At 45.5% G+C, this 144,179-nt stretch overlaps 1 protein-coding gene, 1 long non-coding RNA gene and 1 pseudogene across 4 annotated transcripts; 2 read left to right on the top strand and 1 right to left on the bottom strand.

The window, feature by feature from the left end:
* Positions 1–9,835: 9,835 nt before the first annotated feature.
* LOC119185026 (U4 spliceosomal RNA) lies at positions 9,836–9,963 on the top strand (annotated as a pseudogene).
* Positions 9,964–60,498: 50,535 nt separating this feature from the next.
* LOC119185873 (uncharacterized) lies at positions 60,499–128,035 on the bottom strand. 3 transcript variants are annotated; one of them, XM_075870690.1, is made up of 6 exons: positions 127,921–128,035; positions 122,841–122,882; positions 108,304–108,458; positions 82,283–82,371; positions 65,866–65,952; positions 60,499–60,739 (listed from the first exon to the last, which is right to left on the bottom strand). In XM_075870690.1, the coding sequence occupies exons 1-6, from the start codon at positions 127,993–127,995 to the stop codon at positions 60,582–60,584; spliced, it is 606 nt and encodes a 201-aa protein (XP_075726805.1). In that variant the 5' UTR covers positions 127,996–128,035; the 3' UTR covers positions 60,499–60,581. The 3 variants fall into 3 exon arrangements, with proteins under 3 accessions (XP_075726805.1, XP_075726806.1, XP_075726807.1); XM_075870691.1 differs by lacking the exon at positions 127,921–128,035 and adding an exon at positions 124,736–124,771; XM_075870692.1 differs by lacking the exon at positions 65,866–65,952.
* On the top strand, positions 87,927–89,968 carry LOC142768678 (uncharacterized). The gene is made up of 3 exons (XR_012885389.1): positions 87,927–87,987; positions 89,304–89,389; positions 89,753–89,968. It is a non-coding gene; the product is annotated as an uncharacterized LOC142768678 (long non-coding RNA).
* Positions 128,036–144,179: the final 16,144 nt, after the last annotated feature.

Raw genomic sequence — 144,179 nt, 5'->3', positions numbered from 1 at the left:
GTGAGGAACTACGAATTTCAGTCTGACATGATTGTAAAGCACCTGATTTTTTTTCTGCTCTGGATATTATTTGCGCATGAGCATCCTGCTAAACGTTTTAACCCGGGGTTAATTTGTGTACCTCATGGTATACACAAAAAAGTGACGCACGAAGTTTTCTCTAGAAATTGCGGTGACGTTCGTATTTTACGGCATGTTAAAAAATAATTCCTCAAGTGAGAGAACGCGTATAAAGCAACCAATCTCCCGACAACAAAACGTATTCCATATGTTTTCGCATTCTCTCTCTCTTGCTACAATTTTTTTTTACAGATGGCACTTGAACTTTGAGCTTGGATTGCAGATGTTGACTTTTAGCAGCTTTTTTTTCACGACTGAGTTGGAAGTTTTATATTATTATTTTTTGCGGTGGTTAATGGCCCAAATAGACTTTGGGTCAGAGAATGCGACAGCGTGAAGGTTGAGGGGCCATCGAAAAGTTAGACTCTCAAACGCGCTCTGAAATTTCACACTACATGAGCTTTAATAGATTGCGGGGCTCGGATGAATACCTCCGAATACGGATGTTCAATTCCTGCAGCAGCAGTCTCATTCGCAAGCAGTCGAAATAATATAGAGTTTTCGCTCCTCTGAAATACGAGTATATGCTTCACATATTTGAGAATTCCAATAGATGCAGCCTTAATTGAAAAGGCGCTCTCTGAGCTGGCAGCTAGGCAGCCACTCTTGTGCATTAAAAAAAAATCTACCGGAAGTGTAGCCGATGATGTGCGGCTTGCCCGAACGAACGATCCCATGAAACATTTTCCAAGACACCATATCCCTTTGCATCGAAATATTAACTAGCTTTGTTCATACGTTTGTCACAGTAAGGTTGAGAAATAAAACAATTTACCTCTTTAGCTAGTTTTGAGCCACGTTCTTTTCTCGATCATCATCGGATACCCATGGTATTTCGCTGTTATTCTTCTTAGCACCTACAGCGCATGTTAGACCAATTGGTTATGCAGTGCGACTGGGCTATTGTTCGGAACTAGGTTTTAAAAAAAAATAATGTAGCTTCGTCCGATAGTAGAGCCAAGCCTGAAAGAATAAGGAAGCTGCGTTACTGTCCTCATATTTTTTTTGTTTTTTTCTTTTTTTACAATTTTTTTCTGTTTCTTTTTTCTCACTACTTAGCTATTTCGTCTTCCTTCTTAATTTATTTCTTGCTTGTTCACTTTTGGGTGTACAAATATTTGTCTGTTTCTATTTTTTGTGTATCTCACTTGCCCCTCTTCAATTTTCTACTTTTTACACGCCTTTACCTGCGTAACGCCAAGCCACGATATCACGCGACAACCCGGGCCCTTCAGGGCTTCACACTTGTCATTAAGAAAGAAGAAGATGTAGAACTCTTTGTAGCAGGCTGCAGCATAATGTTGGCTGGTTCACCAACATGGCGGCCTTGATGACATAGATGCTCCTGCCACGTTTTGTTAGCCAGCGGTCACTCCTGAGGCCCACTTGTTGCTGAGCCGTCCCTGTCCTCACTGTCCTCGAGATTTCCTCCACTGCTACTTCAAGGGCACCTTTTCGCTTCCGCCTGTGGTGGCGTGGCCGGATCGGGCGGTGCTGTTAAGCCTATCAACCTGATGTCTCTCTCATCTCCCGGCCAGGCATATTTGGCCTGGTCGGCTTCGCTTCCTAACAGTGATTTGCCAATCGATTTGTTTTTTTTTTGCTGTAGTCTGAAGAGCGTTCCTGTGGCCCTGGTTCTTACCGGCGGCGAGACCATTCGCATGAAATATCCGAAACTGATTCAGGAAGAAATCTGGAAGAGTTCGGAATATTTCTGAATTATTACCGAGGTGCGTCAATTTGGACGTGGAGGCATCCTGTGCTGCTCGCCGGACCAGGCCTGCATCACAGATCTCCTAAAATGCACAACGTTTGCCTCGAATCCGATAAGCTGTTTTATTTATGCCTGTTCATTTGGCCTCTGATGAGGAACTAGTTCGTGGAGTGGAATTCAGCCTTACACCACATGAAATACTTGAAATGTTTGCGGCTGCAGGATCAGTCACTGTATTTCGATGATCGCGAAACGTTGAGAACAAAAATGGTCCTCACAGAATCAGTGATCGTGACTTTCGCCGGCACGGCTCGACCAACCGAAATTAGGCCAAGGCCACTAATTTATCGTGTAGATGCACTATCTCCTCGCCCACTGCAATGCAAAAAATGCTGGAGGTATGGCCATACTCCCAAGGGATGTAGATACGATGTGAGGTGTCGCACATGTACTGACCAACATAAACCTGATAAATGTTCAACCCAAGAGGTGAGATGCTGTCTATTCAGAAGAAACAACGCAGCTGACGATGAATGTTGCCCCATGAGGACATATGAGCTGCAACTTCTAGAGATCATCGAACAACAACGATGCTCCCGGCGTGAGGCCCGATCTATTTTTTCTGAGCTCTCACGTGACTATGCCACCGTTGACAACCGGGCAAACCAGATGCTTGAGTCGTCGTTGCCTGATTTAATAACATCAACGGTAGAAAGGGCCGTGAGGAAGCTTATGGATCCTCTATTCGTGAGCCTAAGGGAGTCATTGGCAAAAATAGTGAGCACTCAGTTGACTCAAATTTTGCGGGCAGGTACCCAATCTACCGTGCCTCCTTCTGTACCTACACCCGTTAAGGTTACTGATATTACATCAGAACCAGGCCCTTCGAAGTCAAAGCCAGACACGCTGAACTCTGGCCACAAAATAGTTATGCCTCTGGTGCAGGACCTAAATTGGAGCTCGGACTCCCATTACCGTCTCTCACAACCAGAACAAATGGACTCTGACTCAAGGAATTTGTAAAGGCTTGCTTCTCCTGAGGCACAACGCTCCTCAGTTAGTCCTAAATCAACAAATAGGAGATCTGAGAAGAAAAATTCATCAAAAAAAGATTTTTAAGGATAGCATCTTGGAGAAGGCAGTGGGTTCTCCTGGTATCTCTTGAAAATAGGTAATTTAAAATACTATAGTGGAATTGCCACTCAATTTTTCCAGCAGCTGCAAACTTACTTTATCTTTGCGATAATTATTCCCCTGATATTGTTGCTTTACAAGAAACTTGGCTTGCTGAAAATAAGTATTTCAAGAGTAAAAGATGCAGCACATTTCTTCTAGACCACCCAACTCGGGATGGAGGTTTGGCAATATTTATCTCATCTAAAGTCGCCCATAGAGCTAATAATATTTTCAGCAGGCGAGATATCAGCTTTAAGCATTACTATTCCTTGGTTATTCCCACTCTAATTTATTAATGCTTATTTTCCTGCGAGTGTTCTAAATTCTTTCGTTCTAGATACTGCAGTTTATTATTGCCAAAAAGATATTGTATTAGTAGGTGACTTCAATTCTGCTCATATTTCGTGGGGTTTTAAAACTAATTTGAATGGCAAACGTTTATGGGATTGGGTGAACAGGAATAACTTTAAACGCACAAACATGAAAACTCCCATTTTTATGTGTAATCAGTCCTCATCGGTGCATGACCTAACTTTTTCTAACGCTAACCTGTTCATCTTATTATGGTCTGCGAGTAATTCGAGAACAAGTAGTGACCATATGCCAATATTGTTCGAGGTGGTATGTCCGATAACATCCAAGAATAGATCATCAGTTACGCGTGTAAACTTTAATACATTCGAGAATTCATTACTAGGCGCTTTATCTAACCAAACAAATGATGAGGAGCTAGACGCAATGAGAATAAGCGACATTTTAAAAGAGTCGTTGGATAATTCAAAATTCACCATCAAAATTATTAATCACGGCTTCAGGAAGAGAAAATCGACAGAACATGCACGACCTAGCATTGTTGAAAAAACAAAACCAAACGTAGAAAATAAACTACTTACAATGGTTATTTTCCTTGAGCTCACGAAAGCGTTTGACATGCTTGAGCATGACATATTACTAACCAAACTAGATCACTACGGAATACGCGGGACAGCGCTAACGTTTTTGTCGAACTAAGAATAATAGAGAGCGGTATGTGTATGTGAACGTTGTGTCGTCATGTCGATGTAAAACTAATAGAGGTGTTCCACGAGGTTCAATTCTAGGGCCATTCTTGTTCTTATCTTTTGATAATGATCTGCCCTCCATAACATCGGAAGATTGTATCCTTTACGCAGATGACACTAACATATCTATAACAGCAAAAAACGAAAATATCCTATACCATAAAGAAACAACAGCCTTACAAAATTTATTGTTTTGGCTTAATGCAAACAAACTACTCGCCAACGTCTCAAAGAATAATTAAATTCTTTTTGCCCCCCAAAACACCCACCTTACATTAAGTAATTAGCTTGAATAACACAGTACTATAAAGGATTATTAATACAAAATTTGTCGGTGTATACTTGGACGCACAACTTTCATGGCACACACACGTACACGAGACAACACTAAAGAAATACAGAAAAATACCTATTCTTTACAGTCTACGCTACATTTTCCCAATAAAGGCAATGTTAACATTATATCATTCCTTCATACATTCACACATCACATATGCCATAGTAATTTATGGAATGACCTACCTGACAACACAAAAACCCCTCAAAGTAGCACAGAACACGGCTGTGCGTGCCCTTCTCTCCATATCAAAAACAGACTCGGCTTCCTATGCGTTTAGACTACTAAACATACAAACCCTCACAGTCTGTGTCAATTACCGTGTTTTACTACTTGTCTACAAACGTTTGCATTACGCTGTTCAATGCCCGTCTATAGCAATAACATATGAAACGCCCACATATTCCTTACGTTCTACTTTATGTAAACCATTACACATACCTCACAAGGACTAACTACAGATCACATTCACTTTCTTATTTTGCATCAAAACTCTAGAACAATTTACCTTGTACCATCTCAGCATCCACATAATTTCATTTGTATAAACAATGTGTGTGTTCTTGATCACCTGCGAAACTCACAACAGTAATACATGAAATAAAAACATTTTTTGCAGGTATATGTATTTTTGTATTCCTATGTATCAATTATATGTATTTATTGTATTTTGTTGCACTTATATGTACTTACCAATTTTAGGTAGCTCAGCAGTACGTAATACTGTTAAAAAACGGATCCCTGCAATTGCCTTGACTGGGTTCTGGGGTCCTACCAGTATCATAATAACCAGGCATTATATGTATGATACACAATAAAACTGATTAATTGATTGAAAGCTCTAAATCATCTACCAACCCTTCGTGGGAGGCTGACAGTTCGCGGGCTTATAGACTAAAGAAGCTGCATGACAAAATTTTATTTTTAACCTTTGTCCCAGGAATAAGAGTGATTATAAGTATGTGGCCGCTATTTTTAGGAGAACCATCGCTAATGCGAAGAACAAACTCAACAACGACCGATGTGAATTCCTTTCCATGCCGGTGAATTGAAAAGCACTTTATCACTTTCTGAGAAATAAGAAAGTTCTTCCGTTACTTAGAAATATAGAATCTTTACTATCTTAACCAGATGAACTGAAGGCCTTTCTAGAATATATAGCTCAGGGCCTAAAAAGTCGCTTTACGACAATTCTCTCATACCAAGCCGAGTCCTCCCATAGGGCTGGGGATTTTGAAGAGGTCGCATCAGCAGAACTAGCAAACGTAGTCAGAACACTACCCCATACTGCTCCTGGTCCTGATGACATGACGACGTCGGTGATAGAATGAGCACATAAAATATACCCACTTGGCCTACTCGAAATTATTCTTCACTCACTTAGAAGCTCTTGGATTCCACCCGATTGGAGAAGGGAAAAATGATTCCATTGTGAGGAGGTTTATTAGCCGTTAAAGACAGTGACGAGACAACTTAAAGAACCGTCCAGCTATCGGCACAGCAACGAACCGAAGCACGAGCTGAGAGAGACAGGCGTTGGTGATGCTGCTTGCTGCAGGCACATCTTCTTCTTCACAATCGCCCCCGCTGAAAAAGGAGCCATCCTGGCGACCTAACAAGTTTCAGGCAGAGGCTCATGATACGGTTTCAGGCGGGAAACATGGACGATGTCACGTGCACGACGGCGCATGTCAACGATCGGGAAACTGGCTCAATTATGTAATTAACCGGAGAGGTTTTCTCTAAAACGGTGTAAGGCTCCTCGTACCAGGGGACAAGTTTTGATGAGAGTCCCGGAGTTTGGTATGGGAAGGCAAGCCACACGAGAGCCCTTGGGGCATAGTTGGGATCCGGAAGAGAGGTGCAACGGTTTTCTTTCAGGCGTTGCTGCTCGTCCGAGGTGAACGCACGGGCGTGCTGGCGGCACTCTTCGGCTTGTCGAGCAGCATCGGAGATAGGTGGACATTCGGAAGCATCATGACGGTAGAAAAGTAGAGTATCAATTGTATGGGAAGGGTCACGTCTATAAAGACAAAAGAAAGGTGAAAATCCCGTGGTTGTTTGTATTGCAGTATTGTATGCGAATGTGACGTACGGGGAGAACACGGTCCCAGTTGGTATAATTAGATGCCACGTACATTGAGAGCATATGACCAAGCGCGCGGTTAAACCGTTCCGTTAGACCATTAGTCTGCGGGTGGTATGCTGTCGTTTACCGATGAATGACGTGGCATCCCGAAAGCAGAGCTTCGACGACCTCGGAGAGGAAAGCGGGGCCTCTGTCACTAAGGAGCTCTCGAGGTGCGCCATGTCGAAGAATAAATCGACGTAAAATGAAAGAGGCGACATCCTGAGCGGTAGCGCTCGGTAAAGCGGCTGTTTCGGCGTAGCGTGTCAGATGGTCGACCGCCACTATAATCCACCGATTGCCATGTGGTGTCAATGGAAGGGGGACACAGAGGTCAACGCCAACGCGATCAAATGGCTTGGCAGGGCACGGAAGTGGCTGCAATTTGCCAGTCGCACGTAGCGGTGTTGATTTGCGTCGCTGGCAGTCAGGACAGCACTGCACAAATTTGCGTTCAAAATTGTACATGCCGCGCCAGTAATAGCGATGGCAAAGACGTTCATATGTTTTGAACACACCGGCGTGGCCACATTGTGTATCGTCGTGAAGAGAGGCGCATACCTGCGATAATAAAGTGCGTGGAATGATCAGTAGCCACGGGTGGCCATCAGGAGAGTAGTTGCGTCGATGGAGAAGTTGATCGCGGATGGCAAAATGGAAAGCTTGACGTCGGCGGGATCGAGATACCGGAAAGTTGGGCGTACCGGATAGATATTCGAGAAGAGATGCGATTCACGGGTCACGACGTTGTTCGGTGGCAATTGAGTCAAGATTCAACAATGACAAGGACTGGACGCACGTGTTTCCGCACGTCAGATCTGGTGGCAAAGTTGAGCGGGACAGGGTGTCAGCGTCAAAGCGTTTGCATCCGCAGCGGTATACGACGCGAATATCGTACTCCTGGATGCGGAGTGCGCATCGCGCAAGGCAGCCAGAAGGGTCTTTCAGCGTGGAGAGCCAGCAAAGCTCGTGGTGATCAGTTACTAGATCGAACGAGCGGCCATATAAGTACGGCCGGAACTTTCCAAACGCCCACACCAGAGCCAAACACTCTTTTTCTGTCACGCTGTAATTAGTTTCGGCTTTCGTCAGAGTGCGGCTAGCGTAGGCTACATTGTATTCTGAATAGCCGGGCTTTCGTTGAGTTAGGACAGCGCCTAGCCCGACGCCACTGACGTCGGTGTGCACTTCCGTAGGAGCCGTCGGGGCGAAGTGGCGAAGAATAGTTGGGTAGGTGAGCAGACAGCGCAGAGTAGTTAAGGCAAGGTCACATGCAAGTGACCAGGAGGAGAGGTTCACGTCACCGCGAAGAAGCTGGGTTAATGGTGACATGATGGATGCAAAATTGCGAACAAAGCGCTGGAAATATGAGCATACAAAGCATATGAGCATATGCTACAAAACTGCGAAGTACCTTCATGGTCGTCGGTTTGGGAAATTCTGCGACTGCTTGAAGTTTTGCTGGGTCAGGTAATACGCCGTGCTTCGACACAATGTGGCCTAGGATGACGAGCTCGCGTGCAGCGAAGCGGCATTTTTTCAGGTTGAGCTGCAGGCCAGCGTTGGTCAGACAAGTCAAAACGTGCTTGAGGCGGAGGAGGTGGGTAGGAAAGTCGTGCAAGAAAACCACGACATCGTCGAGGTAGCACAGGCACATATTTCACTTGAGGCGACGTAGCGTAATATCCATAAGTCGTTCAAACGGGGCGGGCGCGTTACAAAGCCCAAAGGGCATGACGTTAAACTCGTATAGTCCGTCAGGTGTAATTATTGCAGTTTTTGGCGATCTGCTTCAGCCATTGGAACTTGCCAGTAGCCAGACCGCAAATCTAGCGACGAGAAGAATTCCGCTCCGTGAAGGGTGTCAATGGGGTCATCAATGCGCGGCAAAGGATATACGTCCTTGCGGGTTATCTTATTCAAACGACGATAGTCCAGCAAAATCGGATAGATGCGTCTTTCTTACGCACCAGGACGACAGGAGACGCCCAGGGACTGTGAGATGGTCGAATGACGTCTCTACGAAGCATATCTTCGACTTGATCGTTGATGACCCGGTGCTCTTCAGTGGAGACACGGTATGGTCTTTGATGCAGTGGCTGGTGTAGGCCGGTGTCAACATGATGCTTGGCTTGCGACGGGCGGCCTAGTTGAGGTTGCGACACATCGAAAGAATTCCGGAACTCATGCAGAAGATTAAGCAGGTAGGCATGTTCGGTGGGAGTGAGGGTGTCGGCGACGGCGCTGGAAAACGTATCCTTGGACGACTCCTCGGGGGCCGACAGTGATTTTGGGTGGTCGCAGTAGTCATCCGGGACATCAACCAAAGACGAATGGTCGAGATCCTGCACGTGGCCGAGACATTCCTCCGCAAGCAAAGTGACAGGTGTGGAAAGCGGGTTAGGTATGAACATATTGCTTCTTCCGGCGGCAAGGTCAATCGTTGCAAAAGGCAGCGGCAGAGCTCGACGACTCGTGAAGATATCAGAAGGCATAAAAAAAGACTAGCTTCAGTGTAGGCGTTGCATGAAACTGGAACAAGTGCGAAATTTTCAAGTGGAGTATCGGTATCTTCACGCACGAACAACTTCGGCGGCTGATGAAGACCGTCAAGTAATGGGACATCACAAAATGGTGAAAACTCAACTTCAGTGCGTGCGCAGTCGATGACGGCATTATAGCGGGATAGGACGTCCCATCCGAGGATGACATCATGCGAACAGACAGCGAGGACAATAAACTCCACAGTGTAAACAATGCCTTCGATGGACACTCTTGCAGTGCAGGCTGCGAGAGGCGTTACTTGCTGTGCACGTGCAGTGTGTAGTGGCAGTCCCGAAAGTGGCGTCGTGACTTTACGTAATACACGACAGACATTAGCGGCAATAACAGAAACAGCAGCGCGGGTGCCTACAATGGTGAAAGTACAATAACCTTCAACAGTTACTGCGACCACGTTAGCAGGAGAGGGGCGAGGGCTTAGACAGTTCGAAAATGGCGCAGTTCTTGCCTCTTGAACTGCGGTGCTTAGTTTTCTTGGTCAGAAAGTCTGGGTCGGCGACGCATGGGGGAGGGCGATCGCCGACGAGGAGAGGGCGCGCGCGGCGTCATGAAGGTGGGGTCGTTGGGAGGGGCATAGCGAGGTGAAGAGACCGGCCCGTATTGCGCGAAGGGTTGGCTGCCGAGTTGCGACGATCGGACATAGTCGCCGAAGGTTTGAGGTCAACGGCGGCAGTAGCGGGCAACGTATGCGGGAGTGAAGCAGGCGTAGCATATCGGTCGGTTATCGGGCGTCCTCCAGCTTCGCGCAGAGGCGGTGTCGTACCCAATGAAGTGTAAACTGAGAGCGACTGTTGCTAGTTGAAACTCCAACGATTGCCGACTGAATAATTGAAGTTTTTGCGCACACACACAAGGACACAGAAGAAGGGAACACAAGGACCAGCGCTGCGCTGGTCCTTGTGTTCCCTTCTTCTGTGTCCTTGTGTGTGTGCGCAAAAACTTCAATTATGCAGCAGTACCAACTAGCCCGTCTTTCCGTATGATTGCCGACTGGTGGTGCCGCCCAAGGTGCAGTATAAGCAGCCGAGTGTGCGGGCTGTGATCACGAGGTGTAGGGTGGTTGCGGAAGCCTACGCACAGCGTCTGCATATGTGAACGGCGCTGTTACAGACTGCATCACTTGCGAACAGGCGACACGAGGAGCCACAGGCTGCGCTGCATACGTTAGGGGTGCGGCCACAGGCTGAATGGCTGGCGAATAGGCGACAGGAGGGCCTACCGACTGCACGACACGCTGGCAGTGAACACGGCTGGATAGAGGCGGCTCGTGGTGCGCAAGAGGAACAGCTTGGGCAACCTCTTTCGAAATAGCAGTGCAAAGAGGGCCAGGTAGACAGGTGGTGGTCTCGTGAGTGAAGGGCACTAGGGAAAGTTGGCGGGCGACTTTCTCGCGGACGAAGGCTCGAACTTGCTGAAGCAACGGTGAATTTCCAGGCAGGGTGTCGAAACTGGACAGTGACTCACCACCATGCTGGGGGCTGGCTGGTCCCGACGAAGCAGAAGAAGAAGACGGCCAACGGAGACGCACGTGGCCGGCGGGGATGCCGACCAGCCCCAATACGCGGGTTGGCGCGAAGCGCCGAAGAACAACAACCACCCTCCACGGTTACCCAACGCACACTCCCTCTATTTTACAGTCGCCTTGAAATTCTGGATGCCAGAGCGGCGCCCACTGGCATCCTCACATGTCATTCCGAAACCGAAACCGAAAAACCAGAACACAACAATCATCCCCTTCTCGGAAGAAGTTCACCTATACACTGTTATTATTTATACATGATCGGTACCAACGTACTATACAAGGTATGTATGTTAGAACACATAAAATCTCAGAGCATGGCACACCGAACTCACACATTATGAGTCCTGAAAATGCACTGCAAAAAATGTACACAACTCAGTACAATATTGATTTGGATGCACTGGACCTTTGCACAGAAGAATAATGCTCACAACAGTAATGAACAAGAGTTCTACATCACGCAGTCTTCGAACCGACGCGGCTTCTGCCCCTTCCGCTTAGGGCGGGCCCTTTTGGGTGTAGAATCAGGTGTCTCTGCACGTTGGTCACTTGTGCTCTGATGTGACACATCAAGAGCAGTGGAAGATTGTGAAGGCTCTGAATGAGCGGTGAAATTCGCGATCTCATCAGAGCTCGCAGCATGAACTTCGGAAGAATTTTGCGGACCGGAGTCCGGTTCAACGGTCTCAGCCGTATTTGAAGTTTTGAAGCGAACCGTAAGACTTGGTGTACTTGAACCAGCGACACCGACTGGTAACTCCTTCCCCCTTGAAGAAGAAATGCCTGTGCATGGAGGCCACTAGTAACAGTCTGATGCATAGTTGAAAGGCGTGGACGGAACGTGATGGCGAAGACTTTTAGGTGTTGAAGGTGAACCCGTATGAAAAACAACAAGGCGCGAAGCATTCCAGATGCTACCATCACTTAAGCGAAAAGAAGTGGGGCTAACCTGGCCCAAGACTTCGTAAGAACCCCGATACTTGGGGCGCTTGCATGGCACACGAACCTTGACTAGATCGCCAGTGCGAACTTTGGACTGCTTTGCACCTCGACGGGTGTCGACATACTTTTTCATTGCTTGTTGATGAGAAAAAACCCTGGTACGGATTTGATCAGGAGAAGACACTGCTATGTTACGAGGCAAAGAGACTATGTCGATAGCAACTCGCGGTTGCCTACCGTGGAGAAGTTGAGCAGGAGACACTCCATTGGTGCCTTGTGGCGTGAACCTGTACGAAGTTAAACATTCAGTCAAGACTTGCTTGAGGGGACGGTGCTCTAATTGGGCGATCTGGATATGTTCCTTCAGAACGCGATAAAAGCGCTCGATTTGGCCATTTGATTGGGAATAGAAAACTGATGACCTCAAGTGCTGAATTCCTCGTTGTGAAAAAAAAGCCTCGAAGTGTTGGGACTGAAACTGTGGACCATTGTCCGTAACTATGGCATCAGGAAAACCTTCCCGGCTGAAGATTGAAGACAGAAACTCAATGATGACCTCAGAAGTAACCGTATGTGTGAAACAAAGCTCTGGCCATTTGGAATGATAGCTGATGAGAGAAGCAATGAACAGGGAATTTTGCGGAACATTATGCAAAAGACCGATGATGTCCATGCCGAGTTTCTGCCAAGGCCGATCAGGCCACTGGACTGACTGCAACGAAGAAAATGCAGGTTTGGCAGACTTGTCAGCTGCCTGACATAGATGACAGTTGTAAACTGCATGCTCGACCTGTTTGTCTAAGGCTGGCCACCAGTACCTGTCTCGGAGATTCTGTTTGGCGCGGACAATGCCTGGATAGGCCTCATTGGCAAGCTGTATTAGCTTGTTACGGAAAAAAGCAGGGGGAATCACGCATTCATCGCGGAAAAGCAAGTCCTCGACACAAGATAGTTCCTGTTGGACTGCGAAGTAAGGCAAGAATTCAGAAGCAAGAGCGCATTTGGAAGGCCATCCTTCACGTAAATATTTGAGAACTTGAGACAAAGTGGAATCTGCAGCTGTAGCGGCCTGAAGCTCAGCTTTAGTAATGCAGGAAGTAACTAATGAACCAACTTCCTCATCCCGCTCTTCAGTAACCGGTATCTGAAGAGGAAGGCGCGACAGTGCATCAGTAACCACGTTATTAGAACCTTTACAATATTGAACACTGAAATTATAATACGTGAGTTTGGCACACCAACGGGAAATGCGAATGGGGCGGCGGCCTTCGGATCCTGCAGAAAGAAGAGCAAGTAGTGCTTGGTGATCTGTACGTAATGTGAAGTGCCGGCCCCACAAGTAATTATGCCATTTACCTCAGGCAAAAAGACACGCGAGAGCTTCACGCTCTCCTACTGAATATCGGCGTTCAGCAGGGGTCAATGTACGAGATGCAAAAGCCATAGTGATCAGCTGATCACCTCTGAGTTGTTGAAACACTGCTCCCAGTCCAACATCGGACGCATACGTCATGATGGCGATGGAAAGCTTCTCATTGAAAATACTAACAGCTGGCTTTGAGGCCAGTATTGACTTAACTCGAATGAAGCTCTGCTCAGCTTCAGCTGACCAGTTAAAATGCTGTGCTTGACGAAGTAGAGTACGCAGTGGTTCAACAACATCAGCATAGTGAGGAACAAACTTGTCATAATAGCCAACAAGACCTAAAAAGATTGCAAGGTTTTGGCATCAGTAGGCCGTGGGGATTGACAATGGCCTGAACTTTAGATTCAACAGGTGTCAAGCCGCGGCAACTGACATTATGTCCTAGAAATTGTAACTCATTCACAGAAAAAATGCACTTGTTGTTAAGTTTCATACCACATTCACTGATGCGGTTGAGAACAGTATGCAAGTTAGCATCGTGCTCTTCGCGAGTACGTCCCCACACCAAAATGTCATCCAAGTAACAAAGGGCGCCATTACAATCCTTAATAATAATTGACATCATTTTCTGAAACACTGCAGGGGCAGATGCAAGCCCGAAACACTCGTGGCGAAACCGAAACAAGCCTTCGTGCGATACAAATGTGGTTAAGTCTCTACTGCACTCAGAAAGTTCAACTTCGTGATAAGCGGACGCGAGGTCCAGCTTGGAGAAACATACCGCTCCGGAGAGCTGATGAAGCATTTCTTCAATATGAGGAAGTGGAAAGCCATCTACGACGGTCGCCTTGTTCGGTTCTCGTAAGTCGACGCATAGTGGAAGGGATCCATCTTTCTTCTTGACGACGACCAGTGGAGAAACCCAGTCGGAAGCAGAGACATGCTCGAAGATTTCGCTGGCTTGAAGGCGAGACAGTTCCGCAGAGACTTGCTCACGGAAAAGAAGAGGAATGCGGCGCAGCTTGGCACGCACAGGGCACACACCTTGTCGACGCATCACTTTATGCGCAAAACCGCGCACACAACCCAGTTCACGGGTGAACAGGTTGTGGAATTCAGAAGACGCGTTGGTCGGAAGATCATCTTGGATGTCGACTTGAGCCCACGTCATAGACGCACCGACGATGTTGATGAACAAAGCCCTGATGGCATCACGTCTCAAAAGCGAGCTGCCATTGCCAGTTACATAAAAAGTAATGGAAGCAGTGCGACTGCGATAGGAGACCTGAGCTGTAAAATGACCTAAATTATCAATCGTTACCTTGGAATACGTTTGTAGAACGACGTGTGAAGGCAAAAGCCGAATGTTGGAAAAATGACTATGAAAGTCAGCGGCACTGATTAAAGAGACTGAGGCACCAGTGTCCACGAGAAATGACAAGGGCACATGGCCCACTGAAGCTACAATGCTGGGCTCGGACGTAGTGTGGAGGCTATCCACATTTAAAACAGTGACTGTATTGGCCTGTGCAGTGCTCGAAGGAGCGGACGAAGAAACAGGTTCAGGAAGATTTGCTGGACGGGCAATGCATACGGACTGAAAATGTCCGATTTTTCCGCACGCAAGACAAGTGCAGTTTCTCGCGGGACACTGCTCGAAATTGGCTAAATGCCGAGCCGATCCGCAACGAAAGCAATGCGCGGTTGCGCTTGGAGAAGAAAATTGCGAACGCGAGTTGTGAGCTTGGTGCTGTTCCTGAAAACCAGAATTTCGCGGAATAGGGTCGCCATATTGCCGGCTTCCTCGCCCCTGCGACGCAGAGAGGCCGCCATGTTGGCCGCCACGGAAGGACTGTGCAGACGGGCGTCCATGTTGGCCGCCGCGCCGAGACGAAGATGAATGGCCGCCATGTTGACGCCTCCTGTGAAACAAAGAGCCGCCGCCTTGGCCCCCCGCAGCAGAAAGTTGCTGCACTGAATGCGGAGCGAATTGCTCCAACTGGGAGCGAATAAGCTCGTCCTCTCGCGCAATCGAGAGTGCTTCGGATAATGAAATCGAGGAGCCCTTTTGAAGCATGCGGCAGCGGACGTTTTGCGAGGCTACCCCGGTGAAAAGCTGATGGCGGATCATATCGTCCTCGAGCGCGCCGAATCCGCACGACGCGGCAAGCGTTCGAAGAGAAGTAATGAACTCGGCGACTGGCTCGCCAGGCAATTGTCGCCTTCCTTGGAATTTTACGCGTGCGAGATAATTGCACGAGACATCTTTAAAATGCTCATTGAAAAGAGCAACAGCAATCTTGAAGGCATCGCCCGACACTGGCGTCGGCGACGCGTTGGTGGCATCCAAAGTATAGAGCTTTAACCAGGCAGGGCCCAACGCGCTGAGCAGCAGGGCCTTGCAACGCTCGGGCTTGCTGGCGTCCTCCCCGACCGCGTCTGCGTAGGCCTGAAACACCAATTTCCAGTCCGCCTACGGTAGTGGCCGGTCTCCGGGCGAATGAAAAAATAGGGGAGGTGGAATAGGAGACGCCATTTCAAGTCAGAGGAATGAAGAGGTGCAGACGAGAAGAAAATGACGCCAGCACACTGTTTGAATAAAAAGACAGGGCGGCTTAGCTGAATGAAGAAGAAATGAAGCGACGCAGCACGCAGCAGCCACCTTGCTGGGAACAAAGAGAGTCTAGGGTTAGCAGGGTAGGTCCGTTAGAAGCAAGAAAAAGATGAACACGGAGAACGAAATGGGTTCTTACACGTCCTCGTTGCCATTGCTGCGTTGGGGGCTGGCTGGTCCCGACGAAGCAGAAGAAGAAGACAGCCGACGGAGACGTACGCGGCCGGCGGGGATGCCGACCAGCCAGAACACGCGGGTTGGCGCGAAGCGCCGAAGAAAAGAACAACAACCGCACTCCACGGTTACCCAACGCACACTCGTTTTATTTTACAGTCGCCTTGAAATCCTGAATTAAGGTCCCTAGATGAAACAAGGTAGCGTCACTCATTGTTCTCGAGCCGTCCTCCTCACTCTCTCGATTACTCCTCTTGTTCTCTGCCATCCGCGTCTGTAATTGGTGCATTACTTGCACGTTATCTTGCAAATGGCTGGTGGTGTTATTTATTATTATGCAAAAGGTTCAAAACGAGTACGCATGCACATATGGCTCCAACCGGATTCTCGCCGTTACCAAAGACAAAATCGTAGCCAGAACACAAACTGAAGAGAAGGAGCGTTTCGGTGTGCGCTAAGTCGACCAAGATTGTTTCGCCATGCTCGTTTAATGCAACATCTGCGTTTTTCAGCAATGCTGCGTTGCCGTAAACAACAGAAAATGGTTTCGCGCTCTTCAACTTACCTCGTGCTTTCCGAGATGAAGCGCACCATGAAGTGCAACTATGAACCATTTCACGCGAATGCTTTCGCGCAACTCCGTCAACGTATGTCGACGCGGATCTGCGAAGCGAGCTCACTTGTCGGTTTTTATTGAAACGCCAGGCGCGCGTTTAATGCGTGTCTAGTGCATGCCAGTTGGTACAAATACATGTGGGTATGCACGTATACAGAGCAGCTGTAGGTTGTAATTAACGCATCTTCAGAAATATTTCACTCTTGACCAGTTCCTGCTTGAGCCGAAATGCGCTGCTTCGAGACACCTCACCAGTAGAACTCTCACTTTTCAGGAAGTTCCCAGCACCGCATCAGAATCACTTGGCATCACGATTGTCCAAATGGGCACATTTAAAAAAAAACGTCATCGCAGTGCTGCTGGACGAGTGTTCGTACCAGTCTGGTCGTAATTTTTTTTCTTGCGTGTGCACAAGTCGGTTGTAATCAATCGTCACAACGTCACGCCCTGTGGCCACTTACAGGATCCAGCAAGAAGCACGTTCACTTTGTCACAGCACGAACAAAACACAATCGGAGAAGTGGACTAGTTAGAACTGGACGAAATACCGCGGCCGTGGAACTAAAATGTACTACGCGAGACGCCATGGCTAGTGGTGTAAAGTATAGAACTGCACAACGTTGCCGGTTGAGTAACGCACATCCCGCTTGCTCTTGTGTTGTGCCGTTTATGTTCATAAAGGTAACTGTTTATTCTACGTCTTATTTCGTTCCATTTTGTTTCATTTACATCTATTCACCGTAGCAACGGAACCCAAACATTCCTTTTTGGTTGAAAGTTTTAAACCTTCTAGGGGGCGCTTCAGGAACATAGGCGAAGAGGAAAGGGAAAGGTGTCGCTACCTTGGAAACTTGTTTCATCTAGGGACCTTATACTGAATGCGAGAGCGGCGCCCCCTGGCATCCTCACATGTCATTCCAAAACCGAAACCGAAAACCCAGAACACAACACTGAGGCTGCCGAGTCAGAGTACCTTGCTTCTTCAACTCGTCGTAGCTCTGACACAAGCAGACGACTTCGGAAACTGTGCTCGGATTTCTTGCCAAGAGCATTTGAAATACGCCGTCGTCGATGCCCTACAGGATGTGTTTGACCTTGTCAGATTCGGGCATGGTGTCATTCGCTCGTCGACAAAGGTCGACGACGTCCTCAATATTGCTGGTAAAGGTCTCGCCAGTCTGCTGAGAGTGGACGCGCAAGCGCTGTTCTGCCCGCTGCTTGGGACAGCCGGCCGACCGAACACTTGAGCACTTGACGTCTTGAAGACGCTCCATGTATAGATGTTGTGTTTGTGGTTGTTAAACCACAATGCGGCGACGCCAGTGAGATAAAATATGACGTGGCCCAGCTTGTCGGCTTCATCCCATTTATTGTTGGCGCGCACCAGTTTGTAGTGCTCGAGCCAGTCTTAGACGTCGGTCCCATCCGCACCGCTGAATACCTTCGCGTCCCGTAGCCTAGGATGGCCAGGGCAGTTGAACTGGGGTGAAGGCGTCGATGTAGTGGCGCTGTCAGTCATGACAGGCGGTAGCGTGCGGCTTTGCAGCTCCAGGGTGTAGCAACGGGGATTAACAGCACCTTCCACCAAATGTGAGGAGGTTTATTAGCCATTAAAGACAGCGACGAGGAACCGTGAAGAACCATCTAGCGACCGGCACAGCAACGAACCGAAGCACGAACCGAGAGAGACGGGCGTTGGTGATGCTGCTTGCTGCAGGCACATCTTCTTCTTCACACCATTATTATAAAAGCAAGGCGCTGGGTTCTCCTTAGATAATATTAGGCCCATTGCATCTACGTCGAACCTAGTAAAACTCGTTGAAAGAATTATAAATAGACGTATAGATTGATGGATGTCAGAAACATGAACACTGAGCTCACGTCAAATTGGATTCAGACGAGGTTTCTCTATTTGGTGTGCGCACGTGGATCGCGAAAGCAGAATTCAACTTCCTCGATATTAGAAACAATACTCCGCTTTAGTAACCTTAGATATCACAAAAGCCCATGATAGCGTAGAGCATGTGAAACTGCTAGATTCGCTGCAGAACTTAGGACTGCCTCAATACTTTGTTGCCTGGATTCATGCTTTCTTAGGTGATATATAATTTTATTGCTCGCAATCTGGTGTCGACTTTTCAATATATAGGCAAATGAGAGGTCTACCGCAAGAGTGAGAACTATCGCCCTTATTAATAATTGAACTACTATGTACCATTCCCATACAAGAAGTACAGGTCTATGTGTATGCCGATGATATAGCATTTTTGCTGCGTCGGCGGATATTCACATATGTATCTGATTCTGCAGACATACACAAATAGCCTGGAAACTTGGCTGGAGGATATCAATCTATGCCTCAATACAAACAAAAACACAATCATAGTTTTCGCACAGAATGCCCCAGTGCAAACTTCACTAATGTACCGACAAGACGCGCTACCTCAGGTCGAGTCAGTTAGGTACTTAACCAACCTACACTGAAACACTCAACCAGAGTCCCCACATAGAAAACATGGCTGCCAAAGGAGCACGTGCCGTATGGATGCTGCGCACGCTCAGTAATTATCGTGCCGGTTTGCGTAGAGATGTTCTCGTCATGATATATTGCATGATCATTAGACTCATAATAGAATTCGCCTGTGTTTTGTTTTCTGGTGCTCCGGCCTACAAAGTTTGACCACTGATTCTGTTAGAACGCGAATCTTTACGCTTATGCCTAGGGCTGCCTAAATATGTTGTGAACAATATCCTATACGAAGAATCCCGCCTGTCTTCTCTTATCAAAAGATTTCATATCCTAACAGTACGTACATTGCTTGAAATCTATGCATCAACTCAGCGGAGGTCACAGTGTGTGTTCATTAACCAGCAGACCTCATTTTTTAACCACCAATGGTCTAAATTACGTTGCCCTCAAGTAATATTTACACAAAAACTTTTGGACCCCTTAACAGTTAACCTTTGGGAAATACTCGTACTCAACACTGTAGATGCCATTAAGATCGAATTTGATGATATATATCCCAAGAATGCAAAATATTTACCATATCAGTATATAAATGACATTTTGAAGATCATTTCGCCATTCTAGAAACATCCATTGTGATAGCGACTGACGCTTCTGTTTATGAAGAGAAGGCTGGCGTAGGAATCGTATCAACCTCTCTAGATTATGCTTTCTCAATTCGATTACCTGTCTTTACTTCTATTTACCCAGCTGGGCTACTGGCAATAGTTTTAGAATTGCGTAAAGTCCCAAGATCTATCAGCGGTGATTGTTCTAACAGACTGTCTCTCGGTTTGTAGTAGTAGTAGTAGTAGTAGTAGTAGTAGTAGTAGTAGTAGTGAGTGAAACAACTTTATTCGGTCCACAATAGACGCGAGTAAACTCAGCGTCACCTGGCTAGGCCCACTCGGGGACCATCAGGTTAAACCTGACGGCCCTCGCGCGGGCCCTCTCGACGGCCAGGATTTGAGAGGTCTGGTCCTGGGCCTTAATGAGTCGCTTCATTTCCTCTTGGGTGAAAGGGGGACCGGCAGAGGCGCAGCCCCACAGTACATGCTCGAAGTCCGCATAACCACCACACAGGGGGCAGTCCGGACTTGGAAACCGTTCAGGGTACATTGTGTGCAGTGCCGCAGGGCTCGGGTAAGTGTTTGTTTGTAGCAGTCGGAGAGTAACAGCTTGGGCCCTGCATAGCGAGGAGTGTGGCAGAGGCAGCAGTCTTCTTGACAGATAGTGGTGCTTGCATATCTCGTTGTACGAGCAGAGAGGCTCAGGTCGCCCAGGAGATGACGCGTTACCCGGCACACGGTCAGTCAAACCTCGTGCAGCCGAGTGCGCCTCCTCCTTGGGATTGAACGAGGCACCCTCGATGGTTCCAAGGTGCGCAGGAAACCAGACCAGTGAGTGATTTTTGAGGTCTTTGACTTTTTGAATAATCTGTAGGACCTGGGGAGCCACCATGCCCATCTGGAAGGCCTTGATAGCGGCCTTGGAGTCTGAATAAATTGTGTCATGTACACCGTCCGTCAATGCAAACGCAATGGCAACCTGCTCTGCAACGCTGGAACTAGAAGTGCGGATGGTAGCGCAGCTGATGACTCTGCAATCACAGTCGACGACCACTGAGGAGAAGGCTTCTTCTTGAATGTACGAAGCAGCATCGACGAAGCAGGCTCGATCCTTGTCCAAGCGGGCACTGGCGAGCAGAGATTTACCCCTGGCTCGTCTTCGTGCTTCGTTGTAGGTTGGATGCATATTGCGCGGCATCCGTGCAATCTGGATCTTGGATCTTACGTCGTTGGGCAGCTTCACAGCGTCAGGACCGACAACCGTGGGGTTTCGTCCCAGCATGCCGAGTATGGCTCTACCCGCTGGGGTGCCAGACAGTCTGACAAACTGTGCAAACTCTTGGACTTCGACAATTTCTTCGAACGTGTTGTAGATTCCCAACTTCAGGAGGTCTTCCGTGTGCGTTCGAACGGGAATGCCAAGGGCCAGCTTGAAGACTCTTCTGATTAGGGCATTGATTTTGTTACGCTCCGACACGAGCCAGCTGTGCATAGCCGCCGAATAAGCGAGGTGGCATAGCACGAATGCGTGGAAAATCCGGATCAGATTGTCCTCCCTGATTCCGCGGTGCCTGTTAGCGATTCTTCAAATCAGTCCGAGGGCGGTTTCGGTCTTGGAACAAATGCGTTTGACGGCGGCTCCATTGGCTCCGTTAGACTCGATAAACATTCCAAGGACCCTGATAGTGTCCACCCGCGGAACTGGGGAGCCGTTACCGGTGAATAACGTAATGTGGCTTTCCATTTCTGGCTTCCAGGACCGGTGAGAACCGCCTCTGGGCATCTTCTTATACAGTAAGAGCTCGGACTTAGCGGGCGAGCACCTTAGCCCGGTGGGGATGAGATAGCGCTCCGTCACATCGATGGCCTCTTGCAAAGCACTCTCGACCTGTCTTCACATCAGCTGAGGCACCAGATGGTGATGTCGTCTGCGTAGATCGTGTGGTGAATGTTCGGGATTTTGTTCAAGGCCCTCGACAGGTTGATCCTGCAGATATTGAACAGCGTCGGCGAGATCACCGCCCCCTGAGGTGTCCCTTTTGGCCCAAGGGTAATTTCGTGGGTCAAAAAATCGTCAATCTTCAGTCTTGTGGACCGCGACGAAAGGAAGGAGCGCACAAAATTGTACGCCCGCTTGCCGACGTGAAACTCAGACAAGCTCTTGAGAATAGAAGCGTGTGATATGTTGTCAAAAGCTTTTTCCAAATCCAATCCAAGAATCGCCTTGGTGTCGGTGGAGCCGGAGTGGAGCTCACTGCAGGGGCAAAGAGCTAAAGGCGAATAGCCTTTACCTAACTGACTCGACCTGAGGTAGCGCGTCTTGTCGGTATATTAGTGAAATTTGCACTGGGGCATTCTGTGCGAAAACGATGATTGTGTTTTTAAGGTACTACCTTAAACTCACCAACTTTTTTGCGTACTTTACAAACTCTCTACTCGCTCATTCCTAGACATGTACGACTCGTTCGACTACTCGGGGTACCAGGCCGTAGAGGTTTAGCTCTCAATGAGCATGCAGAAGCACTAGCTGTATCTTCCCTTGAGTTTGCTGTTTCAACTATTTTGCCTACATTGGATCATATCACAGCAGCACGCATTGAAAAACGCACAACGGCCAATAACTTCGAAAAACTTCCTTTAATTTTATCAGACTATCCACAGCTAAAGTTTCCTTGGAAGAACAAGTGGTGTTCATCAAGAAAAGAACAAATAGTAATTGCAAGGCTGCGTTGTCAAGTCCCTTCATTGAACTTTCACCTTCGCAGGTTGGGTCTGGTACAGTCGCTTTTGTGCCTTTATTGTAGTGAGAGTGAATCTGTGGAGCACTTCTTTTTGTCATGCAGAAAATGCAGAAGTCAAAGAAAAAATCTCCTAGAAGATCCGTAAAAAAGTTAGACTTAAACTTGACACTTCCAGTGATTCTTACATTGGGCGCAGTTGCATTTGGTTTCAGCCACAGGAGCGTTTGTACCGCTGCTACAAATTTCTCACGAGAATATTGAATGAAATGCTGAAAATAACTGAATTCAATTATTTTATGTATAGATGTTTTTTCTTTTTTATGTGATCATTATGTTTTTTGTTTCAAGGTTTTTGTTTGTTTAAAAATTTAACACCTTTAAATTATTACCTATGGCACCTAATTATTCCGACCCTCCATTTCAAGAAGTGAATTAACTTAAAAAGCAAGACACCGTCCTATTCATGGCCTATCCCCCTAGGTGGGTTGCGCCAAGGTGTTGAGGAACCAATTAATGAATCATATTGAGCGCGATCTTGTGCTCTAGGTGATACAGATGGCTATGTGGTTAGTGATCTTGGTAAGTTTTACGTGAAGGTACGACAGTATACGCTGGCAGCATACGACAGCCCAAACTGTTAGAGCGCTTCGCACTTATAAGCACATAAAGATAGAAACCACAGCATCGTTTGAATAAACAGGGTCATGAGACGCATGCGTTCACCGGCGGGACTCTAGAACTGAAGGTCTTGCCGTTCTACTTCATCATTAGTTCACTTCTTACAAGCCATATGATAACCTTTATGCTACAGCGTGTTAGTGAGGTATAGTGCCTTTTAGTTATCAGGTGCCTTTCCTGACAAAGGACCCATGGCAGAAAATCAAACATCAGAGTAACCATGTGAATGATGAACATTAAATTATTTAGCGCATATGTTAGCCTTAGCGGTAAAAAAAGAATGAAGAGCAATAAAAAACACGGGCAGATGTTTTTGTAGTTTTCTCGCGTCTTCCGCCATTTTCTGTCATACCTTGATAACAACCATGCAGATATGGAGTATAGGTAGCCTGTTTATTCTTTTTGTCAAACTCGTTGACCGAAAAAAGCAAGAATAAGAACAATAAATAAGGTAATCAATACCACGAAAACGTTTATTAAAAAGGCTCGAAAAAATTTTGCACAGCAAGATTTTAACAAAACCTAGCACCTTTGACTGCCCGATCTACAGGATCGTTTGTACAGAACAAAAGAATGTCAAAGGCAGACATGTTTGATACGACATGGACTCGCGACAGAGCCTGCTTAGCCATTGCAAAGCAATGTTGCCCGTGGAACCCAGGTGAAGGAGGGGTTCACAGGATCTTTTGTACAGAACAAAAGAATGTCAGTAACAGAGATGCTTGATACGACACGGCCTCGCGACACAGCCTGCTTAGCAATCGCAAAGCGATGGTGTCCATGGCGGCCACGTGAAGGGGGAAGGAGGTGAGTTTGATGCACAAGCAGCGGTTCCTAGAAACATGTTCGGATTACACGAGAGCACCACCTATCGCAGCGAATTCGCCTGTGACCACGTGGACCTTCCATACCACTATGTACTCAATAAAAAAATTTTCCCACCTCCCAGAACGGAATTGTGAGCAAATGCGAATGCATTACATAGCGTCCTCAACGGCGTTTCGCACATTAGAACCTAGCCAGATACCTAGTGTTAGAAAAATATTTTCTTTTTTTTCCGAGGCAATGCAGCCAACTCTGCTGTTCATCGCACGTGGCGTTTTTCTGTCGCGAAAAACGCGGTATGGCTTTCCAGCTTTAGTGGCTAGCGTGCACGGTAAAATATACTAAAAAGCAAACAAAACAGCGTTTTCGGCTCGGCAATGGCGTTTGACAGCGGGGTCTCCAACACACAATTCCGTATATTCTGGGAGTCGCCCAGCCAGCAAATGGTTGAGAGTGAGGGGTGAGCACGAGATAGTGGGGCGAAAGAAGGAGAGAGAGTGAACTACGAGGGAAGAGACGGCGATGCATTCTACCTACCCTTTCCTACTCTCTCCCTCACTATATGATCCGGTTGCTAGGACGAGGGCGAGTGCGCGCGCCCGCAGCTGCTGACAGCTGCCGACGCTGAAGCGTGACATGATGGAGGCTTCGATTGCTAGGAACGCGCACACGCGCAGTTGTTTCTTTGGGAGAGGGCAGTGGACGGATCCCGACGGACGCCTGATATATCCCGACTAATAAATGCATTCGCATTTCAAAGTCATTGCGCACCATTTCATTGATCCATCAGAAATCATACACACAAAGTGGAAGCATGGGATCGGATACCACCCGCCTCCTAGGAGAGAGTTGATGACAGAGGGGTGCAACTGCCTCCGGCAAATGCAAAGCATCTCATCCACCTGAATGCACTGCCTCCCAGCAGCTGGATTGGAATAATGTCCCTGGATGAATGAAATGTCTGAGGTAGCGACACATTTCCCTTCCTCCTCGCTTGTGTTCCTGGAGCGCCTCCTAGAAGGTTCAAAACTTTCATTAAAAAGCAAATGTTTGGGTTCAGTTGCTATAGTGAATAGATTTCATTGAATTCAAACGGAAGGGAAAGAGTCGTGTAATAATTGGTTTTGTAAATGAACATAAACGGTACAACGCAAGAGCAAGCGGGGTGTGCGTCACTCAACTGCCAACGTTGTGCAGTTGTATTTTTTACACCACTAGCCATCACGTCTCGCGTCGTTTATTTCATCCAGTTTTAACTTGTGCAGTTATCCGAATATATTTTGTTCGCGCTGTGACACAGTGAACGCGCTTCTTGCTGGATCATGTCAGCGACCACGGGGCTTGACGTTGTGACAAGTGATTACAGCCGGCTTGTGCAAACGCAAGAAAATACCACGGCCAGATGGGTACGAACACTTGAATAGCAGCACTGCGATGACGTTTTTCTTTGATGAGGCAATTTACTATCGTGAGGCCAGGTAATTCTGAAGCGGTCTGCGGAAATTGCTGAAAAGTGAGAGTTCTACTGGTGAGTTGTCCCGAAGCAGCGTGTTTTGGCTCCTTTATTTCGCGTTCTGGAGAGAATGGCTCGAACTGGTCAAGCGTGAAATGAAAAACCGAGAAATAAACTTGCTTCGCAGATACGCTTTGACGTATGTCGACGGTGTTTCACAGAAGCGCTCGCGTGAAATGTTTGATAGCTACACCTCAAGGTGCGCATATTTTCGGATAGCAAGATGTACGGCGAAGAGAGCGAAACCGTTTACTGATTTTACTGCAACTAAGCAAAGTTGAAAACCACAAATGCTGCATTGAACGAACACCGCAAAACAATCTTTGCTGACTTGGCGTCTACTGAAACGCTCCTTCTCTTCAGTTTATGTTCTGGCAACGATTTCGTCTTTCTTCACGGTTAGACTCCAGTTGAAGCCATATCGGCATGTGTACTCGTTTAAAACAATGGAGATTAATACAATATTACCTACAGATCACTGCGATTGTGTATCTTCATGAGAATTACAAGAAAAAGAGGCTTCGGATTGGATAGGGTTAGCTAGTGAACTGTCTACAGTCTTTTTTTTTTCTACAGTTTCAGTTTCGTTCTTCGCGCAGCATAGGTAATGAGGTACGGTGAAAAAGACCGAAGTAGCGCATTTGTTGTTCGGAGAGGCGGATAAGCACTACATCTTCCAATTCGTTACGACGTTGGAGCTTTACGAGTCGTGTTTAAGAGTTTCAATGAAGCGTCGTCCACTCACCACTGCGCAAAAATGTATCGTCTCATGCCAATGCAGGATATGGGCTCTAGTTCATGTTTTTCAGCAGCGCGTATTGCCTAAACTTGTTTTCAATCGACTGCAGAACGATGACAATGTTGAGTAGATGCACCGTCTCGCTCCGTGAACTCTCCACAACAGAGCCAGAATTGCGTTGGGTGACGAGACCACCGGGGTCACAGGGCCAGACGCATCTAGCGTAGCAGAAGACGAAACAATCAGTGTTTTTTACCTATGACTGTACTGTTTTTTTTCATGAATAATTAATGCACACACTCGAAAGAAACACATGAAGGTGTGATTTCAAGTGTTGCAAAGAATAGTTCTGGAACGCAATTGCAGAGCAATGCATATCCTGATGATTGAATTTGCCCAGGATTCACTTCTGCTGCCGGGTCACAAAATCTTTTTGCAATGCAGGTTGCGTACAAATAATTGAAGTAATTTTCAATAAAGTACAACTTTATATCACTTTGTTTTATTCTCAAAATATAGGCGTCGCAAATCTCAAGATTGTATATACATAATACATCCGAAGTGGATCCGAAGCCTGTACTTTCCTTAATTCCAATGGGGGTATAAGCACCACTGAAGGAGCCTGCGTTGACACTAGTGACAGAATTCCTTCTATGTATTACTGTAGGACACTCTGTGTGTTGAATCCTGTGCAAAATTATAATTACACCGCCAAGTATTTGCAAGATCACGTGCAAAGAATGTGCCAAATACAGACGCGGATAGCAAACAAAAGTAGGGGTAAGCGAGAGAGTAAGAAGGACGGCATCGGGAACAATGACTGGCACTACCTTGGAAACTCACTTCATCTAGGCACCTTAGATTACAAACAGACGCCACTCACTCTAGCATCATCATCTGCACAGACGACTTCGAGAACTACCTGGGCACACGTCCCAAGAAGGCCGACGGTAATGCCCCAAGGGACAGGTCTCTATAAGTTGAGAATCCCTGGTGACTGGACCAGCCACCCAGTCTCCTATCGAATTACAGGGGCTCGTTCCCCTACCAAAGGGCGTATGCACCACCCACCGTGCACTGTTGAATGGAACGAGGTGAACGCGTTTTTGGAGGGGGTTCTGCAGTGCGGTAATACAGGCTGTGACTTCATCCAAACAGAAGCGCTTCTGTCATGGAAACGGCAAAGAATTCCAAAAGAAGGTTATTGCTCAAGTCCTGAGACATGCAGCACACACCAGCAAGCGTGAACTGGTCCTTAGGAACAATACATTTAATCTTCGTGCATAAGCTCCAAAACGGCAGGGACAAATATGGAGGCTAAGACAAGGCGATTCAGTGCTTTCCTGACCATTATTTACCCGTGAGAAAGAAATCAAGTGGGTCTCGAAACTTTGGGTTTTCTCCAAGATTGGGGCTGGAGGTAATTCAATTTTCTTAAGCTTTCGCCCAGCCGGTCAGACTTCTTTCAAAATATTTATGTTTATGCCAGCAATTATTACCACAAGGAATCGGCCATCATCAACATCTTTAGGAAGACAACTGGCACATCGGCTAAAAAAAGTCAAATCTGCAGCTTTATCGAAACTTCAGGCGCGTGTGCGTCGTTTCCGAGCACCTCCATTGGCGATGCGCAGCTTTCGCTGCAACTGTGCGCGCGTTGCGCGCAGACCTGGTGGTTATTATATTAGCAGTTGATAGCATTCGCGTAATGATGCCAGCAATAACATGGATATTACAAACACCAGAAGGGGTAGGATAATATGATGCTCTGGTGTTTGTGTTAGGGCTCAAGAAGATGGTAGCCCTCAACACTGTCACACAAATAAACCTCAACGGATGGCGCCTAACTACAATTGATGTTGGCCAGACATGATGGCTGTATCATAGAAGTACATATTTATAGTTGACAAAATTTGATAGCAAGCACTGCAACTAAAGGTGACGTTTCACGAACATTAGTGTCTATTTGCAAAGTATTGTCGAGACCTCGCGTGGCACTTTGGTAGAATACTTGATCGGAACGCAGAATTCTGGGGTCCGATGACTGATGGGACATTAACATTCATTTTTCGAATTTGTCAGTTCAAGACTGCCATTGTTAGCTTTGTTCATAATGCTCAAACGTTAAAATTGTTTGTTTGTTCATGCTGTTACGTGTCATATGTAAAATATCTTTAACCTTTGGCACTTACCAGCATAACAGCGGCGCATACCCACCTAGAGTATGTACCACTGTTGTTTAAATGTTTGACGACGTACGCGATGAAACAGTGACATTACTCATGTCATAATCAGCCTGTCGTATTCGTCAAATCGTCTTACCCGGCTCCTACCAATTATTATGTACCCCAATTTAAGGGGGTGATAATGAGAACACGCCGACTTAGGTCACCAGATAGATAGATAGATAGATAGATAGATAGATAGATAGATAGATAGATAGATAGATAGATAGATGGATAGATGAAAACGCTGAAAGTACTTGATATTCGCCAAGAGATACTTCCATTGGAGGATCACTTGCTTAAAATTTAGCCGCTGCATCCTCCAGTACGAAAATTGGCGGCAGCACGCACGCTAAGTTCTTAGCGTAAGTTTAGTCCTGACTAAAAAAAACGTCTGGAACCGTTGATCCTTTATTTTGTGAACCATACAGAAAAGCGGCGCATGAATCAGCGCTTACTTTTGTGGGCAAGGCGAATGCCGATAGCTGTTGTTCACCAAGGCTTTTTTTTTGGGGGGGGGGGGAGGGGGCAAATCATTGCTGGCTTGGCACTTACTGCGCATTCATATATGTGACTACATATAACTGGGCTGCCATTCTTAATAAGGCGCAATGTAGCCTTCAATCGCTACCTCAAAATGAATCTGTTTGAGGGTGCTGCTTCGAAATGCACGCTTCAGTCAAGTCCCATGCCTTTTTTCAGGTGGTGCAACATTTTTATAATAGCAAATAGTTAATGAGAGTTGAACATGCTTGGATAGGTCTCATTGATGTCTTCATATATGCGGCATATTTTCCTAGTTGCATTAATAATTAGGACTAGATTTGTAAATCAAATAATAATTACTTCTCATAAGGATACGCCAATTAGCCCTCAGCCCTCAATCCCCAGCAGCTGCTAAACAAGTGACAACGGTGGCTGTAAGATCTGCGACGCAGCTGAGGGTGCTAAGAAATTTTGGGTATGGACAGGCCGCCATTGGAACCCGAACTTGGCAACGTTTAAAGCTGGAACATTATCTTGGGATGCAAGTCTAGCTGTGATATTCGGAAAGGTAGAGGGTGTTAAATGATTTATTTATTATTCATTTATTTAGTCATACTATTAACCCTCACGTGAGGGTTATTACAGGAACGGTGAAGTAGTCAGTTGCACAGGATTACAGTAATAATAAAGAGCATTTGTACTATGAATTCCGTAACATATAGCACACTTGCATGAGACACACAGTAACATGCTTTTCACTCATAACATTTGTAACATAATATTTATGGCATGTGGAACATTTGTAAGAAAACACATACATGAACACTAATAATCTATACATTTTATACAAATGCCTGTCAAGAGCTACCTGAAACTTATTTAGTTCTTTTTTGCACCACATCATTCGATAAATCATTCCACATTTTAATAGCATCTGAAAAGAAGGAGAATTGGAATAAATCTGTTGGAACGTCTTTTGGTTTTATTAATGTACTGCGTGTTGTTGTTCGAAACCTTTTTTAAGTGCCCGTAAAATGATCATCCTTGTTTATTTTCACCCCAGCATGTAAAATCTGGAAAAGGCACATAATAGGGCATAGTCTATAGAGGGCTACAGAATGGGAACGTGCTTTGCTATCGTGGCTTGGCTGCCAGAAGAGAATTGGGGGCGGAGTTTATTATTCAAAAAGCTGTAACAGGTAACATAAAGGAATACTACTACATTATTAGAAGGATGGCAGACATTGCTGTTGAACTTGAAGAGAGATACAAGATTAAGGTGATACAGCCTACGCACGTATACACGACCATGATGAAGTATTAGTTGAAAGCTTCTACAATAGCGTGGAGTCGGCAATGAGTAAGCTAAAACACTGTATAATAAACTGTTCGGCGGCTTCAATGCCAAAGTAAGAAAGAAGCAAGCTGGAGACCTGACAGTAAAGAACTTTGGCATCAGTGCTAGAAGTGTTAAACAGAAGTTGTTAGTAGAATTTACAGGACGCAATATATTACGGTTCTTAAAAATCTTCTACCGAAAACGAGTGAGCCGTGAGTGGACACTGAGGAGTCGTACCGCCGAAAGTACGAACGAACTATACTTTATACTTAGTGCAAACCATGGCATCGTGCAGAATGTCGTAGTACTTAGCGAGGTTTGATAGAGTGACCATAATATCGTAATGTTTTGAGTCCGTCTAGACTGGAAGAAAGAACGGCGGTAACTGATACGCAAGAACCCAATCAGTGAGCTAGCACTGTGAGGGAAAGAGCAGGAATACAGAGTCTCGCGTCAGAACAGGTACTCGGCTCTTATCAAGAAAAGCAACTTTAGCGTTTACACAATGAATCATATTCTGACGAGTATTATTACGGAGTGTGCAGTGGCAGTTGGGGATCCGGTAGTCAGACAAGACACCAGCAAGCTCTCCCAGGAGGCGATACTTTTTGAGAAACGTCAAAGAATAAAAGCGACAAACACAACACACAAAATAAAACTTGCCGAGCTTTCGAAGATAATAAATCACTACACAATATATGATGTAAGAAATCATATGATCGAAAGAATTTAACGTGCTCTAAAGATAAAAGGAAGGGTCAAAGCGGTAAAGACAAAACTTGGGACAGGCGGAAATCGGATGTATGCGCTAAGGGACAAGGAAGGCAAAGTAATTTCAATAAGTATGGGATATCTAAACTAGCGTATGAGTTTTACAGTGACTTTCGCACCAGCCGAGGCAACCCCGACCCTAATTTACCCCAGATAGCAGCCCACCAGTGATTGGACAAGTCAGAATACCCTTCGAGGGAATGCAAAGAGGCAAAGCTGCTGGTGAGGAAAACATAACGCCAGATTTGCTGAAAGACGGAGGTCAAATACTGGCCACCCTGTTTACGTTGTCTCCTGATAGGGAGGATACGAAAATCTTGGAAATTTGGTAACATCATCTTAATCGATAAGAAAAAGCGCTACAAGGACTTGAACAATTACAGGCCAATTTGCTTGGTCTTTTTGTATACAAGGTATTTACAATAATAATTTCTAACAGGATCAAGACAACAATAGAAATTAATCAACCAATGGATCAAGCAAAATTTCGTACAGGCTACCCAACAATATTCCCCATTCGTATTACTAATAAGGTGATAGAGCAATGTTGGAAATACACCCAATCATCATACATCCCTTCATGGATTACGAGAAGGCGTTTCATGCAGTACACATATCAGCAGCCATACAGACACTACAGAATCGAAGCGTTGATGAAGCACATGTGAAGATCCTAGAACAAATCTACAGCGACGCAACTGCCATCATGGAGCACCATAAAAAAGCGACAAAATACCGATAAGGAAGGATGTAAGACAATGGGGTACGATCTACCTAGTGCTGGGTACAGTAGTTTACAGGAGGTTCTCAGAGGCCTGGAATAGGAAGAGTTAGGAAAAGTAGTTCATTGAAAGTGCCTTAGAAACATGCTCTTCGGTGATCACGTATTGCTTAGTAATCCAGGGGACCAATTGCAGTTCAAGATTACTGAATTAGACTGCAAAAGCAGAACAGCAGGTCTTATTATATTCTGATGAAAACGAAAATATTCTTATTAATATTCGACAATCCAGGAAGAGAAAAGCGCTTCAAAATAGGTAGCAGTGAAGTTAAAGTTGCAAAGGAGTACGTCTACTTAGGACAGGTAGTAACCACGTTGTCAAACCATGAGACTCAAGTAACTAGAAGATTATGAACGTTGTGAAGCACAATCAGCAAGCATACTCAAATCATGAATCATAGACTGCGAGTATCCCTCAAAAGAAATGTACATAACAGCTAAAGCTTACCGTTACTTAGGTACGGAGCAGAAACCTGCAGCATTAAAATGAGGGTTCAACTTAATTTGAGGACGACACAGCGAGCAATGAAAATGAAAATGATAGGTGTAACCTGAAGAGACAAAGAGTAGAGTGAGTCAGGGAACAAACGGGTCTTAAGGTCGTCACATTAGAAAACAAGAAGAAGAAACGCTCATAGGCAAGGCACGTAGCGTGAAGTTAAGATAACCGCTGGTTATTAAGGGTCAGAGACTAGACTCCAAAGAAAGGCAAGCGGGTGAGGAAGAGACAGAAAGTTCCACGGACAATTGAGCTCACCAAGTTCATCGGTATAAAATAGGAGCAGCAAGCACACGAGCGAGTTTGCTGGCGGAACACAGGAGACGCCTTTGTCCTGCAGTGGGCAAAGTCAGTAGATGATGATGATGATGTAAACCAAAATGAAAAAAAGTAGCTGTTACTTCATTATATTGGAAACCATATGCACTAGGTGTGATTTGCGTGGTGACGTTGCTCATTTTATATCGTGGTGCACCAGGTATCATTTCAAACAACTCTTGTACGCACACACCACACGCACACACGCACACACACACACACACACGCACACACGCACGCACACACACACAGTTTGGGAATATGAGAGGACGAAATAAATGGGTGCCGAGCGTGACAACAGCACTTACTCGCCAGCAAGAAGTATTTCTCAACAATGTAGCATATGGGAAAGCTGGTCTAAGAAGGGGTGCTGTCTCTGTGTTTTCAATCATTAAAATGGCGCAGTCTACGACCTACAAGCCGTAAGTGCGTCCCCGTGGGTCTTTGCATACGTGGGCTTGTGCTCTAAAGAACGCTGCTCACAGCACCATGATCATGAAACTGACGACCCCCCTGTAGCCGGGTGCAGCGATGCCACAAATCGAGTACGGCGTGCAGGCCTTCTAGACGGCTCTTGGACAGGCTTACAACGGGTCCACCGAGACAGTGCCTGGCCTTCCGTTGCCTGGCAATGCGTTTACGCTTCCCACAGCGACAGGTCTAGCTCAGTACTCCTACGTAACCTGTGCCGCTTAGGCATACTGTCCCAGCTCCTGTGGCCGAGGTTACCACCGTAGTCAGTATGTTAATCGAGGACTACTCTTAGGGCGTCACGACTGGCTCCACATGTGCGTCGCCCGAAAGCGCCACCCAATTTTTGTTTCGTGCACCATCGTACGATTCTACCTCAAGGTCAGCGATTTGACAACATCGGCCACTGTACAGTTCCCGGCAGCCATGTCAGGACTGCAAGTGTTCGATGAGGCGTTGGCCACAGCCGCTTCCCAAGACCAGAGAGAAAGCTGACCCGAGAGCTGCAGAGAGTTCTAGTACACCCTCGCGGCCCTCTCACACGAAGTCGGGTGCGGGCGTCGTTATTTTCGGAGTTTTAACGCGTCAGCGTTAAAGAGCTCGAGTCGCAGAAAACCCGCCGCTGGCGTCGGCCCCGTTGGTTGTGAGTGAAAAATCGTCTGTGTATCTGTGACCAAAAAATCAAGTTACCGAGATAGCCGCGGGAGGCCGCTACTTGTCCACGCGAGCACGTAAAATGCCACGCATTCGAAGAAAAAAAACAGTGCTCAAGATCACGAGGCGTGGTAGTTTCTTGGGCCTGCCACCCCTCCCTGCTTAGTTTCCACCACTTTTGCTTGCCGTCTCGTCACCATCGGCTGCTTTCGAACTTCAGTAGTTTCGCGGCTTTCAGTGCGGCGCCAAGGAATGGGTGGCGACCGTCAACACTGTCAGATATCATGAATCCTGGATGGACCGAAAGAAGTAGTCCAAGGCCATATACCGTATTCGGAATGCTGCTGCAGTATGGCATAGTTGCGAACGCGAGCGGCAGATGGCTTGGGCAGACTGGAGCACCAAGCTTATACCTGCTTTTGGCGGAGTGACTTCCACCTCTCCACGAACAACTATTTCTACGAGACCACTACCGAACATGAAACCCAAGAATAGAACCACCTCGAGGCTGTAGCAGTGCTTTGCAGCTTACCGGAACCCAGTTTCGCAACCTGCCCTGGTACCAACTTTCCTCAACTGCCAGACTCACCAGTTCCAGTTTTGGCATCTGCATCGGCATTTCACACGTCAACATCCTGGACGCAGAGACCACCTCCTATTCACAGCGGCAACAATCTCCAGGTTGGCGAACGCTAGAGCTTACGGAGTCACCCGCCCGCTCTGTGACAACGTCCGTATTATCGCAATAAATGGCGAACAAAGGAAAGCCAACCACAACAGATGGGACTCTCAGTCGAAAGCCACAACCCCTGAAATCGTGGCAGTCATAGGCCAAGGGCGGCCAAGTTCCTCACGTACTCAGCGCTGTTGCCAGGAATAAAGCTTAGGTACCTATCCTTACTAGCCACTCTACGATCAAAGACCCACCGGTGCTAGTCATGGCTCCAACCGATAACGCGGCATCAAACCAAGCTGGCTCTCTTTTGCGCAGAATTATGAAGAACAGCAGCTCGAGCACAAGCATGACAATGAGAATCATGAAACAGCATGTGATACCACTTGAGGCACGGCGTGAGCGTTTTCAGAAGCCTACCAACACACCGAATGCTCTTCAATGGACCGCAAGCAGCGCAGATGTCACCGCTTAGTGCAGCAAATTGCGGTGCAACATGGACGATTTCCTGCGCTAACGACTAAACTTCGACTTGAGAAGCAACTCGACAAGGTGAAACTGATGCGGCAACCTTAGACAAGCCTGTATCTCCTCCTGGCGGCATGGTTTTCAAGTCGCCACGGGAAGTACCAGCGTGCACTATTTACGCCAACCGTCCTGACCCAGTCAGTTACAACCTCTTGAAAGTATGGCAGTTGATCTGGACAAGCTGCAGCGTCTACAACATCAACAGCAGTGGCACAGCCAGTGAGGCCCACCACAGACAACTTTAGCAGCTTGCAATGCAATGACGCAGTGTGGCCGAGTGAATGACGAAGATTGGCGTCGGCACTCGGGCGTGTGGGGAGCTCTAGGGAGGACAAGAAGAACGAAGTTTGAATATAAAACAGATGGCCCAGAAATGGGGACTGTCTCTTTGCTAGGTTGTTATAATATATATATATATATATATATATATATATATATATATATATGTATATATATATATATATATATTGTGAAGTAGATACGTCGTGAGAAGTCACAACGGGCTTTATTTTATTTCGACGTTTCAGCCAGGGTCTGGTTTCATTAGGATTGAGGGTACAGATTGGTGCTCAGCTTTATGCAATCTTAAATCATAAAGGAAAATAGAAAAAAAACAAAAAAGAAAGAAAAAGAGAGATATAGGGTGGACTCCCCCGGACGCCCTTTTTTCACACTTCCTCCCCATTCTCTCTCCCTTTACTCCCTTTCACCTTTAGGATGTGTGTGGTCTCTGTATCCTTCCTTTTACTAACGTATTGTTACCGACCAGATAGCGCCGCATAGCTCTGGCGGTTTGGTGTGGGGGAAAAGAGATTTTGAAAGAAGTTTCGACCTTTAACTACTCAGCAACTCGTCGACACCTCGTCGATGAAAGAGGGGAGCCGCGTATTGCCGCAGAGGCTGGCAAGCGGGTGCAATGTCAAATATGGCCCGCTTCTGGATTACGCGTGCAGTAGGGGCTTCCTCATTGTGCACAGGATTGTTGTTCGGCAGTCATGCTTGGCGTAATTGATTGCATAGTAAGGTAAAAACAGACACAGACGACAGCTGTACTTGGGAAGAGTAGTTACCCTTGCAAATATTTTTAGTTGTCCAGTGCACTTGCAGCTCTAGGGCCATGAACTCAGTTATTATTTCATTATTGTCGTTATTGCTACAAGTGTATCTGGATTCTCTTTTATTCATATATATTCATTCTTTTATTCATATATATATATATATATATATATATAATGTACCGAAGCATAGTGGCGCCAGCTCTGTGCCAGCGTGAAAGAAGACGTTGATGTCCGTGTGTGGCTCGTGCTTGCCGGGTTCCTGCCTGTACCAGCTTGTTGCGGCTAACGTTTCTCGAATAATAACCTGTGTTTTTACGCATCCTTGCTCGTTGCATTTGGTAGAAACGTGCTGGATAACGTCCTGGAGCTCCGCAGCCATAAGCTGCCATCTCAGTCCGCGATGACCGAGCGCGTCGATCCCCCACAAGGCTCTTCCACGCTGCCACCTGTCATGTGTTCTGGTGTACTTCGTCTGCGTGACCCACCAGTATACAACGACACTGAAGATCAAGATGTCGAGGACTGGCTGGCAGAGTACGAGCATGCCAGCGCGATTAACAAGTGGGATGACCCTGCGAAGCTGACTCACGTTATCTTCTACTTGACGAATTTGGCCAACCTATGGCTCACCAACCACCAAGCCGACATCCCCACCTGGTCGGCTTTCAAAGAGGCCGTCACCTCGTTTTTCGGTCGTTCAGCCATGCGTAAGCTTCGTGCTCAACTGGGACTGCGGGGACAATTTCAGCGAAATGGCGAGAGCTTCACGAGCTACATTGAGGATGTGATCAGCCTCTGTAGGCGAGTTGATGCCAGGATGACGAAGGCTGACAGAATGAAGAATATAATGAAAGGCATTGATGACGACGCTTTTGATATGCTTGTGGCCAAAGAACCACAGACCATCACGGCCGTGATTCAGCTATGTCAAAGTTTCGATGAGCTGCGCAAGCAACGAATTTCTGCACGTCGCGCTAACACGCAAACAGCTGATATTTCGGCCTTGGAGTGCAAAAGCAGTGGCCCCGACTACAGCGTGTTAATGCCTCAAGTTCAACAGTACATCTGGGAGGAAGTTGCTCGACAGCTTTCTCTTGTCGCCACCATCAACGAGACCCCCACAACACTGGACCACTCACTTCGCCGTTCTATTCAGACGCAAATTGCCGAGGCTCTCCCTTCGCCCGCATCCCCAATATCAGCGGCTGCACCGCTGACTTATGCAGAAGCCGTCCGCCGACCTGCTGCCCAACCGCCGCTCCCTTCATACAGTCCAGCCACCAACTACTACAGGTCACCAGTTTCGGTTTATCCGGTAAATCGGCCCTTTCCACCACCTCGAGCACCTGTAAAGTCTTGGCGTACTCCGGATAACCGGCCCGTCTGCTACAACTGTGGTATTCCAGGACCTGTCACGCACTACTGTCGTCGCCGTGGATTCTATTATAATGATGTTCAGCATTCCGGCAACATACCTCGGCAATCAGAATCACATGTGACACCTGATTCGCATGACCCCCGCTCACGTCGACCAGACTTCAGCCGATGTCGATCTCCTTCACCCCGTCTTCGGTCTCCTTCGCCCATGCTTCGCCGTTCCAACCACGCACAGGAGGAAAACTAACAGTCGCAGTTCCTCAGGCAAGAGTTGCGCCACCGACGAAATTTTCAAGGCCTCATCTTTCGCCCCCTAACGAGATTGCCGTGTTTGTGGACGGTTTCGCCACAACTGCTCTTGTCGACACAGGTGCCGCTATTTGTATAATCAGTGAAGTGTTATGCCACAAACTGAACAAAGTGACGACTCCACTGGTTGAAATTTCTTTACGCACAGCGCGTTCGCAACACGTCCAACCTTCTGCCACATGCACTGCTCGTGTTGTGATTCAAGGAGTGCTTTACATCGTTGAATTTGTCGTCCTTCCACATGCGTCTCATGAAATCATTCTGGGATGGAACTTTCTTTCCGCTAATCATGCGGTTGTTGACTGTACTCGTGCTCAACTCGTTTTGATTCTATTCAGCACGACATTCATAGATCTCCCTCTCTCACCCAAAAAGGTGATCGTCGCCGCTGACGTCGTCATTTCTGCTTTTTCGGTCGCCGCGGTATCGCTTTTGTGCAACTCCATTTCCGATTCAACTGCCCTCTTTATGCCGTCACAAGAATGCGCTCGTCGCCGGAACCTTGTCGTCCCGTTTGCCGTCATAACACTTGCCGATGGCTCCAGTGCCGTGTACGTGTGCAATCCGTTCCCTTGTCGTGCTACCTTATTGCATGGCGAATGCATTGGGAGTCTTGACACTTATGATGACATCTTTCCTTTCGATGCCCGTTCTGATACGACACCGATGTCCCTGGATGCTGTAACAGCTGCCACCGCGCTCTCACTACCTGACGAAGACGTTCTGTTGCGCAGCGTAGACACCGGTCTTACGCAAGACCAGCGCAATCAGCTCATTCAACTACTTTACCATTTCCGCGCCTCCTTCGACCACGCACAACCTCCCTTAGGACGCACGTCAGTTGTCGCTCACCATATCGACACCGCTCCTCATACTCCACTTCGTCAGCGCCCCTACCGCGTCTCGCAGGCTGAGCGTGACGTCATCAATCAACACGTCGACGAGATGCTGCAACGTGGTGTTATTCAGCATTCACAGTCCTTGGGCTTCGCTAGTTGTCCTCGTGCGAAACAAGGATGGCTCCATCAGGTTTTGCGTGGATTATCGTCGACTAAACAACATCACACGCAAGGATGTTTATCCCCTGCCACGCATTGAAGACGCCTTGGATTGCCTTCAAGGTGCGGAGTTTTTCTCTTCACTGGATGTGCGCTCTGAATATTGGCAAGTGCCAATGGCTGAACCAGACCGTCCAAAAACGGCGTTTGTGACGCCTGACGGCTTATATGAATTTAATGTAATACCCTTCGGTCTTTGCATTGCGCCTGCGACTTTTGAAAGAATGATGAACAGTGTCTTCAGGGGACTTAAATGGCACATCTGTCTTTGCTATTTAGACGACATAGTTGTATTCTCGGCGCATTTCGAAACTCATCTTTCCCGTCTGGAACAAGTTCTCCAGTGCCTTACGGCCGCCGGGTTGCAACTAAACTTCAAAAAATGTTGTTTTGGCGCCCGCGAACTTACAATTCTCGGCCACGTCGTTTGAAAAGAAGGAATATCGCCACACCCTGCCAAACTGCATGCCGTTGCCGAGTACCCCAAGCCTACTACCCTAAAGGAGCTTCATAGTTTCGTAGGCTTGTGTTTCTATTTTCGGCGTTTCATTCGAAATTTTGCCTCTCGAATTGCCCCTCTGACTCAGCTTCTCTCCCGTAGCGTGGACCTCTCTGGCGGAAATTCTCACTGCGATGAGGCATTCACGGCACTACGCCAGCAACTCACGTCTCCGCCAGTTCTCCACCACTTCGATCCCAATGCACCCACTGAAATTCACACAGATGCAAGCGGTGTCAGCCTCGGTGCCATTGTTGCTCAACGCAAGGATGGCTGCGACGAGTACGTTGTCGCCTATGCCAGCCGTACACTAACGAAGGCAGAGTCCAAACATTCCGTCACGAAAAAGGAGTGCTTGGCTATCATTTGGGCTATAGGAAAATTTCGCACCTACTGGCCGCCTCGCTCGTTGGGCTTTACGCCTTCAGGAATACGATATCCGTGTTGTTTATCGCTCAGGACGCAGACATTCAGACGCCGATGCACTATCCCGTTCTTCACTGCCTTCTGACCTTGCCTGCTTATCAACTGCCATTTGCGATTCATCATCGTTGAGCATCACTGACATGCCATCCGAACAGCGCAAGGATCCCTGGATCAATTCTTTGCTAGACGTCCTCTCTCACAGTTCGTCAGAAACGACTTCACGCTCCCTCTCTCGTCAAGCAAGACACTTTGCTGTCCGTGAAGGCTTGTTGTATCGCCGCAATTACATGACGGATGGCCGTAGGTGGCTCCTTGTCATCCCTCGTCATTTGCGTTCAGACATCTGCGCTGTCTTTCACGATGACCCCCAGTGTGGCCACGCTGGAGTGTTTAGGACTTACTCTCGCCTTCGTCTAAGATACTACTGGCGCGGCATGTATCGGCACGTTCGCCAGTACGTTTGGTCATGAACCACGTGTCAACGACGCAAGACGCCTTCTCACAGCTCTGCTGGCCCTTTGTAACCCTTAACCTGCCCAGCGAGACCATTCGACCGCGTCGGAATTGATATTTATGGTCCTCTACCCAACTCTCTTCGAGGCAACCGGTGGATTATCGTCGCCGTGGATCATGTGACACGCTACGCTGAAACATCTGCGCTGCCTGCTACCACTGCGAAAGACGTTGCGTCCTTTCTTCTTCACCATCTCATTTTGCGACACGGGGCACCTCGTGAATTACTGAGTGACCGTGGACGCGTGTTTCTCTCGAACGCCGTCGACGAGGTACTCAAGGCATGTCGCACTGTCCATCGGAAATCCTCGGCATACCATCCTCAAACCAATGGCTTGACAGAACGCTTTAACCGTACCCTTGGAGATATGCTTGCCATGTACGCCTCTGACGACCACTTTAATTGGGACCAAGTGCTCTCTTTTGTCACGTACGCGTACAATTCTGCGCCACAAACAACCACTGGCTTTTCTCCTTTCTTCCTCCTGTACGGATGTGAGCCAGCATGCTCCATGGACACCATTCTCCTTTACAGGCCTGATGTTTGCGAAGCGACGCCTGTTTTCGAAGCAGCTGCTTATGCCGAAGATGGTCGTCAACTCGCTCGCTCATTTACTGCCCAAGACCAATGGCGCCAGAAAACTGACCACGATTTCTCTGCGTCTACTGTAAACTATAACCCAGGAATGCTGGTTTGGCTCTGGGTTCCGTCCACCCCTCCCGGTCTTTCCCCGAAGCTTTCGTCGAAATACCATGGCCCCTACCGTGTGGTGCGGCAAACATCTCCTGTCAACTATGAAGTTGAGCCCATTGATCCACCTTCGGACCAACGCTGCCGTAGGCTTGAAACAGTACACGTATTACGCCTCAAACCGTGCTATGACTCCCTTGTCGTGTGCTTTCCCTAGGTCGCCAGGTTAGCTCCTTTCTGCGCGGGGAGTAATTGTACCGAAGCATAGTGGCGCCAGCTCTGTGCCAGCGTGAAAGAAGACATTGACGTCCGTGTGTGGCTCGTGCTTGCCGGGTTCCTGCCTGTACCAGCTTGTTGCGGCTAACGTTTCTCGAATAATAACCTGTGTTTTTACGCAACCTTGCTCGTTGCATTATATGTGTGTGTGCGTGCGTGCGTGCGTGTGTGTGTGTGTGTGTGTGTGTGTGTGTGTGTGTGTGTGTGAGTCGGGATGACTGAGACACTTACATTTCTCCTTTCAGTCTTCCTGAAATCGAACGCAGGATGATGGTAAATGCAATCAATTGCAGGCCTAAAAAAGCTACACTACGTGAGAGACGCCCTGGAGATTATGACTCGCGCTTAAGCTGTAAACATTTATTCGTGCTGGGAAAAATTTCTCCCTTTCAGCGGGTAGAATTGGAGACCAGTTGGGAGCAGTGAAATACACATACCAAAATGGTTTAAATATGTTCAGCGACCCATATATGCGGAATTTTCAACAACAAAGAAGACCCTGCATTGTACAAATTTCGCTGCACTGACAAATTCTGATGGTGGCAGCAATCGCCTTCATGTCGGTATTTGTAAAGTCGCCATTTAATTCGAACAAGGAAAGCAGAAATGATAGCTGTTTTCTTTGTTTTGCAGGCACTCCAGACTTACGCTTAGGTGTTCTGATTGCTCTTCCCTCTAACCATCTAATGAATAGAAATTCGTTTTACTGAAATTAACAGCAAAGGCAATGCCTTTTGTCTCTTTTATATTGCCGCATTCAACCTGCAGAGAAGAGCTCGCGCAGCAAAAAAGAAAGACGAAGTCCTTGCCCGGTTTTCTTTACGAGCGCCTTTCATTTTCTTATAAGTGAGCTCATCTATATCGGACTTCTGCTGTGTCTAAATCATGACACTGGTGAAGGTGGATATCCAGGACACCTTCCAACAGCCCGGGATCTAGTGCACAAATACTTCCACTCATCGAAACACCTGTTTACCGCTCCAGCCACCGCCTGTTAGGCCTGAGCCCAGAGTTCGGTCCTTGGACGGAAAACATGACTGCGCCCGGAAGCAGTTGCCCCGTGATGACCAGCCCAAGCACGACACAGGTGACTATTTTTACTTCTAAAATCCCCGTGAACTTCCACGGCAGCACATATGAGGGTGCAGATGACTTGCTTGAGGAGTTAGAGCGCACAGCCAACGTTAATGGGTGGAACGGCGCACTGAAGTTGGGGTACGTGTATTACCCTCTTCAAGAAGGGGCTCGAACATGGTTCACGAATCACGTGTGGTCAACGTGGAAAAAGTTCCGGTGGAAGTTCCTGGCCACCTTCGCAAACACTGAAAGGCGGGAGCATGCACAACGACTCTTCGAATCATGGATTCAAAAGCCAAACGAATCCGTTGCTATGTTTGTTGAGGACATGGCTCGTCTTTTCTATCGAGCCGACACCGCACTGTAAAGAAAGAGCTATTAAAAAGGATGTCTTTTTGTCCCGCAACAATAATCGTCATCTATATTGCGTTTCATCCTTGCAATATCGCCCCGCGCCCGGTACATTCCGGTCAAGATCGACATGCCCATTATCAGGGTTACATTGCATTCTCGATAGGAAAGTGGCCAGCGGCGAGTTTTCAAGAAAGGAAGCGCACGCAATCCTGATGACGTATATTGTTGTGGTACAAATAGACACCCTTTTCAGGCGATATTTTTTAGAATGCGATATGTCTGAGAGCAGAAAGATCAGCCACTTCATTTGCGGTGTTAAAGAGCAGCTCTTTGCTGGCCTCGTGCAGAACCCACTTTCAAGCGTCGAGAAGTTTTCGAAGGAGGCGACTGCCATCCAACGCGCACTACAGCTACACTACCGCCAGTACGACCACCCAAACAACAGCGGACAAATCAGCGTAACCACCGTGACCACTGTAACAACTGACGAGCATTCTTCGCGGGACCTGATACGCGAAATCGTGCAAGAAGAGGTGAAGAAGCTCGCCTGCTCACCGAATGACTGCACGATTGCGTCGATCACAGTTGTACGCCAAGAGATAAGGCAAGCGCTTGCACTTCCCGAGCCGAACACCACTGACATAGGCCAACATATGCAGATATTCTGCGTCGACAGTCATCTAACGTTCCGCCACCTCAGCAGTACCACCACCAACAGCCGCCGACAGTGCCTTGGTACTACAAGGAAACGTCGACGCCGATAGGACCTCCACTCCACAAAACCGACATCTGGCGTAGCCCTGACTACAGGCCTTTGTGCTTCCATTGTGAAGAAGCAGGCCACATCGTGCGGTATTGTCCTCATCGCGTCGCTGGGTACTAAAGATTTCCGTCCAGTACCCCTCGACGCTAATTCGAAGGAAGACGCAACGTTGAAACGAGCACGACGATCCAGCGGGACGTTTCTCCTGGGTTCCGGTCACACTCGTCCTCTCCTGGTCGTTTCCCCCAACCTAGTAGAGGTAGCACCACGGACATGACGAGAGGAAGCTCTCCCAGTCCACGCCGGTGAAACTAAAAGCAGTGACCTTAGGGGGAAAGGTTGCGAATTGCCGAAGAGTTTATAATCCCCCATTACCTCTGCATGAAGCGCCGCACATTTCGAATAAATCGACGAAAGACGAGATTGTCACCACCAACATTACACCTTCAATTGACGGTCACGACGTGACGGCATTGGTCGACACTGGTGCGTACTTTCCAATAATGAGTGCAAATCTGGCGACGAACTCGAAAGGTGAAAATGGAATGGACGGGGCCGCAAATTAGAGGAGCCGGGGGCCAGCTGCTGACGCCTACCGTAAAGTACACCGCACGAATCAAGATCAGGGATTCATCATTCGTCTCATCCTTCGTTGATCTTTCTGAATGTTGTAAACAGACCATTTTGGGTATGGATTTCTTGCGGGAGTACGGTGCCATCATAAATATTCCGGATAGTGTACTGACCTTCTCAGCGGACCATAGCGCAGAGCTGCAGCTCAAGACCATGCGCGTCATTGACGACGTGACCATGCCACCGCTGTCATGCCGCCTTGTATCTGTCACGTGCAACACGCAGCATACTGGAGAAGGTGTCGTGGAACAAGTATGGACGCTTTTACTCTCTCAAGGAATTGCTATTACCAGAAGTCTCGTCAGTGTTAGTCGGTAGTGCTAGTTAAGAAGAAAGACGGCAGCTTACTCTTCTGTGTGGGCTACCGCAGGCTGAACCGCGTGACAAAGAAAGACGTATACCCATTACTACGTATTGACGATTCACTTGACAGGCTGAAGCATTCATGCTTCTTCTCGTCGATGGACCTGAAAAGCGGATATTGGCAAATCGGTGTCGATGTTCGAGACCGAGAAAAGACTGCTTTTGTTACCCCTGACGGGCTTTACGAGTTTAAAGTCTTGCCCTTCCGATTGTGCTCAGCTCCAGCAACGATTCAGACTGATGGATACCTTCCTATCAGGCCTTAAGTGGCAGACGTATCTGGTTCACCTCGACGGCGTCATTGTTTTCTCAGCAACATTCGAAGAACAAATAAGACGGCTGCTATCAGTAGCTAGAGCAAAACGGTCCACTGGCTTAACACTGAAACCTGAGAAATGTCATTTCAGTTTCAAGAGACTCCGATTCTTAGGACACTTGGCAGCAGCGGCGGCAGTCTTGGAACGTCGCTTATACCTACCTTTCTACTGATCGCAGATACTATCGTCGACACGCACGTGAAGCTTGTCTTGGTGGCAACATCTTTCGCTCTTTTCCGGAAGGGCGGCGTCGGTCACAATCGTCTGTGACGTCACTTCAGGGAGCGACTGTGCCGCCAGGGCTCACAAGTATTTCAAGAGGATCATCGGCCGACGTCCTTCACTTGGCAGCAGCGGCGGCAGTCTTGGAACGTCGCTTATACCTACCTTTCTACTGATCGCAGATACTATCGTCGACACGCACGTGAAGCTTGTCTTGGTGGCAACATCTTTCGCTCTTTTCCGGAAGGGCGGCGTCGGTCACAATCGTCTGTGACGTCACTTCAGGGAGCGACTGTGCCGCCAGGGCTCACAAGTATTTCAAGAGGATCATCGGCCGACGTCCTTCACTTGGCAGCAGCGGCGGCAGTCTTGGAACGTCGCTTATACCTACCTTTCTACTGATCGCAGGTCTGAAATTCTTTTGTAATTTTTTTTTTTTTTTTTTTTACTGTCGCTGCTGCTGCCATCCAAGTGTATTGTACTGTCTTTTGCCATGACCTTATCCCGCTCAGAGGTGTACAAACTTGTGAAGGATTTAAGACATGACCTGACTGAGATGCGTCAGTCGCTCGAGAGGGAGCTGCGGAAGGAGCATCGTGAGATCAAAACTTCCCTTGATTTCATGAATAATGCTTTTGAGGATATGGCAAACCAGCTGAAAAAAATTGAAACTGAAAATGCCGAATTGAAGGCAGCCAACAGCTCCCTCACGGATGAATGCGCGCTTCTAAGAAACAAAGTGACTGAGAATGAACTTAGGATCACTCAACTAGAACAGTACTCTAGAAATAGGAACATTGAGATTAAGGGTGTTCCCATGACACAAAACGAAAACCTGAAAAGCGTACTTGCAGCTATTGGAAATTCAGTAAATGAACCTGTTTCCGAAAGTGACATTGAGGCTTGCCACCGTGTACCAACACGGGACGCTTCACGACAAAATATTGTAGTGCAGTTTCATAGCCGCTCAAAACGAAATGCCTTGCTTGAAAAAACACGACAGAAACGTTTGACCACGGCCGACATCGGACACCAGGAACGCCATCCTATCTTCATAAACGAGCACCTGTGTCCCGCATTGAAAGTGCTTCTCGGTAAAACAATTTGCAAGAAAAATGACAAAAACTGGCGTTTCTGCTGGACGAAAGAGGGCAAAATCTTTGCAAGGAAAAATGAGTCGTCACGTGTCCTACGCGTCACGAAGCTCAGTGACCTTGATAAGATAGAGTAAGTCGAGTACGTACATACCGTTTCGATATGAAATATGGAAAACCGAGTTTTGTCGGTCTCGGAAATTTGCAGGTTGTCACAAAACAAATATTCATTTTCTGCACTGCATATTAACACACAGTCTGCTAGAAATAAAGAGGAAGAAATACAATGTTTGTTATCGCGCATGGATTTTCAGTTCGAGATCGTGATGTTTACCGAGACATGGTATCGCGATGCTACAGAAGTGATCAAAATTCCAGGATATACTTCTTTCTTCGTAAACCGCAGCTTTAAAAAAAGGAGGCGGGGTCATGATGTTAGTGAAAAATGGCATGAATTGTGTTATTGTGGAAGAATTTTCAAGAGCCACTGCTGATTTTGAGGTTCTCACTGTCAAAAATGGTGCTAAAGTGTACAGCGTTATGTACCGTCCACCTCATGCGAGTGTGTCAAATTTCTTCACATTTTTAGATAGTTACCTTAGTTATTTTAATGATGATGCCAGCACTGTCATTCTAGGAGGTGACATAAACATAGACTGCTTGCAACAATCAACAAGTCATGATGAACTTTCTAGGATCTTGGACGCGAACAGTTATATTAATGCAATCAGTCTACCTACACGAATACAACCAACTTCTTCGACACTACTAGACGTCTTTATTACAAATATTTCACCCGAGCATCTTAGTTCTGGCGTCATCAGTTCTTCTGTGAGCGACCACCTACCCATTTATCTACTATCGGCGCAAACAAAACCCTCCACTGCGTCACGACACCCGTCCACTAAATCTTACAGACAGATAAACTCTTTCACGCTGAATAACTTTCGCTCTCATTTGCGTGTAACAGATTGGGGCAAAGTATTAGAAGTTGATGAACCCGAGACAGCGTACAATGAGTTCATAAATGTTTTTAAGGCAGCGTATGAACAATGTTTTCCACGTAAATTAGCGAAACGAGCTCGGAAAGCCCGTAAGCCATGGGTCACCGGGGAACACCTCAAGAGCATGAAAGAAAAAGACAAACTGTATCAGATCTTTATGAAAACAAGAGCTTTAACAGATTTACACGCTTTTAAGCGCTTCAGGAACCAACTGAACAAACAGCTCCGAGAAGCGAAACAAATTTACTTAAGCAATCTTTTCACCCCAGAAGTCCTTAAAAAGCCACACCTTATGTGGAAACGATTGAACACTGTGCTACACGGTGACCCCCAAGAACAATCCACTTTATCAATTAATAGTAACGGCGAAGAATTAACGAATGCACGCTTGGCGAATTCCTTCAACGACTTTTTCACATCACTTGTGAATAGTAAGCACGATCCGAATTGCATTCAATATTTAACAGCACCGATACAGAAAAGCGCATTCTTGTGTCCGACTACTGTGCATGAAATTATAACATCTGTTTTGTCACTAAAAAACAGTATGTGTACGGATGTTCATGACTTCCAAATCAGACCTATAAAATTTGTAATCGATATTATCGCACCAATTCTGGAACATGTTATTAACCTCATGTTTTCTGTTGGCACATTTCCCAAACAACTACAGATGTCAAAGGTAACTGTAATATTCAAGGGTGGTGACATCAATAATTTCTCCAATTACAGGCCAATTTAAATTATTCCAGTCTTTTCTAAATGCATTGAGAAATTGATATATAAACGCATGTCCAGTTTTTCAACGAAGCATAGCATTATTACGCCTTGCCAGTTTGGCTTCCGGAAGGGATGCTCCACTGAGATGGCTCTATTACGCCAAAAGGAGCTTATCTTACAATCTTTCGAAGATCATCTCTGTACACTAGGCATATTCATTGACTACTCAAAAGCATTTGACTCAATTAACCACGATTCCTTGTTTGAGAAACTGCAGCATTATGGCTTTAGAGGCACTTTCTTAAAACTTATAATTTCTTACTTTAAACATCGCCACCAGCAAGTCACTATTAATGGTTTTGTATCCGAATTCAAACCAATTAAGGCTGGTGTACCTCAGGGTAGCATTTTGGGCCCATTGCTCTTTAATTTATATGTGAATGATATAGTAAATATTTGTGCTAATACTAAATTTATCATTTACGCAGATGATACAAGTGTTTTTATTACAGGACGTGACCCTTCAAACCTCATTGAAAAAGGCAACGTCGTCCTAAATAAAATTCACACTTGGAGTATCGCCAACTCTTTGAACCTAAACGCGGCTAAAACGAAAGCTGTTATATTTCGGCCTCAAAACAAAACACTGGGCATCACAAACAGTCTAAAGTTAGGTACATCAACTATAGAATTATCACGCGTTGCTAAAAGCCTGGGAGTCATTTTTGAAGAGCATATGACGTGGACAGATCAAGTGAATGCCACCTTAAATAAACTTTCAAAAACTGTAGGTATATTGTCAAAGTTTCGTTACGTCCTGCCTCAAAACATAAAATTGTTAATTTATAAATCACTATTTTTGTCTAACTTATCTTATTGTCACTTAGTCTGGGGCACGACCACCAAAACCAACGTTCAGAAATTACACAAACTTCAAAAGAAAGCCATTCGTAACATCGTTAGTGCCGCATACGATGCCCACACGGAACCGATTTTCAAGGCTCTGCACTTATTCCCAGTACATGAGCTATATCACACAATTTTAAACAATCGCTATAAGTCGGCTATAAAAAATAACGACACATTTTTCACAGAATTGTCGGCGCTAACTCGCGCTGAACATGTGCGAATTTTGAGGACTCGTGAAGTCTGGAGATTACCAAGACCACGAACCAATTACGCAACACAGATGTTGAAATATCAGCTACCGCTACTACTTAACATATCCGAAAAACATAAGTAACACTTCCGCGTACTCAATTCGCATGTGTATGATGATAAAATGTACCTGTGAATCTCTCTCTCCCCCTTCATTTTGAACGAGTGCATCTCTGTATACTGTACCAGTGCCTTTTCTCGTATACCAGTGCCTTTTCTCTGTATACTGTACCAGTGCCTTTTCTCTTTATTGTGTACATTTTTCAGTTCCACTAGCTCGCTTATGTTGTTGCAATGAAGATAACTGTTATGTGCCCGTTTTTTCCTTTGTACGTCACGATTGTACGCCACTCTGTACGCCACGTTTGCCAAGCCCGGGGGTACGGACCCTGTCAAGCCTCATCTATGGCTTTTTGTCCGTACCCACCAAGCTCCACTGAATGTCTTTGAAGCTGAAATAAATCATGATTGATTGATTGATTGATGTGGTGAGCCATGAACGTGTTCGTCAGGACCCCGACAAAATCGATGCCGTCCGAAAATTTCAGGTGCGAACAAATAAGAAGGCCGTGAGACGTTTTCTCAGCCTTTGTGAGTACTACCGCAGGTTTATCGCCGATTTCTCGCACATAGCGTCGCCCTTAACACGCATAACAAGAGACGATGTTCCATTTTTATGGGGCGAAGAGGAGCAAGCAGCATTTGACGATCTACGACAGAGCTTGCAGACACCACCTGTGCTTGCTCACTTTGACGAGGACGCTCCTACCATGATCCACACCGATGTCAGTAACGTAGGTTCAGGCGTTGTACTCGTCCAGTGGCACGACTCAACCGAGCGAGTGATTGCATATGCAAGCAGGACCGTGCTTTGCCGTGCTGAGTCCCATAATTCCACAACAAAAAAGGAATGTCTTGCTGTAGTATGGGCAGTTATGAAGTTTCGCTCATACTTCTACGGCCATCCCTTCCACGTAATCAGTGGCCAACACTCTTTTTGCAGGCTGACCAACTTGAAGGACCCATCTGGTCAGCTAGCGCGCTGGAGCTTACGCCTACAAGAATTCGATATAACGGTCATCTATAAGTCGGGACGGCAGCACTCTGATGCCGATTGCTTATGTAGGTCACCTATAAAGCAAGACGATGTCTCATAAGAGGATGACATGGCGTTTTTAGGAGTGGTCGACACGGTCACCATTTCGTCTAAGCAGAAAAAAGACAGCGAGTTGCTTCCTCTTATTATTTTCTTAACGGCCAGTCTACAAGCGTTCGCAAGATATTTGTAAGGAGGCTGCCAATATTCTGCTTGCGCAGTGGTGTCCTATATAAGAAGAACTTTTCCTCCAGCGGGAATGCCCACTTACTTGTCGTTCCAACATTCATTCGTAATGAGATCCTGAGCGCTTGCCACGATGATCTTATCTCCGGCCACCTTGGATACACGCGCACATTGGCCAGTATCCAACAGAAGTACTACTGGCCGAAGCTTTCAGGCGCTGTAAAGCATTACGTCCGCAAGTGCCTCGATTGTCAGCGACGAAGATCGCCACCTTTAAAACCAGCCGTATTGTTGCAACCAGTTCAAGTGCCCACCATGCCTTTTGCACAAATCGGAATGGACCTCCTTAGACCATTTTTGACTTCACACACTAGAAAGAAGTGGGTAATTGTCGCTACCGACTATCTTACTCGATACGCAGAAACAAAGGCTTTATCAACCGGAACCGCAGTAGAAGCGGCACAATTTTTTAGTAAAAATAACGTTCTGAGGCATGGCGCTCCTAGAATTATAAGAACGAAGAGAGGTACGCTTTCACGGCCATACTCCTTAAGTCAGTGCTTGAGCTGAGTGGAACAGCGCATCGAAAAACCACCTCCTACCACCCACAAACCAATGGCTTAACAGAACGCCTCAACAAGACAATTGCCGATATGCTGAGTATGTGCATCGACGTATATCATAAAAATTGGGACGAGGTTCAACCACACGTGACGCTTGCCTATAATACGACGCAGCAGGAAACTACCCGAAGCACGCCAATTAGTCTTCTTTATGGCCATGAAGTGACGACAATGCTTGAAGCCATGTTGCTGCACGACTGCGACGATTCAGACACGGATGTTCAAGCTTTTACTGAACGAGCTGAAGAGGCACGGCTGCTAGCACGCATGCGAATCGCCCGGCAGCAGAGTTACGGCGCACAACGTTATAAGCTGCAACACCGATACGTCACTTATCAACCAGGTGAGAAAGTGTGGGTCTGGAGCCCTATTCGCCGACACGTTCTTTCTGAAAAGTTACTGAAGAACTACTTTGGCCCCTAAAATACTGTAAGGCGCCTAAGTGACGTTAATTATGAGGACATCCCTGACAGTTCCTCACGAACTCGCCAGCTGAAATCAGAAATTGTACATGTTGTGCGGATGAAGCCATATTGCAGTAAGCCAGTTGCATAATACGTCAACTACATACACCGCGCATTTCATAGCAGAGCATCGTCCCGATGCTCTGCTACAAATCACGCGGTGTATGCGAAGGCTGTATTCGAAGGGAGTTCCTGGGCCCTTCCAGGAACTCCCTTCGAAGCTCATAATCTACAACGAATACCCGACATGTACAATTAGGTTTTAATGAAGCGATAGTGTACTTATCGAAGGAAGCATAATTTTTTCTTGGTGATCTAGCGCACTTGAAACCCTACTCCTGCCCTTATAGCACACGGTCGACTGGAGAATGGAAGATCCCTTACACACGTACTAATTATGGTCGACAAATGCTGTGCTACTCACTGTCACTAATATAAAAAAGTTGCGTGCAAAAAACCTTCCTACTTTTCGTTTCGGACGTCGTGTTTTGTTGCTATATTGTGTAATGATTGTGGCTGTTGCTTCGTTCTCTATAGGTGCGAAAGCCTCTATCGAGCCTTAATGGCTTTTTGATTTTATCCCACAGCATTACTCTTGTTTCTTTTGAAATGTCTCCCTTGATGATCAAATTTGAACTGTTGAGAAATAAATATATGCAAACAAATTGAGGAATGCTTCGGGTAAGGTATAACTTATAACTAAACGCTGACAACTGGCCAATGTACTTAATACTCTCACTTTATATATATATATATATATATATATATATATATATATATATATATATATATATATATATATATATATATATAGGAGTGTAACAATAAGTGAATTCTGAATGCTTTCCGTACCTTAACACCCAAGACTAACTCTCTTTCCAGATTTTCAAAAGTGCGAAATGTACATAAGGAACAGTCATATCAAAATGGGACCCACACAAGGTTGTAAGAAGTTTTTTGAGAAAAAATGCACAGGCAGACGATATAAGCCTTACAATACACATTGTACCAATAAAGGCAACAAAAATATTTTGCTAAAATAAAAAAAGTAGCAATCATGCGTCTGCACTAAATCCTATGACATCTGATTGGTACACATGTTTTCCTAGCTGTGTTGCCCCACCTGTAATTTTTATTCATTTTATTTGTAGCTTTCCCCAGTGTTCAACACGTGCCCCGCCGCGGTGGTCTAGTGGCTAAGGTACTCGGCTACTGACCCGCAGGTCGCGGGTTCGAATCCCAGCTCCGGCGGCTGCATTTCCGATGGAGGCGGAAATGTTGTAGGCCCGTGTGCTCAGATTCGGGTGCACGTTAAAGAACCCCAGGTGGTCGAAATTTCCGGAGCCCTCCACTACGGCGTCTCTCATAATCATATGGTGGTTTTGGGACATTAAACCCCACGTATCAATCAATCAACCAGTGTTCAACATGCTATTATAGGATACAATAGAAATATACCGGGCCGTTGTGGGGCCTGCAGCACAGTTGTAGCGAAGGCTGGCAGAGTGGCCCTTCAAGAGTCTGTTGTAGACTGTTACTACGTCTTTATTCATCATAGGCTGAAACTCACAATATTCGTAACCTTCTGCTGAATCATAATAATTTTCATTAAGCAGAGAACACTCGCGATTGTCACTATTGTTTCTTCTGTGGAGAACACATTTTCAGGGAATCTGTGATCGGTTTGCTCTTCGAGTGGCTAATTACGTTAAAGAGTTATGGCTGAGCTTTCAGTAGCAGCAACCGACGCATTGCGCAATTCGCAGTTTAGGACAAGTAGGGCCGAACTGGGCAAATCATTGATGGTGCAGTGTGAGAGGTATTTTTGTGTGCATTTTCATTAGAATAATATTCGAAGGACATGAAAGATCCCGGCAGATTGAGCAAGAAGTCATTTGATTCGGTGTTCAGTTGTCGAAGAGGCTGGTGTAAAAAGCGCCTGCAAAAAACCGAATTCCTGATTGGCGGAGAAGGTGAAGCTTCTTGAGAGTGTTTGCTGCCGCAAACTGATCAACGATGGCACCGCTATGTCAACGTGTGCCTTTGAGGCTTCCTGTATATTCGCCAGGCACTTCCTGTCACTACGCTAAGCAGTGCTTGAAAAACATTAAGAATATTCACAGTTGTAATGCACTACTTTTTGTACAGTTGAAGCTTTTCGAAGATAGATAAATCAAGAACACAGGCAGGGTCAACACTCGCACCTCGTGAAGAGTGGCCTTCACTTCCACGAACATGGCCTGACTCAGGGGTGCAACGCATTCCACCAATCTCGATACCCTCACAAACTGATGATCGCCAAATAATTAGCTTCTTATAGACCCTTATGAGTGCAATGCGCATGCTCCTAAGTAGCATGACGACCCCGTTGCCGCAGAGCACGCTGAAGGTGCTGGACACGTTGAGCCTGGCACTTGACGCCTTACGATAAAAATATGGATTCCTACATGATATTCTTTTGAGAGGATGTTAAGAACCCATCTGTCTTTCAGTGGAATGCCAGAAGTCTTAGGCCATGCACGTCCAACTTCCGACAATATGTATTCACGAACGAGTTCTCCATAACTGCGATATGGGAACGCAACCTCTCAGCTCCCATGACACTGTCGGGATATGTGTGCTCTATGTCCTCCTCCCACGAAAAAAGCAGCAAGGTTGTTCTGTGTACATACGGCGCGGCTTTCCTTCACCATGTACCACCTGACGAAGAGAACCAGTGCGTTTGCTTAAAAGTAAAAAAAGAAAAACCACGTTTATAATAATCGGAGCATACTTATATCTAATAAGTCGTCCATACTGCTAGCGTTTGCGAGGAATGATCTTTCTAGCCGTGGTGGTAACTGGAGGCTTCAATATCCACTATTACTTGTGAGGAAGCTCCAGGGTCAACATTACAGGTAAAAAGTTGGTCTGCTTCACTTTGATTGTGAACTTGGTTTCATGAATGATGGCAGCCATACTTATATGCGTGGATAAGCGTATAGAAGTTGCCTAGACCTTAATTTCATGCCATGCTCATTCGGCAGATGAGTGCAATGGGTTTCGGATCGGGAAACAAGGGGTAGTTACTACATCTCAAAATGCCTGAAAACTGACGGTTTTCTGAATATCAAGTCTTCCAGAGCCGTCCACCGATAGGCTGAAATGCAAGGTAATCATGGCAGACTGTGTTGGTGCTCACCCTTCTACCTAGAGGACGCAATAAAGAGTGCCCTACAGTCAACCACACATTAGCTGTCGGTGAGCTCACCACGCACCAATATGGACATTGAACTAGAAAATCTTCGAGCGATTCGTCGTCGTGCAGAACGATGGTATAGACGAACTAAGTGCATTCATGACTTGAGATCGGCCAGACGTACACAAAAAATTACAGATTCACACGGACAAGCTGGATAAGGGACAATGGGTATCTTTCTGCGAGTCGTTGGATCCAAGTAAACCTCTGTAAAATATCTGGAGAACTGTCTGTTTTCATACAACCGTTGGTCTGCGCTGCACACCTATATTTCTGATACTTCACATACGCTGCAAAGATTGACTTCGCAGAATCATTCTGCGAAATAATTGTCCGTGGGGCAAATTCAACTGGGACGAGAACGACTGTTCATTATTTTCACGTGATCTATGAATAGAGTTTTCATATTCCATGCAAGAACTGAATGCTGCGCTTGATTTTTGCTCACGTTCTTGAGCGCCAGGACCTCACGGTGTCACCTACTGCGCTTTGTGCCACCTAGTAGGTCACGCTCCGAAAGCACTCTTCCTGCTATAGGACGACTCCTGGCAAACTGGCACTATTTCACATGAATGGAATTGAAGCCACCTGTTTCCTCTTTTCAAAGACAACTAGCCACGTTTGGGCATTTCGACCTACCAGCCAATCGATCTCGCGAGCTTTGTGGAAAAAGTTTGGAGGAAATGATTCTAACGCGCCTTCATTCGTACATATATCCGGATGTCATGTCCGGATTCAGGTGAAGCCGATCATCTAATGACAAGTAGTTTACATCGACAGAGTCTCATAAGGCCTGTAAACGAATATCCGCTGCTCAGTTGCCTCACATAAAGGGTCTTACGACAATGTCGCTCACGAAGTCATTCTCAGCGCATTACTAGTAGTAGGACGAGTTGGACTAGTCGACAAGTAGCCAAGAAGTTTACAACTTTCCAATTAAGCTGAATAAATCTTTGTATGGACGTCAGGTGTGACTAAATTTGATCTTCACTCTCGACTTCAGAAGGCAGTATCAGTGACATCGCACTATCTACGTATACAAGGGCTCAAGATCGCAAGTGTGCAGTCGTGGCGTTTACCAGAATTGCAATAACCACTTAAGGCTTATCAATTCACGGGCAATTGATATCATCCAGCCAGAGTCACGGGTTCTTGCGAGTCGTAAGTGACCGAGACCTGTCCTCGACTCCACACTTAAACTTCTTAAAAGAGCGGCTGCCTGCTATTTGTCACTTGTTTAAGTTCCATTCCGGGAAAGTCTGGGGAGTGTTCGTCGAGTCCATGTTACAGCCCTACAAGGTAATATTGCTTCGATTGCTGTGGTAGAACCTACCTGTAATATGTAACATATCACCCTGCGCGCAATCCAAAACCTACAAGCCGAGGCTCTTAGGATATGCTTTGGTTTACCCCACGGTGCATCGACGGCTCGAACCATTGCTGCTATGCAGGACTACCCGATCAAGACGCCCATCACCGTTGAAACGATGCCTACTTACCAAGGAAGTATGCTAGGAACCATTCTCACCACTTGGTTAGCCTCGCTACTGAAGAGCCCGTACGGCATTTAGTTCAGTTGTCTTTACACATCGTGCATGATTTGTCCCGCCGCGGTGGTCTAGTGGCTAAGGTACTCGGCTGCTGACCCGCAGGTCGCGGGTTCAAATCCCGGCTGCGGCGGCTGCATTTCCGATGGAGGCGGAAATGTTGTAGGCCCATGTGCTCAGATTTCGGTGCACGTTAAAGAACCCCAGGTGATGAAAATTTCCGGAGCCCTCTACTACGGCGTCTCTCATAATCATATGGTGGTTTTGGGACGTTAAACCCCACATATTAATCAATCAATCATCGTGCATAATTTAGGCTAGGTTACAGGTCTGCAGTCAGGCACCGCGATGCGTCCTCCGTGGTGCCTTACCAATGCCACCACAAAAAATATTTTCAGGCCTGCTCACTGCCGCCGTGACGTCACTCATCTTGCCGGAACGAGCGCATGAACGGGAGGCTGTGAATTGATTGCATCCGTCGTCTCCCGTTAAGAGATAAAGCGTTCGCAGCGACTTTTACAAACTTAACATATTTATTCTACCTTCTGCGCCAAAAGTCACTGATTAAGCAATGTATTACGCTTGAAAACGTTTGGAGATTTGTATGCGGGTCATTTGGTCTATGGAAATGTCGAATAATGTGTGCTATGAAACGTTTCGTTGATCCAGAGGAGCAAATTTGATGTACCAACAAAGTGACGAAATAAAAAAGGCATACTTTATTCACCATTATTTATTTAAACACACACACACACATGCACAGAGACACTATCTGGAACACGCGGAGAAAGTGTTCCTACTCATTTGCAAAGTTTCTACAGTTTTATTTGTACTCCTTTGAACACCCATTTTTGTAGACACGTAGTTACAGAGGAGAGCGTGTGCTTCTGCCATAAGTATGTTATTCATAACAAAATAAGGTTGATCATTTCCGCAAAAGTAGAAACATCTTTTGGAAACATTTTTTGGGACCGTCACAAGGAGCGGCTTTTTCTTTTTTGCTCTGGTTCCTCTCTCGCTGTTGCGTATACAGTGGCTAATATGGCTTAGGGCACTGAAAAAGTGTTAATGCTGAATATAGATTGATTCGTGTAGCCCCCGTATGCACTGCTACTGCGCTGCTGGTACTTATATCTGCATACTTGATTGAGATTTTTATGTTTTTAGCTTCAAGTAGAACGAGAACAGCTGAAAACCATTTAAAAAAGCGGTTTACTGTAAGCGTCTTCACGAAATTCAATTTCAAGGAGACATATTAGACTAAGAGTCTGGCAAGGCTGGCCCAAAATTATAATGCCGAATGAAAGTGGTTTAAACACCGGTAATAAAATGTCATGCACAAAACTGATACACTAAGCAATTCAACAGCATTCCTTCTATTTTTCTCAACGAAGTAAACGTATATGTAATACAAGAAGCCCGCAGTGCTAATTGGCACTGGCAATTTGTTTACCGACCCTGAAAAAAAAACGCCTGTTCGGAAACTGTACTGCCACGCGCGTTTATTATTTTAATGCAATCGCTCTTAGGCGAACAAGTCAGAAGCACACATGACCTCTTCATTTATGTGCAAGTACGGAACATGTTGTCTCCACTATAGTGCCACGATTTAAAAATATTTAGTACGCACGCACGTACCTCCGGGTCACGAAGAAAACGGATGTAGACGTCAGCTTTACGAATGACACGTTCCAAATCAACACTCGCAACTTTCGTTCTTTTGCCGCGGCAATTCACTGTGCAGAATAGCCCAACCGCTAAGATTTGCAGCCGTACAGATTACGAATATCCAAAACAAAGGCGAATTACATATCTACGCTACAGTTCACGAACACCGGAAAACGCGCTCGTGAGTCACCAACAATCGTGCCAGCACGCCACGAAAACTTTCATCAGGCTTAGTAATCCATGTCTGTCGAGCCACGATAGCAAGCGTAGGCTGATCTATGTAGCGAAACGCACCAGTTTAAACTTAGTTACGTCAGAGACCACTGCAGAAACAATGAGCAGGCCTGAAATTATCTAGGTGGAATCGGCCTGGCCGTTCCACAAGTACGTCGTACAATTCCAGGAATGCAGAAGAAGTCACAGTTGTCTTCGGCAGGTATAAAAAAATGAGTCTGATCCTCTTGCTCGAAATTTACAGTAACCGCGTGCACATATACTATGATGGTTCAACCACAACGTCTGATTGTGGTGGTGCGGTGGTTATGACCGCAAAAGGATAACCCTGCGAACCAAGCTGTCACATGTTACTACATTTACGGCGGTAGAACTTGCAGCTCTGTGCAGTGCCCTAGAGTATCGCATCCCAGAGACGAAGCTATTGGGCTGTATTTTCCACTGGAAACTGGCCTTACAGTGCATGCGCTCAGTTATTCGATAGGGTTGCCATGAATAGCTAACGTACGATATTGTCCTGCCGCGGTCATTTAGTGGTTAATGGATACGGTTGCTGACCCGCAAGTAGCGGGATCGAATCCTGGTTGTGGCATCTGCATTTCCAATGACGGCGGAAACGTTGTAGGCCCGTGTGCTCAAATTTGGGTGCACGTTAGAACCCCAGGTGGTCTGAATATCTGGAGCCCTCAACTACGGAACCTTTGATACTCGTATGGTGGTTTAGGGACGTTAAAACCTACAAATTGATCAGTCAATTAACGTACGATATTGTCAAGTTTTCTCAACACGTCACAAACACAGGTCACGAGGCCAATTTTAAGTGGCTACCTAGTCACTGTGAGATCAGTGGCAATGGTTCCGCACACAATGCAGTTCGCACAACTCACCAAGAAGAGCACAGCCTTGCGATTTCTTTATCAAGGACAGACGCTGCAAGGCAACGCCTGGCGGATTTCAGGCTTCTGCCAAGCACTAGTACGTGCGTTTAAGACTCCTTCCACAATGTGCCGTTCGTATAGTGTTCTTCTTTCTTCTAACCAGTTTCGTAAAATAGTGGTGCTCTGTAATCGTTCTATTGGCCGAGGTTCTATTGACAGAGGCTCAATGAACTAGCGATCGTAAAGCTGGAAGCTCTATTGAGATCGGGCGCAGAATCGAGAGAAGCAGGTTGCCTTCGTATACATATGAGTGAGCAGAAAATCTGCAGTCCAGGCCAGCAACCATGGGAATAATTTTGATGCATAGTGCCACTTCCTCGGGGTTAGCCCTTTTGTGATTCCCTACTTTGTATTATTTTGATGCTTTGTGGGCATAGGAGAAGTGGCGTAGCCAAGGGCTGTCACAGCAGACCCGTGCTCCCAACCCAAAACTGTTTCAGTTATGACATGCATACCTCAAGAAAAAAAAACCATTCGCCTGGCTGCTCACTCTGCCAATTTTGGAAGCGTCCCCACCTGTTCCTGATAATTTTTTGCATCCACCTCCCCCTCCTAGAAGCACTAAAAGTATTAATAATACATAGAGACTTTATCGGAAACATGAATTTTTACATTCATTGCGGTAACACAGCATACCAACACATCCTGTACGTGTGTCGCCAGATTTGCTACAACATTGATTCTACAAATGTTTGGCGCCGTAATGTTCCTTAGAGGTAGGGTGTGCTGGCACCAAGCGCACGAGAAATACGTGCTGAATTCGTGATTCTTTTTACGTGGAGTGTGCTGCAATTGTCGTTACCGTAATTCTTCTTGATGCCTTAACGACGGCAACAAAGTGCTAGTCCATGATCGTACAGGTGGCCGACATAACGGCCTGACACACTAGACAGTTCACAGGGCTCCACTCGTGATCTGAGTGCAGTGGTCCGGTGAACCCAGTCAACGCTGGTTCACACCCAGGACGAGACAGCGATGTATGGAAGGAAGTGCAGAATGAAGCCGATAGAACTCTTCGAGGTCCACCACAGGATGCAAAGATGACCACCACAATGAATCAACAGCCGCCTTGCTCTACATCAGGACAATTTTACCTGCCTCTGTCATATCTTTTTGAGTCTGCAAGTCATCGAACAAGTACCACACTTTCACACACTACACGCCTGACTCCCCCGTGAGCCATCGCGGACATTTCATCGTCTGGTGAGCCTGTCACATATTTTAGAGCAAACCTGTCCCCAATAAAGGCGGTCAGGTAACGAGAAGCTGATAATATTTTTATTGCAGCTGTTATTCAATTAGCTGTTTTGTGGAATGGCAGTCACGTATGCGACAGCACGCACCACCCGGCTCGTACCCAGCAGTTTCCGCCAAGTGTGAATGATATTTAACACCTAGATGCTGCAAACTGCGTTCCAAATTAGCTCAGCTGATCTCTAATTCACAAGAAGTTCTGATAAAGGGACGATGGCCTGTTAAGGAAGTATGTTGCCGATACGAGATACTATTTGGTTAACAGAGGAAACGTTGATTTGGTGTGGTAAGTATCGCAATAGCGAAATTCACAACTGAATAATGCAATTCACTCTTGTTCCTTACGTAATATTTCACTGAAGTCAGAATTTTTTTTTCTGGAGAGTTATAATTAGATGTATTTTACTACTGTTTCTCACGTATATATTTGTTTGTATTCTGGGCTGCTTATCCTGATTGATTTGATTTAACCTACATGTTACTTTTTATCATCTATTATTTATCATTTGATCTGTATATTGCTTATTTGACCTTTAATTTATTATAACTTTGTGTGATGAATTTTGTATTTTCATTTGTACCGCTGATGCTGAATGCCAACCGGAGTGGGAGCCGTTTGTTAGGCCTTCGCAGCCTTTTGCTCCTGCTCCTTCTTTCTGTAATAAAACCACAAATAATCTTCACAACTGAAAAAAACTTCAAAACTTTATTTAGTGCCAGTGAATCATCATTTTCTTATGTTCAACAACTTTTTTAGACATTTATTTTTATCAAAAAGATTCCTGGTTGTGCTGTTGTCTTTCACAGTCACTCATGTTGAATTGCATGGGTTGGTCGCATTTGCACACCTTTAGGTATTGTTTCTTGCAGAACTCAGAGCTGGTGTTGAACAGATTGTTTACCCATAGCTCCCAGCTTGAAACTACACCTGTAAGAGGAAAAACAAATACATACTTAGCAGATTAAGTGAGGTTAACATGACCAATAAAATTATTTATTAAGCACTATAACATGTGAGAGGACAAAGCACCATAAAACTTCAGATAAAAATATCCGGATTTGAAGCACGCAAAACAAAGTACGAAGATTACGCTGCCAAGGTGCTTGTGATACAGAACATCTATTGAAACCATCGGTTACGTCATCGGTGAGAGAAAAATAAACTGGCAGGTCCCACGAACTATAAGAACCCAAGTTATTTTGAGCCCGAAGAGAAAAGGTGCCTCTGATCGCAATTTTAGCCCTAGTGAAACGCCAAAGATGTGTCCAAATTGTGCAGACATACAGAACGTACAGATATGCACGTTCAAAAGCCATATATGCTTTATAATACCAGTTGTTTACAGCTGCGTAACATTGCCGGCATCAACATGTGGTGCTTCCTTTCATAAATATTGACAGTGTACCTACAATCTCGTGCAGTGCGCGCTAGAATATCTAGGAGCACTCCACAATATTCAGCAACCATTTTTTATGCTTGAGCACGCGAACAAAATTGGCTGAATTCCTTGGCCTCCAGCGATATTGTTCTAATATTCATTGTCGCGTGTATGAAGTCCGATGCGTTTTAGCGCGGATCATTTTATCAATAACCGATGCTTTGAACCCCCATAACACAGACGCGCACTCAGAATAACTCGTAACACTGACTAGGCTACCACTCGCTCGCGAAGCGCACCGGCGGATAAATACAGGCAAGGGCTGCGCATGCGCTGTATACCTAGCGAGCAAGTTTATCGACCCAGTGCATCTGGTTTGGCGCTCTCTTGTTTCAAATGAGTAGCGCTCGGTGCTCTTCAGTGATGCGATAGCGAGGGCGGGACGGATAAAGACTTATTGCATGCCGCGGTCATTATTTCTTGAGTATGAAAACTTTTCAATTCCTTCTGGCTTGTTCTCATGATTTTTTGCATCAATTCTGGGAGACTGCGTGATAGTAAGGTGGCATGGCTGCAACTGTATTGTTTCTTCAGACCTCATTCTTCAGTTTTCATTCATTGTCCTTTGATCAGTAGTAGGATACATTGCTAGTCAGTGATAGTCAGTCTCAACTACGAGCACCAAAACACTATATGGCGCTACATCAAAGTAGCTATATATTATTAAGAGGAAGAACATGGTTTATTTTCTCATACAGAGCAAATAATCTGAAACGTAGCTGTGTTTGGTCGATGTACTCATAGTTGCATCAAACAAAAACACCCCCATTTGCCAGTTCTGTCACAGTCACTGCCTGTAAATATCCTGATAAAACGTTAAATAAGGCCGCGCGTAAGGTAAAAAAGAAATAAAAAATTGCAGCATATCCACGGGGTGGATGATAGAGAGTGGGGCGAAGCATCAGTCCGTGTATTCGTTCTTGCTTCCGCCCGTCCATGCGTCCATCCATGCGTCCACCCATGCGTCCATCCGCCCGTCCGTGCGTGCGCCTGTACGTGCGTCCGCACGTCCATCCTTGCGTCCGTCCATGCGATCGTCCGTGCATCCACCCTGCGTCCCCCCATGCGTCCATCCGTTCGTGCAGCCATCCGTGCGTCCGTCCTTGCATCTGTCTGTGTGTCCATTCGTCCATCTAGTCAACACTCCAAGTACAACAATCTCACATCTTTTCATTATATATTCCGCATATAGAAGCACCGCCATCCAGCAGACATTCCAAGGACTAAACGAGAGGTGGCACACGCACACTTTCTTACGGCTGGCGCTTCGTGTCTACTTCCCACCTTTAACCACCTCGAGTTCATGGTATATACTAGTTCACTGTATTCATGGCACTGCGGCCCAACGCTCGCTAAACCTTTCTAAAACAAAGGATGTTACGTCTAGCAAGTATAACGTAGCAACCTTTTCTTGTCAGATACTGCTTAATGTACATGCCAATGGCTGCTAATGGGGAATGAGAAACAGAAGTATTTGGCTTTTAGTTAACGCAAACGCTGCAATTTTTTATTGTTCAACAACGCACAGGAGAAATCTCCCACCGGCACCCCCTTGGAGGTCAAAGCGTAAGACATGTTACGTACTACGAGGGACGAACGGGTGCCGCTTGAAGGAGCTTCGCCCCTAAAACACTGACTCACACAAACACACATGCACGCTGCACGCTCAAAGGCTTGTGCTCTAGCGCAACACATGCAAACCCTGGCGTGCCCTCGCCTGGCAATTTAGCAAGGACATGACTGGAGGATAAAGAACAGCCGCACCAGCCTGCTTACTTTACCACAATTGTGAAGTTGACGAAGACGAAGTATTAAGTCTCCGTTTCCTCGTGCATGGCGCCCGCTAAGCAAGAGCCGCAGTAATCTTTTATGTGACGACGGCGTCCATGCCTCCCCGGCACCTATTCACTTGCCGCAACTGCCATCACTGTTGTGGTACAGCGTCTAGGCATCATCGGTGGCTCCACAGCACTGCACCTGTACTAGTTCACGACAAGGGACGCCGTGCACGCATCCATAGCATTGAACCCCGCTGCCATGTGCACAAAGACCACCGCGTACTATACGAACTACCCCCACCGGGCACCGGGCACCTCATTTGACAATGCTGGGGAAACCATTCGTGTCCTCACAGTGCTATTTTGTCATCGCGACCACTTGTGGATTTCCAGGCTCTCGACTATCAATTTATTGTAGTTGCCTGTTTGGGCGGTACGTTTGTTCTGCGGCTTACGGGACGACATGTTTAGGTGAATTAAGACCGTCAACTCTCTCGCCACCCTCCATAGCTGTCTCAAGAATAAAAGATTGCTATTGGCCAGCAACTGCCTTCCGCTCGTGTATGGAATGATGTGCAAGACAGACAAGTGTGTTTTGAGCACTTAAAGATACTTGAGAGTTCCTTCTTGATGACCAAGCATCTGCCGTGCATCAGAGATGCTAGTCTCACAACTTCGGTGATGCAGCTCGGGTGACCACGAATCTGCCCCTCATTAACTATCAAGCTTTTGTTGGCAGCTCTAGATGTGCCATACGTGCCCTCAAGCCACCACACAGAGAGCTTTTCTGACTGCACTTCAAAAAACGTCGGAAGTATGCGCTGCTGCCCGCTGCATGTCTCCTTGTCTGTGCCCTTAGCAGACACTATTACGTCAATAAGGTTGAGTAGTTCGAAGAGTGGTACCAGGTTTACCATCGCAAGTAAACATGCAGGTATCGGCTCCTGTCGGGCTTGTCACTCCTCCAGTACAGTAATTAAAGAGCCCATACAATTGTCTTGCTCACCAACAATCTTGAGCCGCTTCCACGGCTTTGAGAGCTGTCTGAAAAGTAGTCGATGGCACGAGATCACGTCACGCTAGCGGCATGTTTTTTACCGGGGAAGCGCAAGGAAGTTTCCTCGTCGATAATACCACTACCTGTTTAGGCGCCCTATGAGTCCTCTATTATGACGCACAAGTGACGCCATGAAGAGCTTCGCCCCTAAAACATGGCTACCTGCTGCGCTCACGATGCGCTCGCGGCCGTCTCACCAGCTTCACATATACCAAATTTTGTGTTACGTGACGTCTATAGATGACGAAAGTAAATGACTGGTGCAAAATTGGTAATCATCACATGAATGTTATGTAAGAAGAGGACTACACGCCACGGTCATAATGCGTTCACTGGCGTTCTCTAGCTAGACATATACCAAATTTGCTACTACGTGACGTGAATAGATGACGAAGGTATATGACTGGTGCAAAATTGATAATCATGACATTCATGTCACGTAAGAACGTGACTACACGCCACGGTCATTTTGCGCTCACGGCCATTCATTAGCTTCACATATACCAAATTCGGTATTATGAGACGTAAATTGATGACGAAGGTGTATGACTGGTGCAAACAAGATAACCATGACACGCATGTCTTGTAAGAACATGGAAACATGCCACGCAATATAATGTTGATCTCGCGGCCTTCTCGATCGCTAGCCTCACAAATACTAAATTTGGTATTGCATGACGCGAACAGAAGACGAAGGTAAGGGACACGACCAAACATGATAATGATGACATGCGTTTCATGAAAAACATGACTACATACTTCGCTCATAGCATGCCCGCGGCCATTTCGCTAGCTCCACATATACCGAAATTTCTTATCACGTGACGATAATAGACAACGAAGGTATATGACACGTGAAAACATAATAATCATGACATAAATGTCATGTACCGCAGACTTTACCACTACCTTGTAACGTTGTGCGGGTGTTAGTGACATATCCACCTTCTTTATTCGTGCTTCGTGTATTATCGATTCTCACTGTACGCGGGGTCTGCCTTTTTTTGGCAGAGAGAGAGAGCCGAAGGGAAAATTAATTTATTACGTTCGAAGAGAAAAGAAGGAGGTTTATACAACGAACTCCTGGCTTGACCTTTCTAGTGATGGGAAGGCTGAGCCTCTCCACCCTTTCACGGTCCTTCCGGTCAGTGAGGAGATGGACACCAAAAAAAAACTGTACAGCTGCACAATGCACACTGATATCAAACAGAAACACGCTCGCCGTCTGTACTGAAGTGCCTCCAATGGTTGTTCGACTGATGCCTATTCTCGCCTATCCAATTATTCGGCGTTTTTAGTGCTAGATATGACGCCAAGCTGTGGTCTCGGAAAGTATATTTCGGCTGTTCGTTTTCTTTCCTCCTTTTGCTGTTCTTTGTGTATTGTAGTGAATTGGACTTAGTCTATTTCACAGCCCTACTTTTCTTATCTTCTTTCTCTCTCTCGCACTACAAAGAGCAAACAGAGCAATTGAAATCATGTTCGTGTTTGTTCTAAGAGTACGTTTCCTATTGGACCGTGTTTTATTATTTATAGAATGTTGTAATGACCCTTCTAGAGCTGACAGCACGACTAAAAACACATACATGCATGGCTGCACCACAAATATGGACATAGTGTTGGGTACGTATACGTGTGCGTTTGTCTGCATGTCTATAGCAACTGTTTTCCGTGGAAATTCTATTACACTACAAAATGCTTTGGCATATTTTGTTGGTTTTTTACAGATTTTACGTGGAACACCCTAAGCATTGCGTAATATTGGCCTTAAAAGCATTACCTGTTTTGTTCTTTTCTTTTTCCTTGAAAACAATAGCGCAGTCCCTAATCACACGACGAAACGTGTAGTTAGTAACAGCCTGGGCATCTAAAACAAAGAAAAAAAACAAGATGGCATTTATGATAATATTCTGACCATGAATACGAGCTGCAAGGAGCCCTTTTTCTATTTTTGTGACGACTTTAATTGCAGTCTGAACAACTTTCACAGTGCAATGCACTAATGAATAACATGTACAATTTTACTGAACATGACATGATAAATATCAAGGAAGCTACTGATATATGATTGCGTAAGGTATACATTATTATAATTGAGGCTGTGTCATTCCTTTTAGTAGAACATTGACTCTCTCGATGATTGGCTACAACTACCTTCAAGAACGTTATCCTCATTTTGAGATATCGCTTCATAAACAAAAGTCTGCATGAATCGCCCATAGGGACATGCTTGTCAATATATTGTTGAATATTTAGCAATTGTCCTGTCAGGATTTCACACTCGTTGGTATGGCTTCATTACGAAAGAGAGGCGAAAAGTTGTGTCGAACTGTATGTGACGCTGAAATCTAATCTCAAAGACCAGTATAGACCAATGAAATGCTGAGCCCTTTTGCATGAGAGACCTATATAAAGCTGTGCAGTATATTTATGACCCAGAATGAGATATACAATGGAGGTTCAGCTTCAATGTCTTATTAGACAGTATATTTCTGTTCACAGCGTATAGGTATCCATCAGAATAGAGGTTCACCGACATGTATGGTAGAAGTGACCAGGGACGAGTTTGAGAAGAGAGAGGAAGGGGTAATAAAATGATGCAACACGCAGCGCGAAATGGCTGGCTTAAATTTCTCCTTATCAAAAAATGCTCGATCTAAAGTGACATGACACTACAATCTCAATAGCATGTAAACAACTGCTCAGGTCTGCAGCCACATTGAACATTTTCGAAGCCCCGTTTGCTTTTGATTATGCAAGCATAGGCAAAGTACGCTCACCTACATGTGCCGTAGAGAACTACATCGAAATGCTTTGGTACGATTCGTACTTAGTTGACGATATTTTTGAATGCGGAGCATTTATTAGTCGCTCGGTGTCACGCTTTGGCGACGGCGCCGTACACATCCCCTCTGCGCATGCACCTTCCATCTCGTGCCTCGAGCCTCGTCTCGTCTCTCTTTAACGTGGGCGATGTGTATATAGACCCTTTCACTGTTTACAAACACGCGCCTTGATGACATTCGGTTTCGTTCACTGGTGTGCTTATTTAGCGTCGGTGGGCTACAACAGCTTTAGGAAATAGCCCGCTGATGTATTGCACTTTTCTTCCTCTATTTGGCAAAATATATTCGAATGAATGTTCTTTTGAACTACTACAAAACTATAAGAAGTTCCCCTGAACTTTACGCCCGTTCCTTTTATTGCAAAAAATAGAGAAAGATTTTCCTTACTTTTGAAAAAAAAACTTGAGAACGTGCCATCAGTTTTGAAATTAAGAGGTAGTAAATGAGTTGCCCGGAAGTTTTCTGGGGTACTAGGCTTGTGATCTTAAAACCGCCTTCAAGCAGCGGAGCAAGCGTTCGGAATTCTGTCAAGGGCATCTTTGCTGACCTCTATCCCGTACACCTCTCTTTCTCGAATGTGGGTGGTTTGTATATAAGCGGCGGAGGGCACCTTCAGAATTCAATCAAGGGCGTCTCCTCTCCATTCAGTACAACGACAGCACCAAGAAATAATGACACAATTTATTTTTCATTCCATTCCTCAGACATAGGTTGCCGACGTCGGGCTTTGTTCATGGTATAGTATTTCAATTACCAATGTCCGTTCTCACCCTTCGTGTTAGAACTACCATTTGTATGCGGCGCAAAGCTATGGGTTACCCCCCGTGGTATACGAGTATGTGCCCGACGTATACGTCTAGAAGAGAGGGCTTTCACCTATTCTCCGATAAAATTTTGGCACTATTGTTTGGGAACAATTGCTTAGCAAGCCAAGTGCACTTTTAATGCTTTTAAGTACCTTTCTGAGAACGTAACTAACCACCTACCAAAGGCCGTGCTCGTGGTCGTCTCTTTTATTTTACGGATTTTAAGATTTCCATGCAAGGGCATAGATCAGTGGTGAACATAATGAACAGGTCATGGCTTGAAAATTAGGAGGTACTTGTCGCATTAAGTAACGAAACGCGTATTTTTTTTTTATTGAGCGTGTGAACATATCTCTATACCATAGCTCATAGGACGAGGGTTGGGAGCCACAGATACTTGTTATCTCTTTATGTGAAACAAACATCTACGATTGTGTACTTCAGATATTGTGTTTTATCACTTTATGGGGCTTGAGTGCAGAAAATGTAGAGCACGCATTGCCAGTGTTTTGATTGATGATTGACTTGTGCGGTTTAACGTCCCACAACCACCATATAATTATGAGAGACGCTGCAGTGGAGGGCTTCGGAAATTTTGACCACCTGGGGTTCTTTAACGCGCATCCAAATCTGAGTATATGAGCCTTCAACATTTACGCCTGCGTCGGAAATGCAGCCGCCAAAGCCGGGGTTTGATCCCAGAACCTGCTGGTCAGCAGCCGAGTACTTTAGCTACAAGACCGCCATGGTGGGGCAGTTTTAGCAGTGTTTTTGGTGAGACTATAATTACGCGAAGAAAGATTGCAAATCAGGATTAGAGCTGGAATCAAAACTAGGCATTCAGCATTGCAGACAAGTATTGATTCACAGAGCTATATTTGTACTTCAAACTGCTTGCGAGAAACATTATAGTGTATTGTCATATGGCGGTCACGTGAACAGTACTTACAGTGTTCACTATCAGCAAATTACCAACGTAATAACGTGACACTTAACTCCAATCTCAAGCCAAACTAGGACAAATTGCCGTTTAACGCACAGCATTACCGTAAAAAACAGCTTCTAGTGATAGACTACCAATATGAATAGAACTTTCCTTCATGATGAGCCAAACATATTCGTTTAGTGATCTCACCATCCCATGCTGATTCAGGCCTGTACAATAGTAACGAAGCTATCATTAGATAGATAGATAGAAAGATAGATAGATAGATCGAAAGATAGATAGATTGATAGATAGATAAATATATGGATAGATAGATAGATAGATAGATAGATAGATAGATAGATAGATAGATAGAAGCACCTAAATTGTCCCTTGATTGCAAAGAAACAGTTCGCACATAATAACGTGACAAGCTTATCCCGCATCTTAAGGAATGCTTTCCAGAGATTGCTCGTCATTTGGGGAAATGCGACATACTCCACTGGTGGGACCCTCGAATACACTGCGGCCTGGTTCCTCCACTCTCCCACAAGCTGCAGAAAAGGCAAATTCAGCACCATGCGAAAATTATGAACTTTCAGGCCATGAGGGAAAATTGCACTGACCGTTCAACCACGCCTGCCTGCGATGCTAGATCTATCAAACAAAAAGCACAAGTCAAGTGCCCGAGTAAACAGCCGTTTGCCACAACAGTACATCAAACTCTTGTGCAAGCCTGAGAGCATAAGATGTGGAGAGGCACGGCCTAAAATAGGTGGGCACAGACGGACATTGTGCTCGGGTATGTCACTGGCCTTCGGTGAGGACAGGCGGGGTCAGTGATGCCGGCTAGCATGACCTGTGGCCTCCTGGTATCGAGTCACTACCCGGATGAAAATCTGCACGCCGGGAAAGGTTGTCGCGTGGTTTGCGCTAAACAAAAAATGGGCATACCCAAGTACCCTGAAAATCGATGTTATGGGAAGCATGCGGAGGAAAAGTAAGTGTCTTGTTTTTTACTGTGAATAATACCTAACGAAATTACTCCATAGAGATGTACTCCTACCTGAAAAATAGGTCACAGAGCTTGAGAAATGACCGTAATTCAATAAATCTGCATCGCCGCGCCATCTTTAGTCGTGAGTGCGCACGTGCGTTCTTTCATTTGTACATTATTATTTTTTACTCACTGGCAGCGGGTTCTAAACGCGTTCGTGACGTGCTAGATTCGATCCGTTATGCGCTCGATCCGACAAGGGCACGGTGGTGGTGAAATGCGCGTGGCTCGCTTGGCGGATAACGCAGGGCAGTGATTAACGCGCTGTGTTAAAAGCTGCTATCGCAGAAATTCTGATGTCGGCATCTACGTAAGCGTTGTTAGTAGAGCGCGAAAAATCAACGTTTTGCGCTAGTCGTAACGCAAGATAGATGTAAATAAATAAAACGAATATTATGAGTCCTCGCTGTGATCAAACCAATGCGTCGTGCGTGGCAAGAATGTGTTCGGTGTTACGTGCACAGGCGCTCTTTTCCTCAAGGCACGTGTCAAGAAGAGACGTAATGATGTGTGTGGCACTGGTTCACCACTGAGAAAAGAGACGCTACCTTTTTAATCAAGGCATAACGAGCCACATAGTCTTCACCACTACCGTGCCCCCGCCGAATTGGCGCGTCACAGATCGAAAATGGAAAGCGACGTCTGGGGCACAACGCTAGATGTAAACACTTGGTGCGCTGCAAGGAAGTAAAAAGATATGACTGTGAAAATGAAAGGTTGCGTATGCGCACCCACCAAGTCAAATGACGTTGCGATGTAGTTTTATTAGACTGTGGTTATCGCTCACGTTCCCCTACCAATTTTGCAGATGTATATACAAACGTAGTACGCACATTCATATACGCGTATGAGTTTTATAACCAGTAGCATATAGTTGCGTGAAAACGACAACAGCAACATGAAGCTAGCAACTCTTGAAGCACAAGCGTTATATGTACCACTTGTGCTCGAGATGACGTTAGCTGTTGACATTGCTACGTAAATCTACTTCATTGGCTGGCGCCTAAATAAAGTAGACGCTAACCGCACGTGACAACTGTATCATCGGAGTACATATGTGTTATTGTTCACTGGGTAGTCAGTAGTGCAACCACAATTGCCGCTTTATGAATGCTGGGTTCATTTTCCAAAGCAGTTTCAAAACCTGCCGGGGATCTCTGCTAGAATACCAGACTGCCACGCATTATTTTAGGCTTCCATTATTGCAGAAAACGGGCACTTATTTTTTGCATTAGTCAAGTCAGCGCTGCCACTGGCGGCTTTTTTTAATGGCTTAATGCCATTACCTAACGGCTTTTTGAAAATGTTTCCTGTCACTACTGGTAGCCTCTCGGATTCCTCTGGGCTACTACTGCTGTTTTGTGTATCATGCTGGTTGTCTGGGCTACCGCGCGGATCCCTGTAGAAGTCCTTCACTTCAAGAACTTGCCTATTGATATTAGTTGTAACATTGAATTCTGTTTTCATAAATGCATATATATATATATATATATATATATATATATATATATATATATATATATATATATATATATATTATGAGAGCGCGTCCGGTACGGTAGTTACCAGGTTATTTTTTTGCAATCCAGATGTACGAGCCAAAGACCCAGCCCGCGTGACATACGATGATGTTCACTACAATAGTTTGGTCATGCAGATGAACATGAGTAAATAGTCAGCGCTCACACTATTTTTCCCCTTCGCGAAAGAGGGCAGCAAGTTAGAAAGGACGCCGAATATATTGTTTCAGTCGAGGGACGTGGGCGATCTCGATTCGGCGGTGACAGCGATCGGGAGCCGCGTTGACAGGAGCAACGCGATAGCTGACTTTAGATTTTCTTTCCTGGACAGTGTATGGACCGAGATATCAATGAAGGAATTTTTCGCAGAGCCCAGGTGCACGAACAGGTGTCCACAAAAGGACTTCGTCACCTGGGTGGAACAGGACAACTCGACGCGTTGCATCAATGTCAATTTATCTCGTGTCCTGGATAGTAGCAGTGTTGGCACGGGTGATTTCATGGCAGTGGGCGACGCGAGTGGCGAACTCTTCCGGGAGAGATTAAGATGGAACGGAAGATGTGGACAAATAAGTGGTGTCCAGAACCAAATTCGGTACGTGGCTATACATGAGAAAAAAACGGGCTGAAGTTTGTCGTACGCTGTATGGCAGTATTATATGTGAACGTGACGAAAGGAAATATGATGTCCCAGTTTTTGTCATCTGGTTGAACGTCCATAGAGATCATGTCGGACAAAGTTCGGTGAAAACACTCAGTCAGACCATTAGTTTCTGGGTGATACGCTGATGTGGTCTTTTGAATGGTGTTAAAGACCTGGGGGATTGCAGCAAGAACATGTGAAAGAAATGTCTTGCCATGGCCACTAAGAAGCACACGCGATGCGCCATGTAGTAAAATAATGGTGCGAAGGAAAAAATCGGCGACTTGAGAGGTAGCCCCAGACGGAAGAGCTCCGTCTCCGCGTAGCGAGTAAGGTGGTCCACGGCAGTAACAATCCAACGGTGACCGGCTGGCGTAAGCGAAAGAGATCCGTATAAGTCTATGCCGACAAATTCAAAGGGAGTGGACGGACACGGCAATGGTTGCGATGGCCCCGTGGGAAAAGACGTGGCACGTTGTCGGTGCTGGATGACGCGCAGGAAGCGACGTACTTGGCGACAGAAGTGGAGAGGCCAGGCCGAAAGCACCGAGTCTTGAGGTGGTCGAAATTCTTGTGGAACCCAAAGTGGCCAGCTGTCGCATCGTCATGAAACGCTTGTAAAACTTCCAGGCGAAGTGAGCGGGGAATGACGGGAACCCATTAGTTACTGAGAGGATGGTAAATTTGCCGACATAATGTTCCATCCAGAAGCTTTAAACGGGCAAGTTATTGTCTTAGGAGGCTGTTCGGAGCACGCAATAAGCCAGTGAGCCGATCGATGATTGTGCTGCAGTAGGTATTGGCATGTAAAGCGAGACGAGATCAGTGGATGAAAGAAGGTCCGCCGAGGCAACGAACTGTTTCTAACCAGCAGCTGTCTGCTTGGCCACTATGGTGGGCGGTGACGAACAGGTGGAAGGTGACACTTCGGCACTTTGCGAGAGCGGGCAATGTGACGAAGCGTCGGCATCTTGGTGCTGTCAACCCGTCCTATATGTGGCGCTGTAGTTATACTCTTGCAATCGTAGTACCCAACTGCCAAGGCGTCCCGACAAATTTTTGAGAGACTATAACCAACACAGAGCATGATGTTCAGTCACTATTGAGAATTCCAGCCGTGTAAATAATGGCGAAACCTTTGTACGGACCACACGATGGCGAGACATTCTTGCTCATTGATGCTGTAGTTTCGCTCAGCAGATGACAGAGTACGGCTCGCCTAGCCCGCGACTTGTTCTTCGGAAGCGTGGTTCCGCTGAAGAAGGACAGTACCGATGCCAAGTCCACTTGCGTTAGTGAGTAGCACCGTAGGCGCTGTAGGGTCGAAATGGCGAAGCACTGGCCCTGATGTGAAGCATCGCTTAAGGGTGTCAAAAGTGGCTTCGCAGTCATCCGACCATACAAAGGGTGTGTTCGTAGTCAGAAGTTTGTGCAGAGGAGCCACAATAGTAGCGAAATCACGTAAGAAGCGGCGGAAATACGACGCCAAGCCAAGGAAGCTGCGGAGGTCTTTGGGTGTGGTTGGTGAAGGAAAGTGCAGTACCGCGGCAACTGGCAACTTTGTCGGGATCAGGCTCAATGCCATGTTTACTGACGACGTGACCTAATACCTTGATGCTGTGACTGACAAACCGACACTTCGTAGTGTTGAACCGGAGACTGGCCTTAGCAAAACACGTGAGGACTTTGTCTAGCCGTCCCAGGTGCGGTGGGAAGCTGGACAAAAAGATGACATTGTTGTCCAGGTAGCAAAGGCAGTTCTTCCATTTTAATCCCCGCTGTACCGTGTCTATCATTCGTTTGAACGTGGCTGGGGCGTTGCATAGGCCACAAGGCATCACATTGAATTCAAAGAGCCCGTCTGGCGTAGCAAACGCAGTCTTCTCTTTATCAGACTCGTGCATCGGAATCTGGCGATAACCAGAGCGCAAGTCGAAACTTGAAAAGTACTCGGCACCTTGTAAAGCGTCACAAGCGTCGTCAATGTTAGGCATTGGGTAGACGTCCTTACGAGTAATTTTGTAGAGTGATCTGTAATCAATGCAAAAGCGTACCGAGCCATCTTTTTAAGAGCGAAGCTCCGTAAGGCGTCGGCTGTGCGTCCCCTGTAGGTAGCCACCTCTCGTTCAGTTCTAAGTATTACGCTAGCCACCGCCCGATCTAAAGGGTACAGCCATATCCATCCGTCCATCCGTCCGTCCATCCATCCATCCATCCATCCATCCATCCATCCATCCATCCATCCATCCATCCATCCGTCCGTCCGTCCGTCCGTCCGTCCATCCGTCCGTCCATCCGTCCGTCCGTCCGTCCGTCCGTCCATCTGTCCATTCGTCCAACCGTCCGTCCGTCCATCCATCCGTCCATCCGTCCGTCCGTCCGTCCGTCTGTCCGTTCGTCCGTCCGTCCATTCATCCATCCATCCATCCATCCGTCCATCCATCCATCCGTCGATCCGTCCATCCGTCCATCCATCCGTTCGTCCGTCCGTCCGTCCAAAAGATACAAGACGTTATAAACTAGACGGCGGTACGTGCAGTTGATTATGAAAGATGCGAGGTGTTATAAAATAGGAATGATGCCCCATATGGCGCGTGTCATCGTTCGATATAGTGCGGCGACGTACGCTAGGGGTAGCGTTGCAATAAAGTCGAGTGGGCAAAATGTACGGAGGATTCATGGTTTACCAGGTTTACTTCCGGAGCTTCGCCCACTCATCATCATTCACTTCGTGGATATGGCGGCATTTTTTTTCTTGACTAGTACGACAGGAGAAGACCATGCGCTTGTCGAAGGCCTGATGACGTTGCGTGTGAGCATGTCGTTTACTTGCTCTTCTATGAGCATGTGTTCAGAAGCCGACACGCGGTAAAGGTGGTGGCGAATGACATGGGATCCGTCGGTGTCAATACGATTAGCAGCCACTGTTGTTTGACCCAGACCTTCGGAACAAACTTCAAAGCAAGTATTGTTCTTCAATAATAACGCTAGCAAGGCATCAGTTTGCGTTGGGTTGAGATATTTACAAAGAGTAGCCTTGAAAGCGGAAGATGAATCTTCCGCTAGCATACACTTTGAGAATGACGAAGCAAATGAACCAGTGATGACACAATCCGGTGCTTCTTCATTAATGCAGGCAACAGTGGTCTCCTCTGGCAGAAGTAGTGGTTATGGCGTCTTGTTGCATGTTGTGATGCTTGCACAACCACGTGAGAACCACACTAAACAAGATACGATAGTGATCCCTCGAAAAATGCAGCGCTGCCAACGAATAACCACAGCGTCACCATCTAGAATGTCTCGTGACTTGATCGTAACGACACGTTCTTGTCCAGGAGGCAGAAGGAAATCCGCAGCTGTGACAAGGATCGGTGACGAAAGATCGGCAGCAGAAGAAAACTCAGTGTCCGTTATACAAATGAGGGGCCGACCACACGAAAATACAGTAGATGCAGCTGAGAAAAAGTCCCAGCTTAAGATTATCTGACGAGCGCGCAAAGACAGCACAGCCGATTGTATGTGATGACGGATTCCATCGATGAGAAAACGAGAGTACACAATCCGGTCGGGCAAATCGGACTGTCATTAGCGCCACATAACATGGGACCGGCATAAGGAGTTTGCACTTTACGCAGGCAAAAACACAATTCATGATCAATTATCGAAATGGCGGCTCCAGTGTCTATAAGGGCGTCAACAAAAACGCCTTCCGCACAAACAGGCAGTAAATAAGCTGGACGAGACGGAGGAGTTGTAACGTTTCGGCAACAAGCGGTTTCCCCTCGGAAAACTGCACTTTCTAGTTTTTCGAGTCCAGAGAAATCGGCGCGGGACGCAGGGGTGATGACGTACGCCGAAACGGTGATGAAGAACGGCGGCAAGATGAACGAGAAGGATGAGGCCCAGCTTGAGACCGTGGTGGGGAGGGCGACCGACGGGAGGTAGACGCATACGGAGCGGGATCATGTTCATCGGGTCTACGGGCAAAGTGTCTCTCGCAGGCTGGATGACCACGTCAATTACTCGGCTGACGACAGCGGCAAAAACAGGATCTATGACCCCTTGTGCCACAGTTGAAGCAGATGAGGCACGGATGGCGCCATGTAGAATAGTGGGGTGGCCTTGGCATTTGCGTTGCTATCGCAGCCAAATGGTCGCATCCGACTTCCGCAGGCACGATTGGAACTGGTGCAGGGGCCCATGTTGCAAATTCTGCGTATGAAAGCGCTGGAAAGCGCACAGGAGACGGGGCATGAGCAGCGCTTGTCATTGGTGCCAGTTCGTCCTTGATTATCTCACGCAGGTTGAACGGAGGTGTGCAGACAGACTCAATGATTGGGTTGCCTAAAATGAGGCCGTGGAGTCACTCTCTGACAATTGTGCGGATAAGGGCTCGCAATTCATGATGTCCGGTAAAGCGAGCGCCGCAGGATGCGCGTGGAAGGTGCATGGAATGAAGCGCGTCCAGGCGTTGGCATGTGGGGATGACGTCGCAGACGGTAGTAGGATTCTGGGTAACGAATGCATTGAATGCCACGGTGTTGATACTTTTTATTAGGTGTCGGATGTGATCGGCCTCCGTCATGTCATTTTGTGCTCGGCGACAGAAAGCAAGAACACCTTCAATGTAGGACGTATATCATTCGTCGTCCTCTAGATGCGGGTTGCGAGCTTCTGTTTCACTACCGCAGAGCGTCCTGCAGACGTGCCAAATACCTGACGGAGATGCCCCGTGAAGGCCACCCAATCTGAGAAGTCGCTCTCGGGGTTGTAATACCAGGACTTAGCGACGTCATTGAGGTAAAAAGGAACGTAGTGCAGTTTTGTGCGCCTCGTCCCAATAATTGCAAACGCTGGTTTGATCAAGTGGTGTGAAGATTGGTCAATGAAATTAAATAGCGATAAATCGGTTGTCATGCATATAACAAATAAGAAACACCGTTTTAAATATACGTATTGTCTCAACAACTGTCCATTGACTGAGGTTAACGAATATAAATATTTGGGTGCCACAATTACAAGCCACCTAACATGGTCAAGCCACATTGATAAAACATGCTAATCTGCTTCTAGAAAGCTCAGTTGTTTTAGACACAAATTAAAAACACCGCTTTCAGAAATCAAAATGTTGGCCTACAATGCTTTTACGAGACCAAAGTTAGATTATGTTAGTGTTGTTTGGGACCCACATATAAAGAATGATGTTAAGAAGCTTGAGATGGTGCAGCAAAAGGCGGTTCCCTTTATCTTTATTGCCTACCACAGAAATGACTCGCCAACAACAATCATGGCCGTTAATAATATCTCTACTTTACAATACCGAAGAGCTGTTGCCCGGCTGAAATTTCTACACTCACTTTATTTCCGTAAATTTAACAATTGTCCAGAAAGTTATATAAGAAATTGAATCTCAAGACAAACTCGACATACTCACAGCTACACACTCGAACCTTACTTCGCACGTACTAATCTTTCATGAACTCGTTCTTTCCTCAGACGATCATTGATTGGAACGCGTTATCTTTTGAAGCATTCTTTGATAATGGAAATCCTGACTTTGTAAACTATGTATCTTTCCGTTTTTATCCACACAACTCAAGATCTCGGACTGTCTCACGTTGTATTTGATTTTCGTTCTCCGGTTGCGATTTGCAATTCCTTGCTGTCATTTGACTTTGTTCAAATGTTATCCTGTGTTCTACTGCCTTAACATGTTTTATTGCTTGAACTTTCTGTTTATTTAGGTTACATTGTGAATCACTTTTTATTATGCCCCCTGTTTGTTCTTTTGGCCGCAGTATTCTGTAAATAAAATAAATAAATAAATAACTGTCCAGCCATTCTTCGGCATCTTCGCCACGAAGGCCGGAAAATACCGGAGGCTCTCGGTGAGAGGTACTCACAGTTTATTGAAGCCTAAGTGGCTGAGAAGGAGCGGTTGCAGCAGCGGACGCGTTGGGTTCTGCCATCGCTGTTGCTTGAGCGCACAACCGTCGACCAGATTGAAGCTCCAGGGGTGACGGGTAGAGCAGGAGGATGTGCAAACCAAAGCACGCTCCACCACTTATGAGACCACGTCCGGTATGGTATTTTCTAGCTAGATGCACGAGCCAAAGAGGCTCAGGCCCCGTGACATACGATGAAGATCACTGCAATGGCTTGTAGTGCTGGTGGTTGCTGCTTGCTATCAAAGAGCAAGCAGCAACCACCAGCAGCCAACAGCAGGCGTCTACAGGCAAGCTCGTCACGGGAGGCACAACGGGATGGAGCTCCAACCCAAACCAGGTACGACCTCCGGGTACCTTGCGGCTCCATTCGCCGCGTCTGTGCAAAGTGACATACTGGCTGTGCGAGTGGGCAAACACCGTCCGTTTCAGATGAACTAGGCCATAGAATGGGTCCGAATTTTCTTAAACTTAGAAAAGTTATTGACGAAAGAATATGGCATGAACTTCACGTGCAAAACCTCGAAAAATATGTACTGGCGGGTACGGCTCCGAAGGGGCTGCGCTTGTCGATAACACCATCGATGCATAACTTTGTCGAAGGGGAAATGAAACGGTTGAACGAAATTCTCGATCACGCCACACAGGAGCTAACTAAGGTCACCATCGAACACTGTAGAAAGACTCTAAACGCACTGACAGACGAAAAGCGGTATATAAGAAATAACTTTTATCTTTCAGGGTGGGAAGCTAAAGAACTCGACGTATTTGAGCACGAAAAAACGGAGGAAATTGAAAAACTTAAGGGGAAGAAATTTCCGCGGGACAATGTGTCACAAGCTATACCCACTGCTGCTTACAGAAAAAATACCAAACCATCTCACGTTCAAAAAAATTTGCCACCACACCCCAAAGAGCCAAACACTATTAACCTTTCCGATAAAGAACTTAGCAAAGAAGAACTGAGTATACTATCACGCGGACTTACATTCTGCTCTGGCAACGGAAGGTACTATGAATTCACGCTCCTAAAAGACCTAGGCAACTTCGCACGAAATTTACGATTGGAGGAATATTTCTTTGATAAACCCGAAAAGGATAACGTACTTTTTCGTGGGGTAATCGGACGGCAATGGACCCCAGACGCCAACAGAGATCGACATCTGGATCTCTATAGAGACGCGGTTCAAAAAGATGTTATACATGCGTACAAGGTGCACAAACCAAGCATGAATAACATATCAAAAACAGAAAAAGAGGTTCTACTCTCGTTGAGCAACTGCGAAGATCTCGTCATTAAACCAGCAGATAAAGGAGGTGCGATTGTTGTTCTGAATAGATCGCACAACATTGAGGAAGGCAAACGACAACTAAATAACAAACAATTCTACAAACGCCTCGACTTTACCCTACCACGGAGCACAAAAAGATCACTGTAATAACCCTAGAGGATTTATACGTGAAGGCGCCATTGATTCAAAGCTTAAAAAGTCACTCATTACGGTACATTCGGCGCCTGGTCATTTTTACATACTGCCGGAGATTCATAAAGAGAATAACCCTGGCAGACCCATTATATCAGGCACGGGAACGTTAACGGAACCCATTTCCAGTTATATTGATTCTTTAATCAAAGACATACCACCCACACATGAGCCCTTTTTGCGTGACACAAACCATTTCCTTCCGGAAATAGCAGACGTGAAAATTCCAGACGGTGCATTTCTCGTAACATTGGATGTTAGCTCACTCTACACAAATATCCCACATGACGATGGTGTAAGGACGCATGTTGAATCGTATGGCACACACAACCCTGTCGCTTATCCAAGCAAAAAAGTAATTGAAATCTTCACAAGACTAGCACTCGAATTGAACAGCTTTGAATTTACCAACCAGTACTACCTTCAAATCAGCGGCACGGCAATGGGTACAAGAATGGCCCCAAACTACGCTAACATATTCATGCACCACATAGAGTCCAATTTTCTTCCATCTTGTGATATCAAACCATTATTGTATAAACGGTACCTAGATGATATATTCATAATTTGGACACATTCGGAAAATGAGCTCCTCAAATTCATACAGGCATTCAACCAGGTACACCCCTGCATTTATTTTACACACTCCTACTCTAACACTGAAATAAACTTTCTTGATATACTCATTCGAGTTGACCATGGTGCGTTGGTAACTAGCGTATCCAGAAAACCTACGGACAGGCAACAATACCTGCACTTCAAAAGCTGCCACCCGCAACATTGCAAGACCAGCATTCCCTATTCCCAAGCACACACATTCCGACGAATCTGCTCCCGCACCGAGGACTTTCACAAAAACAGCACACATATGCGCGAAGTACTGTTTAATCAAGAATACCCGCCAGCTATCATTGATGACGCCATCAAAAAAGCTGAAAATGTGGACCGCCAGATTCTTCTCAACCACAGGAAAAATGCCGACCAACACCGCAACAAAAACTTGCTATTAACTTTGACGAGCAACCCACCGAACATAAAGAACCTACAAAGAAAACACTTTAACATATTGGAACAGAGCGTGCGACTATCCAAACACTTCTCCTCCTTGTGTTGTATACAGACGGCTGAAAAATATAAAGGATCATTTATTAAATTCAAAGATAGGTGTGAAATCTCAAACTGGTTGTCACCCTTGCGGACAAAGCAGATGCAAGGTATGCAAACACATGCAGACAACGACAGTGGCGAAAAGCACCCACTCCGATTTCAAGCACAGGACAAGAGGTGCACTAGACTGTGACTCAGACAACGTCGTATACCTCTTGGAATGTGGGGTATGTAACAAGCAATACGTGGGCTAGACAGACGCTCTGTTTAGAATTAGTTTCAAGCCCAATCGGGCACATGTACGATCTCTGCCAGGCCTTCCACTTTCAAAAGACTGCACATTAAAAGACCGCAGCTTTAAAGACATCAGGGTTACACTACTAGAAAACAACTTTTGAACAATCAGAGAGTGGGAACAACGGGAATCTTATTTTATCTACAAATTTAACACGATAAAATACGGAATAAATGAACACCCAGGCACTCTGTCAGCGTTACGACCGCTAAAAGCCGCAAACACTTCTCTCTAATTAGTCCAGTTTCATTACGACCATAATATTACCCGCTAACAAAGCTTTTAGCCTATGCATCTGACAACATAGAAATGATTTGTCTCATTAAGCACAGCCGGTACGCACAGATAAGTTGTCCCGGATGTCGTACGGTCCCCCCCTTTTTCTTTTCTTTTCTTCTTTAAGTTTTAACGCACATTCTGTTCCTTCACTGACAAGAAGCTGACAGCTAGGTGGTTTCGTGAACTTTTTCATACATGCGCGCATGTCTTCCCAGTGAGCCGCAACTGTGTGGTGACTGTTCCGGATGTCGTACAGTCCCCCCCCCCCCTGTTCTTTTTTTCTTCTTTAATTTTTAACGCACATTCTGTTCCTTCACAGGCAAGGAGCCATTGAATATAACAAATATCAATGGCGGCGCCTCAATCACCGGCTTTTTCATTCCTCCCAACGCCAACAGCACACACCCGAAGCGCTTAAGCTCTCCCCAATAACTTGTCTTAAACTTCAGAGAGAAAGGAGCCGCCAGCGGACTACACGGAAAGGTGAAATACAAGGACGGTGGCCCACTGCCCACTTGGCGAAGAGTGGGTGCGGGGGAGGTATTGTTGACAATGATGACAATGCTCATCTACCTCTGCCCTACTCTGTTGAGATGCTGCCCCTTTCTAAGTACGCCGTGTCGTTCTTGCTTCTTCTCCTAGATTTTCTATATTTTATTTATTGTTTCTCCTCCGTTTCGCTGTTTCTTGTTCTTTTCTCTCTCTCTTTTCTTTTTTTCTTTTTTACTTCTCTTTTGACCCCTTCCCTTCTGTCTCGACAGGCTATAAGAAGTCACGGAACATGTGAAAATATTATTATGCCTTGAAAAAAACGGGGTTCCCGTCGAAACGTCGGCATAATAAACAGTTATGTGAAAGCGCATCTACTTTCATATATATAACCTTACGGCAACCGAAGTTATTCTTCTGCATACATATATATATATATATATATATATATATATATATATATATATATATATATATATATATATATATATATATATATATATATGAGAGAGAGAGAGAGAGGTGAAAACAGAACACGATCAGTAGAGAGTTAAGACATAAATATATAGAGTAACAAACAACGGTCAGATTGCCTGCAGTTGCCCAAGAAATGCTTGGCATTCAGTTTTACCGCTCACTAGCATTATCGCAGAGCTCCCGATGTTGCGTGGTTCCGTTTGGTTCGACGAGTCTGTAGGTATGTACGTATGCCTACAAGGGGCACACATCTCTTAGTTAGTAGAGAAATAACGTTTGAGGAGTAATAAAAGTTAAACCAGAAAAATCTGCACCATTACTTGCCTTCGTCGACAGATGTGAACTTCCTTGCACGCCTCGTACTATTCGAAATTTCATCAAAGAGTGGTGTGTACGACGCATTCATACTATGCCTATTGTAAGAAAAAAGGTTGAACATAAATTGATGCAGTAGAACGTCGTTTTTACGAAACGTCTAAGGAATGACTAACAGCAAGAAACTGGATTATTATAGGTGAATGTAGCAGCTCACCCTCTAGCTTCTGGACTCGCTTAAAAAACGCTGCTTCAATATGGGTGTCACGTATAAATAGCGGGAAAACGACGGCACGTACCGCCAAGCACTGGGAGACGAGTGAGAGCGCGGGAACACGTGGCTCACTCATAGTGTTCGGCCCAGGCGCTGTTCAATCGTAGGCTTAAGGACCGAGCGGGACATCCTGCCGGGCGAAGACTCCCTGCATGTACGGCTTGCCATGGAGTCAGTTGAGGTTCAGGGTGTCCGAGGGTGCGAGAATCCTGGGGCCAGGATTGGAGCCACTGGTTGAAGGATGGATCGCGTAGTGGTGCCTAGGCGAGCCGGGTGACGCGTTAGACTTGTACGTGGGCCACTGGCCCGTGATCTTCTGCACGCGATCTGTGCCTGGCGTAGCCTTGGTCGAGGTGAGGAACATTGTTGGTTGAGCTGTCACACCGCAGCCGTATTGAGCAGCATTCCAACTACGCACAGGTGGTACTGTGTTTGAGTGAACTCCCACGTGGAAACGCCCCGCCTTGGTGGGGATCGAGACATTTGAGGCCGCGCTGGTACAGGCCTCCCCTAGGCGCCCTTACCACTGTCTAGAAATCCTTGTGCCAGTCGTTAGATGATTTGTGCAGGGCGAGTTCGTGGTTACCACCCCCCCCCCGCCCATGCGCTGCGATCACACCGAAATGTTGCATGTTTGAAAAAAAAAAGACTCAAGTTCACATGGCGCGAGTGACGTTTTCGTTACCCTGTGCCATCTCTCTTTGCTTAGCTACGAGTGCTTTCGCCGGGACTAGAGAAACAAAAATGCAAATACAGCGTGGGGCAAATGTTTGCAAATCTACTTATGCAGGACGTAGTCTAGAAATTTTCGTAGAGGTAGATTTCTGAGGCACTAGACTCTTGGCTACATGAAAAATTGTTGCAGGGCCCCTTTACAATGTATCTCTTGTGCGTGGTTACTTTTTTGTAAAGGAAAAGTGTAGCGGATGTATTTCCTGCCGCGCAGTTTGGTTCAATATGGTATGTCACCAAGAAACTATCAATGTTCTCCTGAAATAAAAGGTGCAAGTCTGATGATTTCATTTCAACAGTTGCTTTGTCAAAACACATGTCATGGTCTTCACATTTCATTCTACCATGTTATTCCAAGCTGCATGGCTGAGGAGAGCGTGAATTTTTTTCTCGCCGTTCATTCCCAAGCACGTTAACAGAGAGGCAAAACGTATAACTGTCTGTTGCGCTTGTGCTCAATCGTTAATCAGCCAAGATTGACTTGTGCACCCGCTGAGTGCTGTAGCCACTATGCTCCGTGGTGGGTCTATTGGTCGTGTTTTAACGAGCGGATGCAGTCAGCTGATCTGATAACACATTTTATTCAATCTCGCGGTGTCATTTTAGCCAGCACGCAACAACGCTCTGGTGAACTGTTTAAAGTGTAGAAACTCGCCATGGTAGTCAAATGGTCAAGGGACTCAGTTACTGGTCCGCAGGTTGCGGGATCGAATCCCGGCCACGACGGCTGCATTTTTGACGGAGTCGGAAGTGCTTGAGGCCCATGTGCTTACATTTAGGTGGACGCTAAAAAAACCCTAGAGACAAGAAATTTTCGGAGCCCTCCACTACATTGTTACCGATAATCAAATGGTGGTTTTGAAATGTTAAACCCCTATAATTGTTATTAAACCCCAGCAATTATTATTGCTATCGCAATTTCATTGGCACTATCCACTGGATTTTTCCACTGGCGCAGACGTCAACATCGGTGTCCCCGTTGGTCACCGTATGTGTATTCGTATCGATATGCATGTACACGCAAGAACGAGAAATACTCGCGGAAAATACTCCGGCACGCGGATTTATACGAGGGACTTCTGAACTGTGACTGCGAGGCATTCACCACTGAGCCAGGGAGGAGCTTTTTTTTCTTTATTGTCTTCTTGACTGCAGGTCAAGTTAGTCTGACAATCACACATTACAGGTATTTTGGTTGTGTTATTGCATCATACGAAAATACCGCATCTTCAACGTAGTCGGTAGTTTTATACAAATCTCGCACTTTTTTAACAGCTTCCCCGAAACACTCATGAACAGATATAACTCTTACATCACGGTGTCTGTACAATAGCATACTACAACAAACATATTGAAGACTAAATAAAAAAAATACTGTACAAATGTTGCACAAAACTTTGACAAGGCAAAAGAAAACGTATTTGATGTGGAGTAAGAGGTTTTTTTAATTTTTCTGTTTAATGTCCAGAGAGAAAATGGCAAAGCTATTATCAATAAATACGTGTTATACTTTTTACACAGGCGACAGCTGCTACCCTGTGGTACATACATCCCTTTCTCGTAAATCCACGCTTTCACTGACAACATTCCCGTATGAATCTTGAGAAAAAAAGTTGTAACGTTGGGTGGTGTCCGCAAGTTCTTCACTTGTTTTAGAACGTCTTCTCTCAATAATTTCTCATACACTGAACGGTAAAAGGGCCACAGGAAGAAGATTCTGTATTGAGCCTTTCATAAGGCGTTTTCTTTTCCCTTTCGTTAGGCGATTCATCAAAGACCTTGCCCTTAAAAAAAAACTACATGAGAACACAACTTCGCGCGAAAACGGTGAAAAGGTGCGTGTCCTCCTGTAACTCAGGATAGAAAAATGTCAGGATTGTTGTTTAATAACACTGTTTGTAAAACAAAGAACTTGAAAAAGCGTCTCAAAGACAGCTATCTTTGCTTAACACGCCGAAGCAAGTTCGTTCTAGAAGTCTCCTCCCATGTAGAGCTCCTGGTGAACGTGGCAAATATCCTGTGAATCTTATGGATGCTTTTACACGTACAACTAAGTGTTTGTAAAAGGTGCATAACTTTAGCAAGCAAAAGCATGTTACATACAGCTGACCAGGATAAAATTGATAAGCTAAGGCCGCCCCATCTTTGAGTTGCCTCACGCTGTTCCCCCACCTTTTCTAGCCAAAACACTTCACTATCTTAAGCCCCAAGAAAGTCGCATGAAGAGGCCTCGCTGCGCCCAGGAAATGAAGCGAAAGGGTACATCACCAACTGGCATCGAAGACATGAATGCCGCTGAACAGCGGACAGAACTACTGGCAAGTGGTATTTCTACCAAAAATCAAATCAGTATCAAAACTGTGCCAGATGCTTCAGAAGAATAGCAAAGCAGCTCAAAACTTGCGAACGAACCAGTGACTGGGAATGCCGCTGTCTCCTGGGATAATGACTTGACCAGTGACTACACGTGGGTGATCACAGCTGAGTGTCTTATTTTGAAAAAAAAAATGTTCAAGTTGCATGACAAACGTACAAGCTAATTTCACGTGGTGTTCAATTATTCACTGATGTTCTTAAAGCTTTTATAATAAATTTCTGTAACATAGCCTACACAGTAAAAAATTTTACACCCAAAAGGGTGTAAAAAGGGTGCTTTTACGAGAAATCACCCTTTGTAACACCCTTTAACACCAATAAATGGTCGATTGAAAAAAAGGCACCCATTTGTTTGGGTTCTTGCCTCGATAGCACCCTAAAATAGGCTCTAAGGGTGCTTTTGTGCCTGAGAAGGGTGTAGGTGACGATTCATCAGATGGAATATGCAGCATAGGAAGAACACATAATTATAATATTTGGTATTTCACGTCTCAAAAACGTCGATATGATTATGAGGGTTGTCGTAGTGGAAAGCTCTAGAGATTTTGACCATTTGGTGTTCTTTAATGGGCGCTGATATCGCGCAGTGCAGAGGCTTCTACTTTTTCGCCTCCATCTGAATTCGACTGCCACGGCCGGCATCGAACCCGCGACCTTCGGATTGGCGGCCGAGCAGCGTAGCTACTGCAAGAGTATGTGGACCTTGCGTTAAATGACGGCAAAATCGACTTAGAATGTGTGAAGGTGCTCTCCGAATACAGCAGAATGCCAGCAGAAGCAAATCGCGTTTCATCTATAATGGCAATTAACTGCAATCCACGTTACGAAAGCTCACCTTAGCGTTGGTTATAAGCTACATGTTTGCTGTGGATTATATACAGGAACATAATGTTCGCCTGAGTATGGGTGTGTGTGCGTGAGCCTGCGCATGTGTTCGCGTGTAAGCGCGATTGTGTGTACACCCGTGCATGTGTGCGTGCCGCGTGTATGTGCGAGTCCGTGCTTGTGTTAAGCGTGCCTGTGCACATGTGTATGCCCATGCATGCGTGCGTTTACGGTCGCGTGTGTGTGTTGCCGTATGTGTGTATACGTGTATGTGTGTGCGCCTGTGAATAAGTATGCGTGTGCATCAGCCCGTGCGCCCTCAAATTTCGTGTGTGTGTGCGGGGGGGGGCACTGCTTCTTAGTGTTTAAGGTCCCACACCTGTTCAGACTGGGAGTCTATATGGGAGGTGGCTTAAGAAATGGCGGTGGTCAAAGCACTGTACACTAACTATTCAGTACATGGAAAACAGCTGCACATTTTCGTACCTCATCATTGCTTACGAACTTGCTGTGGTAACTGATTAGCTCCATTGAGGCGCTTCTACGCTCGAAAACGTGGGTTATGACCAATTCACACGGAAAGCTGTCACTGCACTTATGCACAACCATCGTTTATATTAACAACGTTTAACAAGAACGTGCCCTGCCTTTGCTACAGGTGCTTAGCTAGCTCATTGGGCAACCATATGGAATTATGTGCTGATCTTGTGGTCAGCAAAAAGTTTGTTATAACAACCTCGCCACGTTTCGTGGTGCAAGACAAGCCTTCTAAACATCCGCTACTGTGGATTAATTTGTTCCAGCTTCGACTACGCATTCAGTGTTTGCGGCACCATACGCGGAATCGCCTGACACAGACAATGCAAAAAGAAATTTCTCTGTAAAAAGGTGTAGCGATGCTCTCCCGCTAATGCCACCGAAAACAAAATAATTATTGTTTCTGGCCATTCCATGGTGCGCTTTGTTTTGCGCAAGTTTTGCTTCACTATTTTTCGCCCACTGCAATCGTATTCCGTCAAAATACTCAAAGAACCCGAGACTGGTAAATAACCTGCGTCGCTGGGCGACTGGCTGGAAGGAGAGTGGCGGTTTACAAGGAGTCATTCCGCGTTGAACGGCCGTCCGCCGTATGCGCCATAGCGTTTGCCTTTCGGCGCCGTCTTGGCGGGTTTGCCGCTCCTCCCCCCCCCCGCTCAACCCGGCCAGCGTTGCTCCCACAACGGCGGCGTAGATAAGCAAAGAGTTGCGTCACCGGACACCTACGTCGACAGCTGCGGCGCCGCCACGCCGCCGCCAGTGCCTCCTCCTTCTCTCTCTCAGTGTTGCCCTCTCTGTCTCATCATTCTTTCAAATGTGTTGCGTTGGTCGGGGGTCTTGGTCGCTGTGTGTGTTCTAGCGAACAGGCGCATATTCAATGGTGGTCACGCATGACACCGTGTTCGAAGTGACGCTCGGATTAAGGAATATTCATGGAGTTGCGGACACGGACAACGTGGGCCTGTTAACGGTGAGTGTACTGTTTTCGTAAATGGTAATCATACAGCGCTAGCTGGGCGCCTGCAGCAGCTCTGCCGAAGTAGGCTGCCAGCCATTTACAACAGCATGCGTTTGCGGGCCTGTTGCAGATGCCCGATTAAACGTGGGACTTAACAAGTTCACACTGCTATGCGCGATGTTGTGTATGTGCCTGCATCACTCATACAGTGAGTGATGTGATCACTTAACAAGGGCGGGATTACTTGCTGATCGCACATTGTCTCTACACTGCACAAAGTGATTGATATTGTTTTAAGATGTGCTTTGGGCTACATCGTAATAACATTTCTATTAATACTCATATGTGCAACGTGCTTCTGTAGGTGTAAGCGCAAAAAAAGAAAGAAAAAGCAAAAATTATGTACAAAGGCGCACTGTGCGAAATGGCTTTTTTTTGCTTAAAGAGGGTATAGTTGGAGGTGCTGATATGCCGCGATGCTCCCAGCACGTGTGCCTCGGTCTTTTAAGCTATTTAGGACAAGTGCCACCAGCAACAGGGAAAGATCTAGCAGACTTCCAAAGGCGCGTTGTTGTGGCCATCGCCGTGCGTTGTTTTCCCTCGTTTCTGTTTGCTGTTTTCGTGCTTCGCTTTCATCTGCGATAATGTTCGGCGTTATAACAGAATCGAGAAAGTATACGTGACTGTTGGAGCTATGTGCGGTTTCTCTAGCATAAGTCATGGCTGCTGCAACGTAGTCGGTGTCCGCGCGCGTTGGTGTCGTTCGAGCGCTCTTACTTGCGTGATTGTGTTTAACTGAGTATTTAGGCACGGGTTACGTTTGTAAATCTCGTAGTCAATAATCGCTAATAGCGTGCCCCTGATTGCCATCAGAGGATGGGCTTGGTTGTCGAAATGTGCCAGACGCTTTTTCTGAAAGCAAGCTTTGAATTTTTTTTTTAAAGAAGTACTTTCATACGTGCAAGGCAGTGCCTATTGCAGGCCCGCAACTCTTTAAAAACTGGACGAGCTATCACATCATTTATCAAATTACAATGAATTAAGATTATTGAATTATAGATGACGAATTTCTGTGCTAGATTAGGTGCACAAAACACATCTTCGCAGCCCTACGTCTAGAAAGCAGGCAAATAGGCAGCACAGCGTCAAATTTGGATTAGATTCCATTGACGGAGCGTCTTGTGAGAGTAGAAAGAACGAGAAAATTGTTCATTTTTGATGCCCTTATAGAGGCAGTCAGAATTGCACTGATTGGTGACTTGTAAAAATTCCTCAGATTGTTAGAGGCGTGATTTAAGTAAGTAAATCTTTCACTTTTTTTTTTGCAGACCTCTTCGCTAGTGCCACGCCCAAGATCATTTGTTCTCATGTAAAAGAGAAAGCAGAGATGTCTTCACTGTTTGTACATGAAGAGGTAAGTTTCTTGTGCGTTTTGAGTAATGCTACATGTTCTAAACGTTGTACTTTAAGAATTGTTTTTCACACTGGCTCACTACCCTAGAAGGAATTTGATTCTTAAGTGAGTTCAGGCTTTCGTAAGTGCCATTTTTGAGCTGTAGTCTTACACTTCACTTCATTTCGGGAATTTGCTGTATGCTGAAAAACTCTTATCTTTATCATACAAAATTATTGGAATGTATGGGTTGTATGCTTCGAGTTCAGTGTAATGTCAATTACACGCCATTTCGAAGGATACACACTACACATTCTTTATATATGGTGCTGCCAGAACAGCACGAAACTTTTTTATGAGAAGTCATATTTGCTCTTATTACAGGATGAGAGGGTGCCGCTGACGTCCTGCGTAGTCTACCCTGGACCCAGCCTAGAGCAAGCCTACTTCCTGAACCTCCACATGGATAACCGAAAAATCTTCCGTGTCAGTAATGACGAAGAAGGAAGGAGTGACAGCACTGATGAGTTGATTTTTTTTTATTTTCAACATTGTCTACGGCCGCAAGGCCTTTAACAACCACCGTGATTAAGCGGCTTTTTCTCGGCGTGAGTTTGGAGTTTATCAAAGAAGTTGTTCAGGCAGTACGACGCTGAAAATTTTAGTGTCACAATGCCTGAACAACTTTTTCTAGTGTGTTCATGGTAGATGAACAAATATTGTTATTTGTGTAAGTTATTTTGCTTAAATATAGCTGGACCATTCCATGCCAAACGTCCTAGCCACTTTGGCGACCATCTGAATTGTATTTGAAAAAAAAATGTGCTGACTTACTGCGTTGAAAACAGTGAACTGCTAGAATACTTCAGCGAGAAAAAACGTTTTGTTCATGTGGCTGGCTTATAACTTCCTGGCATAATGCCGTCTGTGTGCTGTTTGTGGAAAATTTTGTTTTAAAACTACCGCTTATTTTTTCTAAAGCAGATTCGGTCTACCTGTTAAGTAAATGTGCTTCTGTAAGGTATTTGAAGCTCAATAATAATTGTGCAATTTTTTTGCCACATTCGCTTCCAAGAATAAAGCCAAATAGTGTTATGTTTGCATTTTTCATTGCAATATTGCACTTTGTATGAATATCTGAGCAGTGAATACTTACTCCACAGAAGGTGGAGTAAGTATTCACTTTATACCTCTCAAGCTTTATACCTCAAGCTTTATACCATCTTTATACCTCTCAAGCTGCTGAAATATACGAGAAAATATCACGAATTTCAGAAAATCGTGATTTTTGTCCGTATTGAGATGCAATTTGCTCCATGTTGTGATACAATGAAAACTCATCATTATACCTAAACTCTAAGAAAATGAAATTCTTTTCTGTAATAAAAATCTTATCGCAAAAAGGACAGGAAAGAGCGCTGTCAACTGAATTTTATTGAAGGTGCTACGAGCGTTTCTATACTGAGCACAAGACCAGGGCTCATCTGCAACACCACATGTGTGACCATGACAAAATAATTTTAACCGAGAAAAGAATACTCTTTTTCGGAAAAGATAAGTGAAAGTGTACTGATGCATTGATCCTTGGCCTTCCTGATAAAGAGTTCTAAAATCTCTCATTTTTCTGCTTGCTTTTTTTTTCAAAAACCGTGTTTTATGAAACCTAGGACTACACTTACATTCTTTACGGTGTCCGGCCATGAGACTACTATAGCCCTTCTTAACATTTGAAGCATGCTGTCTTGCTTGATCATTGAAGCATTGCCCAGTTTGTCTTATGTTTACTTTTCCACGTGTTAGCGGTATCTCATACATATTAGATTGGCATTCAGTAAACCTATTCTAGTGACGAATGGTGCAAGATTGACTATTCCTGTTGCTGTAAGTACGTGCACTTTTGAAAGCTTGCAAGGGGTGGAAAACAACAATGTCATATCTGCTGGCTCTTTTCCTAAAATTGTGAGACACCTTATGTACGTAGTACCTTGTGACATGCAAAGGTGATTGGTCATTCTCTTTTTCTTTTGGTCCTGTTTCCTTTAACTTTACTTTCTGCAGGAGGGTTTCGCAAACAAGTGTGATGATGCTGTTGGGGTATTGGCTGGTGCTAACAGCCCAGGAGTGCTAAGAATGTTCTGCCTTTTGATAGTGGTCATTCAAAATTAATAGAAAGAGGAATTGATACCACATGTATTCAGGCCACCCTTCAGAAGTCATGTTAGCGCAAGGGTGAGGTCAGGCTTAAAAACCAGATTAAAAGACTAAAAGATGCTGGGTATCCCAACAGAATCTTCACACCCGTTTTCAAAACCCTCCTGCAGAAAGTAAAGTTAAAGAAGACAGGACCAACAAAAAAGAATGACCAAAACCTTTGCATGTTATACCACATCACGTGTCTCACAACTAGAAAAATAGCCACCAGATATGACATTAGCGTGTTCTTTTCCACCCCTTGCAAGCTTTCAAAAGTGTGTGTACTAAACAGCAACAGGAATGATCAATCTTGCCCCATTCGTCACTAGAATAGGTTTACTTATTGCCAATTTAACGTTTGTAGAAATATTTTTTATCAGGTAAACCAATGATCAGTGCATCACTACACGTTCACTTATCCTTTCCGAGAGGGAGTATTCTTTTCACAGTTAAAGTTATTTTGTAGTGCTCACACGTGTCGTCGCGCATGAACACGGTTCTTGTACTCCGTATAAAAGCGCTTGTAGCACATTCATTAAATTCAGTTGACAGTCTGTGCTCTTTCCTGTCCTTTCTGTCTCTTCCTAAAGCTGTCGCGCTGTGACTAGCACACAACCACGATGAACCAACTCTCCCAAATTAGGCTCTTGTTACGTAACACGTAGACGGAGTTTCGTATGGAAAGAAGGAGCGGTGCTTTTAAAATAAAATTTTTCACATACAACACCTAGACGGCATTCCAGAAAGTTCAGAAGGCAGCCACGTGACCAAATATTTTTCCTCTCCTAAATATTCCAGAAGTTCACTATTTTCAATGCAGCACGAGTTTTTCGAATACATTTGAGATGGTTGCCAAATTGGCTGGGACATTTGGCATAAAGTGACCCAGCTGTGTCATTAGCCATAAGTATGCATTACCTCTTTTGTTTTTTGTGTGTCCTGACTCAGTTTTGTGTTCGTTTTTAGCATATTGTGTTTCTAATCATTGTATTGTTTTCTTAAGTATCTGCTAAAGTTATATGTGCGAAAACCCGTATATGATTGCATGTACATCATTTCTCATAACAAATTGTTATACATCCAGGAATACAAAGCTTAAACCACTGTGATTGTATACATTTGAAAACACTATCCATATATTTTTTTGTGTGCATCACTTCTTGGGAACGATTGTGTACATGAAGGCGTATATAGTGAAATCATGGTGATTGTATATATTTGAAAGAATCATAAGTATATATTTGCCTGTATTTCATTCCTATTAACCGATTGTGTACACGAAGGAGTATTAAACTGGAAACCACTGAGATTGTAGAAACCTGAAAGAATTATAGGGATATAATAACGTGTATTTCATTTGTAGTCTCTATGTACATGAAGCAGTATACTAAACTGAAACCAGTGTAATTGTATGTTGCAAAGAATTGTCAATAAAGTGAAACTGAAAAAATATAATAAACATTTGAGGTGTTGCATGTGTAGTGTACGTATACATGAACGTATATCTAGTGAAAAAGTTGTGTGGCAGAAGAAAAGTTTATGTTTTATTTGCCTATTAAATAAACGCAATATGCAAGGGCAGCAAGGCTTCATTTTCTGTAACGCACATTATGCATATACACTGAAGTATATATAGATCCAGCACAAGTTCATACACGATTGTACGCGTTTATATTTTTGCCCACACGCAATGAATGGAGCTCGACAGGTGGTGCACCATCGATAAACAGGACCACTTTCTTCAAGTAGTGTTTAATCAGTGCATGCTGGTATCTATTGGTGGCAGTAGTTGCCACCCCTGCCATGGGCACTCAACACCCTTGTGCACCCTTCTCGCACCCTCCTCAGAGGGTGCTAAAAAAGTGATGGACATCGAAGGCACCCTTTCTTAAGGGTGTTTTTTTAACACCCTACAGTTTTTTTACATGTACACCCTATTCTAAGGGTGCATGGTAAAGCACCTTTTTTGGAAGGTGCTGAATTAACACCCTTAGGGTGTCGTCCACGGGACAAGCTCATTTACACTCTTCTGGGTGTAAAAATTTTTACTGTGTAGGCTTTTGCAAACACAAGTAATTTTCATGAAGCTTTCATCACATTGTAGCTGCTTTAAGCATTTATTTTAAAATGGTCCATATTTATTTACTGGTTTCTTTTTTATTTGTTTGCTGTACTCTTTTCAAGGGGAGGCTTTACTGTTCCTTATGCATGCTGGTGCATCTATTTATATGTGTACGTGTACACAAGCACCCCCCCCCCAATCCCAGCATTGCCTACGCCAGAATTCTGTGCGATTTTTGCAGCTGAAGTGAGTAGTGGCAATGCCTGGTTGGTGATGGGCTCTATCTCATAAAGAGAAAATTGTTGCTGAGCCTTGGTAAGGACAAGAAAGGAAAGTACTTGTGAATACTTTATTTTTTACCTTCTGTTTGAATGTATACAAAGTGCATTTATTACTGAATACTGTGCTTGAACATATGTACCTACCTTGTGTTATAATCTTGGCATTTGCATCTATTTATAGGTATAGTTTGTAAATTATTGCGCGCCAGAATTTCTTATATTCATAACAGGATATGTATATAGGTTTCACACATATTGTGGTGGCTTTCATGTTTGATTTTTCGCGCATTCATTTCAAATGTGTGCACAATGAATGTCTCACAATATTTGTATTTGTTAGACACGTACATTGCGTAAATCGATCATAATACAGTTTCACAACATGATTGCTTATAGCAAACAAGCTGTGTTGTATTTTGCGTGTGAATTTTTTACTATAGACTGCATTCTATCGAGCTTATCACTCTACACAGGTACTTTACTTTATTACTGGAAGGTAGGGGAGGTAGTCCCACTTCTCATATCAGGTAACAAAAGCCTAACAACCAACTATCGCCCCATTTCTCTTACGAGCACGTGTTTTTTCTTAAAATTAACACCTTCTTTTAACCTCCACAACATGGTTTTAGGAAATCATAATCATGCGAGACTAAGTACCCGATCTAATTCTTGATCGTTCATTATCCGCTGACTGCATTTGTTTTATATTTTGCAAAAGCATTCGATCAAGTGTGGCATAAACTTCTCATCCACAAGTTACGGAACCTAAATCTTGACATTAACCTAATAAAGTAGGTCGAATGCTTTCTTGCTAATCAGTTACAATACGTTACCGCTAACAGCTACAATTCATAAATGCGCCATGTTGCCATGAGAGCGCCCTGAGAGTTGGTCCTCGGTCGCTTGTTGTTTCTATTATATATAATTGACCTAACCTCTGTAGTAATTCTAACATGCATCTTTTTGCTGATTGCGATACTTTTACAGAAATTACTTCAAACGACTATTGCAATCGCGGCCTACACTCCAATTTAAATATAATATCTAACTGGCGCAGCTTGTGGCTAATAGAACTAAATAATAATAAATGTGAAGTTATACATGTATATAGATCATCTAACTGTTCCCAGGTATACTACATAAATATTCTTTCTTGAGATCAAGTAACCTCATACAATACTTAGGAATTCATGTCACAACTAATCTTGCTTAGACAACAGACATCAATTATAAAATTAACAATGCTAACCACACCCTTGGCTCCCTCAGGCGAAACGTTTTTGATGCTGCTGACTTTTTAAAATTATTACACTATAGACCAGTATACGTCCAAAATTGGCATCATCCTCATCAGTCTGGAACCTTAATAACACTAATCTCGTTAAAGCATTAGAACTACTTCAGAATAACGCCGCCTGTTTTATTCTTTCTACTCATAACGCAACTCCCAGCGTAACAGCCATAAAACTAGCCTATCACTTTCGTCTCTTGCAGCCCGGTGTGAAATCTTCAATTTTCCATTGTTTCGAAAAGTATTTTACCACACAACCTTGCATGTCACGCATGGTCATTCATAATACGCACTATGTATCGCGTTGCATTGATCATTAATAAGTTTCATGCTCTTTTTAGCAGCACCAACACATTTTGTCAATTATGCATTTCTTGCACGTCACTACAGTGGAACCACCTTCCCAAAAATATTTTATGTATTAGTGAAAACTCCTTGTTAAGTGTTGCACTAAGCAGCATTGCTAAGTAGATTGTCATTTATTTTGCTGCATATTGTGTATGTTTGTTTTTCTTGCTTTTCTATTCATTGTATAACTTATCTTGATTTAATACTTTGTAATGGTATATTCACTTTTTTCTCTGTATTGCACATTTATGTTTTACCTATGCTGTGCAAACTACTGATTGTAACCTGTAACGTACACCTCTCCTAATGCCCTGTTTGATTCTGACGGTACAATAAATAAAATGAAAATAACCTATGAAAATATTTCGCTTATTCCGGAATATTTTCGTTCTATCTAGGACTCAATTCGCACTAAAAATTGGGCGAGCTGGATTTGATACAAGGTGGACGATAAAAACCGCACAAAGAGAAGGTTGCAAGAAAAGTACTATTGACGCATGCACTGGATTTATTTCTATAGGCTCATTCATATCGTTCCGCAAGTCCATGTGTTTGCGCTGTTTTATACCTTCTACCTCACAGGTGGTCTCACAGGGACGTGACTTGAGCAATGTTGGTACAAGAGGAAGTCATAGTTTTGTTCAACAGCATTTTCACGCGTATTGTTGACAGCTATGACGTCCTGCAGTGTAAACTAAGAATGTACTAAGCGCAGAGTGCTCTAGAAACTGCATCGGGGACTTTATTCAGGAACACGCACTTTAATGAGAACGCTTTGATGCATTAATTGTGTTTGTTCACATTGAAAACTTTTTCAGCGCGAATGGGACGGAGCACAAATAAGGAACTACACAACACAGGCGCTGGCTATCAACTGAAGTTTTATTGAATTAAAATTCAAATTCAATGCATTAGGCTTACGTAACTCCCATTCTGAAAGGCAAACGGACGGCTCAAATATGCAAACATCTCCCGCATATTTTATGAAGTACGCTCCCGCGAGTTCTCGTGCCCTTCTATCACTATGCTTGTGCATGATGGCAGTATTGTCAAAGAACTGCCCTGTTCGCGTTGAAAATTTTTCAATTTACATCAGTTCTGACTCGCCCACCTATCTATTTTACTGCAATTCGTTCACAGTATCAACTTGCAAGACAGACACGCATTATGGACGAATATGCCATCCACACAGATCTCAGCAGTTCATTTGAACACATCTTAAATCGGGTACAATAGAGTTTCCACATTTAGCGTGCAATTTTACGCAGTAGCCACGTTAGGACAACGAAGCTTGGACGTTGTGCCGTATTGACTAATATGCTAAATATTTAAAATAAATCTCATGGGGTTCCTCATACGCTCACCTAAGATGAATGACAAGGGAAATTAGTCTTACTTCTTCTCACCCATTGTACCCATCGTCTCCCCTCCCGGGTATTTCTATATCAAACATGGTTCTCTGACTGCCTTAAAAATGCGCTAAACTGCGAGCAATGAAAAATCAAAGACGAGTGAAAAAAGAGGGTTCAGCACGACCGAAAACCACTTAACATTGCTGTTGCTTTTCGCAGTCTCTAGCGCAGAGACTCCAGGGCGTAGAGACTAGGACGCTAGTCTTGCTAACTTGATAGGCAAAGTAGAAGGTGCTCTGAAGGCTTATACTAGAAGCTGGGTTATATGAAGATGCGTGGAGCAAGAAACCATGTTACCGCGATTCTAAATTAGTGCCGGTGCTCCAGCGCTTTGCTTTGTGTTCTCCTTTGCCTCTTCGACACAGCGGGTGAACAGAACAAAGCGAGGAAAGCACAAAACAACGCAGGGACCGACCGACTCTAAGTCATTGGCTGAACTGACACTCTATGTGATAAAAAGTCACGCTGGCCGCCATATTGCAGAACACCTGTCTCTGACATCAGATAAAAACAATGTACAATATCAGAGCCCTAATTACTTGGTTGTGAAATATATCATTTAGGCCTTAAATAATCATCGAAGCGGAAATTATAAAGTTAATATATTACCAGTTAATATAATACAAAAAGTATTATTGGTTGGGCGTGACTTCTTTGTGTACTATAGGTTCTCCGTGAATGCACATATTTAAACTGTTAATGAAGTCAGGAACTCAACTGAGCTAGAAAAAAAATTTCTCAGCCTGCGAAGCCGTGCATGGCCGGTCCAGATTATATATAATATGAGTGGTCATTCATTAGAGGAAAAGAAATGCGAAGACGCTTGTTCGTGCCTTTCGTATTGGGGTCACGGCTTAGCGCTTTGTCGAAAGGGTATAAAGGGGATATGAAAAGAGAGAAGGAGAGGAATTAGTAGGTTAAGACAGAAGTAGTCCACCCTGGCACGGGCACAGAGGACTACTTGCTGGCCCACCGGCCTACTCCTGAACCGTTCATGAGTCAGAAAGAATAGGTAGATATAAAAACGGCGCGTCGTCTGCTACAGCACTTCCGGTTGAAGGAACCTTCAAGGCTCAGCTCTTCACTGCTTCAAGTTGTGTGCGATTCAGTGTAATCGGGGAGGAGGCAAGATAACTGGTAACAACCGCGTCGCAGAAAGTACGTGTTTACTCCCGATTACACTGAACGGCACGCACCTTGAAACAGCTTAAACAACTTAACACCTTAAAGCAGCTAAAAACACCCTAAATGCCTTAAATATTTTAACAGAAGAGCTAGACATCGAACTGGAAGACGTCATTTGGCTATCTACCACTTCAGAGGGGAAAGTGAGGAGCTCACTCACCACGATCAGTATTGCTGGTGGCAGGTGCGCTATTCTTGGCCTCAATGAGTGGTTACAGGAGAGAGAACAAGGTGTATCGAAAACCAGTGCCTTCTCTACTCTCAGACGCATGGCACGTCGGCCACTGTGTTTTTCCGGCTTTTGCGCCGGTTTCTCTAAAAGGGCTTCAGCGCTTAAATGCGGGAAAGATTGGCAGAGCTCAGCAGAGTGAAAGTATACAAGTTCTCAAAACGAAATGAGAGCGCAAACAACAACACTATAGCACAATATTTATTTACTGCAGCCCAACTGCCCGCTAAACTTCATGCTGAAGGTAGTGAATTATCACAAGATTGTAATAATTATGGGATTGAAAATTTCTTCAACATCCAGAATTGAGAACAACCTACATCAATACAAACACGATCAAGTGGGTAAGAAATTGCGAACAGATTTAGAAAAAAACATTGCCACGTGAAAAAATTCAGTGACGCCGACCTCTATACTCCCTTCTAAGGTCCGTACCCGCTGTGCGTTTATTTCCTGTGCTGCACCCAACGCCCCTCTGTTTCTAGTTTAATGCAGCGTGTCTACTTTGCTGGTTGCTATGTGATTAAGACGTGAAAAAGCAGCGCTGAAAACGGGAAGACAAAAGGACGTCTGTCGTCCTTTCAACGTCCAGTGTCCAGCGCTGTTTCCTCACTTCTTAATATATTTTGTTTTGTTTCTTTTTTGTGCGTGTTCACCCCTCTCAGCGCAGCAGTTAGTTTTTCTTGTGGCGCGTCTCTCCCTCATCATGCCTGAGTGTGTATTTTTTTTATTCTTCCCCCTACGGGGAAAAGGGGTTGAGGGCTCGGCGGATGACTCCGTGGTGCAGTATCCCTGCTGAAAGGGCAGGCATTGGGAAAACCTGTTCTGCACTCTGCGCGTTCCTCTCGTAGCCCGTCTGCTTGGTAGTGGGAGGAGAAATGCGAGAACGAGTGGGAGGGTTCAAAGTCATGCGCCACGTGGTGGACGTTTCGCGAACTAGCCTCTCATGAGCCGGAATACCGCATGTTCAACATAGTCGGTAGTTTTATACAAATCTCACACTTCTTTACCAGCTTCCACGAAACACTCAAGAACAGATATAACTCTTACATCACGGTGTCTGTACAATAGCATACTACGCCAAACATAATGAAGACTAAGTAAAAAAAATAACGTCCAGATGTTGCACAAAACTTTGACAAGGCAAAAAAAACGTATTTGATGTGGAGTAAGGGGTATTTTTTTAATTTCTCTGTTTAATGTCCAGAGAGAAAATGGCAAAGTTACTATCAATAAATACATGTTATGGTTTTTACACAGGCGACAGCTGCTACCCTGTGGTACATACATCCCTCTCTCTTAAATCCATGCTTTCACGGACAACGTTCCCGTATGAATCTTGAAAAAGAAAACTGTAACATTGGGTGGTGTCCGCAAGTTCTTCACTTGTTTTAGTACGTCTTCTCTCAATAATTTCTCATACAATGAACGGTGAAAGGGCCACAGGAAGAATATTCTGTATTGAGTCTTTCATAAGGCGTTTTATGTTCATATATACCGGAGTGAAATTTCGTAATGGCATACCGCGTTATATAAAAAATTCCCGGAACATTTCCAGATCATTGAAAAAATACTACTTTGAAGCAATTTTCTCTGCTTGAGTTGACTGATACTTTAGGTTGTAATTTTTCATTATGTACATATATTGCTCTTTATGTGTTTAGTGTTTTCTTCGAAAGATGTTTTAATTATGTATATATATTGCCCTTTATGTGTTTAGTGTTTTCTTTGAACGATGTTTTCTTTGAAAGATGTTTTAATACCCTTGTTCTCTATATTAAGCCATATAAGAGAACTACAATTGATACTTGCAACTACAAGTATCATTCTTTAGGTCTGTACGCCACTACTTTAGGTCTGTACGGCACTTTAGGTCTGTACGCCACAAACACAAATATTTGTGTTTACTACAAGATATGTACTTTTCCTTTTTTAATGTTCAATTGAATTCATGTGACTGTTGCTAGCGGATAAACATTACTTCTTGTATACCGAATTTGAATTGTTTACTTCTTTTTATTTTTAATTAGAACTATTACAGTTTCACTTATGTATACTTTCAATGGGACGTGCACTAGCCTTCGGCTATGGGATCATACAGTTTGTGTTATTTTGTAAAAGATATGAGTGCAATAAAGATCATTCATTCATTCATTTACTTTCGTTAGGCACTTTATCCAAAACATTGCCCTTAAAAAAAACTACATGAGAACACAACTTCGCACGAAAACGGTGAAAAGTTGTGTGTCCTCCTGTGTCTCAGGATACAAAAATGTCAGGCATGTGGTGTAAAAACACTGTTTGTAAAATAAAGAGCTTAAAAAAGCGTCTCAGAGACAGCCATCTTTGCTTAACACGCTGAAACAAGTTCGTTCTAGATGTCTTCTCTCATGTAGAGCTTCTGGTGAACGTGGCAAACATCCTGTGAATCTTATGGATGCTTTTACGCGTACAACTAAGTGCCTGTAAAAGGTGCATAACTTTAGCAACCAAAAACAAGTTACATACAGCTGACCAAGAAAAAATTGATAAGCTAAGGCCGCCCCAACCTTGAGTTGCCTCACGCTGTTCCTCCACCTTTTCTAGCCAAAACACTGCACTGTCTCAAGCCCCATATTCAGAAATGCTGTTTGACTTGATATTGACTTGTCACGGATTTCACTGCAGCACAAACGCGTTTCGAACGCGCTGTCTTTAGGCCGTGCAAAGGTAACACAAACGCCGAGACGCGTTGCGAATGCGCTCAATCGAAGGCGATTGCAAGTGAAGTTCAAGTCAACTAGCGTTTCTGAATACGGGGGTTAATACCTGTTCAATTACACTTCTAGGTAACGACTAGGGGTCGTGATCCGCTGTATATTTCCGAAAAAACTGGGCCTCAGGTCCCAATTACTCTCCCATAAACTCACGCTTTTGAATGCGGCGCATTTTTCAGCAAACTTCAGTGACAATAAGCGTATCTATTTATCTAGCCGATTAAGTTTGGGTGCCCTTGTGGTCACCCCCTCAACTTGGCGTGAACCAAAATTAGCATGGGATGGTACGATGGTTTGACGAATATGATGCGCTGGTCAAGACATGAATAGTGACACAATTCGGTAATGTAAGCCGTCAAACACTTCCCGCCAGACAGTGGCACATGGCCGCGGACAGGTATGTGCCACAGTTGATTGACACTTACTATCTACCCACGAACGACGAGAACGTACTTAGGTAATTTTCACGCGCCAGCGTCAAGAAATACCCGACATTTGTAGCGTCAACCCGACGAATAGAAAGAAAAAAAAAACGTCAGGGTGCCTTCTGGAACAAAACCCAAGTATCTGCATGGGAGTGAAAAATTTTACCTCAAACCTAGGCCAGGTCACAAAACCACTTTTCAAAAAAACACGCTTATCGTCGTGAAACGTCAACAGTCATTGTAGTGCTGCCTACACAAGTTTATAAACATTACATATGTACTCCACCGATACAGCCATCACATCGTGTTAGTGTCAATTGTGGTTAAGTACTATGCACTGAGGTTGATTTATGTAGCAGTGTATGGGCCAGCTTCTTCAGGAACATCAGCACTTCATATCAGATTGTGGTGTCGTTAATACGCATATTTCAGTTCACATAGTTGCGCAAGTGCAAAAAACTGGTTATATTAACATATGGAACTCTTCAGCATATGTCTGTGCGTGAAAGATTTGTATATATATTCAGCTTCATTTCTTGACGTGTCGCTCAATGAAAAAAATTGTAACACGTTCACCTTCCCTTCGCATGCTTCGCATAACGTCGATTCCCAGGCACGTGGGATTTGCCGAAACGTTTTTCTTTGTTCAATAAACCTTCACATGTGTCGCAAAATCTTTCAGTGTTTCTTAATAACTAAGTGACACTTTCTGTATCAACAGCAAAAACAAACAGGCAATATCATCTGCGTATGCCAAAACACGCGCTTCACATGACTGCAACTTGAAAATATTCATCTCAGCGTGGTAAATCACTTTCTTACACAGTGGTTTCAAAAATATATCAAAAAGTAAAGGACTCGAAAGACACCCCTGGCACATGAAGGAAAAAACCTGTATGCACTGTGAGAGTCCTCTATTCACAATAAATTTGTAGTACAACTTTTGTATGCCATTCTAATACCTTTTCATGTGATCGCATCAAGAATTACGTGCTCAGCTAGATTAAAGGGTATACTGTGTAGAACATGTGGAAACGTTCATTTATAGCAATCTGTAGCATGGCTACTTTCTGATGTGCAGCGTCACAATACTCCAAAATACTCCTGCCAACATGAGTATTGGTGAATACTCTCCTACGCTTGATGCCGCAAGTCTGATGCGGCCCGATCAATTTGTGTATCACTCCTTGCCGCCTCCTAACCGGCACTTTCATTACTACCTTATATTCAACGTTTGATAGGGTAATTGACCTGTATCGCGTTACTTTGCGTAAAAGGTGTTGCTATTTTCTTTTAGGAATCACTACAGTGTGGGCACGATTAAATGATAGAGGCAGAGTACCTCGACCTAAGACTCTAAACAAACCTTATACAATGCTGTGGCCATATGCTTATTAAACGCTTTTTTTAAAAGGCGGTAATAATGCCATAAGACCAGGCTACTTGCCCATGCAAAGATCTTCGATAGCCCTCTCATTGTGTCCTATACTAATAGACATTTCTAATAGATTTGTGTTCCCAGCATTACGTGTTAGCATTTTTATCAAGACCTCCTGTACAAAACCCGGCTCCTTTGCTTCACAATAAGCGAAAAATTCTGAAAAGTACTATAGCTTTCAAAAGCATTCATGATAACTTTATGTATCCTAAATATTTTATCATTCAATAATATCTCTAGTAAGTTGTGAGCTCAAGTGTATGCGTTTTCATCTGACAAGGCTCGTTTTGGCTAGCCTTCACCAATAAGCTATTTCTCTGCTCTTGTGCGCATTATGTTTTATACAATTGACCCTTTATATTTACTCTGTTCAAGGCACTCAATTTTGTTAATTGTGACCTGCAGTTAATGTGTAAATAAGAGCGGATTTTCTGTTTTAATTTTCAACAAATACTTTAGCTCTACATGGACCTTGCATTCCTGTTTTTGAGCTTGATACTGGCGACAACACTCAATCGCCATCATTTTTATCTTTGCATAAATGATTCTCATCCTTTAGTCGCACTCCTTTCTGCGTGTTTTGAAGAATACTTGATTTCCTTTTTTGTCTTATCACCAAGCTTTTCATGAGTAAATGTTTTGGTATTCAGTTTTCGTGTTTGCTATACAACTTTTTTCACTTTTGTTCTATCCTAAACAAGACTAAGCAATTATCACTGAAGGAAACATCATAAACTTCATAGCTCTGACGTTTGCCAATTCTCAGATCAAACATATGGTCGATCTGGTCGTGCGTGACTAGAGCCTTGAAAATGTGTGAAGTGTTGGCGACTACCACTCTTCATAAACGTTTTGTGTTGTTAAACTCCCCGTATAAATCACTCTTCGTAACCAGAAACACGTAATGCAAAAATAAATTGTCAAGGCTATCTCTAAGAAACTCAACCCTTTGATCACTTACTTTAACAGTATACGTACGATCACCTTGGCTGAGAACACAATTCAAGTCACCCAACAGAATCGCACATCTCTGACACTCAAAGCACGCTTACAATTAAAAAAAAGACATCTGTCTCTCATATCTATAGGTGTTTATACACACCTATCTTTAATTTTGTGTTCCAGTAACAATTGTCGCACAAAACAAAACACTCGTGTAAGCAAGTTATCACTTCTACTACAAATCCAAGAGAGTGCGTGAACAAAAAAAATTGGCAGATCCCGCATATACGCTGGGAATCGATAATATGCGAAGCACGAATGAGAAAGGTTGATATGCCACTTCAAAATCAGCACAACGTTACGAGATGGAGGTAAATGATGCCGTACATACCTTCCGTGTCAGGAATATTATGTTCGTACTTGTCGTTTACTTTCATCATCTATTCACGTCACGTGATACCGAATTTAGTGTACGTAGAGCTAGTGATACGCCCGCGAGCACGCTGCGTGGTATGTTGTCATTTTCGTATAAATGACATGCGTGTCAGGATTATCTTGTTTGGATTATCATTATCATGTTACGTGACGTCAATGAATTATCATCCATTGACGTCACGTAACACCAAATTTGGTATATATAGAGTTAGCAAAATGGCCGCGAGCGCATCGTGAGTGTAGCATGTAGTCAAGTTGTTACATGACACGCATGTCGTGATTATCATGTTTGGCTGGGTCATTTACTTATGTCGTATGTTAGCGTCACGTAACACAAGATTTGGCATATGTGAAGCTAGCGAAATGGCCGCGAGCACATCATGAGCGTAGTATGTAGTCCTGTTGTTACATGACACGCATCTCATGTTGATCATGTTTGCACCAGTATCATGTGTTACTCGTCCATTCATGTACCGTAATACCAAATTTGGCATATGTGATGCTAGCGAAACGACTGTGAGCACATCATGAGCGTGGCATGTAGTCATGTTCTTACATGAGTCGCACATTATGATTTTCATGTTAGGGTCTGTTGCTTTTGTTCGCCACCCAATCTTGTCATACCACAGCAGTTTAGCACCATGCCATGTGAACAAAATCACCGGAAGAGCTGCAGTGACATGAAATCACGACATTCATGACATACAATTTAAGATTTTCGTATTCTGACTAATCGAATATGTTGCTCGTACAGTCTTGTTACGCTATACCAAGTTTAGTATTGATACCATTATCGAAATTACCAGGAGAGCTAAAAGTCGTAGGTGGCTAGATAGATAGTACGCTCAAAGTTCGCTAAGAAATTCTTCGCATTTAAAAATGATACATCCAGCTGATGTTTCCACCACATGGCTCGTACATGCATTTCACTAGAATGAAAATTGTGATACCCAGGTATCAGTCACGTCCTCAGTACTAAATTTTGTCTCCTGGACCGCGAGCAAGTCAAGGTCGTTTTAGTGCATCAGGCATTTCAACTGGTACTGTTTGGGACGCGCTCCTAGGCCACATACATTCAGAAGTACCAATGCGTAGAAGCTTAGTCATGCTAGTCACTTTGATGATAAGGATGAAACTACCATACTGCGCCTACCATGTCTCGTATACCGTGCAGTGAGAAAACCAGGGTTTCACGCGTCTTGATTCTGTCCCCGAACCGCGAACCGATGACAATGACAGCGACCAGGTTTCTAGGACATATTTTTCACTCATAGAGCCCGCGATGCGATGCCACAGACGCTCCGGGCATTTCAGGTTACGTTCCGTGCTTTCCACTCGGGTGCGCATTCCACATCTCACGGTCGCTTCCGTATACCTTGCCCTGGCTTTTGGTGTACCCATCTCGCCACTGGTGCCCGTGTCTTCTTTGACTGAATATCCTGCTGGCCGGCTGTTTAAGCCAACTCATCTGCTTCCTTCGTTGAGTCCTTGCCACCTTGCGTTGGTACGTAGTCTGTCTCTTCTCCAGTCGCCTGAACGTTTGCGTCACATCCCATGAAGTTGCGGGCAGAGGCCAACTTCTCAACCTCCTCGGAGTGTATTAAATTTGCTTGGGCGTCGTCTGTTCGCAGTGAGGTGTGTGTTACTCTGGCATGACGCCTGGCGTAATCTTGACTTTCATGTCCATACAGTCGCCACCAGTGTGGGAAGCCTGGCAGTCTCGTCCTATATGTTCTTGCATGTGACACCTTAAGCAGAGTGGTGCCCGACCCGGGGCAACAGGAAGGGCAATGTTCCAAACTTAAAAAAAGTGCAGCAAGTCTTCTAGCACCACGCCTTCCTTCAATTCCTTTTTTCCGCGCTGAGAGGACGGTGATGGGCGCTAACTCGCTTGCGGTTATCTAGAGGGGGGGGGGGATCGTACGCCATGGCTGCCCTCCAGCTTTCACTGGAAGGATTTTTTTTAGTTACTGAACGCAAAAAGGTCACTGAAATCGTTGCACAGTCTCCGTTTACAAAAAGGCACACTTTTCAGACACAGTGAAGCAACAGCTGACACGCTGATTAGCGCTCATCTGTACGTGTGAGTAGGTTCTGTGCGTAATTTGTGCGTGAGAAATGTGGTGAACGTTTCGATGTGCTTGCATTCGGGTGCGTGACTTTCTCCTTTGTTGCTATCGCATTCATTGCTTCACCTTGGCGGCAAAGCTGTGACTTTTTAGTGGCAGTGGCGGTGAACGATCAGCTTATAATTCACGAGCAGCGAGTTGCATTTCGCGTCTTTTGTGCGTTCAAGTTTTTCACGCTCATAAGCCACAATGGTTGTATTTAGTGTACAATATCCTTCAGTGAGCTCAAAACAGCCTCGCAAATGTGCTCTAGTGGCTAAAGTACTCGGCTGCTGACCCGCAGGTCGCGGGTGCATATCCCGGCTGCAGCGGCTGCATTTTCAATGGAGGCGGAATATTTGTAGGCCCGTGTGCTCAGATTTGGGTGCACGGTAAAGATTCCCAGGTGGTCGATTTTCCTGAGCCCTGCACTACGGCGTCTCTCATATTCATATTGTGGTTTTGGGACGTTAAATCTCACAATTCAATCAATCCATAAGTGAGCTCAAAACAAAAAGCATGTTTTTGCGCACTGCATGTGTCCCATATACAGTGGATATTACGAAGCCTCGCATGATGCCAACACATTCGAGCTCACGCAGCAAAGCGAAAAGGTTAGAGCAACGAAAGGTGCAGTTACGACTAAAGTCCACGCCTCTTGGCTAACTTTCGCCTTTCACCGGTACCGTCCGAACGACGTTGTCGTTCAACGAATTTTCATTATTTCAACTTCGCGAAAAGCGTACGCGTGTATTTCGATATGCTTGTTGTGATCGCGCTGATGACAACTGCATCATTCGTGTGCTGTAAATTGCACACTGTTAGATTCTCATCATGGCTGTCCCACAAGTGCTTGCTAATGGGAAGTTCACTGCTTGTGTTGCGTTGTATAACCAACTTCATGGTGCTCAGAGCGCAAATAGTAGCGACGGCGTAATACGTTTGCAAACTATCGTATGGTGTACATTCGGTCCCGTGCAGCTGCGATGACGCGCTACTCGCTAGTGGCCGATTTCTCGGCAAATTCATCAGGCAGGCTTTTCACAAATAATCTAGGAGTGCCGTTCAGTTCGTACATCAATTCGAGTTCGCACAGTTTTTGGTAGCACGTGAAGAATTACACAAAGGGTCGTTGCTTCACGGTCAATCAGCTGAAACTACCACCCTTCGCACTACGGCAAGAAAGAAGGTAGTGAATATTTAGTAGTTAATATCGTTCAGTAAAGCACTCTGGTGCCACATACATTCATTTCATGATCAAAGGTACATCCGGTGAAAGCAGCATGGGGCATACGTCCGTGCGTCCTATCTTTTCCTATGCGAGTTCACGGGTTGTTCTTAATTCGGCAGCCGTCCTAGATTGTACGTTGCGCCACCTATAGCCCAAGGGCATTGCAAACACTGCTGATTCCAGACATGTGCAGGTTGTGCTCGTTTCGCCAAATTGCTATTCTCACACACTGTCCCGCCCATGGTTAGTTCGTGCGATGAAGATGGTCGGCACATTTTTCCTCCTCTTTAGCGTAAATGGCCAACAGCGCTGCCCAGTTTTTACTCACGTTTCAATAGAAGACGTTTGAGCCAATTTTGTGACTACAACTAAATCATGCGGAGCCTTAAAGAGGCTTTGATGTTCACTGTAAAAATAGCTGGAGTGTTCATCTAACTATCTTCGTATTATGATATCATGTTTTCACCGCACGTTTGAAGCATTGAGTCCCGCGTTTCTTTTTTTTTCTTTCATAGATAACTTGACTACAAAGTTGGTCACATAAACTTGAAGGGGATTGAAAAGACAATGGTTAGGCATATTTCATTATTAGAGCTCACCAAATGATGACCTCCCCGATCGCCATCTTGATAAGGATAGTCTGTGACAAAGTTTGAGCAGTCTTGTTCTTCAACACGGGTTTTGCTCGGATGCACTTGATGTCTGGCCAGTCCAGTGTCATTAGGTTCAAGTAGATATCTTTTGAATTCATGTACTGAATAATTGGAAATGTGAAAAAGTACTTTATATGTGTGCATCTAAAGACAATTGGGCTGCTCTTAGGTACAATCGCTAAGCAAATGGCTTTTATATATCAAGCTAAAAACGTTTATTATAAATTCGAGAAATAGACGAAAATAAAAAAATAACTGAAAAAAATGTGAATTAAAAGCCAGTGCAACAATCCCTAAAACTAAGAAAAGTTGGGTAGCGAACACTACATAAGGTTATTTTGGAAAAACATAATTTCTCAGTCATAAAGTTTGTCATCCTTTGTTGACTATTGTTACGCCGCAAGCAAATGGTAATTTAAAAGGTCGAGATAGCAATATTCATGCATTAGGCCAAGTTTGTAATAGTGTAATTAGCCCGGCTATGCAGTTTCATTCTATTTAACCACTAGCCACAATAGTCTAGTTTCCATGGTGAGCGACTGCTCACACGGAAGTAGTAGGATGCAATCACGGCTATGGCGGCTGCGAGAATTACTTAGACCAGTATACTTATATTGAAGTACACGCTAAAAGATTCTAGATTCTAAATTTGGGGGGACCCTACTACTTTTCGATCCACCGCATCTCATAATCACATTGGACTGCACGTATCTTGTTTAAAACAATATATTGATCGGTCTTTCCCCAACGAAAACTCTGTCACGCGCTGTGCAGGTCTCGTGAAAATTTCGCGAAAGCTTCACGCTTCTTTGAGATTACTGCCCCATCGCGGTGGTGTAGTGGCTAACGTACTCGTCTGCTGACCCGAAGGTCGTGGAATTGAATCGCGGCTGCGGTGGCTGCATTTTCGATGAAGGCGGAAATGTTGTAGGCCCGTGTGCTCGGATTTGGGTTCACGTTAAAGAACCCCAGTAGTCGAAATTTCCGGAGCCCTCCACTGCCGCGTCTCTCGTAATCATATGATGGTTTTGAAACGTTAAACTCCACATATCAATCAATTATTTGCGTATAATTTGCTGAGATGACACACAGAACGCGAAAGGTGATGTTTTATCCAGAATGAGCTTGAGTGCCAGGAACAACGCTAAAAAATTTGGTGTACAGTGTATAAAAACGGCATGTTACAGCGATGCTCACTTTATCACCGGCGAACGTTGAGTTAATGACTATCATTGTACACTGCATATAACTGTTGTCTGACTTTCCATTTGCCGGCCACAAGTTCGGCCAAATAAACAGTTTCATCTTGGAAGGGCTGAGTGCTGCTCCGTCAACGTCTCGATACCATATTATGTGGTGGACGGGCAGGGCCGTTTTAATTAGCGAAAAAAGTAAAAAGCCGGCATCGAAACCTTCAACGCTAATGCAGTAAAGCTCAAAGGTAGAATAGGGCTAGCGACAGGCTTCAAGCTCCCCAACCGGAGGTTGGACATCTACCTGACTACACAAGAGCCATGGCAATGAAAACTGGCACTCTAACAGGCGTCTCCCACCACGATCACGATGCAGCTACCCTGATAGCAGCAGTTTCCCATCATCGTCATTTGTCAACCGCATTTTTCAAAAATACCCCGACTGTCGGGTTATGAATCATTCGTCTCTTCATCGTGCATTCACCGAAGTCAAGTTGATGTGTACATCCATGAAGAACTCACTTATGTTCACCCAAGAGTAGAGTCTCACTATGGATATCACTACGTGTGTCCATATGTTAAAAAAGTTGACGTTTATATAGCACCATCACGTCTACTAGATAAACAGATATAAAGTATATATTTTCGACTACTCCAGCTCCTCGGAGATTGATGGGTGACTTCAACGCCCATCATCCACTGTGGGGAAGCATCAGGACAAATCGAAAGGTCACGAATCTACTTGATCTCGCATCACAGCATGGGCCTCAGGTGCTCGACGACGGCAGCCCGGCTTATCTCTGAGGAGTAACTTAGAGCAGTTGCCTGGACTTGAAATTGGTGTTGCATAGTATTGTCACAAAAGTCCAATGGTTCAAAGATATCAAAGCCCACTACAGTGACCATATCCTCACGTACGTGACAGTCAGGGGTCTTGGCGATCATCCTTCCCCAGGAAACTCAAGACTGGGAAAAGTATCAGATATAAATGGAACGTAAGTGCATGCACGAACCACCGGAATCCGTTGAAGAAGTGATTGGTTGTGCGATGGAGATTTCCCCGAAGATATACTCGAAAGAATTGAGACGTATCGCACTCGGCCAAGAGGTGGAGCAACTTCAAGCTGTCCGCTGGCGTACCGAAACACGATACAAACGCGCAAAATCTATGACCTCAGAGATGCCAGACGCAAAAAAAATCCAGCGTCGTATACACAAACTCCAGGAACAACGATGGAAGAGTCTTTGTGGCTCGCCATACCCTTAAAATCAATGTGACCTCAGAGAACACAGACGCATTCAGAAAAAAATCTAGCGTCGAATGCACAAACTCCAGGAACAACAATGGAAGCGTTTTTGTGACTCGCTCGACCCTCGAAAGCCTTTGTCTCCCGTACGGAGGACTCTTCGAGGTATTCACTCGCATCCGTAACAGCGTGATCCCTTCGCTGCTCTGGTGCTACACCAACGTCGCTCACAGCTTGATGTTTCTTGTGAATTTTGAGCAAACATCACCGGAGACATCTCTATATTGATCGATCTATTGCCACAGGACGTTACAGTCACACGAGATCAGCATATGGAGGTGGCATTCACAATGGAAGAACTTCATGCAGCATTGAACACATGCAGGTGCTCATCGCCCCCAGGTCCGGATGGAGTGACCTATGCTGCTCTACGTCGCCTAGGCCCGGAGGCGCAGCGTTGTCTCCTGGACATTTTTGATAGGTCTTAGCACGATGGAATGGTGCCTGATGAGTGAAAGTGCAGTCACCTAGTGCGTTTGTTGAAGCCCGGAAAGTCTCCATTGGATTTGGCATCATACCAACATATAGCACTAGCAAGCTGCGACGGCAAGGACATGGGGAGGATGTAGCTTACACGCATGGATCGGTACCTGTAACATTAAAACATCTATTGATGATATGGCTGGCTTTCGACGAGGTCGTTCTCCAATTGATAGCGTCATGCATTGGCTTAGTGACCTCTGTTCAGCAACAGAAATCTAAGAAGCGGCTGTTGGTAGCTCTTTTCTTAGACGTGAAAGGTGCCCATGACAACGTGACCCACGAGGCTGTTCTTAATGCTCTCGAAGCAGCTGAACTTGATAGTCGTATCTTTCGATTGGCAAGAAGCAACCTCACAAATCGATACATGTTCGTTCTAACTGAATGTTTGTCTTCGTATAAGCAATTCACAAATCGTAGGGTGCCACAAGGCGGCGTTTCGAGTCCAATTTTTTCAAGCTGGTTCTGGTGGGGCTCAACGAAATGCTGCCACAGATGGCTTATATATCTTTTTATGCTGCTGATATCTGCATTTAGACATCTGGCATGACACAGCCTCAAGTGCGCGCAAGGATAGAGAAAGCGGGAACAATGACATCGGCATACCTTTGCCAGCAAGGTTTGACGATCGCCACAGAAGCATGCTTAGCGGTGGCATTTACACGTAAACCGATGCCTTTCCACCCATCGTGCATCGATGGCAGATCAATCGCATATAAGAGCAGTCATAAATTTTTCAGTGTCATTGTAGATCGTGACCTAAACTGGAGCTCAACATGTCGCATACGTGAAGAAAATGCGCATTTGCATTGAGAATGTATTCAATTTAGTTGCCGGTAAATCATGGGGCCCTTCTATGCAATGCATGCTACAGTTTCATACAGCCCTCTTTCTAGAACTTTTCCAGTACAGCCTTCCTGCTCTGTCCAGCACGTGCAAGAAAAACATTCGTGCACTGCAGAGCGTACAAGCCCAAGTACTTCGTACCGGTCTTGGTCTTCCAAGATGCTCATCGACAGTGGCGACTATTTTTATCGCACAAGAACAGCCGGTCACGACGCGTATCTTTGTCGAGACGCTGAGAGCTCACATTCAGAATTTATCACGGCTTCCATCACATCATTTAGTGTGTTTCACAGCAAAGAAGCCCCATTCTTCGTTCTGCGGTATTGTGACGAAACATCAGGACACATTACCGCCTGGCTCAAACTTGCGATGCGTTCAGCAGCTACGTTATGAAGTCTCCGTCAACCTGACGTGCGATTATCGGTTCCAGGTATCGTTAAGAAGGCATGCATGTCACCGCTAGCCCTGAAGCAATTGACAAGTACAGAAGGTACTTTGACCACATACATGTTTACGCCGATGGCTCCACTTATTCCTACAGCTCTACAGAAGCAGTGGTTGTTCCATCTGGTAATGTGTTGCTTCAGTACAAGTGTTCTCACACCACCACGTCGACAGCAGCAGAGCTCACAGCACCTCAAGGTGCAGTCAACTACATTATTCGGCAGCAGCCTATTCAACGGACCATCTTTTGTGAATGGAGGTCAGCCTTACAGGCACTACAGTTTGTTATGCAGCACGGGTATATCGGATAAGGTACGACTACCACGAAGCGCTCGAGGAAGGTCACGACATTGTATTTGAATGGTTAAGAAGTCATTGCAGAATTGTCGGCAATGACCACGCGGATGAAGCCGCCTAATTGGTAACTTAGAAGTGTGGCAGCTTAGGCTAATTGGTATGGCATGACGATAGTTATAGCGCGAGAATAAAACGACGACACAGAGACAAGAAGGACACGAAAAACACAAGCGCTCGTGTCCTTTGTGCCCTTCTTGTCTCTGTGTCGTCGTTTTGTTCTTGCACTATAACTATCGTCATGCCTAATCGGCTCATGACCAAGACCTGCGTCCGCTAATACCACTCATGACAACGCACACTGCAAGGTGACTACAATCACTTGCTCGCCGTATATATCTCCTCAATGAAATATGCCAAGTTTCTCCCACGCGCGCCTGTATTTGATCGACCCAAACTTGCAACTTCGTTTGCCATTCGAGCTCCCATGATGTGCTGAAACTTTTCTATGTCACAGCAGGTTGGGCGTGGCATTCATGAATGTGTATTCTCGTCTCCTTGGAATTGCGAGCAGTTCAGCATGCAACATCTGTGCCTGCGAGGAAACGCTTGAGCACTCACTATGCCACTGTCCAGCATACCAGTCTGAACAAGATAATATGGAAGCCTAACTCTGTCAGCTGGATCCACGGCCGTTTGCAGAAAAGAAGATTCTGGTAGCTTGGCCGATGGTTTCTCATACGCGCAAAGCCACGAAAACCTTCTTGTACTTTTTAAGGACAACCAGACTTCACGAGCGCTTGCGAAAAAACAGTGCGAGACCGTGATGTGCAGTCTCGAGCTGACAATTCATCCTGCTTTTTCTCACTCCTATGATTTTCTACCTTTTTCCTTTCTATTATTCTCCCTTTTCCCCACCATGTAAGGTAGCCATGCGAGCCAAGCTTGGTTAACCTCCCTGCCTTCCCTATATATTTTATTTATTTATTTATTTACAATACTGCTAGCCCTTGCGGGCTGTAGCAGGGGTGGAAGGTGAACAGGTTAACAATACACAAACAATGTTAGGCAAAAAACAAGTCCAGCCGTCGTTGAAAATCCTGTGAGGATCTACATCCTGTAAGTACCTCGGGAGGAAGCGCATTCCAGTCAACAATAGATCGCACCAGAAACGAAAACTTAAATACATCCACCCGCGGTACATATGCTTGGACAGAAAATGAGTGATTGGTACGAGCCGATACTCGTCCTGGGGGGCGCAGGTATACACTGGGATCCAGCTTGTAGTTTTTATGATACAGGTCATAAATAAATTTTAAGCGAGCTATTTTTCTACGTGTAGCTAACGATTGAAGGTCAGCCCTAGCAAGCAAAAGTGATACAGACTGTGTTCTCATGTAATTTGAATAAATAAACCTCGCGGCCAATCTTTGTACTCGTTCAAGTTTGTTAATTTCAGTTTTAGTATGCGGATCCCAGATGATAGCTGCGTACTCCAGCGTTGGTCTAACAATAGTCTTATGCGCCAACAATTTAACAGAGGGCGGTGCATTACGGAGTTTCCTTCTCAGAAAACCCAGCTTTCGCTTCGCCAGTCCTGTAATATTGTCAATATGCTTGTCCCACTTTAAACTGCTGGATATAGTAACACCTAAGTATTTAAGCTCATTATAACTCTTAATTTCTCTATTGTTTATTGTGTATTTATAGTTAAGGGGGTTTTTTTATTTGAAATTGTCATGCACACAGTTTTATCAAAATTAATTTTCATGTCCCATTTTTCACACCAGTTGTCCATACATCGAAGAGCATCATTGAGGAGCATTTGATCAGAAACACTTTTCACATGACAAAACAAGAGACAATCATCTGCATATAACCTTACATCAACAAAAGGAGGCACAACCGTTGCAATATCATTCACATAAATTAAAAAGAGTAGAGGTTCCAACACGGAGCCTTGTGGCACACCTGAGGATACGCGTAAAAGAGAAGAACGTGCGCCACTTATTTCAACAAACTGCAACCTATTGCGCAAGTACGCTTCAACCCATCTTACAATTGCGGGATCAATACCAAGTATTAACATTTTTTTAATAAGTTTCTGATGACATACTCTATCAAAGGCCTTAGAGAAATCAATTGCTATGACATCGACTTGTTCTTTTGAGTTTATCGCTGTAGCGAAAGCATGAACAGATTCAAAAAGCTGAGTGACGGTTGAAAGGCCTTTTCTAAAACCGTGTTGCTTATTATAAAACAGATTATTGTTTTCTATATATTGAAATATATATTTTGAAATTATATGTTTTATTACTTTGCATGCCGTGCATGTGATAGAAATTGGACGGTAATTACAAACATTAAGACGGTCACCAGCTTTGAAAATGGGCACAACTCTTGCTAATAACAAATCAATCGGAACAGCGGCAGTACACAAAGATAAATTAAAAATTTTAACTAAGAAACTAGAAACCCAATCAGAGTAGCACCTCAAAAATTCGTTGGGAATCATATCCGGACCAGGTGATTTTTTATGATCCAACTCAAGCAGTAAAGCCATTACGCCCTCTTTAGATACGGTAAGAAGATTGGAACTAGTATCATCGAACGTACAGCCTTTTTTTGAATGATCAGTACTTGGAGAAAAAACGGTACTGAAGTAATGATTGAATGCTTCGGCAATCTGAATCGGTTCGCTATAGGAGGTCCCGTCTATAGAAAGCCCAGTTATTTCAGACTGCGAACTCGACAGGTACCGCCAAAATTTCTGGGGAGAGTTGGATATGTATTCAGACAATATATTAGTTAGAAAATTACTTTTAGATTGCTTGACTTCTCTTCGTACCTGAGCACTAATGTGAGCAATAACAGACGAGTTTCTTGGTATTTTCTGACGGGCGCGACATAGTCGTCGTTTTAGGTGAATGATGCTTCTGGTGATCCATGGGTTAGCTTTTGCAGTTCTCTTTTCTCTTTGGGGAACAAAACGTGACAAACAGTCGTTTACTACCTTCTTAAAGTATTCCCAGAGGTCATTTACATTATCTGTAGGCGGGATAGCGTCAAAAGCCATTTCTAAGTAATCAAGAATTGAGGTATCATCTGCGGCCTGAAAATTGTACACCTTTACTCTGGTTATTTTTTCTAATTTTTTATTTGGTTTAAGAGTTGCTGCAACCACCTTATGATCCGAGATTTCATCCTCGATACTTATTTCATAATCAAACACTTCCTGTGACAAAAATAGTAAGTCCAACAATGTCTCGGTTTCTCCTTGAACTCGAGTGGGCTTGTCAACTACCTGAACCAAATCGTACTTGATCGTGATGTCAAGCAGATTTTCTGCAAGAGGCCTGTTAAGCGGCCCAGCAACTCGTGCATTCCTGTCAACACCTGGTAAATTAAAATCGCCTGTGATTATTACTCTGCTTCGTTTGTTTGTCATTGTTAGCAAGTAGTCATCCAATTTCTCAAAAATATCAACTGAAGTTCCGGGGGGCCTATAGAGAACCCCTATAAGTAACGTGATATCTCCCATAAATAATTTGCACCACACGTTTTCACAGTCTTTAATGGGCGGCAATAATTCGTACCGAAGAGTTTTCTTAATCAGTAAAGCAACGCCTCCGCCTCGGGTTAGTCTGTCATTACGCAGTACATGAAATGAAATGGGAAAAACATCCGTATCTGCAACATCCTCTGTTAGCCAAGTTTCTGTTACAGCCACGAGGTCAGGGTCATAAATTAGTGTCAACGATTCTAGTTCTTCTGTTTTTTTTTCAAAACGCTTCGTGCATTCACGTTTATCAGCTTTATGTCGCACTGCTTCTTTTGTCAGACCGGGCTGCGTGCTTCGCTTTGAGCGTTCTTAACTTTCACGCGTGTATGGGAACGGGAATCCCACGTATAAGCAGCGTCGTCGATGTAAAGCTTATCTCGAACAAGCCTCACCTTCGCACCATTGCGCCTATCATCAAGAGCAGAGCGCCAAAGGGACTTCCTTTTTTCTAATGTTTCTTTTGAGTAGTCGTCAGAGACTGCGATATTAGTACCTCTCAATTTTTTGCAGCTCATAAATATGGCCATCTTTTCATTGTAGTCATAAAATCTTACAATTACTGGTCTGTCCTGTTTGCTTTTCTTCTGACCAATGCGGTGAATTCTTTCTACTGAGGACACTGTAACACCAAGGCGCGTTGAGAATATGTTTTTTAATACTTTCTCTTCAATGTCCTGCCGTGTTTCCTTATCAGTCTAAGTGACACCAAAAACAAGAAGATTATTTCTTCTAGCCCTGTCTTCCAATTCGATTAACCTTTCTTGCTGTTGTTCAATTGTGCGATGGAGGCTTTCCACAGCAATGTCAAGGTTATTTATCTTAGTAGCATATTCTGACAAAGGTTCCAATTTTTCTTCTATCTGAGTTAGCCTAGCTTGTATTTGAGTTTGTGTCTTTAAGATTGTCTCTAGCATTTCCTCAACAGTTGGTCCGGGATTGAGTTCAATGTCCCCGGAAAGCATTAGCACCAATTCTGACCACAACTTGAACAAAATGTCAAAACAATTCACTGGGAGCGGCAGCACAATCAAAAAAAAGATTGCAGGAACGATAGGAAAATGCAGGAGCATAATAACCAACCTGCAAGATAAGCCATGCATGTTTCAGCGACATTGCTGCTGTAGTGCCGCCGCTCCCACTGAGGTGCCGCTAAAGCGGACAAGGTTTTATGTCTTCTTCGCGTGGTGGCGTCACCGAAGTCTATATATATATATATATATATATATATATATATATATTTATATATATATATATATATATACAAATCTTAGATCACCAACCCCGAAACCTAGCTTGACAGGTATCATAGGGTGTATTATTCATCATTTGGGCCATCGACAAGCTGCACCTCGTGTAGTTTTACCTGATAAATGCAGAAAGGGCCTGCTTTGAGAATCTGGAGCTCACTTTTCAAACTTTTCAGTGATACTTCTTGAAAATGCTCAAAAGAGTCACCCGAACAAAGGTCTACGACCAAGATGAAGTCTCAGGCAAAACAAGCAAATGAAAAAGTTACCATTTTGACGAAAGACATGGTCCCAACAGTTCCCCATGCTGACACTACCAAGCCATAGGAAAATTAAGTTCAATTTTTCGTGTGGGTAATTAAGCAGGACCTCTTTACCAGTGTTAAACGAAACCTACCGAAGACGGTTATAAACTTTTCTCAGAGGCCACAATGGTCAAGCAGGTGCTTCAAATGGGCAGCAGCTAGTACACCTGAATCAGCGCATTTTGAGTAACAAGCAATAAACTTGTAGTGGACGTTGAATGCGGGTGTTTGCGGTAAATTTAATTGTATGCGCATCTCAATTCATAAGCAGAGGCGCAATATAACATACCTCATGTTATCTGAAAACCGCGGGAGATGCGGAGCCACGCATTTTTTGCGTTGTCCTTTTTGAAGCGTATATTTGTGGAAATTTAAGTATTATTGTCTTGTCCCAAGTTCAGAGAATTCTAGCTGTTTTCTTTTTGCACCTACTTGGGGCGAGTACGCTACAAAATCTTGACCCCTGACGTGTGCGAAAACAGTAGCCATAACATACGAGGAAGACACTCGAAGCTTATTCCCAACCAACACCTCAGTGTTGAAGCTTCTTCATTTCCGCCCGAAAACTCCCCGGATGTCTATCAGACGAATCGAGGCCAGCTTCCGGCTTCGCCTAGTGACATTCCAGAAGACAAAACACTTTCGTGTCGTTGCAGCTTTGTCACCTGACATCCCTATGCGATAAACAATGTGGTCGCCTCCCATACATCGGAGAAGGCCTACGACAATCTAAAAGGCACAGTCCTGATACCTCTCTAGGTGTCTGAACAGAAAAGACTTTCACAACTTCTGTTTCATGAAGGGTTCGGTGACCAGTGCCTCTCGCATATACTGCTCATAATGCGTCAACTACAGGGCCAACAAGAATCAGAGGAGCGTCGACAGCAATTTGCTTCCCGAAGTGCTTTTGCAGATAGTGCCCCTTTCAACACGGATTATACTTGCTAGCGTGGATGACATAACACTTGAGCGTCTGGCTGAACTCGTTGACAGCATCAGCAGTAGCACCAAGACATAAAACTTGTCTATTGATGCGTCGGGAATGCTAGAACATGCAGAACAGTTAGGTCATTTAGAGGACACAGCTCACCGACTGGCTGTAGCAGTCAAAAACTTCGCCCTGTTCAACGAACTCCCCCTACATGGCATTTTTCGACGTGCCGTGCTCGAAGTGCGCAGCAGCGCGACTAGTTAAGCGAGACAGAACAGAGCTCTATCTGCTGGTGCCGCCGCCGTTTCAGAAAGCAAGGCCCTCGCTGCACTAAACAATGCTCCTGGACGAAATTTCACCGGCCAGTCGCTAACAGCGGAATGCAACTCGAGTCATCGCTCAAGCTGCCTCTTCTTCACGTTCGACCAGATCACCGGCACGCGCCTCCTCGCTGATACCAGGGCTGAGCTACCTGCCCTACCAGCAACAGCTCAACGTCGCTGACGTAGCTAGTCTATTCACAGTCTAATTGCAGTCCAAAATACTGCTATTGTGCCCTCAGAGGTTTAGTCGATCATGCTAGACATCGGACTTAGCCGCACATATCAATTGCTCTTCGTCGTTGCGGACGTTAGAATCGCCATCCTGGGAGCCGAATTTTTGAGCCACTTCAATTTCGGTGTCAGCGTTCCTGATCGTCGTCTCAAGGACCAAGTTACTTGGCTCGTGGTTGTTGGACTGAAGTCTGACCTGTCCTCATCTGGAATTTGCTCTTTCAACCAAGAGTTTAACTTTCAAAAGACTGTGGTGGAATCTCCCAAAGTTGTCAAACCTGGGAACACCTAAAGGCCAATCAAGCACTAGGTGACGCATCCTACTGTCACCACCGGAACGGCCCTCTCTGCTTGTCCTAGGAGGCTCACTTGACAAAGACATGAAATCACCCGCTGCTAGTTCTACCACATACTCCAGCCCGGCATCATTTGGCCTTCTTGCAGCATCAGGTCGTCTGTGCTGCACATGGTGCCAAAACAAGAGCCCCGTGACTGGCGGCCTTGTCGTTGTTATAGGGCACTCTATGCTTTAAAAATGACTGACCTTCTCCCTCAGATTCATCATTGCCGCGCTCGCCTCACATGAATGGCCATGTTAACTAAACTGGATGTGATAGCCGCTTATCGCCCAATTCCGGTCCTAGAATCAAGCGACATCCAGAAGATGCCCTAAACAACACCTTTCGGCTTGTTTAAATTGGTTCCTATGCCATACGCACTGAACAATGCAGCACGTACGTTCCAGCATTTCACAAATCAGGTCATTCGTGGACTGCCCTTTTTATGCGTCTACGTAGACAATATTTGGGTCACGCCCAAAACGATGAAAGAGCATAAAAACTAACTATGGCTCTCCTTCGAGTGTCTCGGCGAGCACGATCAGGTTTTGAAGGCCCAAAAGTGCGTACATTTGGTGTTGAAAAAGTAGATGTTTTTAGGTCATAAAAGCACACCGCAGAACATCTTGCCGCTCGATTGACAGGTATAAGTTGGAAATTTCCCTCGGCAACTTCTTTCCGCAAGTTGCGCAAGTTTTTCGGGCTGATCAACTTCCATAGGCCCTTCATCCCATTTTGTTGACACATTCTACAGCCGCTAACTGACTGGCTCCACCAAAAAACAAAAAACGCCAGAGTTTTAATGATTAGCAAAGCACAAAAAATAACTTCCCAAAGAGAACCCTGATGGGACGCGAAGCAGCAGTGTTGCGTACCGATGGTGTCACTGGTTGAACGGCGCTAACGCGGGTGCTACGGCGAGCTCTGGACGACTCTTTTGAAGCGATGGCTGGCGTAGGTCTTGTTGTTTCTTCTGAGAGGTCACGGACATTACACTGGAACTGGCACACTTTTCACCTTGACTACCATGACCTTGTGATCATAGAAGTGCATGCTGACAGATTCCTGCAGACACTCGACGTCAAAGTCGGCAAATGCCAGATCGGTGCACGTTCCCCTTATTGTAGTAGGTAGTTTTCCTTCCGACCAGCACTTGAGCGAGTGTACATCACGCATGCAATCCACGAGCCATTCCCCTCCTCCCACGTTGAGGTGAACTTTGAAGTTACCCACGCCTTTATGAAAGGCAGGTTGACACGCCTCATCGCAATCGATCGCCGTATTTTTCAGACAGCGGTAAGAGTGCTCTTTCGGCAGGTTGGGGACGAGGTACAGCGCGAAGATCGCGATTTTACTGACGTGGACGGCAACGCAATCGGAGCAGGAGCGTCTTCGAGAGATTCTGAATCGTTCGTCCCGGTCGCCTGCGGAGCGGACGACGAAGCGCGGCGCTTTCGAGACGTTGTGGACGCTGTTGCCGATGACAGCGACGTCGAGGATTCAGCAGCGTTCGCCTTCCGCAGTCGGTGCTTCCACTCGGCTTCCTTGGCTCGCGTCTCATCAAGTGGCGTATTCACGTGGCGTCTTCATTCTCGAACGCAACTGGAGTGTTTGACACGCACCTCATCGCTTTTGTTGGTCTTCCACTGCCAATGCTTGCGTTCGACTTTCCTGGCTCGCGCGTCGTGAGTCTGGCGCGACGTCACCGTTCGCGAACGCGATTGGCTCTGCTAACCCTAGCAATGCTGGCGACGGCCGGGTTAGGCCAATACACTTCGGTGCATGTTATGGCGGGTGAAAGAGCTTCGCTTTCCGGCGTCCTCTAAATCTCAGGTAAGCGAGCTTAAAACCGTGTTCACTCGATGTGCGCTCGGACGTTGTGAATAGTGCAAGGGTTAAGAAAGGTGACGTCACCGCGCACTGCGAGAAAAAGCGTGACCCGCTTGGCAATTTCCCAACAGCTGCGGAGAGGGTTGCGTGGTGCTGCGCATTGGCACACAGACACAGAGAGACTGCGTTACACGAGCTTGTCAAAGAGCTGCTTTACATGTAAAACCACTAGGCCTGCGCGGAACCCGCAGCACTATCACAGCGAAAGGTAGAAAAGCGGCCTTTCAGCATCCTTTTCCAACGTTCCTTGCATAGCTGGTGCAAGTAAACTTGCAGGGTGCCCACTACGCCATAAATCATTGTGTAATAGGCAGGCGATAATTGTGTGAAATTTCGGCACAATTCGGGAATAGTTTCAACCGCTGCACACTTGCTTGGAACGTTGTGCGATTTTTTGCGTCGTTTCTAATGACGATGAAGAATTATGCCATAACCTTTTGTTATCCTCAACCCCCCCCCCCCCCCCACAGTGGTTATGTGCCACGGGTAATAGGTGACCAAAATATAGCTTTTGTAAAGGGCTGGAGCGTTAGACAAGGTACTTTGTGCGCAGTTCAAATTGTGTGACACCTGGTTGTTGCACTGTTGTTCTAAAATGCTTTATCACTCGTAATAGCGTGATCATTTCCCGACATCAAGCTCGCTTCAAGCCACTTTGCAAAGGAGTCCCAGGCACCAGCATGGATGAGCGGTAGAACACTAAGCTGGCACGTAGGGGCGCCGGGTTTGAACCCCACCGTGTTCTCCATATTTGTGTTTGCTAATTTTTTTATTCAGTGCAATAGTGGTTACCGAAACAAGTGGCTGCGGTGGCGGACAACTACCGCGCCACACGCGACGCGTGTTCGGATCTCATCACAGCTTTCACTGTAAAAATTATGACCCTAACTTCATTCAGGAGGCTATTGCACGGTGTTTATTTCGAGGCTGAGAGCATCTTTTTTTGCAGAGGAGTGAGTTTTTTTTATAACTACGAACAAAAAAGCACACGTTTTGGGAAATTATAAGAAGAAAATGAAGCAATTTGTATTGATTTTACAGAAAATTTAAATGCTGTTTGCGCTGTATGTAAAAATGCTAAAAAATTCTCACCGCCCAAGGGCTTGTCCGCCGCCATTCTCCTGGCACGTTTGTCTGAAAAGTCAAAGAATAGTGACGCTTGCTTTAAGAAGTTCTGTGAATTTGGCGACTAAGGTGATGCACCTTACCACAAAGCGAAACCCAATGGTCATCGTATGCCGGTTTTACAGATTACTCCCCATACTGCATCTAACAGCATCGCAGATAACAAAAATTCAGAAAATAATATATGCAGATTTCACCCATTTTGTAAATTGATTTCATGAGAAGCAGGCAGCGAGTCGCTGTACAAGCTTCAGCTTCTGGCGTTCAGCCTCATGTTAAGAGTTGCATTACTTGACATGTACTTTATTGGACAAGAACTTTAACGAACTACCGGAGCGTCTCGATGCACTACAGTGCATCAATCACACGATCTAGGCGGACGGCGTGACCGTGTGGACGACAGCGAATACGAGCGATGGTGAAATGCAAGAGAGAATGCAGCAGGCCGTCCGAAAGGTGGCGAAGCACCTAGAAAGCACGGAACTCGTCTGCTCTCCCGGTAAATTGAAAATCCTCCTGCATGGCCCACGCAAGAAAGAAGCTCAACCACAGGCTTTAGTGTTTACTCGTCGCTTTGGAATTCACGTCCCGACGAAGCAGGGGATCCAAACACTAATGCGGTCGAAAATACGAGTGCTCGGCCTGTGGCTGGATGAGAAAGGTGCCAATCATGAGGTGGTTGCACAACTGCAGAAGAAAGGGGCTCCGCAGCGAACCTTGTGCGTGGAGTAGCGAAAAAAAAGAAAAAGGATGAATGAAGACAACGTGAAGAAGTTGATACATGAGTACGCGCTCAGCCACATAGCGTACGTCACCGCGTACGCCGACTGGAACAGAACCAAAACCGAGAAGCTTAACGCGGCTATTTGTCGGGCATTCAAGGTAGCCCTGGGGGTGCCCCAGTACACGGAAACCCCATATATAGGCTGCTAGAGCTTGGCGCGCTCAACACCCCGATGAAATAGCGAAAGCGAAGAGGATCAGACAGCTCGAGAGTTTGTTGGGCACCCGAACGAGAAGACGCACTCTCGACCTGCTTTAGATTCAATATGATGAGGTGTAGCAACCAAAGGAAGCATACCGGAAGTCACGTACCCCATACTGACAGGAACATTTCTAGGAACCTGCACCTACCCGTTCAGGACTTGCAACGATGCAAATGCAGAGCTGCAGCAATCCTGAAGGCACACCAAAGCCAAGAAGGTGTCCCCTTTGTCGATGCGGCCAGGCATCCACTGTCAGCTGGCAGCGGTAACGGGGTACGCTAAGAACCACCCCCGCTACCCGTGAACGACCGAGACGGTGACGGGGCGCGCTCGGAACCACGGTCGCTACCCGTGAACGAGCTAGACGAAGTGAACGCGCCAAAGCCAGCACCACTGCTACTTTACGACACCAACGACAGCAGCGTCAGTGGCAACATAAGCTGCAAGTCCAGCCAGTGGCGGCGGCACCTGCTTTTTCTATGGTGGTCCTGGATACAGCGGGAAAGGTTCCTATCCCGGCATCATCGCCACGGCTGTCATCAGCCGAAGCTAGAGAAGAGGTGGTCATAGCTTTAACTGTAATCCACAGTGGTACGCACGGCACCCTGATGATTAGCGATTCTAAATTAGCGATTCGGAGCTATATTATGTTGTGGGTGTCTTAGAAGGTAACATGCATGCTTAACGCCAGAGTTGGGGACTTCGTATCAGGTAGATTACCAACAAGCCAAGTGGCTTCCCGCGCACAATAGGGGACATTGCATCTATGAACCTCAACAGCCGTAAAACTAGCAGCCACAATGCCAACAGCCAAAGACTATCCGGCATCCCGCCTAACCATAACGACCACACCCATCTTGTCGCGAGGCAACTTACCCAGTGAGCAGTCGCCACCATGGTTGCGAGGGGCCTCCGTGGAGGCATGGCGTTGGCCACAGGCTCCGGTACCGCCACAATGACCCCTCCCACCACCTCCGTCTATGTGGTAACTGAAGTTGGAGCAGAAGAACCAAGGCAACAGATATGCGTGGACTGTTATGCAAATGAGTTTTGTGCCACGTACCACGACGTGCTTGCACACTATAGAAAATACCGGAAGAAATTTATGCAACTCCACGTGCACCTGGACGGGTCGCAGGTGGTGGAACTAAGAAGGCTGCAGACAGGCACGTTCACCAACCCCCACCTGTGGCCCGCGCTGCACCCGTCACCCGCCTGCCCGCGGTGCGTGCATGACTGGGCCGATATTGCACGTATACTTTGGCAATGCACAAGAAACGAAGGTGGGCCACGAGAAAGGACGACACCAGCTGAGGAACCCTCCGAAATGAGGCGCCTTGCTGTGCGATGGCAAACCGCCCTTCTTAGCGAGGGCCTCGAAGACCAGATGTGGGCTATTCAGCGGGCCAGGGCAATCACGGAGGACATCGGAAGATGTTCTTCGAACGATGTGTCCCCAGCAGCCTGGCAACGGGCACAGCAACAACCGGTGGACAAAGTTCATTCAACTAAACTTTATTGCAATCCTAAGGGAATGATGATTATGGGGGCCAGAGGCCTCTCTAAATCAAGTCGGTGGCACCACCCATAATGGTACCGGAAGTCGAAGATCCATCGCGATATTATGGGTTCTTTGGGCCGCCTTGAGTTGAGTTTGAGGGCTCCTGCTCTTCATAGGTGCATCGTTAAAAAGCATGTCAGGTATGCGGCACAAGCATAACGCTGGGCTCACTAAGCCTTCTGTGACCTGAATGAGACATCGAAGACTGTGGAGGGAGACAGAAGAGTGAAGGAGAGTGACGACGGTGATCAGTGGGAATGAAGACTTGAGCCCAGGCTGAGAGAGCTTTAAGCCTAGTTGAAAGAGCAACAACAACGCAAGGAGCCGGCCATGAGGAGGGATCCGATCATTGAGCGTCGTTAAGCGTCCAATTGTTAAGCGTCAAGAACAGTTGATGACGAAGTGGAGGCAATAGCGCAAACTAAAAGTGATGTGAAGTTGAGGTGGAACAAAAAGACTTCAATGAACGTAATGAAATGTTTTCGTTAGACATGGTTCATTCCTATGTGCTCACGGTTTAAAGAAATCATATGGTTACGTTGCTATGAGGCTGAGAATGAGTTGAAGACATACACAAGAAAAACGAAGGCAGGAACAAAAGAAAACGATACATAAAATTTGTTTCAGAAAAACATAGGAGTAGGAAGATAAAAACGTAGGAATGAGTTAGCAAAATAAACTGAGAAGCTCGACCTAAGGTTTTAGGGCTTAACTGCCCTCTCAATGCCGATTCAATTTAGACCTAATCATCCATCTCATGGCTAGGCATGGCTGTTGGGGTAACGAAGACTGGCCAGCTCTATTGTGGGAAAGCTACCCCAATTTTAGGAGCGTAGCGCTTTGGGGCAGCGGCTGATCGTCTGTACATGTCATGTGGCAGAATCATGCTCCTAAGAAAATGCGCAGTACAGGCCTAAAAATAATACGAGTCCTCAAATGCTCGCCACACTAACTAAGAAGGCCGTAAATATTGCGAATGACAGGAATGATCACGAAGTAGATATTTTAATTGGGTAATGTCGATAAAGAGGCTCTGAAAACGTGCGGCTAGCACCCACATCACGCAAGCGATGGCGGCACTGCTTTGCCACGCTCGCAACAGTTCTTTACTTTTTTTTTACTTCCCTAGCCTTTTCTTCAATACATTAAAAGGGAGGGTCACAACCTTATGAAGCTCCCCGTAGACGAGAGGCAGCTCAGCTTCCGCAGCAAACCCTGCATGCTTACCTCTAACATACGTCCTCAGCGGTTTTGTAAACGAAACAGTGAGAACTACAAACTAAACGTAGTGGGTGTCTGCGCTATGTATTTCCTCAGGTTCGCTGGTTTAGTATGTACATTTAGCGGATGAATTGGAACTGCACTGATTTTCTAATTGGTTCAGTTCTATTGAAACTAATTTTTTTGTTATTGTCTACCTTAAGCTGTACGAATATTCGCAATGTGATTGTCTCTATTGTCATGTATTGAAGCTGCCCTATGTGTGCACATGTTCTAGGTGCCTCTCACAATACCTAAACACAGAAAACAGTTTATTTTTCGGGTTACAGATTTCAAGCAAACCAGGAGTTTACGTACGGCAGCAATACGTCGTTGTGTCACTCCAAAGAATCATGGCAAATCAACAAGGCCATCTTCCACCAACCCTACGGTCCCACAATTGAATGAAATTATAATGAAATGAAATTAAGGAAGCATATCTTAGAAGTATTTCAGTACATTTACGTACAATCACAGCAGTGTGAACAAATAAAACATGTTCGCACTATTTAAGCACCAGAAATTGCAAAAAAGAAAAAAATGTAATAATAAAAAATGATACTAGGGTAATAAGTGATACGCTTCAAAGTAAGAAGTAATAAGCAACACGCTTAAAATAATTCCAGGCTTCTTAATCCAGAATTACCCTCCTTGACTCTGTTGCATTGCTACATGGTCGTAACGGTAATGAACACGGCCTTTGGTGCTAGTTAGTAGGCAAATTTGTATTTACTACGCAAATCCATTTTTTTTTTTAATCCATTTTCTAGGCAAACTTGTTTCCAGGAAACGAAAATAAAAAGTGGAGGCAATACACACTGTACAATGATAGTGGTGATTCGAGTGGCCGCCGTCGCTAGTCTCATCTGTGGTTAGGCGCCACGGCATTTATGCATATGGCATGGAAGATTATAGCAGTATCACTGCTGGCCCCGTTAGTTTCAGAATAGGCTGTACTGTTTGCACGCCGCACCTAGGTATGTAACAGTATTATAAAATAATCTGAAATGCGTCGTTAGATTTGAGTGCGGTTTCCGCAAGGTAGGGATTACACGTATTGCGAACAAGTTACGTGAAAAGAATGAGAAGAATGTGTTGCATGCGTCCTATATATAAAGAGTATCAAATGAACATACGAAATTAGGTTACTCTTCTATATGACTATTTGTTCTAACCCAACAAGTGAGAAAGTCCTTTGGAAGAATTTTATAAGCACGCATAAACTTAAATGGAAACATACCTTGTTCCTACCTGCGACAGCCATTAGTATTGAACTTGAGAATAAAAACAGTGACCAAAGGCCGTGCGCAAGCATCGCTGTGGTTCTGCTACGAATAGTGAAATGGTCAGTTCTAATTGAAACATCTCTGCGGCTTGAAAACCTAGAGTCGCTTATATACCCTCTTTTCTTCGCCTTACACCTTGAGATGACAACGTGAATGGAAGGGCGCACTGGAAGAGTAAATGGAGTTTGTAAAATATTTGTTATACGTGGGCGTTTGGAGCATTTAAAAACTGTATGTAGGACTCCTTTTCCGTGTCTTTAGAAAATAAAAATATCAACTGCCTCTTTTGTAGGTAAGAATACTCGCCGTGGTTTCACTGTCTTTGCGAAGCATTCTTGAGCCGCGTCGCTAATTTTTCATTCGGATATTGACGTTATTTATCATAAGTAAAGGCGTTTTTGAAAAACTGTCCCCGTAAAAACCATTGTCCTCCTTAAGAAGCACTGACAGAAACAATATTTATAAAAGGCGAGTTTTATGGCACCGTCAGGATATTTGACTGTTCTTAGCTTGTAGTAGTGAATATTAAAATCATGTACCTGGCATTATTTTATTCGAGCTCGCTTGGTTTTCGTTTCCTTTGTGACTTGTTCAGTGCATAGCAGAAATAAAGGACCTTTCACAAAACACCGTTTAGAGAACGTAGCTAAAACATGCTTTTTATAGGTACTAAAGCGCCATCTATACAAGTTGGTGCGTATGCTTGAATGTGTGCATATTCATGTACGAATGCAGAACTGACACTCTTTAATATCTATGTGTGTAAACACTCCGTTCCGTGCAGCAGTGACAGCGCTACTTTCTAGCAGCCAACCACTATTGCAAATTCGTCAGGCAGGCTTAAGGCAAAATACCATGGTAATTACGGCAATTACGTCAATTCCAGTTCGCAAAGTTTTCTGTAGTATGCAGAAAACTGCATATCTACGGTATATTTTGGACTGAAGTAATATTTCACAGTCCAGTTTTCGCACGAGTACATGCATAATCCGCCTTCTACCTACGTTTTTTTTTGCTGAAAACCGCAAGTTGTTGCGTGACCATTTATGACCTCTTTAAATTATTGAGCATCGGGAGTCGGTAACAGTCGTCGACTTAATTGCTAAGCATGTGCTTCTTCATGGCGTCGCCTTGAGCATAAGCCTGCTTTGGAAGAATATGAGATTTTTTTTTTGAAAGGGGGGGGGGGGCGCTGCAGAATCTTTCTCTAGTTACAGCACACATTCCTCGCAAATTACTTAGTTCTCTTTCACTTCGACTAAAGTTTGTATCATTGCCTGTGATCTTGCTGTAGAACAAACAACAGGTGTTTGTCACCTGTAGTAAGGTTATCAGGATGTGTCTGACTTAGAAAGGCAACCCTCAAGGCCAGACATCTCTTGTCACCCATCGCATAAACGCTGGTGTCGGGCTGGGAGCCCCATTTGTGAAGGACCATTTTGCGTCTGCACTGCGGAAAGGAGTATCTTACAAAAAGAAGTCGACTAGATCATAGACAGGCACATCAGTGAACGATCGAGTAGCCCGTGCGCTGCCCCAGCGGTCTTCGTAGGGAAAGGAACAACTTATAATTTATGGCCCACTCATGCGTCAAGCGGTGGAAAGCGCCAAAGCGCAGACACATTCAGGTAGGCACGTAAGTACACTCGTATATATACATATATATATATTGTAGCGAAGCCTCCGAACTATGAAATGGGTCGAACTCTTGAGTACCTTCTAGTGGGGCTACCCAACAAGGACGCCGCTCGCGCTGAGGGCCCGTGCTTGGCTGTGACTGTCGCCATTGTGTATTCTCGCTCGTTGCCGGCTAATAAACGCCTTAACAATTTGGTGGAGAGTGCTGCGATCCCTGTCTATGCCTTTGCAGCTACGATCACGTACCCTGCCATCTACTATGTACCAAGACGCTTCTCAGCAAACGCCTCCTCCAATGCCACCCCCTTGTCCCGGTGTCCCCAGAATCCGCGATCCACCCATCTTCACTGGCGCTGATGGCACTGACGTGGAGGACTGGCTCGCCATTTACGACCGCGTGAGCGTCCCCAACAAATGGGACGAGGACGGCAAGCTAACCAACTTGGTGTTTTACCTTGCCGGTGTCGCCAGTTTGTGGTACAACAACCACGCGTCCAATTTTGCCACCTGGTCCGATTTCAAGACCGCAATCGTCAACGTCTTCGGCCACCCTGCTGTTCGCAAGCTGCAAGCCGAGCAGCGCTTGCGTGAACGTGCTCAGGAGGCTGGTGAGTCATTCACCAGCTATATTGAAGATGTCCTCGACCTATGTAACAAATCCAATCACACCATGTCCGAGTCTGACAAGATCCGAAACATCATGAAAGGCATCGACGATGATGCCTTCACGATGCTGCTCGCCGAAAACCCCGGCACGGTGGCTGAGGTCATCACACTGTGCCAGAGCTACGAGGAGCTCCGCCGGCAGCGTTCGATGACCCGACGCTCCCCACCACGAGCTGCAACGCTTGCTGGATTGGAGGCCAGTTGTGACCAAGTGGCGTTGATGGCAGAACTGAAGTCCTTTATCCGTGAAAAAATCGCGCGTCAGTTCTCCCTCCTGCCCTTTTCCCACCAACCTGCTGTTCAACAATCGGCTACTACCCTTCTCCCTCCCATCCGCCGAGCGATTGAACAGGAAATAGCGGAGGTAATGCCTGCTTACCACCCCCAACAGCCTCCGGCTCCTGCGTTCCTGAGTTACGCGCAAGTGGTCGCCAGGCCACCCCAAGTCGTTCAAGCACCCGCCCCTCTGACCTACGCTGAAGCTGCTGCACGACCTCCGTTCGTTGCAGCGGGTATGCCCGCTACGTATGTTGACGTAACCCCTCAGCCTCAGCTTCAGTCCACCATGCAGCCACCGTTCCGTCCATCAGCCCTTGCGACATGGGTGAGACCTACCCCGGTGAACAGATGGCGCACACCCGACAACCGGCCCATCTGCTTTGCCTGCGGTTACGCCGGTCACGTGGCCCGTTATTGCCATCGCGTACAGCCGGCTCCAATTTCTTCACCTGTTGCTGGCCAACTCAGCCGTCCTTATCGCGAAGAACCGCCGTCTATGCCACCTCGATCTCGTCCAGGTCCATCTCGAAGATCACCGTCTCCACGACGCGGTTCCCTGTCTCCCATGCGGCCAAGTGCGGCAGCTCATGAGCGGGAAAACTAGTCGTCGCAGTCCCTGAGGCAAGGACTAAGACGCTATCGCAATGTGAAAGTCCTCAGAGCAGCCCCTCGAATGTCATTGACGTGCTTGTGGACGGTGTTCGTGCATCGGCTCTTATTGACACTGGAGCTGCCGTATCAGTTATGGACGAAAAACTCTGCCGCTTACTTCGAAAAGTGACGACGCCACTTTCTGGGTTATCCCTCCGTACTGCAAGTTTGCACCGGATTCATCCTACAGCAGGGTGCACAGCTCGCGTTGTCATCCAGGACGTTCTGCATGTCGCCCAGTTCATCGTCATTCAGGCATGCTCTCATGACGTCATCCTGGGATGGGACTTTCTCTCCAGCCATGACGCCGTCATCCATTGTGCCGCCGCCGAAATTGAGCTCTCACCCTTCTCGCATTTGACGCCAGAAGACAGTACCCCGACACTGAGCAAGATTCTAACGAAAGACGATACAACAGTGCCTCCAAACTCGACAACGGCTGTGTCTGTCTACTGCGCTGGTCTCTCCGACACCATTGGACTTGTTTCGTCATCTGACCACGCTTGCAGCCGGAAAGGGTTGCTAGTACCTTTCACGACCGTGCAGGTCAACCAGGGCAACACTGCTATTTTTGCAACCAACCCGTTCCCGTACGCTGTTACCTTGCTTCGAGGGGAATGTCTCGCAGAGTGGAACCCGTCGACGACGCACAAGTACTGGACGTACCCGATGACACGCGCGCTCCCAGGTCGTGTACCATCAATGCTGTTTCCACTTCTGATTCGTCGTCTGCTGATGTATTTGGCCCCTCCATCGCTGACAACCTTACGGCCGTACAGCGTTCCCAACTTCTGGACCTGTTACAAGAATATCGTTCTTCTTTCGATGTCGGCCGAAGTTCTCTCGGTCGCACGTCCGTTGTTACGCATCGCATCGACACTGGTGCCCATCCACCTTTACGGCAACGTCCATATCGCGTGTCGCCTGCTGAACGTCGAGTAATTAATGATCAGGTTGACGATATGCTCCGACGCGACGTTATTCGGCCCTCCGACCGTCCATGGGCGTCTCCTGTTGTTCTTGTTGCGAAGAAAGACGGTTCTGTGCGGTTCTGTGTGAACTACAGACGGCTCAATAAGATCACTCGCCGGGATGTTTATCCACTGCCACGCATCGATGACGCGATTGACAGCCTTCATGGAGCCGATTTTTTTTCTTTTCTCGATCTGCGCTCGGGGTACTGGCAAGTACCCATGGCTGACGACGCTCGACCAAAGACCGCCTTCGTCACGCCAGACGGCTTGTACGAGTTTAACGTCATGCCGTTTGGTCTATGTAATGCACCTGCGACCTTTGAGCGCATGATGGACACCGTTTTGCGCAACTTGAAATTGTACACGTGCTTGTGTTACCTCTACGATGTCATTGTCTTTGCTCCGGATTTCTCCACGCATCTCCAACGTCTAAAAGAAGTTTTTGCACGTGTGAGCAATGCCGGCTTACAACTAAATCTGAAAAAGTGCCGCTTTGCAGCGTGGCAACTCACCATACTGGGGTACGTCGTGTCCAAAGACGGCATTCTTCCTGATCCTGCCAAGCTTCAGGCCGTGACCGAATTCCCCAAACCTGCATCTGTCAAAGAACTGCGTAGTTTCGTGGGCCTGTGCTCATACTTCCGACGCTTCATACGAAATTTCGCCACGATCATATCACCGCTGACGAAGCTCCTTGGAAGCAACGGGCCCTTCAATTCGTGGTCATCCGAGTGCGACGACGCGTTCGCGAAGCTCCGCCATTTGTTGACGTCGCCTCCCATTCTACGCCACTACGACCCTACAGCCCCAACGGAGGTGCACACGGACGCCAGTGGAGTAGGCCTCGGCGCTGTCCTGGCGCAGCGAAAACCCGGTTTCCCTGAATATGTCGTAGCATATGCAAGCCGTACGCTCACGAGAGCCGAGAAAAACTACACCGTCACTGAGAAAGAGTGTTTGGCGATCGTCTGGGCTCTTACAAAGTTTCGACCGTATTTGTATGGTCGCCCATTCGATGTCGTCACCGACCATCATGCACTATGCTGGCTTTCATCATTGAAGGATCCCTCAGGCCGTCTCGCCCGTTGGGCTCTTCGCTTACAAGACTACGATATCCGCGTGCTGTACCGCAACGGACGCCAGCATGCTGACGCCGACGCCCTCTCGCGCTCCCCTCTGCCTGAAGGTAATGTGCTCTGCTCAGTATCCTCGGCTGCTGTTTCTGCCATTGATGTTGACATCATCGCTACCGAACAGCGAAAGAATAATTGAATCGGCCCGCTCATCGACATGCTCTCTGATCCATGCGCAACGCCATCCACGCGTGCATTGCGTCGTCAAGCTCGCCATTTCGCCATTTGTGACGGCCTCCTACACCGACGCAATTACGACGCCGATGGCCGGCAGTGGTTACTCGTGATACCCCGCAGTCAGCGGTCAGAGATATGTGAATCCTTCCATTCTGATCCGCAATGCGCGAACTCTGGGGTATTAAAAACCTATCATCGCATTCGACAACGCTACTTCTGGCGCGGGATGTACCGCTATGTGCAGCAGTTTGTTCGCTCTTGCCTCACTTGCCAACGCCGTAAACCGTCAGCCCACATGTCGCACGCCAGTCTACAACCGTTACCTTGCCCTGACCGTCCCTTTGGGCGCGTAGGTATCGATTTGTATGGACCACTTCCTCTGACGTCGGCTGGCAACCGCTGGGCCATCGTTGCCGTTGACCATTTAATGCGATACGCCGAAACCGCCGCTCTCCCTGCGGCTGCTGCGCGCGATGTTGCGTCCTTCCTGCTGCATCGATTTATACTGCGCCACGGACCACCCCAAGAGCTTCTCAGTGATCGAGGCCGTGTCTTCTTGTCGGAAGTCGTCGAAGCCATTCTGACGGAGTGCCATTCTGTCCACCGCAAAACTACTGCTTACCACCCATAGGCGAATGGCCTCACCGAACGCTTAAACCGAACCCTCGGCGACATGATTTCTATGTACGTCGCTGCCAACCACACTAATTGGGATAATATACTGCCCTTCGTCACCTACGCCTACAACACCGCCCCTCCGAGCACGACTGGTTTTTCACCTTTCTACTTGCTGTACGAAAGGCACCCGTCGCACACCATGGACACGATACTCCCGTACACACCGGATCCATCTGAGTCTACACCTATTTCCGAGACAGCCAGGCTTGCTGAAGAGTGCCGCGAGCTTGCCAAGACTTTTACGACGCAAGAACAAGAGCGGCAGAAGAGTATCCGGAATGGCTCCACCACTTCTGAGCCCACGTTCCTTCCTGGTGCGCTTGTATGGCTCTCGATCCCGACCTTTGCCGCTGGCCTCTCTTCCAAACTACGTCCCAAATACGAAGGCCCCTACCGTGTCATCGAGCGCACCTCACTTGTCAACTATCTGATCGAAACCGTTGAACAATCTTCGGACATGCGCCGCCGTGGGCGAGACATCGTCAACGTGGAGCGCCTGAAGCCTTATGATGACCCGCTCATAATAACAAGCTGTTAGGTCGCCAGGCGGCTCCCTCTTCGACCCTGGGGTAATTGTAGCGAAGCCTCCGAACTATGAAATGGGCCGAACTCTTGAGTACCTTCTAGTGGGGCTACCCAGCAAGGACGCCGCTCGCGCTGAGGGCCCGTGCTTGGCTGTGACTGTCGCCATTGTGTACTCTCGCTCGTTGCCGGCTAATAAACGCCTTAACAATATATATATATATATATATATATATATATATATATATATATATATATATATTGTAAAACACATACCTGAGAGTCTACATCAGTGATACTATTATTCAATTTACCATATCTTTTTTCTTTATCTCTTGTTTTGCAATATTCTGTGCAGATCACATGATCAATGTGGCGCTTGTTAATATTCATAACCAAGTGCTAAATTACCAAACAAATGCAATTAGCAAGGGTAGAATGCTGCGATTGCCGGTGTTCTCTCCGTCCTGACCTCGTCATTTCAGTACCGCGCTTCTCTTTTTAAACACAAGCAATTACAACGTATAGGCAGATATAAGCAGATGTCTCTGGAAGACGTTGGCGCATGCAAAACAAATGTACTTTATCGGAAACGCTAAGATTGAGATGGTTTAACACTCGTTGGATAATTCTACAACGCAATTTATTGTGCGAGTAGGCGTCTACAACATTCATTGTTTTTGTTTTTTATTATAATCTTAGAGATGAAATTAAGTCCTTTATGAAAGCATCCTTGCGTTAGTTCTCGGGGCAATGCCTTTCGTGAATGTGCACTTATTGTATGCTGACGAGAATACCACCACTGGACATTTCTCGCTTTGAATGACAGTGGCCAGACGGAAGCGAAGATGTTAAATGGTGGCTTTAGGGAGCCTTGGGGGTTTAAGGCGTGTGTTACTTTTTTCTTAAGCTAATCAGCAAGCTTGAACACCTTAACGTGCCCGGGCTAAATTTTCCTGCTCAAGGCTGTTGAATATAAATTCGGAGGCCAGAATGTACTATAGCGAGGCCTTTAATGTGCCGTTAACGTTTAAGTGTCTTCAAAACGTATACCTGTTTCACCGACTATTTCGGGCAAGATGTGCGGTTGTGAGTAGACTGGTTGTATTGTTTTGTCTAGGGCTCTACGTGAGGAAAAACAATCACAGTGTGGCTTTGCCGATAATGTATTATACACACTAGCTTATTCACACTAGCACAAGATGACCTCACTTCAAAGTTCATAGTCCATTTTCCAATTCCATAGTCCCACTTACGCAGCACAAACCCAGATGCTTACAACGAGTGTTCAAATTGAATTGAGGCTGAAGCAGCAAGGCGCTAAAAAGAAGGAACCTTCAAAGATAGTAAAAAGAGAGAGTGATTCGAGGATCAAGCGGGCGTCAAGGATAACATGGTTGAAATAAAAAAGAATTGAACGTGGTCAGGGCACGCATCTCGTATACCGACATACTCAATCAACCGCATATGTAGAAAGCCCGTGGTAAATCAGGCGAGAACATGTAGGTGCAAATGTCCAAGTGCAGATGTTTGAAACTACTGAGTCTCAGAAGCCACGTATCTGATTGTAAAAGACGCGAAATACAGTTCAGTGGTGAAAGCGGGATGCTGCCGTTTGTCCACCAGCCCTATTCTCAGGGCACAGTGGAGCACCAAAACATTAATTGTTAAGCATAGGAAACGTATGATAGTTTCAGATATATCGATAATCTTACAAACCTAACTAGATAATGCGCAACTGTTCTAAAAAGTCTGGATTGCGAATTACCGTTGCAGATAAGGGTAAACTCCACCTTCGTGACTGAACGCTAGCATTGCGCTATGCAGCAAGTGCTATGAAAGCTAAGTTAGATAAATATGTGGGGTTTAACGTCCCAAAAGCACCATATGAATATGAGAGACGCCATAGTGGAGGGCTCCGGAAATTTCGACCACCTGGGGTGCATTAACGTGCAGCCAAATCTGAGCACACGGGACTACAACATTTTCGCCTTCATCGAAAATGCAGCCGCCACAGCCGGGATTCAATCTCGCGACCTGCGGGTCAGCAGCCGAGTGCCTTAGCCAATAGACCACCGCGGCGGTGCATGAAAGCTAAGTTGTTTTTGTAGATATTGCATTGTGAATTTTCAGAGAACATTAATTATAACGCACAGAAATTGGCAGGAACATGGAGCGGCAGTATATTTTCAAGGTACGAGAGGCTGTTGGTGCTTTATTACCACCTCTGTGCCGATATGTGTAATAAACACGCACAGACGCATTTGTAGCAGCTCTCGCGCTAATATAACTTCAAGGAATCAACATCTAAAGCAATACGCACTTGAAAATATCACGTAGTTCTCCAACGCCATTAATCGGGTAGCATACTTTCTGAGAAGGTAGCATATCCTTGTATCATGAAGTGCCCACTTGACCATCAGCAATGAAGATGTCAAGTCCTAGTTTGAAATAAACGCCTAATTTCTAGCAAATTAGTGTAGATATTTTCAATCCTGAGGCAAAATGTTTGTGACTGAGTTCCATGCTTAATCAAAAGAACGGTTCTAATTAACTGATGTTCTGAAATCAAAATTTGCTGCTTGTCCGTGTGTTAATCAGTACGCTTTCCTAATATTGGGTGCACGAAGTATACCGGTGACGTTAAACCATTTAACTCTTAGCATAAGTATACCACGCCGCGTATTGGTGATAAGGAAAGATTCCGTAGAAAATATGCTAGAGTGTCAAAGAGATACCGTAATCTTTTAAAAAAAACTGATCTATTGTTCAAATTGTCTCAGCACCTGACAAATTGCGCACCCATAAAAAGGTGCTCATAACTTTTTTTAATTCAAAATCAGGACACTGGCCTCATTTTTTATTCAATTTCGCAGCATTTATGCGTTTCTGTTTAATCGTCATGAGTACAGGGTGTTGTGACGAATGGCTTTTTGACAACGCTAAGATTGTTTCTACAGGTTAAAGTGCAGTACCCTCCCACGGTGAAGAAAAGTCAGGCTGGCTTTGTAGCTATGTCAAAACACAGCGTGCACGGAAAAGCTAGATATACACGGGACGCATGCAGTTCTCGCCAGCGCAATGAAAGATCTGTAGCAAAGACGGCGACCAAGATGGGCTCTAAACAAACGAAAACATCACCAGGTGGCGTTGAAGTCTAGCTCGGCAACAGCGATGTGCCGTCCGCTTCAGAGAGGACAGACAGAGGACAAAAAGAAGGGGCCGCACTGCCTTTACACTATTTCGCATCTTTACGAAAATTTACTGGGTTCAAATGAAGGTATTTCACTCAGTGACTAAATGAGTTGAGCTGTACAAGCGAGTGTTATTTGGACGACCAAAGACACGGGTTGGATTACAATATAGTGACATCAGTTGACATAGGGAGATGTGGTAAAAGGTGGCAACATCTAAGAAGTGAGGCGTGTACGAATACTGTCGCCGAGAAGGCATGCCATTACGAACAGCGCAAAGGAAGGGCTCGTTAGCGCTAGTCTACCTTGAGGGATACCTAAAGCTTCTAAGTATTGAGTGACTCTAAATGTTAGTAAATGGTGTGGAGTGCTGGTAATAGAGTATAATTGATTATTTATTTTCACAACGTGCTTCAGCTCATCTAAGTTGAGTTGTCGTCGAACCAGCCAAGTGGGTATGTTTAAGTGGTGTTTCACAGCATCAACTCAGAATATATAATTGTATTATGAACTCCTTGCTCTAATTATTTTTCCAAACTATACTCTGCGTTCGCTAGCGCGCTGAATAGACATGTTAAATTCTGGCATGCTTTCATAGACTCTTTCTTTTTTTGGGTGGAGCGGTGGGGTTCGCTTGTGAACTAGTAATTTATCAGGCGATTGCCTCGGCATTATCGGGGTTATGAAGCACGTCTTGCGAGGCTATACTCTAATATGCTATGCTGTGCCTTCTCACTTCTAGCTGTTCCTTCTCTGTCCCTCCTCATCGCTATGTCATCGGTCCTCCTCACACTGATTACCCGTCCCTATAATCCTGATAAAATACAATGTGTAAGGTATTGAGGCGTTTCGCTGTCTCTCCTCCTCTTGCGTTTTTGCTCAGTTCCATTGTGCACCCTTTTACTGAATTATACTAAGCATAATATTACTGTGATAAGCTAGGAGCTTCTTCACACCTACCGTTGTTCTATTTGTCTGGATTTCCGTCCCCATTCATTCTAAGTCAGTGCAAAGAAGCCTACATGTCCTGGTAAAGTTGCCTGCCTTTCTTTTTTTCAGTAGTCGCACTGGCTCTCTCTCTCTCCCTTTCTATGCGGCAAATACCTGTACACTTTCGCGGACAATCGGGGGGCATTCCAAGCTTCAAGAGCTGCTAAGCTGAATACAATTCACCGTATTGTCCTTTGCTGGCTTGCGTTGGACAGCTATCACAAACTTATTGTTGTCATTGCAAGCATTTGTGCTCCAGTTATTATTGATTGCGGGGGCTTAACGTCTCGAACGATCCTATTGCTATAGAACTGGAGGGCTGCGGCAATTTCGACCATTCGGGTTCCCCTTAACCTGCGCCTAATAGTTCCGCTGACAGGCGAATGCAATGGTCGGTCACAACGAGGTCAACAATCACTGCGTTGCTTTCGATACTTCCGGCCCCTTTGACTTTGGAGTAAGTTTCCACATCATCATCATCATCATCATCATCATTATTATCATCGTCGTCGTCGTCATCGTCGTCGTAATCGTCATCATCATCATCATCCAGCTCATCATCATCATCAGCAGCAGCAGCATCAGCAGCTTGACTACGTCCACTGCTGGACAGAGGCCTCTCCCATGTTCCGCCAGTTAACTCGGTCCTGTGCTTGCCGCTGCCAATTTATACCCGCAAGCTTCTTAATCTCATCTGCCCACCTAAACTTCTGTCTCCCCCTAACCCACTTGCTTTCTCTGGGCATCCAGTCAGTTACCCTTAATGACCAGCGGTTATCCTGTCTACGCGCTACATGCCCGGCCCATGTTCATTTCCTCTTCTTGATTTCAACTATGATATCCTTAACTCCCGTTTGTCCCCTAATCCACTCTGCTCTCTTCTTCTCTCTTATGGTTACACCTACCCTTTTTTCTTCCATTGCTCGCTGCATCGTCCTCAATTTAAGCTGAACCCTCTTTGTAAGTCTCCAGGTTTCTGCACCGTAGCTAAATACCGGCAAGATGATAGGCGCATTAGACATGGTGCAGAACCGCGCTATCAGGTTCATTCACTCATCATATTCGCATAACGTTAGTGTATCCTTATTAAAGGCGGCAACTGGCCTGCCCACCCTCTCTTGTCACGGTCGCACTGCCAGCCTATCCCTGTTTCACAAAATGTATTATACTTCACTCAATCAGCCACCTTACATCTCACCGCCTGCTCGCATATCCCTTCGTACAGGCCATCGCTTAAGTGTTGCTCGTCCTCAAACCCGTACTCTCACCTACTCTTCTTTTTTCCCACGCACTATTGTAGACTGGAACGGCCTTCCCTACGCCGTCGTTGCCACCACCAACCCAGATGCTTTCATTGATGCTGTAAAAGGGCACCTCTCATCCTGAATGGTCATGTATCATCTATCCTTACTGTACACCCACCCCTTATGTAATGCCCCCACTCGGCGTCTTTAAGAAAATAAAGTGAAAGTGAAAGTGAACGATGCAGCTCTTATACAGCTTCCTCTTGAGGGATAGTGGTAACATACCTGTAATACTTTGAGAGTGCTTGCCAAATGTGCTCCACCCCATTCTTATTCTTCTAGATACTTCAATCTCGTGGTTTGGCTCCACGGTTATTACCTGCACTAAGTAGACATACTCTCTTACAACTTGAAGTGCACTATTACCTATCTCGAAGCGCTGCTGCTCTTCCGAGGTTGTTGTACATTACCTTAGTATTCTACAGATTAATTTTCAAACCCACCTTTCTGCTCTCCTTGTCTAACTCCGTAATCATGAGTAAAAATTCATCCCCTGAGTTACTCAGCAATTCAATGCCATCGGCGAAGCACAGGTTACTAAGGTACTCTTCATTAACTCTTATCCCTAGCTACTGTTCCCATTCTAGTCTTCTGAAAACCTCCTGTTAGCACGCGGTAAAGAGCATTGGGGAGATTTTGTCCCCCTGCGTTACACCCTGCTTGATTGGTATTCTGTTGCTTACTTTATGAAGCACTATGGTAGCAGTTGATCCCCTGTATATTTCTTCCAGGGTGTTTATATATGCTTCATCGACGCCCTGATTCTACAATGTCTGCATGACTGCTGATATCTTCTACTGAATCTAACGCCTCCTCGTAATCAATGAAGGCTATGTATAGTGGTTGGCTTTATTCTGAGCATTTATCTCTTACCTGATTGATAGTGTGAATGTGGTCAATTGTTGAGTTGCCTGTTCGAAATCCTGCTTGTTCCTTTCAATGATTGAATTCTAATGTTTCTTTCCTCTGTTAGGAATTACCTTTGTAAACAGCTTGTCTACTACAGAGAGCAAGATGATCGGCCTGTAATTTCTCAAGTCCTTGTCACCTCCTTTCTTATGTTTTAGGTTGGTGTTACCATTTTTCCAAGACTCTGGTATTCTTCCCGTCAGGAGAAACCTCGTGAACAGTGTGGCTAGTTTTTCTAGCACAATCTGTCCTCCATATTTCAGCAGATCTGATGTTACCTGAATCTCACCAGCAGATTTGCCTCTTTGCATGCTCTCCATAGATTTTCTGACTTCTTCTATCATTACTGGTGGGGTGTCATCTGGGTTACTGCTAGTTCTTATAGTACTAACGTCGTGGTTGTCCCGGCTACTGTACAGATCTCTGTAAAACTCCTCCGCTATTTTATCTATACTATCCATCTAGGTAGTTATTTTGCCTTCGTTGTCCCTTAGTGCATACATCAAATTTTCGCCTATCCCAAGTTTCCTATTCTCTGCTTTGACGTGAATTCCTTCACTTTTCAGAGCGTGTTCAATTTTCTTCATGTTATACCTTCTTACTTCGGATACCTTACGCCTATTAATCAACTTCGAGAGCTTTCGAAGCTTTCCAAGTTTCCACAAGCAGGTTTTAAATGCGAAGCATTTTTTGTGTACTGCAAGCACTTTGGGTATCTATCTATCTATCTATCTATCTATCTATCTATCTATCTATCTATCTATCTATATATTTATCTATCTATCTATCTATCTATCATCTACGTGTCTAACCACCTAAGTTTGGGTGCTGGTTGATAGATATGTGGTGTTTAACATCCCAAAACCGCCATTTGATTGTGAGAGACACCGTAACTCATGAAATTTCGACAAACTGAGGTTCTTTAAAGTGCACCCAACTCTCAGCAAACGGGCCTAAAGCATTTGCATCTCCATCAATAATGCTATCGTCGCCGCTCTGATTCAATCTCTAAACATGCGGGTCAGCAGCCGAGTACCCTAGCCACTAGACCACCACGGTGGGGCTACGTCTGGGTGCTCTCGTGATGAACCTCTTACCTCAATTGTCTTGAACGAAAATTATTATGGGAGGTCAAGATGGTTGGAAAGATATGATGCGCTGATCAAGGCATGAATAATGTCACAATCCCGTCGCATACGTCGCCAAACACTTTCCGCCAAACAGTGGCGCATACACACGAGGGGTATGTGCCGCAGGTGTTTAACACTTAGTATCTACGCAGGATCGGAGAGAACACACGCGGGTAATTTTAACGCACGAGAGTTAAGAAAAAACTGACATTAGTGGGGTCAAGCCGACTAATACGAAGAATGAGTGTCAAGGTACCAGCATGAATGGAACCACGTCATTCTGCGTGGCGATCACATATTCTACCACATTGTCACGCAAGGTCTCGCAACTACTTTTCAATTAGATCCTATAAACTTCATGACCATCAATAGTGGTGGCAGTACTAGCTTTCCAATATTTTGAACATTATATATGTCTCCTACGATACAGCCGCGACGTCGAGTTAACATCCATGGTATAGTTAGGTATACTCCGATGAAGTTGAGTTATGTAGCAGTGTCTAAGGCTACACTAGAGGTTCATATCAGGTTATCAGTTTTGGTGTTTTTATACTCATTTTCCTGTTGATGCCAATGCGCAAGTGCCGAAGGCTTGTCATGTGCCAACATTGCGGCTGCTGAACAGACATATGTACGCATTTAGCGTCAATACATTACGTATCGCTCAACGAAAAATTTAAAACATGGTCACCTTCCCTTCAGACGCTTTACAGAACGTGAATTCCCAGCAAAAGTGGGAATCGACATGGAAAATCTTTTTTTTTCGCTGTCCTGGTATACTTAGGCTACACGCGAAAGCATCAACCTGAATACAGGTGCGCTATCGAGTCTGTAATACGATGGGCAATGGCACGTCGACCAAAACAAGCTTAATCACCTGTTTCTTTGTCTCGCAGAGAAGGCATTATAACTCTGTTTTTCTGTGCCACCTCACAGTGACATCTGATAAATGGTCCAAGCTGCACATGAAACGTCGGGATTTTCTTATTGCAAAGCAAAACTAGTTTTCACTTTTGAGCGGCAGAGACTGCGGCCGCTTGTCTCTGCCGTCAGTGCTGGGTACTGGTGATGTACTGCTAGTGCCTTTATGAAATCACCGACCCATAAACAAAAGTGCTAGCTTTCCTTACTATCTTAAGTGCTCGAAGTGAAAATAAGAAGGGGATAGTCAAACTCAGAATGGAAAGGCGCCTCACGCCTTCGTACATCGTGCATGTGCTGCAAACACTTTTCTGGCAGTTATTTCTGCTATGCCTTCCCTATGGGCCACTCTTCTATAAGCATGCAACTCTGTTTCAGCGCTTTGCCAATACTTCAGTCATTCAATGAGTGGAGGCTACAAGCGTGGAAGACTTACACCAGGAGTGGCGACGTTTCAAAGACAACCGCGAAGGCCCCCATACCACGAAGGTTCCCAAAACCTTCTGCGAAGACCTCCGATGACACAGCCTCCGTATCGCCCTGAGTAAGCGCATCTCGTGAACACAGCTTAGTTGTGCAAGATATATGAGTCTAAGGCTTTATTTGTACGTGCATACATACGCAGTTTGCTGATCAAGACAAACGCGCACGTAGCTCATTGCTTATCACAAATTTATAACTGAAACCTGCTGTCACTGTTTAGTGCAGGTTCACTAAATGCTGTCACCTAAGGTAGTGCAGACACTGTACACGGAGCTCCTTAAAGTTTTCGTTTTATCACGCGCGGGAACTTAAACTCATCCAGCTTGCATTTGTTACGTTAATCTTTGTGGCCCTGTGAATGCTACATATATTCAGCGAATAAATATTCGCTATATTCTGATAATCAAGCGACAGCCTTGCGCAGTAATAATATGAACTACTTCTTGATGCTGCTCTCACTGAACCGACACTAACTGCACCAACTGCAGTCATTTGCATTAGCCAGGGCACGCAATAAGGTGGAACGTGCCCTCTCTCCCAACCACACCAGCGCCTGCCCGTCAA

Source organism: Rhipicephalus microplus, chromosome 8 (assembly GCF_043290135.1).
Source record: "Rhipicephalus microplus isolate Deutch F79 chromosome 8, USDA_Rmic, whole genome shotgun sequence".
In the NCBI taxonomy this organism is placed as follows: Eukaryota; Metazoa; Arthropoda; class Arachnida; order Ixodida; family Ixodidae; genus Rhipicephalus; species Rhipicephalus microplus.
The sequence above is the reverse complement of the archived record's forward strand: the minus strand, read 5'-3'. Positions and strand labels throughout refer to the sequence as shown.

Excerpts from the sequence above, each read along its gene's own strand:
- LOC119185873 (XM_075870690.1), bottom strand. The coding sequence starts at position 127,995 with ATGCTTGCGCACGGCCTTTGGTCACTGTTTTTATTCTCAAGTTCAATA. Across the intron at positions 122,883-127,920 it reads CTGTCGCAGGTAGGAACAAG|ACAAACGTGCCAGGAGAATG; the intron begins GTATGTTTCCAT and ends TTGACTTTTCAG. Across the intron at positions 82,372-108,303 it reads ATCGGGGAGGTCATCATTTG|GCATAGTATGAATGCGTCGT; the intron begins GTGAGCTCTAAT and ends TTCTTACAATAG.